The sequence below is a fragment of the Pleurodeles waltl genome, chromosome 4_2 (assembly GCF_031143425.1).
Source record: "Pleurodeles waltl isolate 20211129_DDA chromosome 4_2, aPleWal1.hap1.20221129, whole genome shotgun sequence".
NCBI lineage: Eukaryota > Metazoa > Chordata > Amphibia > Caudata > Salamandridae > Pleurodeles > Pleurodeles waltl.
In genome coordinates, this window is record NC_090443.1 from 1,056,290,435 (window position 1) to 1,056,434,613 (window position 144,179).

Sequence of the window (144,179 nt, forward strand, 5' to 3'; positions counted from 1 at the left end):
AGACTGGTGGCACTCCAAATGCTCCCCTTATTCCACTACCTGTGGTTGGGGTTCCCTTTGAAAGGGTAGGGGTTGACATAGTTGGCCCCCTTGACTTTCCTACTGCTTCAGGCAATAGGTTTATCTTGGTGGTAGTGGACCATGCCACAAGATATCCTGAAGCTATTCCGCTAAGGACCACTACAGCACCTGCAGTGGCAAAAGCCCTCCTGGGAATCTTTTCCAGGGTGGGTTTCCCAAAAGAGGTTGTATCAGACAGGGGTAGCAAATTTATGTCTGCATACTTGAAGGCTATGTGGAAGGAATGTGGTGTCACATACAAATTCACCACACCTTATCATCCACAAACAAATGGACTGGTAGAGAGGTTTAATAAAACTCTCAAAGGAATGATGATGGGACTCCCTGAAAAACTCAGGAGGAGATGGTATGTCCTGTTACCTTGCCTCCTTTTTGCTTACAGGGAGGTACCCCAGAAAGGAGTGGGCTTCAGCCCCTTTGAAGTCCTATTTGGGCACCCTGTAAGAGGTCCTCTAACACTTGTGAAGGAGGGTTGGGAACAACCTTTAAAAGCTCCTAAGCAGGATATAGTGGACTATGTACTTGGCCTAAGATCCAGAATGGCGGAGTACATGAAAAAGGCCAGTAAAAACCTTCACGCCAGCCAACAGCTCCAAAAGCAATGGCATGACCAGAAGGCTGTTCTGATTCAGTACCAACCAGGACAGAAGGTGTGGGTATTGGAGCCTGTGGCCCCAAGAGCACTCCAAGACAAATGGAGTGGACCCCATCTCATTGTTGAAAAGAAGGGCGAGGTCACCTACTTGGTTGACCTGGGCACTGCCAGGAGTCCCCTTAGGGTACTCCATGTCAACCGCCTAAAACCCTACTATGACAGGGCTGATCTCACCCTGCTCATGGCAACAGATGCGGGACAGGAAGAAGAGAGCGACCCTCTCCCTGATCTCTTTTCCTCCACTGCAGAGGATGTTCTAGTGGAAGGAGTAGTTTTGGCAGATTGTCTTACTGCAGAGCAGAAAGACAACTGCATAAATCTCCTAGGTCAGTTTTCTCAACTCTTTTCAACTGTGCCAGGTACCACATCTTGGTGTGAACACACAATTGATACTGGAGACAGCATGCCTGTCAAGAGTAAAATCTATAGGCAGCCTGACCATGTCAGGGACTGCATAAAACAAGAAGTTCAGAAAAATGCTTGACTTAGGAGTGGTTGAACATTCTGAAAGCCCATGGGCCTCTACTGTGGTGCTTGTACCAAAGCCTCACTCAAAAGATGGAAAAAGGGAGATGAGGTTTTGTGTAGATTACAGAGATCTCATCCAGGTAACAAAAACTTAGGCTCACCATATACCCAGGGCAGATGAGCTCATAGATACACTGGCACCTGACAAGTATCTAAGCACCTTTGATTTGACTGCAGGGTATTGGCAGATCAAGTTATCAGAGGATGCTAAAGCAAAAACTGCATTTTCGACTATTGGAGGGCACTACCAATTCACAGTAATGCCCTTTGGTCTGAAAAATGCACCTGCCACTTTTCAGAGGTTGGTGAATACAGTCCTGCAAGGGTTGGAGGCTTTTAGTGCAGCATATCTGGACGATATAGCTGTCTTTAGCTCCACCTGGGATGATCACCTGGTCCACCTGTGGAAGGTTTTGGAATCCCTGCAAAAGGCAGGCCTCACTATCAAGGCTTCAAAGTGCCAGATAGGGCAGGGAAAGGTGGTTTATCTGGGACACCTGGTAGGCGGAGAACAGATTGCACCACTTCAGGGGAAAATCCAAACAATCATGGATTGGGTTCCCCCTACAACACAGACCCAGGTGAGAGCCTTCTTAGGCCTCACTGGGTACTACAGGAGGTTCATAAAGAACTATGGCTCCATTGCAGCCCCACTTAATCTCACTTCCAAGAAGATGCCTAAAAAGGTATTGTGGACAGCTAGCTGTCAGAAAGCTTTTGAGGAGCTCACACAGGCCATGTGCACTGCACCTGTCCTAAAAAGCCCATGTTACTCCAAGAAATTAATTCTTCAAACTGATGCATCTGAATTAGGGGTAGGGGCAGTCTTATTACAACTCAATTCTGAGGGCCAGGATCAACCTGTTTCTTTTATCAGCAGGAGGTTGACCCCTAGAGTAAAGCGTTGGTCTGCCATAGAGAGGGAGGCCTTTGCTGTGGTCTGAGCACTGAAGAAGTTGAGGCACTCACTTCATTGTTTAGACAGACCACAAACCTCTACTTTGGCTAAAACAAATGAAAGGTGAAAACCCTAAATTGTTGAGGTGGTCCATATCTCTACAGGGAATGGACTATACAGTGGAACATAGACCTGGGAGTACCCACTCCAATGCAGATGGACTCTCCAGATATTTCCACTTAGACAATGAAGACTCATCAGGTCATGGCTAGTCTTATTGTCCTTCATTTGGGGTGGGGGGTTTGTGTAGGAAAGTACCATCTTGCCTGGCATGTTACCCCCATATTTCACTGTAAATATGTTGTTTTAGTGTATGTGTCACTGGGACCCTGCCAGACAGGGCCCCAGTGCTCATAAGTGTGCCCTGTATGTGTTCCCTGTGTGATGACTAACTGTCTCACTGAGACTCTGCTAACCAGAACCTCAGTGGTTATGCTCTCTCTGCTTTCCAAATTGTCACTAACAGGCTAGTGACCAATTTTATCAATTCACATTGGCATACTGGAACACCCTTATAATTCCCTAGTATATGGTACTGAGGTACCCATGGTATTGGGGTTCCAGGAGATCTCTATGGGCTGCATCATTTCTTTTGCCACCCATAGGGAGCTCTGACAATTCTTACACAGGCCTGCCACTGCAGCCTCAGTGAAATAATGCTCACGTTATTTCACAGCCATTTTACACTGCACATAGGTAACTTATAAGTCACCTATATGTCTAACCTTCACCTGGTGAAGGTTGGGTGCAAAGTTACTTAGTGTGTGGGCACCCTGGCACAAGCCAAGGTGCCCCCACATCGTTCAGGGCAAATTCCCCAGACTTTGTGAGTGCAGGGACACCATTACACGCGTGCACTATACATAGGTCACTACCTATGTATAGCGTCACAATGGTAACTCCGAACATGGCCATGTAACATGTCTAAGATCATGGAATTGTCACCCCAATGCCATTCTGGCATTGGGGAGAGAATTCCATGATCCCCCGGGTCTCTAGCACAGAACCCGGGTACTGCCAAACTGCCTTTCCGGGGGTTTCACTGCAGCTGCTGCTGCTGCCAACCCCTCAGACAGGTTTCTGCCCCCCTGGGGTCCAGCCAGGCCTGGCCCAGGAAGGCAGAACAAAGGACTTCCTCAGAGAGAGGGTGTTTGTAGGGAAGTACCATCTTGCCTGGCATGTTACCCCCATTTTTCACTGTATATATGTTGTTTTAGTTGTATGTGTCACTGGGACCCTGGTAACCCAGGGCCCCAGTGCTCATAAGTGTGCCTGAATGTGTTACCTGTGTAGTGACTAACTGTCTCACTGAGGCTCTGCTAATCAGAACCTCAGTGGTTATGCTCTCTCATTTCTTTCCAAATTGTCACTGACAGGCTAGTGACCATTTTTACCAATTTACATTGGCTTACTGGAACACCCTTATAATTCCCTAGTATATGGTACTGAGGTACCCAGGGTATTGGGGTTCCAGGAGATCCCTATGGGCTGCAGCATTTCTTTTGCCACCCATAGGGAGCTCTGACAAATCTTACACAGGCCTGCCACAGCAGCCTGAGTGAAATAACGTCCACGTTATTTCACAGCCATTTTACACTGCACTTAAGTAACTTATAAGTCACCTATATGTCTAACCTTTACCTGGTAAAGGTTAGGTGCAAAGTTGCTTAGTGTGAGGGCACCCTGGCACTAGCCAAGGTGCCCCCACATTGTTCAGAGCCAATTCACTGAACTTTGTGAGTGCGGGGACACCATTACACGCGTGCACTACATATAGGTCACTACCTATATGTAGCTTCACCATGGTAACTCCGAATATGGCCATGTAACATGTCTATGATCATGGAATTGCCCCCTCTATGCCATCCTGGCATTGTTGGTACAATTCCATGATCCCAGTGGTCTGTAGCACAGACCCTGGTACTGCCAGACTGCCCTTCCTGGGGTTTCTCTGCAGCTGCTGCTGCTGCCAACCCCTCAGACAGGCAGCTGCCCTCCTGGGGTCCAGCCAGGCCTGGCCCAGGATGGCAGAACAAAGAACTTCCTCTGAGAGAGGGTGTGACACCCTCTCCCTTTGGAAAATGGTGTGAAGGCAGGGGAGGAGTAGCCTCCCCCAGCCTCTGGAAATGCTTTGTTGGGCACAGATGTGCCCAATTCTGCATAAGCCAGTCTACACCGGTTCAGGGACCCCTTAGCCCCTGCTCTGGCGCGAAACTGGACAAAGGAAAGGGGAGTGACCACTCCCCTGACCTGCACCTCCCCTGGGAGGTGTCCAGAGCTCCTCCAGTGTGCTCCAGACCTCTGCCATCTTGGAAACAGAGGTGCTGCTGGCACACTGGACTGCTCTGAGTGGCCAGTGCCACCAGGTGACGTCAGAGACTCCTTGTGATAGGCTCCTTCAGGTGTTAGTAGCCTTTCCTCTCTCCTAGGTAGCCAAACCCTCTTTTCTGGCTATTTAGGGTCTCTGTCTCTGGGGAAACTTTAGATAACGAATGCATGAGCTCAGCCGAGTTCCTCTGCATCTCCCTCTTCACCTTCTGATAAGGAATCGACCGCTGACCGCGCTGGAAGCCTGCAAACCTGCAACATAGTAGCAAAGACGACTACTGCAACTCTGTAACGCTGATCCTGCCGCCTTCTCGACTGTTTTCCTGCTTGTGCATGCTGTGGGGGTAGTCTGCCTCCTCTCTGCACCAGAAGCTCCGAAGAAATCTCCCGTGGGTCGACGGAATCTTCCCCCTGCAACCGCAGGCACCAAAAAGCTGCATTACCGGTCCCTTGGGTCTCCTCTCAGCACGACGAGCGAGGTCCCTCGAATCCAGCGATGCTGTCCAAGTGACCCCCACAGTCCAGTGACTCTTCAGCCCAAGTTTGGTGGAGGTAAGTCCTTGCCTCACCTCGCTGGGCTGCATTGCTTGGAACCGCGACTTTGCAGCTACTCCGGCCCCTGTGCACTTCCGGCAGAAATCCTTCGTGCACAGCCAAGCCTGGGTCCACGGCACTCTAACCTGCATTGCACGACTTTCTAAGTTGGTCTCCGGCGACGTGGGACTCCTTTGTGCAACTTCGGCGAGCACCGTTTCACGCATCCTTGTAGTGCCTGGTTCGGGCACTTCTACGGGAGTTACCTGCTTCAGTGAGGGCTCTTTGTCTTGCTCGACGTCCCCTCTCTCTGCAGGTCCAATTTGCGACCTCCTGGTCCCTCCTGGGCCCCAGCAGCGTCCAAAAACGCCAAACGCACGATTTGCGTGTAGCAAGTCTTGTTGGCGTCCTTCCGGCGGGAAAACACTTCTGCACGACTCTTCAAGGCAAGAGGGATCCGTCCACCAAAGGGGAAGTCTCTAGCCCTTTTCGTTCCTGCAGAAACCTCAGCTTCTTCTGTCCAGTCGAAGCTTCTTTGCACCCGCAGCTGGCATTTCCTGGGCAACTGCCCATCTCCGACTTGCTTGTGACTTTTGGACTTGGTCCCCTTGTTCCACAGGTACCCTAGATTGGAAATCCACAGTTGGTACATTGCTGGTTTGTGTCTTTCCTGCATTATTCCTCTAACACGACTATTTTGTCCTTAGGGGAACTTTAGTGCACTTTGCACTCACTTTTCAGGGTCTTGGGGAGGGTTATTTTTCTAACTCTCACTATTTTCTAATAGTCCCAGCGACCCTCTACAAGGTCACATAGGTTTGGGGTCCATTCGTGGTTCGCATTCCACTTTTGGAGTATATGGTTTGTGTTGCCCCTATCCCTATGTTTCCCCATTGCATCCTATTGTAACTATACATTGTTTGCACTGTTTTCTAAGACTATACTGCATATTTTTGCTATTGTGTATATATATCTTGTGTATATTTCCTATCCTCTCACTGAGGGTACACTCTAAGATACTTTGGCATATTGTCATAAAAATAAAGTACCTTTATTTTTATTATAACTGTGTATTGTGTTTTCTTATGATATTGTGCATATGACACTAGGTGGTACTGTAGTAGCTTCACACGTCTCCTAGTTCAGCCTAAGGTGCTCTGCTAAGCTACCATTATCTATCAGCCTAAGCTGCTAGACACCCTATACACTAATAAGGGATAACTGGGCCTGGTGCAAGGTGCAAGTACCCCTTGGTACTCACTACAAGCCAGTCCAGCCTCCTACATTGGTTGTGCAGTGGTGGGATAAGTGCTTGAGACTACTTACCACTCTTGTCATTGTACTTTTCATAAGAGAAAAATATACAAAACAAGGTCAGTGTATATACACATAGCCAAAAAGTTTTGCATTTCCTCTTTTCACTCTTTTCTGAGTGCTGAAAAGTACTTCTAAACTTTCAAAAAGTTCTTAAAAGTTTAAAAAGTTTTTTTCTGTCTTTCCAAAAAGTTCTGAAAACTTTTTTCTCTTTTTCTATCACTTTAACTCTCTCTAAAAAATGTCTGGCACAGGAAAAATTGTTGAACTGTCCAAACTTGCATATGATCACCTTAGCTGGAAAGGAGCAAGGAGTCTCTGCATAGAGAGAGGTTTGAGTGTAGGGAAGAATCCTTCTTTAGAACTGTTAATTAATATGCTTAGAGTACAGGATAAGGCCATAAGTGCCCAATCTGTAGAAAAAGTAGCTAATGGTTCTCAATCTGATCCAGGGACTCCCCCAGGAAAAGGTTCAGGAAAGAAACTTCTCAGCCTGCCCATTACTAGACAGTCTAGCATAGTTGGTACAGAGGTTGAATCACACCATACTAATGGTGTGCTCTCACATTATACTGGTAGCCAAGCTGTTAGGGTGCCCTCTGTAAGGGACAGGTCTCCTTCTGTTCATTCCCATCATACCTCTGTATCTAGAAATGTCCCTCCCACCCACCCTGATGACAGATTGTTAGAAAGGGAGCTCAATAGATTGAGAGTGGAACAAACCAGACTGAAGCTCAAGAAGCAACAGCTGGATTTGGATAGACAGTCTTTAGAAGTAGAGAGGGAAAGACAGACGTTGGGTTTAGAAACCCATGGTGGCAGCAGCAGTATTCCCCATAGTCATCCTGCAAAAGAGCATGATTCCAGGAATCTGCACAAGATAGTTCCCCCTTATAAGGAGGGGGATGACATTAACAAGTGGTTTGCTGCACTTGAGAGGGCCTGTGCTTTACAGGATGTCCCTCAAAAGCAGTGGGCTGCTATCCTATGGCTATCATTTACTGGAAAAGGTAGGGATAGGCTCCTTACTGTAAAAGAAAATGATGCTAATAATTTCCAAGTTCTTAAGAATGCACTCCTGGATGGTTATGGCTTAACCACTGAACAGTACAGGATAAAGTTCAGAGATACCAAAAAGGAGTCTTCACAAGACTGGGTTGATTTCATTGACCAGGCAGTGAAGGCCTTGGAGGGGTGGTTACATGGCAGTAAAGTTACTGATTATGACAGCCTGTATAACTTGATCCTGAGAGAGCATATTCTTAATAATTGTGTGTCTGATTTGTTGCACCAGTACTTGGTGGACTCTGATCTGACCTCTCCCCAAGAATTGGGAAAGAAGGCAGACAAATGGGTCAGAACAAGAGTGAACAGAAAAGTTCATACAGGGGGTGACAAAGATGGCAACAAAAAGAAGGATGGTAAGTCTTCTGACAAGGGTGGGGACAAATCTAAAAATGAGTCTTCATCAGGCCCACAAAAACACTCTGGTGGGGGTGGTGGGTCCAAATCCTCCTTTAATCAGAACAAGGAAAAGAAACCATGGTGCTATTTATGTAAAATAAAAGGCCATTGGACAACAGATCCCAGTTGTCCAAAGAAAGGCACCACAGCTCCTACCACTACAACCCCTACTGCTACACCTAGTGTCCCTACTAATAGCAGTGGTGGTGGGAGCAAACCTACTAATAGCCAATCCAAGCGAGTAGCTGGGCTCACTTTTGGTAATTTAGTTGGGGTTGGTCTGATTAGGGAGACCACAGAGGCTACTTTAGTCTCTGAAGGGGCTATTGATTTAGCCACTTTGGTTGCTTGCCCCCATAACTTGGAGAAGTACAAGCAACTAACCCTAATAAATGGTGTTGAGGTCCAGGCCTACAGGGACACAGGTGCCAGTGTCACAATGGTGATTGAGAAACTGGTGCACCCTGAACAACACATACTTGGACACCAGTACCAAGTAACCGATGCTCACAACATAACACAAAGCCACCCCATGGCTGTTGTAAATCTCAACTGGGGGGGGGTAACTGGTCCAAAGAAAGTTGTGGTAGCTTCAGATTTACCTGTAGACTGTCTATTAGGGAATGATTTGGAGACATCAGCTTGGTCAGATGTGGAGTTGGAGGCCCATGCAGCAATGCTGGGCATCCCAGGGCATATTTTTGCTTTGACAAGGGCTCAGGCCAAAAAGCAAAAAGGACAGGGAAGCTTGGATCCTGGAACAATGGACCAACTGCTCCCTAAAGCTAGGGCTAGTAGAAGCAAACCACTTCCTACTATCCCTCCCTCTACAGTGGATTCAACTTCTGAGGAAGAAGAATTCCCTCCCTGTGCAGAACCTACACCAGAGGAGCTGGAAGCAGACACTGCTGAGCTTTTGGGTGAAGGGGGGCCTGCCAGGGAGGAGCTGAGTGTGGCACAGCAAACCTGTCCCACATTAGAGGGTCTCAGACAGCAAGCTGTCAAAAAAGCTAATGGGGATGTCAGTGACTCTCACAGAGTTTACTGGGAGGACAACCTCTTGTACACTGAGCATAGGGATCCTAAACCTGGAGCTGCCAGGAGATTAGTGATTCCTCAGGAGTACAGAAAGTTCCTCCTAACACTGGCACATGACATTCCCCTAGCTGGGCACCTGGGTCAAATGAAAACTTGGGACAGATTGGTTCCATTGTTTCATTGGCCTAGGATGTCTGAGGACACAAAAGAATTTTGTAAGTCCTGTGAAACCTGTCAAGCCAGTGGCAAGACAGGTGGCACTCCAAAGGCACCCCTTATCCCACTGCCTGTGGTTGGGGTTCCCTTTGAAAGGGTAGGGGTTGACATAGTTGGCCCCCTTGACCCTCCTACTGCTTCAGGCAATAGGTTTATCTTGGTGGTAGTGGACCATGCCACAAGATATCCTGAAGCTATTCCTTTAAGGACCACTACAGCTCCTGCAGTGGCAAAGGCCCTCTTGGGAATATTTTCCAGGGTGGGCTTCCCAAAGGAAGTAGTATCAGACAGAGGAAGCAATTTCATGTCTGCATACTTAAAGGCCATGTGGAAGGAGTGTGGTGTAACTTACAAGTTCACAACACCCTATCATCCACAAACAAATGGACTGGTGGAGAGATTTAATAAAACTCTCAAAGGCATGATTATGGGTCTCCCTGAAAAACTCCGCAGGAGATGGGATATCCTTCTACCATGCCTCCTTTTTGCCTACAGGGAGGTACCCCAGAAAGGAGTGGGCTTCAGCCCCTTTGAACTTCTTTTTGGACACCCTGTTAGGGGTCCACTCACACTTGTAAAGGAGGGTTGGGAACAACCTTTAAAAGCTCCTAAGCAGGATATTGTGGATTATGTACTTGGCCTCAGATCAAGGATGGCTGAGTACATGAAAAAGGCCAGTAAAAACCTTCAGGCCAGCCAAGAGCTCCAGAAGCAATGGCATGATCAGAAGGCTGTTTTGGTTCAGTACCAACCAGGGCAGAAAGTGTGGGTCTTGGAGCCTGTGGCCCCAAGAGCACTCCAAGATAAATGGAGTGGACCCCACACAATTGTTGAAAAGAAGGGTGAAGTCACCTACTTGGTTGACTTAGGCACTGCCAGGAGTCCCCTTAGGGTGCTCCATGTCAACCGCCTGAAACCCTACTATGACAGGGCTGATCTCACCCTGCTCATGGCAACAGATGAGGGACAGGAAGAAGACAGTGATCCTCTACCTGATCTCTTCTCTTCCACAGAACAAGATGCTCTTGTGGAAGGTGTAGTTTTGGCTGATTGTCTTACTGCTGAGCAGAAAGATAATTGCATAAATCTCCTAGGACAATTTTCAGAACTCTTCTCCATTGTGCCAGGCACCACTTCTTGGTGTGAGCACACTATAGATACTGGAGACAGTTTACCTGTCAAAAGTAAGATCTATAGGCAGCCTGACCATGTCAGGGACTGCATAAAGCAAGAAGTTCAGAAAATGTTGGAACTAGGAGTGGTTGAGCACTCTGACAGTCCATGGGCTTCTCCTGTGGTACTGGTACCAAAACCCAATTCTAAAGATGGAAAGAAGGAAATGAGGTTTTGTGTAGACTATAGAGGTCTCAACTTGGTAACCAAAACTGATGCTCACCCTATACCCAGGGCAGATGAGCTTATAGATACACTGGCATCTGCCAAGTATCTAAGCACTTTTGATTTGACTGCAGGGTATTGGCAGATCAAATTGTCAGAAGATGCTAAACCTAAGACTGCATTTTCCACCATTGGAGGACATTACCAGTTTACTGTAATGCCTTTTGGTTTGAAAAATGCACCTGCCACTTTTCAGAGGTTGGTGAACACAGTCCTGCAAGGGCTGGAAGCTTTCAGTGCAGCATATTTGGATGATATAGCTGTCTTTAGCTCCAGCTGGGATGATCACCTGGTCCACCTTTGGAAAGTTTTGGAGGCTCTGCAAAAGGCAGGCCTCACTATCAAGGCTTCAAAGTGCCAGATAAGGCAGAGTAAGGTGGTTTATCTGGGACACCTTGTTGGTGGGGAACAGATTGCACCACTTCAGGGGAAAATCCAAACTATTATTGATTGGGTTCCCCCTACCACTCAGACTCAGGTGAGAGCCTTCCTAGGCCTCACTGGGTATTACAGGAGGTTCATTAAAAACTATGGCTCCATTGCAGCCCCTCTTAATGACCTCACATCCAAGAAAATGCCTAAAAAGGTATTATGGACAGCAAACTGTCAGAAAGCTTTTGAGGAGCTGAAGCAGGCCATGTGCTCTGCACCTGTCCTGAAAAGCCCTTGTTACTCTAAAAAATTCTATGTCCAAACTGATGCATCTGAATTAGGAGTAGGGGCAGTCCTATCACAACTTAATTCTGAGGGCCAGGATCAACCTGTTGCTTTTATTAGTAGAAGGTTGACCCCTAGAGAAAAGCGTTGGTCTGCCATTGAGAGGGAGGCCTTTGCTGTGGTCTGGGCTCTGAAGAAGTTGAGGCCATACCTGTTTGGCACTCACTTCATTGTTCAGACAGACCACAAACCTCTACTTTGGCTAAAACAAATGAAAGGTGAAAATCCTAAATTGTTGAGGTGGTCCATATCCCTACAGGGAATGGATTATACAGTGGAACATAGACCTGGGAGTAGCCACTCCAATGCAGATGGACTCTCCAGATATTTCCACTTAGACAATGAAGACTCATCAGGTAATGGCTAGTCTTATTGTCCTTCGTTTGGGGGGGGGTTGTGTAGGAAAGTACCATCTTGCCTGGCATGTTACCCCCATTTTTCACTGTATATATGTTGTTTTAGTTGTATGCGTCACTGGGACCCTGGTAACCCAGGGCCCCAGTGCTCATAAGTGTGCCTGAATGTGTTACCTGTGTAGTGACTAACTGTCTCACTGAGGCTCTGCTAATCAGAACCTCAGTGGTTATGCTCTCTCATTTCTTTCCAAATTGTCACTGACAGGCTAGTGACCATTTTTACCAATTTACATTGGCTTACTGGAACACCCTTATAATTCCCTAGTATATGGTACTGAGGTACCCAGGGTATTGGGGTTCCAGGAGATCCCTATGGGCTGCAGCATTTCTTTTGCCACCCATAGGGAGCTCTGACAAATCTTACACAGGCCTGCCACAGCAGCCTGAGTGAAATAACGTCCACGTTATTTCACAGCCATTTTACACTGCACTTAAGTAACTTATAAGTCACCTATATGTCTAACCTTTACCTGGTAAAGGTTAGGTGCAAAGTTGCTTAGTGTGAGGGCACCCTGGCACTAGCCAAGGTGCCCCCACATTGGTCAGAGCCAATTCACTGAACTTTGTGAGTGCGGGGACACCATTACACGCGTGCACTACATATAGGTCACTACCTATATGTAGCTTCACCATGGTAACTCCGAATATGGCCATGTAACATGTCTATGATCATGGAATTGCCCCCTCTATGCCATCCTGGCATTGTTGGTACAATTCCATGATCCCAGTGGTCTGTAGCACAGACCCTGGTACTGCCAGACTGCCCTTCCTGGGGTTTCTCTGCAGCTGCTGCTGCTGCCAACCCCTCAGACAGGCAGCTGCCCTCCTGGGGTCCAGCCAGGCCTGGCCCAGGATGGCAGAACAAAGAACTTCCTCTGAGAGAGGGTGTGACACCCTCTCCCTTTGGAAAATGGTGTGAAGGCAGGGGAGGAGTAGCCTCCCCCAGCCTCTGGAAATGCTTTGTTGGGCACAGATGTGCCCAATTCTGCATAAGCCAGTCTACACCGGTTCAGGGACCCCTTAGCCCCTGCTCTGGCGCGAAACTGGACAAAGGAAAGGGGAGTGACCACTCCCCTGACCTGCACCTCCCCTGGGAGGTGTCCAGAGCTCCTCCAGTGTGCTCCAGACCTCTGCCATCTTGGAAACAGAGGTGCTGCTGGCACACTGGACTGCTCTGAGTGGCCAGTGCCACCAGGTGACGTCAGAGACTCCTTGTGATAGGCTCCTTCAGGTGTTAGTAGCCTTTCCTCTCTCCTAGGTAGCCAAACCCTCTTTTCTGGCTATTTAGGGTCTCTGTCTCTGGGGAAACTTTAGATAACGAATGCATGAGCTCAGCCGAGTTCCTCTGCATCTCCCTCTTCACCTTCTGATAAGGAATCGACCGCTGACCGCGCTGGAAGCCTGCAAACCTGCAACATAGTAGCAAAGACGACTACTGCAACTCTGTAACGCTGATCCTGCCGCCTTCTCGACTGTTTTCCTGCTTGTGCATGCTGTGGGGGTAGTCTGCCTCCTCTCTGCACCAGAAGCTCTGAAGAAATCTCCCGTGGGTCGACGGAATCTTCCCCCTGCAACCGCAGGCACCAAAAAGCTGCATTACCGGTCCCTTGGGTCTCCTCTCAGCACGACGAGCGAGGTCCCTCGAATCCAGCGACGCTGTCCAAGTGACCCCCACAGTCCAGTGACTCTTCAGCCCAAGTTTGGTGGAGGTAAGTCCTTGCCTCACCTCGCTGGGCTGCATTGCTGGGAACCGCGACTTTGCAGCTACTCCGGCCCCTGTGCACTTCCGGCGGAAATCCTTCGTGCACAGCCAAGCCTGGGTCCACGGCACTCTAACCTGCATTGCACGACTTTCTAAGTTGGACTCCGGCGACGTGGGACTCCTTTGTGCAACTTCGGCGAGCACCGTTTCACGCATCCTCGTAGTGCCTGGTTCGGGCACTTCTCCGGGTGCTACCTGCTTCAGTGAGGGCTCTTTGTCTTGCTCGACGTCCCCTCTCTCTGCAGGTCCAATTTGCGACCTCCTGGTCCCTCCTGGGCCCCAGCAGCGTCCAAAAACGCCAAACGCACGATTTGCGTGTAGCAAGGCTTGTTGGCGTCCTTCCGGCGGGGAAACACTTTTGCACGACTCTCCAAGGCGAGAGGGATCCGTCCACCAAAGGGGAAGTCTCTAGCTCTTTTTGTTCCTGCAGAAACCTCAGCTTCTTCTGTCCAGTCGAAGCTTCTTTGCACCCACAGCTGGCATTTCCTGGGCAACTGCCCATCTCCGACTTGCTTGTGACTTTTGGACTTGGTCCCCTTGTTCCACAGGTACCCTAGATTGGAAATCCACAGTTGTTGCATTGCTGGTTTGTGTCTTTCCTGCATTATTCCTCTAACACGACTATTTTGTCCTTAGGGGAACTTTAGTGCACTTTGCACTCACTTTTCAGGGTCTTGGGGAAGGTTATTTTTCTAACTCTCACTATTTTCTAATAGTCCCAGCGACCCTCTACAAGGTCACATAGGTTTGGGGTCCATTCGTGGTTCGCATTCCACTTTTGGAGTATATGGTTTGTGTTGCCCCTATCCCTATGTTTCCCCATTGCATCCTATTGTAACTATACATTGTTTGCACTGTTTTCTAAGACTATACTGCATATTTTTGCTATTGTGTATATATATCTTGTGTATATTTCCTATCCTCTCACTGAGGGTACACTCTAAGATACTTTGGCATATTGTCATAAAAATAAAGTACCTTTATTTTTAGTATAACTGTGTATTGTGTTTTCTTATGATATTGTGCATATGACACTAGGTGGTACTGTAGTAGCTTCACACGTCTCCTAGTTCAGCCTAAGCTGCTCTGCTAAGCTACCATTATCTATCAGCCTAAGCTGCTAGACACCCTATACACTAATAAGGGATAACTGGGCCTGGTGCAAGGTGCAAGTACCCCTTGGTACTCACTACAAGCCAGTCCAGCCTCCTACAGTGTTACACCCTCTCCCTTTGGAAATAGGTGTCAGGGCTGGGGAGGAGTAGCCTCCCCCAGCCTCTGGAAATGCTTTGATGGGCACAGATGGTGCCCATCTCTGCATAAGCCAGTCTACACCGGTTCAGGGATCCCCCAGCCCTGCTCTGGCGCGAAACTGGACAAAGGAAAGGGGAGTGACCACTCCCCTGACCTGCACCTCCCAGGGGAGGTGCCCAGAGCTCCTCCAGCGTGCCCCAGACCTCTGCCATCTTGGATTCAGAGGTGTGCTGGCACACTGGACTGCTCTGAGTGGCCAGGGCCAGGAGGTGACGTCAGAGACTCCTTCTGATAGGCTCTTACCTTTCTTACTAGCCAATCCTCCTTCCTAGGTAGCCAAACCTCCTTTTCTGTCTTTGGGGAATTCTTCAGATACCGAATGCAAGAGCTCACCAGAGTTCCTCTGCATCTCCCTCTTCACCTTCTGCCAAAGGATCGACCGCTGACTGCTCAGGACGCCTGCAAAACTGCAACAAAGTAGCAAAGACGACTACTGCAACCTTGTATCGCTTCATCCTGCCGGCTTTCTCACCTGTTTCCTGGTGGTGCATGCTCCGGGGGTAGCCTGCCTCCTTCTTGCACCAGGAGCTCTGAAGAAATCTCCCGTGGGTCGACGGAATCTTCCCCCTGCAACCGCAGGCAACAAAACACTACATCACCGGTCCTCTGGGTCCCCTCTCAGCATGACGAGCGTGGTCCCTGGAACTCAGCAACTCTGTCCAAGTGACTCCCACAGTCCAGTGACTCTTCAGTCGAAGTTTGGTGGAGGTAAGTCCTTGCCTCCCCACGCTAGACTGCATTGCTGGGTACCGCGTGATTTGCAGCTGCTCCGGCTCCTTTGCACTCTTCCAGGATTTCCTTCGTGCACAGCCAAGCCTGGGTCCCCGACACTCTAACCTGCAGTGCACAACCTTCTGAGTTGTCGTCCGGCGTCGTGGGACTCCCTTTTCTGACTTCGGGTGGACTCCAGTTCACTCCTCTTCTAAGTGCCTGTTCCGGTACTTCTGCGGGTGCTGCCTGCTTCTGTGAGGGTTCCCTGACTTGCTGGGCACCCCCTCTGTCTCCTCATCCAAGTGGCGACAGCCTGGTCCCTCCTGGGCCACAGCAGCATCCACAAGCCCTAACCGCGACCCTTGCAGCTAGCAAGGCTTGTTTGCGGTCTTTCTGCGTGGGAACAACTCTGCAAGCCGGTGGCAGCTCCTTTGCACCCTCAGCTGGCATTTCCTGGGCATCTGCCCACTCCCGACACTGTTGCGACTCTTGGACTTGGTCCACTTGTTTCACAGGTACTCAGGTCCGGAAATCCACTGTTGTTGCATTGCTGGTTTTGGTTTTCCTTGAAAAATCCCCCTATCACGACTTCTGTGCTCTCTGGGGGCTGTAGGTGCACTTTACACCTACCTTACAGGGTATTGGGGAGGGCTATTTTTCTAACCCTCACTGTTTTCTTACAGTCCCAGCGACCCTCTACAATCTCACATAGGTTTGGGGTCCATTCGTGGTTTGCATTCCACTTTTGGAGTATATGGTTTGTGTTGCCCCTATACCTATGTGCTCCTATGGCAATCTACAGTAACTTTACATTGCTTGCATTACTTCCTTTTGCTATTACTGCATATTTTTGGTATTGTGTACATATGTCTTGTGTATATTTGGCATCCTCATACTGACGGTACTCACTGAGATACTTTTGGCATATTGTCATAAAAATAAAGTACCTTTATTTTTAGTATATCTGTGTATTGTGTTTTCTTATGATATTGTGCATATGACACCAGTGGTATAGTAGGGGCTTTGCATGTCTCCTAGTTCAGCCTAAGCTGTTAAGCTATAGCTACCTTCTATCAGCCTAAGCTGCTAGAAACACCTCTTCTACACTAATAAGGGATAACTGGTCCTGGTACAGAGTGCAAGTACCCCTTGGTACCCACTACAAGCCAGGCCAGCCTCCTACAGACGTCTATTTGAGAAATCCCCTGCAATTCACATGCTAGTATGGGCACCCCGGAATTCAGAGATGTGCAAGTAACCACTGCTCCTCAACAGCTTATCTTGTGCCCATTTTGGAAATACAAAGGTTTTATTGATAGCTATTTTTCACTCTTTATATTTCAGCAAATGAATTGCTGTATACCCGGAATAGAATGAAAACCCACTGCAGGGTGCAGGTCATTTATTGGCTCTGGGTACCTAGGGTTCTTGATGAACCTACAAGCCCTATATATCCCCGCAACCAGAAGAGTCCAGCAGACGTAACAGTATATTGCTTACAAAAATCTGACATTGCAGGAAAATGTTACAGAGTAAAACGTAGAGAAAAATTGCTGTTTTTTTCACCTCAATTTCAATATTTTTTTTTTCCAGTTGTTATTTTCTGTAGGAAACCCTTGTAGGATCTCCTTGCTGAATTCAGAATTTTGTCTACTTTTCAGAAATGTTGCGGTTTCTGGGATCCAGCATTGGTTTCACACCCATTTGTGTCACGGGCTGGAAGGAGGCTGAAAGCACACAAAATCGTAAAAATGGGGTATGTCCCGGTAAAATGCCAAAATTGTGTTGAAAAATTGGGTTTTCTGATTCAAGTCTGCCTGTTCCTGGAAGCTGGTGATTTTAGCACCACAAACCCTTTGTTGATGCCATTTTCAGGGAAAAAAACACAAGCCTTCTTGTGTAGCCACTTTTTCCCATTTTTAAAAACAAAACAAAATGTTCACTGTATTTTGGCTAATTTCTTGGACTCCTTCTGGGGAACCCACAAAGTATGGGTACTTCTAGAATCCCTAGGATGTTGGAAAAAAAGGGACGCAAATTTGGCATGGGTAGCTTATGTGGACACAAAGTTATGAAGCCCTAAGCGCGAACTATTCCACACAGGCAAAAAAAGGCTCGGCACAGGAGGGGGAAAAGGCCTGGCAGCGAAGGGGTTAAGGCAGCTCTAGATCAGATTTTAAATTGTTTTCTTCCTATATTTGCTGTTTGAATTATGAGGTAATAAGGTGGGAAATCCAGGCTTTAGGTGATTTTCCTAATTTTTGTACCAGGGGAGGCATTACATCAATGGGCTGCCTGCTAATAAAGAGACTGGTGGCAATCCCGTCGGGCACAAAGCATCCTGGACAAGGTGCCCTCACCCCTCGTGTCCAGAAGAAGCTCATCCCTCCTCACCTCATGCACCGCACATCCCTCCTCACCTCATGCACCGCACATCCCTCCTGAGCTCATGCACCGTGGAGGCTCCCGCGAGGGGACCTCTGCTCACACTCGGTGCCCCCACCATCCACTCCCTACACATGCCATCCCTCCTCACCTCATGCACCTTGGAGGCACCCACGAAGGAGGACCTCTGCTCACACACGGCGCTCCCACCATCCACACCCTACGTCTGCCATCCCTCCTCCCCTCATGCACCGTGGAGGCACCCACGAGGGAGGACCTCTGCTCACACTCGGCGCTCCCACCCTCCACAACCTATGTCTGCCATCCCTCCTCACCTGATGCACCGCACATCCCTCCTCACCTCATGCACCGCACATCCCTCCTGAGCTCATGCACCGTGGAGGCTCCCACGAGAGGACGTCTGCTCACACTTGGCGCCCCCACCCTCCACTCCCTACACCTGCCATCCCTCCTCGCCTCATGCACCGCACATCCATCCTCACCTCATGCACCGTGGAGGCACCCACGAGAGGACCTCTGCTCACACTCGGCGCCCCCACCCTCCACTCCCTACACCTGCCATCCCTCCTCACCTCATGCACCGCACATCCATCCTCACCTCATGCACTGTGGAGGCACCCACGAGAGAACTTCTGCTCACACTCGGCGCCCCCACCCTCCACTCCCTACACCTGCCATCCCTCCTCCCCTCATGCACCGTGGAGGCACCCACGAGAGGACCTCTGCTCACACTCGGCGCCCCACCCTCCACTTCCTACACCTGCCATCCCTCCTCGCCTCATGCACCGCACATCCATCCTCACCTCATGCACCGTGGAGGCACCCACGAGAGGACCTCTGCTCACACTCGGCGCCCCCATCCTCCACTCCCTACACCTGCCATCCCTCCTCACCTCATGCACCGCACATCCCTCCTCTCCTCATGCACCGCACATCCCTCCTGTCCTCATGCACCGCACATCCCTCCTCGCCTCATGCACCGCACATCCATCCTCACCTCATGCACCGTGGAGGCACCCACGAGGGAGGACCTCTGCTCACACTCGGCGCCCCCATCCTCCACTCCCTACACCTGCCATCCCTCCTCACCTCATGCACCGCACATCCCTCCTCTCCTCATGCACCGCACATCCCTCCTCTCCTCATGCACCGCACATCCCTCCTCTCCTCATGCACCGCACATCCCTCCTCTCCTCATGCACCGCACATCCCTCCTCACCTCATGCACCGCACATCCCTCCTCTCCTCATGCACCGCACATCCCTCCTCTCCTCATGCACCGCACATCCCTCCTCGCCTCATGCACCGCACATCCATCCTCACCTCATGCACCGTGGAGGCACCCACGAGGGAGGACCTCTGCTCACACTCGGCGCCCCCATCCTCCACTCCCTACACCTGCCATCCCTCCTCACCTCATGCACCGCACATCCCTCCTCTCCTCATGCACCGCACATCCCTCCTCTCCTCATGCACCGCACATCCCTCCTCTCCTCATGCACCGCACATCCCTCCTCTCCTCATGCACCGCACATCCCTCCTCACCTCATGCACCGCACATCCCTCCTCTCCTCATGCACCGCACATCCCTCCTCTCCTCATGCACCGCACATCCCTCCTCGCCTCATGCACCGCACATCCATCCTCACCTCATGCACCGTGGAGGCACCCACGAGGGAGGACCTCTGCTCACACTCGCGCCCCCATCCTCCACTCCCTACACCTGCCATCCCTCCTCACCTCATGCACCGCACATCCCTCCTCTCCTCATGCACCGCACATCCCTCCTCACCTCATGCACCGTGGAGGCTCCCGCGAGAGGACTCTGCTCACACTCGGCGCCCCCACCCTAGGTGTGGGACCATCCGAGGTTTGGTGAAAGTAAACACCCAATATCTCGCTCATTGAGCTATCCCTGCAGGTTGAAACCTCATGCACCAGGGGAAGTCTCTTCCAGAGCAAATTAAATCTCATCTAGCGAAGGGCTCGTGGCGCTCAAGGGTTCCTCAGATATCTCTCTGGTTCTTCTGTGAACCAGACACAATTGTAACTTTTTTCCTACAGAATATGAGGTTTAAAAGTTGCACAAATGCCCAGTACCGTTGTTTTTCCTGCGACACAGACTCTCGTCGGTGAAACAGTCTACACTCCTGCTTTTGGTGCTGGGGGCCGGGGCCTTAGAAACAGGGCATGGGGGGCCCTAAGGATGCAAACAGAGGCTCACATCACCATCCCAGCCCAGTCCCGGCAGCCGGCTGTCCTGTAACTCGCCCCCCATCCACAGCCTTCCACTCGCTGCCACCCCCCGACCCCCACTCACGGCCCCGGTGCTGGGGACACAACAAAAGCGCCTCTCGAAGGCGGCTCCAGGCTCACGTGTGGCTGGGTTTGTAACTCTAGACTGTGGTCTCTGCTTGTCTCAGAAGAGGCTGCAATTACCGGTCAACAAAACATGGAACCGAAGTCCGATGCAGGGGAGGTGTCCAGTGTCCGCACCCACAATGAGAACAGAGGGCCCTGCCGTGCCAACCCTGCCCTCAATTACTGTGTTTGTTTCTCTACAAACCCGAAAGAGAATCAAGACTTGTTTTCAGACCTGAAATCGCACATGTTTTTAAAGGGAATTCAGCATTCAGGTCCAAAAGACCCCCCCGCCGAGCTTTTACTAACCCCCCCCTCCCTCTCTCCGAGATCAGAGCATCCTTGTCTGGGAGGCAGCGAGGTCTCATGGGAAGAGTGCAAGTCCAGGCCGAGCTGGGCGGTGCGGGGACAGTCCTAACAGGGCCGGGGCCCCACATTCTCAAGTATTCCTGTCTGCGAGAAGTTATAGGGTGCGGTTGTGCGACCCCACTGTGTAATAAACCCCCAGACCTCTTGGACACGACCCTCTCTGCAGGGTTCTCCTCAAGCCTTTTGCCTTCCTCCTCCTATTTTTCTGACCCTCTTTTTGTTGGCTTTAGGTCTCTAGGCACTTTACTACTGCTAACCTGTGCTAAGGTGTATGTGCCGTCTTCTTTAAAACTCGGTATAATTCACTTGCACCTTCTTGGCTTATTTAATTTACCTGTAAGTCCCTTGTAAAGTGTTACACCATGTGCCCAGGGCCTGGAAATTAAATGCTAGTAGTGGGCCTACAGCGCCAATTGTGCCACCCACAGAAATAACCTTTCAAACCTGCCTCGGGCCGGCCACCGCAGAGTCTGCGTGCGCAGTTTACTGCCACACTGACCTGGCAGGTCAAACGTCTTGCCAAAGCCTAAAGCCCCTTTTTACTGCACCTACGTCAATACTAAGCTAGGTCCTAGCTAGCCCTGTGGGCAGGGTGCGGTGTATGTAAATGGTATTACATACAGGGCCTCATTTACTAGCAAATGCCGCAGTGTGGTGCCACACGCAATATTGCTGTGCCGAGTCATTGCCGAAATGCAGGGATGCACCATATTTAGAAGAACACGGTGCATCCCTGCGTTTATCCCTGCGCCAGCGCTAATACAGCCACCTAGCACCGACGCAGACACCCTTCCACCACTGGGTGCCTGCTTTGCAGGGAATGATTGTTTATGTGCAGGAAGGTGTCCCTTCCTGCACATAAATAATCAATAATGGAGATTTGTTACTTCTATGTGTGCTGCAGAATGCAGTGCACATACAAGTACCAAATTGTCATTATTTAATGATTGTTTATGTGCAGGAAGGCACTCATTCCTGCACATAAACAATCATTAATGGTGTTTTTCTTTCTTTTTGTTGAGGAGAATGCAACACACAGAAAAAGCAAAAACGAGGAGCACCACTCTAAGACCACCCCTAGGTGGCGTTAGTTTTTGGCACTACCTCAGGTTTACGATTTCTTGTAAATCTGGGCAGTGTCAAAAGCAATGGTTGTTGCGTGGAAATGCCCACAGCAACAACCATTGCACCCCCCTCTGCTGCAAAAAACTGTCGGGGACCAAATTTACAAAGCGGCGTTAATCCACTGTAGGAGGCTGGCATGGCTTATAGTGGGTACCTTGTGGTACTTACACCTTGAGCCAGGTCCAGTTATCCCTTATTAGTAGATTAGTAGTGTTCTAGCAGCTTAGGCTGATAGAGGTAGCTATAGCAGAGCAGCTTAGGCTGAACTAGGAGACATGCAAAGCTCCTACTGTACCACTTATATCATATAGCACTATATCATAAGAATCACAATACCCAGAGTTACTAAAAATAAAGGTACTTTATTTTAGTGACAATGTGCCAAAAATAACTCAGAGGATATACTCCCTTAAGAGGTAAGTAAAATACACAAAATATACACACAAACCAAAATCAGGTAAGTAAACAGTTAGAAAAGTAGTGCAAACACTGTAGAATACAATAGGATGCAATAGGAGAAAATAGGCCTAGGGGCAACGCCAACCATATACTCCAAAAGTGCAATGCGAACCATGAATGGACCCCAGGCCTAGTGTAGTGTGTAGAGGGTCGCTGGGAGTGTAAGAAAACACTAAGGGTGTCCAAGATACCCCACCCCAAGGCCCTGAAATGTAGGAGTAAAGTGCTACTACTTCCCGAGAAGCACACTAAATTCGTGATAAAGGATTCTGCAAAGACCACAACAGACTGCAAAGTACTGAAGACGGATTCCTGGACCTGAAGACCTGAAAAGGAAGGGGACCAAGTCCAAGAGTCATTAAAGTGTCCAGGGGGGCAGGAGCCCACTAAACTTTGGATGAAGGTGCAAAACGTCTGCCTCCGGGTAGAAGAAGCTGAAGATTCTGCAACAACGAAAGGTGCTAGGAACTTCTCCTTTGTGCAGACGATGTCCCACGGCGTGCTGGAGGATGCAGAGTTGTTTCCATGCAGAAAGACCGCAAACAAGCCTTGCTAGCTGCAAGAGTCTCAGTTGAGGATTTTGGGTGCTGCCAGGGCCCGGGAAGGACCAGGAGGTCGCCCTTTGGAAGAGGAGACAGAGGGGGTAATCAGCAACACAGAGAGCCCACGCAGAAGCAGGCAGCACCTGCAGAAGCACCTGAACAGGCACTTAGAAGATCTGAAGACGACAGTCGACTCAGAACAACAAAAGATGGTCCCACGACGTCGGAATCCAACTCAGCGAGTTGGGCAATGCAGGACAGAGTGCTGGGGACCTGGGCTACGCTGTGCACAAAGGAAGTCTTGCAAAAGTGCACAGAAGCCTGAGCAGCTGCAGTTCACGCAGTACAAGCCTTGTTAGCTGCAAGAGTCGCAGTTGTGGATTTTGGGTGCTGCTGGGGACCAGGAAGGACCAAGATGTCGCCCCTTGGAGGAGGAGACAGAGGGGGCACTCAGCAACTCAGAGAGCCCCTGCAGAAGCAGGCAGCACCCGCAGAAGTACCGCAACAGGCACTTAGAAGATCTGTGAACTCAGAGTCACAAAAGGAGGGTCCCACGATGTCGGAGTCCAACTCAACGAGTTGGGCAATGCAGGACGGAGTGCTGGGGACCCAGGCTAGGCTGTGCACAAAGGAATCCTTGGGGAAGTGCACAGAAGCCAGAGCAGCTGCAAATCACGCAGTACACAGGTTTGCTGTCTGGCTTGGGGAGGCAAGGACTTACCTCCACCAAATTTGGACAGAAGGGCCACTGGACTGTCGAAGACACTTGGACCCAGCTCCTGTGTTCCAGGGACCACGCTCGTCAGGATGAGAGGGGACTCAGAGGACTGGTGATGCAGAAGTTTGGTGCCTGTGTTGGCAGGGGGAAGATTCCGTCGACCCACAGGAGATTTCTTCTTGGCTTCCAGTGCAGGGTGAAGGCAGACAGCCCTCAGAGCATGCACCACCAGGAAACAGTTGAGAAAGCTGGCAGGATGAGGCGCTACAATGTTGCTGGTAGTCTTCTTGCTACTTTGATGCGGTTATGCAGGCGTCCTGGAGCAGTCAGCGGTCGATCCTTGGCAGAAGTCGAAGAGGGAAGTGCAGAGGAACTCTGGTGAGCTCTTGCATTTGTTTTCTGGTGAGATGCCCACATGAGAGACACTAAATAGCCCACAGAGGAGGACTGGCTACAGAGAAAGGTAAGCACCTATCAGGAGGGGTCTCTGATGTCACCTGCTGGCACTGGCCACTCAGAGCTGTTCATTGTGCCATCACACCTCTGTATCCAAGATGGCAGAGGTCTGGGACACACTGGAGGAGCTCTGGGCACCTCCCCTGGGAGGTGCTGGTCAGGGGAGTGGTCACTCCCCTTTCCTTTGTCCAGTTTCGCGCCAGAGCAGGGCTGGGGGGATCCCTGAACCGGTGTAGACTGGCTTATGCAAGGAGGGCACCATCTGTGCCCTTCAAAGCATTTCCAGAGGCCAGGAGAGGCTACTCCTCCCATGCCATTCACACCTATTTCCAAAGGGAGAGGGTGTAACACCCTCTCTCAGAGGAAATCCTTTGTTCTGCCTTCCTGGGACTGGGCTGCCCAGACCCCAGGAGGGCAGAAGCCTGTCTGTGGGTTGGCAGCAGCAGTAGCTGAAGAGGGGACCCCAGAATTTGCTGGAGACCCGGGGATGCATGGAACTGTCCCCCCAATACCAGAATGGTATTGGGGTGACAATTCCATGATCCTAGACATGTTACATGGCTATGTTTGGAGTTACCATTGTGACGCTACATATAGGTATTGACCTATATGTAGTGCACACGTGTAATGGTCTCCCCGCACTCACAAAGTCCGGGGAATTTCCCCTGAACAATGTGGGGGCACCTTGGCTAGTGCCAGGGTGCCCACACACTAAGTAACTTTGCACCTAACCTTCACTAAGTGAGGGGTAGACATACAGGTGACTTATAAGTTACTTAAGTGCAGTGAAAAATGGCTGTGAAATAACGTGGACGTTATTTCACTCAGGCTGCAGTGGCAGTCCTGTGTAAGAATTGTCTGAGTTCCCTATGGGTGGCAAAAGAACTGCTGCAGCCCATAAGGATCTCCTGGAACCTCAATACCCTGGGTACCTCAGTACCATATACAAGGGAATTATAAGGGTGTTTCAATGTGCCAATGAGAATTGGTCAAATTAGTCACTAGCCTGCAGTGACAATTTTAAAAGCAGAGAGAGCATAAATACTGAGGTTAGCAGAGCCTCAGTGATACAGTTAGGTACCACAGAGGGAACACATACAGGGCATACTTTATGAGCACTGGGGTCCTGGCTAGCAGGATCCCAGTGACACAGGCAAAAACAAACATACATACAGTAAAAATGGGGGTAACATGCCAGGCAAGATGGTACTTTCCTACCCCCCCCCCCCACCAAATGAGGGACATGAAGGCTAATCTTGCCCAGATGAGTCTTCATTGTCTAAGTGGAAAAATCTAGAGAGTCCATCTGCATTGGAGTGGCTACTCCCAGGTCTATGTTCCACTGTATAGTCAATTCCCTGTAGGGATATGGACCACCTCAACAATTTAGGGGTTTCACCTTTCATTTGTTTTAGCCAAAGTAGGTTTGTGGTCTGTCTGAACAATGAAGTGAGTACCAAACAGGTATGGCCTCAACTTTTTCAGTGCCCAGACCACAGCAAAGGCCTCCCTCTCTATGGCAGACCAACGTTTTTCTCTAGGTGTCAACCTCCTGCTGATAAAAGCAACAGGTTGATCCTGGCCCTCAGTATTAAGCTGTGATAGCACTGCCCTAACACCCAATTCAGAAGCATCAGTCTGGACTATGAACTTTTTGGAGTAGCAAGGGCTTTTTAGGACAGGTGCAGAGCACATGGCCTGTTTGAGCTCATCAAAAGCTTTCTGACAGCTAGCTGTCCACAATACCTTTTTAGGCATCGTTTTGCTAGTGAGATCAGTAAGAGGAGCTGCTATGGAGCCATAATTCTTGATGAATCTCCTATAGTACCCTGTGAGGCCTAAAAGGCTCTCACCTGGGTTTGAGTTGTAGGGGGAGCCCATTCCATAATGGTCTGGATCTTCCCCTGCAGTGGTGCAATCTGTTCCCCACCTACCAGGTGGCCCAGATAAACCACTTTCCCCTACCCTATCTGGCACTTTGAGGCCTTGATAGTGTGGCCTGCCTTTTGCAGGGCCTCCAATACTTTTCACAGGTGGACCAGGTGATCATCCCAGGTGGAGCTAAAGACAGCTATATCATCCAGATATGCTGCACAAAAAGCTTCCAACCCTTGCAGGACTGTGTTCACCAACCTTTGAAAAGTGGCAGGTGCATTTTTCAGACCAAAGGGCATTACAGTAGATTGATAGTGCCCTCCTATAGTTGAAAATGCAGTCTTTGGTTTAGCATCTTCTGATAACCTAATCTACCAATACCCTGTAGTTAGATCAAAAGTGCTTAGATACTTGGCAGAAGCCAGTGTATCTATGAGCCCATCTGCCCTGGGTATAGGGTGAGCATCTGTTTTGGTTACTTGGTTGAGCCCTCTATAGTCAACACAAAACCTCATCTCTCTTTTTCCATCTTTAGTGTGAGGTTTTGGGACAAGCACAACTGGGCTAGCCCAGGGGCTTTCTGAAGGCTCAATTACTCCCAAGTCTAACATTTTCTGAAGCTCTTGTTTAATTTAGTCTCTGACATGGTCAGGCTGCCTATAAATCTTACTTTTGACAGCTAAACTGTCTCCAGTATTGATTGTATGCTCACACCAAGTAGTGGTACCTGGTATCGGTAAGAAGAGTTCAGAAAACTGACTTAAAAGATTTATACAGTTATCTTTCTGCTCAGCAGTAAGACAATCTGCAAGTACTACTCCCTCCACTAAGCCATCAGCTTCACTGGTGGAGAAGAGATCAGGGAGAGGGTCACTCTCTTCTTCCTGTCCCTCATCAATTGCCATGAGCAGGGTGAGATTAGCCCTGTCATAGTAGTGTTTCAGGCGATTGACATGGAGCACCCTAAGGGGACTCCTGGCAATGCCAAGGTCTACCAAATAGGTAATCTCACCCTCTTTCTCAACAATGAGATGGGGTCCACTCCATTTGTCCTGGAGTGCTCTTGGGGCCACAGGCTCCAATACCCACACCTTCTGTCCTGGGTGGTACTGAGTCAGGACAGCCTTCTGGTCATGCCATTGCTTTTGCAGCTCCTGGCTGGCCTGAAGATTTTTACTGGCCTTTTTCATGTACTCAGCCATTCGTGATCTTAGGCCAAGTACATAGTCCACAATGTCCTGTTTAGGAGCTTTTAAAGGTTGTTCCCAAACCTCCTTAACAAGAGCAAGGGGCCCTCTCACAGGGTGCCCAAAGAGGAGTTCAAAGGGGCTAAAGCCCACTCCTTTTTAGGGTACCTCCCTGTAAGCAAAAAGGAGGCAAGGTAACAGGACATCCCATCTCCTTCTGAGTTTTTCAGGGAGTCCCATTATCATACCTTAGAGAGTTGTATTAAACCTCTCAACCAGACCATTTGTTTGTGGATGATAAGGGGTAGTGAACTTGTACGTTACACCACATCCCTTCCACATTGCCTTGAGGTATGCAGACATGAAGTTACTACCTCTGTCTGACACTACTTCCTTAGGGAAACCCACCCTGGAAAAGATTCCCAGGAGGGCCTTTGTTGCTGTAGGAGATGTAGTGGTCCTTAAGGGGATGGCTTCAGGGTACCTAGTGGCATGGTCCACTACCACCAGGATAAACCTATTGCATGAAGCTATTGGAGGGTCAAGGGGGCCAACTATGTCAACCCCTACCCTTTCAAAGGGCACCTCAACCACTGGAAGTGGAATTAAGGGGGCATTTGGAGTGCCACCAGTCTTGCCACTGGCTTGGCAGGTCACACAAGAGCGACAAAACTCTTTAGTGTCCTCTGACATATGAGGCCAGTGAAACAGGGGAACACGTCTGTCCCAAGTTTTACTTTGGCCCAAATGCCCAGCCAAAGGAATGGCATGTGCCAAGGTAAGAAGAAATTCTCTGTATTGTAAAGGGATGACCAGTCTCCTGGCAGCTCCAGGTCTAGGGTCCCTTGATTCAGTATACAGGAGGTTATCTTCCAAATACACCTTATGGCTATCACTGACATCCCCATTCTGCTGTTTGACAGCTTGCTGTCTCAAACCCTCTAGTGTGGGACAGGTCTGCTGGCCACACTCAGCTCTTCCCTGGCAGGCCCCCCTGCACCCAAAAGCTCAGCAGTGCCTGCTGCCAGCTCATCTGGTGAAGGTTCTGCACAGAGAGGAAATTCTTCTTCCTCAGAAGGAGAATCATCTGTAGAGGGAGGGATAGTCGGTAGGGATTTACCCTTGCTACCCCTAGCTTTAGGGAGCACTTGGTCCATTCTTCCAGGATCCAAGTTTCCCTGTCCTTTTTGCTTGTTGGCCTGAGCCCTGGTTAAAGCAAAAATATGCCCAGGAATGCCCAGCATTGCTGCATGAGCCTCCAACTCCACTTCAGCCCAAGCTGATGTCTCCAAATCATTGCCTAGTAAGCAATCTACAGGCAATTCATTGGCTACCATGACTTTCTTTGGTCCAGAACCCCCTCCCCTCCAGTTGAGATTCACAAGAGCCATGGGGTGGCTAAGTGTGTTATTGTGAGCATCAGTCACTTGGTACTGCTGACCAAGTAGGTGTTGATCAGGGTGAACCAGTTTTTCTATCACCATAGTTACACTGGCACCTGTGTCCCTGTAGGCATCAACCTCAACACCGTTGATTAGGGGTAGTTGCTTGTACTTACCCATATTAAGGGGACAAGCAACCAAGGTGGCAAAGTCAATGCCACCATCAGAGACTAAAACAGTCTCTGTGGTCTCCCTTACAAGACCAACCACAACTACACTGCCAATAGTGAGCCCAGCTACACCCTTGCATTGGCTATTTGTAGTAGACTTCCCACCACTGCTATTGCTAGGGGAACTAGAGGTTGCAGTTGGGGTTGTGGTGGTGGGAGGTTTGGTGTTTTTCTTTGGACAAGTGGAATCACTTGCCCAACGGCCTTTTACTTTACATAAATAACACCAAGGCTTTTTCTGATTGTTAGAAGAGGATTTGGACCCACCACCCCCAGAGGATTTTTAAGGGCCTGATGAAGACTCAAAATGTTTTTTTATCTTTGTCCCCACCCTTTTCAGAAGACTTACCATCCTTCTTCTTGCCATCCTTGTCACCCCCTGTATGAACTTTTCTGTTCACTCTTGTTCTGACCCATTTGTCTGCCTTCTTTCCCAATTATTGGGGAGAGGTCAGATCTGAGTCTACCAAGTACTGGTGCAACAAATCAGACACACAATTGTTAAGAATATGCTCTCCCAGGATCAGATTATATAGGCTTTCATAGTCAGTCACCTTACTGCCATGCAACCAACCCTCCAAGGCCTTCACTGAACAGTCTACAAAGTCTGTCCAGTCTTGAGAGGACTCTTTTCTGGTGTCTCTGAACTTAATCCTGTATTGTTCAGTGGTAAGCCAAATCCATCAACACCGTTGATTAGGGGTAGTTGCTTGTACTTACCCATATTAAGGGGGCAAGCAACCAAAGTGGCAAAGTCAATGCCACCATCAGAGACTGAAACAGCCTCTGTGGTCTCCCTAACAAGACCAACCACAATTACACTGCCAATAGTGAGCCCAGCTACACCCTTGGATTGGCTATTTGTAGTAGACTTCCCACCACTGCTATTGCTAGGGGCACTAGAGGTTGCAGTTGGGGTTGTGGTGGTGGGAGGTTTGGTGTTTTTCTTTGGACAAGTGGAATCACTTGCCTAACGGCCTTTTACTTTACATAAATAACACCAAGGCTTTTCCTGATTGTTAGAAGATGATTTGGACCCACCACCCCCAGAGGATTTTTGTGGGCCTGATGAAGACTCAAAATGTTTTTTTATCTTTGTCCCCACCCTTTTCAGAAGACTTACCATCCTTCTTCTTGCCATCCTTGTCACCCCCTGTATGAACTTTTCTGTTCACTCTTGTTCTGACCCATTTGTCTGCCTTCTTTCCCAATTATTGGGGAGAGGTCAGATCTGAGTCTACCAAGTACTGGTGCAACAAATCAGACACACAATTGTTAAGAATATGCTCTCCCAGGATCAGATTATATAGGCTTTCATAGTCAGTCACCTTACTGCCATGCAACCAACCCTCCAAGGCCTTCACTGAACAGTCTACAAAGTCTGTCCAGTCTTGAGAGGACTCTTTTCTGGTGTCTCTGAACTTAATCCTGTATTGTTCAGTGGTTAAGCCAAATCCATCCAAGAGTGCATCCTTCAAAACATTGTAGTTATTAGCATCACTTTCTCTGACAGTAAGGAGCCTATCCCTACCCTTACCAGTGAAAGATAGCCACAAGATAGCAGCCCAATGCCTTTGAGGGACCAACTGTAACATATAGGACCTCTTAAGTGCAGTAAACCACTTGTTAATGTCACCCCCTCCTTGTAAGGGGGGACTATCTTATGCAGGTTTCTGGAATCTTGCTCTCTAACAGGATTGCTATCAAAAACACTGCTGCTGCCACCATGGGGAACTAACCCCAGTCTCTGCCTTTCCCTCTCTACATCCAGAGATTCCCTGTCTAAGGCCAGCTGCTGCTGTTTAAGCTTCAGCGTGGCCTCTTCCAACCTCAGCTTTCTGAGTTCCCTTTCCATTAAGTTATCCTCAGGGTGGGAGGCTTGGGAATTGTGAGATACAGAGGAAACCTGGGAATTGGCAGAGAGAGACCTGTCCCTGACTGGCTGGACCCTAGTAACCTGGCCTCTAGGAGTGAAAGGTGCCCTACTAATGTGTGACCCCCTCCTACTACCAGTGTCACTAGGTGGCCTGCTAGGTGGCAGGTCTTTGGAAGAACCCTCCGCAGCATCCTCAGGGGACTCCTCTGAGTCTGACTGTGTACCCTTCCCTCATACCTCCTGTTCCTGGGATGGGCCAGACTGGGTCTGGTCACTTTCTAGGAGAAGGTTAAAGAGAAAGTCTTTGGTAGGATTCTTGCCAATGCTTAAACCTCTTTCTATGCAGAGACCCCTCAAACTTTTAAAGTTTAAACTCTCATAGGTTGCATGAACAATTTTGAGAGTGAGCTCTACTGCAGACATGATAGAAAAGGTTTAGGACAGAGAGAGAAAAAGTTTTACATCTTTTGAAAGTACAGAGAAAAAAACCTTTTCAAACTTTTTCAAACTTTTTGAAAACTTTTAAAAGTTTTCAGAACTTTTCAGAAACTTTGTAGAAAGTTTTAGAGAAGAACAGTTAAACTGTTTGGTTCAATGTGTATATATTGAAGTATTTGGTATATGTTTTTCTCATGAAAAGCACCAATGACAAAGTAGTTGTAGTGCTTTTCTCTTATCTAGTTTTTAAGCACATACATAAAACAAGAGAAGTGCACTTCTGAGTTCAAAGAAGACTTTTATTGTTGTTAATTCTTCCCCAACCGCGATTTTTATGTTGACGAATTAGTAGCTTTCAAACCACACGTTAATCACACAAAATATATCAGTTTGCAATATACACAGCAGGTTATATTTATAAGATATTGAATGCAAAGCAAAACAAATACTTCACCGTGTGGGAAACTATTTACAGCTTCATCTTTCTAAGGTCTGCAAGCTGATGACCCCCTGTCAGCCGCGAGAAAGAGATTCATCTACCCACACGGGATGCTGGCAACTGGCGCCAAGCTCCAGCACGAAGTCAGGCAGATTCGAATCTGAATCTCTGCAGCCTGTTACATTCGTTACAAAGGTGTGCCCCCTCCTCTCAGACCTGGGAAAACTGAGCAAGCCTTTTGGAGACTGGCCAGGTCTCCGAGACTACTCCTGTTCCCAAGCTCAAGTAGAGAGAACAACAACCAGTGTACCCTCTCTTATCAGGTCTAGTCTACTGTGAGAAAAAACATCTTGGTTCATCTTGTGCAAAAACACAGCTTGGAAAAATACAGCTTGGATTCTCAACTGCAATGTCTAACTCCACGTTAAAGGGAATAGGCAACTAACCTAGATATCAAATGCAATGTCTAGTGTCCTGTCAAAGCCAATAAGCATCTAAGCTGAATACAAAATGCAATGTCTTATATCATGTCAAAGCCCATAGGCAGCTGAACTGAATGCAGGATGCAATATCTAATAGCATGTCAAAGCCAATAGACAGCTAAGCTGGATACAGGATGTAATATCTAATAGCGTGTCAAAGCCAATAGGCAGCTAGACTGAATACATCATGTCAAAGTCAATAGGCAGAATACAGAATGTAATGGCTAATGCAATGTCAAAGCCAATAGGCAGAATACAGAATGTAATGGCTAATGCAATGTCAAAGCCCATAGGAGGCTAAACTGAATACAGAAAGTAATGGCTAATGCTATGTCAAAGCCAATAGGCGGCTCAACTAAACAAAACATACCATGTGCTACTGGTGAACATTGAGCAACTAATATGCGCAGTGGTGAAACACAAAGTCATTGGTCAAAACAAAATTCATCAAATGGCAGTACAGTAGTAAAGCAGTTACAAGTACTTATCCCACCGCTGCACCACCAATGTAGGAGGCTGGTCTGGCTTATAGTGGGTACCTTGTGGTACTTACACCTTGTGCCAGGTCCAGTTATCCCTTATTAGTGTAGAAGAGGTGTTTCTAGCAGCTCAGGCTGATAGAAGGTAGCTATAGCAGAGAAGCTTAGGCTGAACTAGGAGACATGCAAAGCTCCTACTATACCACTTATATCACTTAGCACTATATCATAAGAAAACACAATACTCAGAGTTACTAAAAATAAAGGTACTTTATTTTAGTGACAATATGCCAAAAGTATCGCAGAGGATATACTCCCTTAGGAGGTAAGTAATATACACAACATATACAAACCACAAACACACAAACAAAATCAGGTAAGTAAACAGTTAGAAAAGTAGTGCAAACACTGTAGAACACAATAGAATGCAATAGGGAGGGATAGGCCTAGGGTCAGCACAAACCATATACTCCAAAAGTATAATGCGAACCACAAATGGACCCCAGGCCTAGTGTAGTGTGTAGAGGGTCACTGGGAGTGTAAGAAAACACTAAGGGTGTCCAAGATACCCCACCCCAAGACCCTGAAAAGTAGGCGTAAAGTTACCCTACTACCCCAGAAAGACAGCAAAGTCGAGATAGGGGATTCTGCAAGGACAACAAACTGACTGAAAAACACTAGAGACGGATTCCTGGACCTGAGGACCTGCAAAGGAAGGGGACCCAGTCCAAGAGTCACACAAGTGTCCAGGGGGGGCAGGAGCCGACTAAACCCCAGATGAAGGTGCAAAAGGGCTGCCTCCGGGTGGAAGAAGCCGAAGATTCTGCAACAACGGAAGGTGCCAGGAACTTCCCCTTTGGTCAGAAGATGTCCCACGGCGTGCTGGAGGATGCAGAGTTGTTTCCACGCAGAAAAACCGCAAACAAGCGAGTCGTGGTTGAGGACCAGGCTGTAGTAATTGCCTGGCCGCTCTGTGAGTACCCTCTTGAAGCCAGGTTGAAACCACGGCTTGGCGCTAGGCCTGGGAAACATCCGGTTTTGCGTTTCCACTTAGCTGCAGGTTGCGGATCCTCTTGAGCCTGATCACAATCTGAGGATTGAGAGGAGGACGTAGGAGAGACACGTGCCATGTGAAAATGTGGAGGGGAGAAAGTTCCGGAGGGTTCTTGAGGAGCAAAGCTCCCATATTTGTGGTCTTTGAGGGCTGACATGGCCGTGTGTGCATGTATTTCAGTGGAGGATGTAACCCCCGATGAGACTATCTGGGAAGCTCAAATCGGGATGCTGGCTGTCTCTGGAGATGGTATTAGGATGGGAGCTCCCCATCAAATTACGTTGACCAAATCTCATCAGCGTTTGAGTAAATGACTTCAGAGCCTTAATAAGAGCTTGATTCATGGACTCTTGCAGATAGTTACACAAGGCTTCCACTAATCTTTCTTCTGTCTGTTGTTCGCAGGCACCTCAGGCATGTTCTGATAAAATTCATCGTCTTTGGCACAGTACGCCATGGCCGTGAATAATCACGAGGACTGGAAGAGTTCAGGGATGGAATAAGCCCCAACGGAGGTATAGTTTAGGCTCACGAAGAGTAAATGAGAGCGAACGCTGTCTCTGGCAGATAAATAGGGTGTGGAGGGACCACCTGTATAAATTCACTAGGGCAAGGCCCTTCGCGCGTCTATTCCGCCACCGTCGGGTGTTCTAGCTGCATCAAAGCTCTCTCTCACGGCATTGAAGCAGGCGACGTCGATCGTGCATACATGAACACTCCGCTGGGCTTCACACGCATGCACGAGGTTGGAAAAAGAAAGAAGACGCGATGCTTCATAGGCACAGTGCGCGCTCTTGAAAATCCCCACTTTTGCTCCACAGCTGGTACTTGTGACAGGGTAATTATGATGAAACCCCTGAGGGCGAACCACCCAGTTGCGAGGTCAAGTAACTGAAATATATATCCAGTGCGTAATAAAGGCGCTAAAGGTGGGAGGACGGACGGCTATCTCCGGCTGGTGCAGTAGCGCAGAACGAGGAAGGCCTCCGTGGCGAGAGCGGATACGCTGGGAGCAGGCCCTTGGTTAGCTTTGATTCTGTCCAGACATGCTGTCGGTTTTTTGTGACTCTTTGAAGTTCAATACGACTTACTCCATGTGAGGAATTTGAGAAGTACTGGAAGTTGTGCGTTTTTCCTCATGGCTTTAAATTTTGGGTATATACATCAAGAATAATCACCCTATACATATGTCTACACATACAGTGACTCTTTAGAATTTTATGGATGAAGACTTTACATAAGGAGCCTTGATAAAGTCCGTACTAGGACGAAACACGTGTTGGCTGAATTCCATTATCTACAAGCAGAACTACTCTTGGATGGACTTACCTTGGACCTCATTGTTTGATTTTGTTTCAAATTTTGTGTAAATAGGTGTAACATTAGGTCCATGTTCCAACTGTTGAGCAAGGTGTTGAAACAAGTGGTTTTCTATACCGACATATCTCAGCATTGCTGTAATATAGAAATATTGGACAAAATGGGATGTAGTTTTGAATGTAAATGTGTATATCTATTAAATGGATGTTTATGTTTATTTGCCACACACAAGCCACTGTGTAATATTTCCTTGATGGTTGGTGTGTTATAATTGGATTGACTGTAGATTTCTGTGAATCCATTACTTCTGACAAACAATTACTTACATTGTTTGTGTGCTGCACATGATGTGTTTATTTGTATAGTTGTATTTACTGGTTTAGGTTCCACCCTATCCCAGTATACATAATTGGCAACAAATATGTTTATTTGTGTATGAGCACCTTTATCACATTTCATATAGACTACAGGAGGATGCGGTCATTATAAGGTTTTTGTTGCCATATTTGCATCACCTTGATTGGGCAGGACTGCGGACTACTGGGGCTCTTGGGTTATGTAGTTTGGGTTTTAAGTGTTTCAATTGGCTGCTGCATATTACACAGTGAAGTAAGAGAGTCCAGGAGCCCTGACGGGATCAGGCCACTGCACGTTTGTGAAGTGTGTGCTTTACTTTTACTCTGTCCAAAGCTTTGTTTCCACAACACTTCAGAATTACAAAGCAGGGCTCCGTCGCTTTCCCGTTGGTGCACTTTGAACACTAGTTCCTGCACAAGTTCAAGTGCTGCGTCCTGCAGCGGTCCCTCCACACGCCCCGTCCCTCACATCACACCTCCCGCACCGCTGCTCCTCTCTAACTCCTCCTCCCCCCTTCCCTCCCTCCCTCACCCCTGCCTCCCTCTCTCTCCTGCTGACTCCCTTTCCCTCCCTCCCCTCCTCTCACTCCTTCTCTCTCTCTCTCCCTCCCCCCCTCCCTATCTCGCTCTCTGACCCTCCCTCCCTCTTTCCCCCTCCCCCTCTCTCTCTTCCTTTCCCCTCTCTCCCTCCCTTCCTTGTCTCTCCCTCCCCCCCTCCCTATCTCGCTCTCTGACCCTCCCTCCCTCTCTCTCTCCCCCTCTCTCTCTCCCTCCCCCTCCACCACTCAGCTCCCAGCACAGATAAAGTCTGGCGCAGAGTCAAGGCGCTGAACTCCACTCTCCCTCCCTCCTCTCTCTCTCTTTTCCTCTCTCTCTCTCTCTCTCTCCCCCCCCCCCCCACCTCCCACCTCCCTCCCATGACTCAGCGCCCAGCATAGATAAAGTCCGGCACAGAGTCTAGGCGCTGAACTCCACTCCCCCTCCCTCTCTCTCACGTTTCCTCTCGCCCTCTCTTCCTCCCTCCCATGACTCAGCGCCCAGTATAGATAAAGTCCGGCACAGAGTCTAGGCGCTGTACTCCTCTCTGAGACTGCAGGGATTGGACGGATCGGAGAGCAGCTTCTCTTCTCATCTAGAGACCACAAGTAAGTGACCGACGCTTACATTGGAGGGGTCCCCGGGGGGGGGGGTTCCTGGAGCGGGTCGGTATAGTACTGTCCGGACAAGTCCAGAACCGATGGGGACATCCCCAAACTGAGAAAACACTTCAAAGCTGCCGCAGAGCTGTTTGCCCCGGATTGAACCATCTCATGTTTAATCATTGTTGAGGCAAACAGAGGCAGGGTTGCCCTGCTAAACAAGCATTGGCAGCAACATAAAGGGTCACATTTTGGCTTTTTCAGTGGCTAACTCTTGGCTTTTTCATGATGATTTTCAGGATCAAGAAAAATAGAAATAGTTATCCACATTGACAGAAAACACCTCCTCTAACAAACTCAATCAATATGGCTTTACAGTGGGCAGTTGGTTTTGCCAGTGCTTGTTTTCGTGGAATGTTTTCTGTGCAAGTATTACAAAAACAATTCAGACAGAAATGGGCACCCGGATGTGCATAGGCAGTGGCAGCTACTTTAATGATCTTTTTTTTAATAAAGAATAACAACATTGATTACGATATAACTCCATGTGAGTCCACAAATATGAGTGGCCATCTTTGAATGGTTTATACTTTTCCAAAAAACATAACAAGATGGCAGCCCGAGCAGACACGTGCAACTGAGGTCAAAGGGTGAGGGTTAACAGTGATGGTGGTAATGTGGTGGGCGGGGGTGGGACAACACATCTTAGCCCCCTCCTCACTTCCTGAGTTCTGCAAGAAGCTGAAGTCCTGGCTCTTCCAGTAACTGTGAGGGGACACTCAGCTAAACACCTGCCCAAGCGCCTGGATACCCACACGGGTGATTAGTGCGCTATACAAATAGACATAACATAACAAGTTTAGGTGGTAGTAGCTGCACGTTAAGGGGAAGGCAGGTTTTCAATTTGTGCGCAGGTCGACCTACACCTGGAAAACTCACACATACACACTGGTACGAAGGACACAGAACCCTGCACGGAGGACACAAAGGGAGACAATAAACTGAGGCAGCAATAACTTTTCAAAGAAGGAAGTAAGGCAGGTCTAGTTTATTTAAATGGTTTTACGTTCAGACTGATGAATGGGATGCGTAAAGCACGTGGCTTCCTCCAGTCTGGACTCTTTCGTGTAACTTGGCAGTTTTGAATTTGCACCAATCCAGCAGCCACATCATATCTACTTTGGAAATGGTGGAAATAATGGAAAAAATTTCACTTTGTTTCTATAAAAGTATCACTTTTCATAAAGTATATTGAAGGTGCGAAAGGCACGAATGTTGTGTTTCTAGCTGTGAACGCCGGCAGCGGGTTGAGCCATCGCTACTTTACTCCTCTAGCCGGGTCTGGTGTCTTAGTGGACTAATGCGTCCACTGTCGGGGCCTGTGTTTGACCTCATGGTCACAGGTTCTAATCCGGGCAGGTCCACTCAGCCTCTCATCCAAGTTCTGAGGTCGATAAAATGAGTACCATTGAGTTGGGTAACAATAAACATCTGTTATTCAGCGCTAAGAGTCCTACGGGTGAACGTGCGCTTTACAAATACACGTTATGTTCCTGTAGCTGGTAGTCGTACAAAAACATATGTATTTGCTGCTCGCCTTGATTCTCCGTAACCCTACGATTACAGCCGCCTAAGATGAGAGACATGGTATTGGCTCCCCTTTTGCAACTTTTGTGAAAATCCATGGATTAATCATGATCATCATAATGTTGCATTAATCATAGATTTACCCACAACACCTTCAATTTTGTAGAGTGTTAAAGTACCGTACACTGATTTACTACTTGTTGGTGTAAAAAAGTTAAGGCAGAAATCTGTTTTATGGCATTTTTAAAAGAAGTTCAACGGAAAGGGTATATGGTAATCTCAATTTTCTCCACAACTTCTGACGCAAGGAGTGGGCGCTGCGAAGTTTCTTACCTATGATTTCCCAAGTGGAACCTGGAGGCGTGTTAAGTGGACACTAAACAATGTCATACATACGTTTTCTTACTTTAGGTGTAAGACAAGTGTCATTGGGTAGTGAAATTAGCTTTTCTTAGGTTTAGTGACAGAAAGTCTTGATTTTATTAAAGTCACGGAAGCAAGTATTGTACCTTATTTTGTTGCATTTATTTAAACTGTAGCCCGCATGAGCAACTACATTACCCATCAAAACTAAAGACAAGAACTACCACATGTCATCGCTACCCTAACAACCAATCAGCTACCAGATACTCTATAAAAGTCTAGATAATGTTCAACAAGTGCTCCTTTCTTGTAGGAGAGAATCAAGAGTTTTCAAATATAGTATCAGTAAATATAATACTTGTAAATGCTGATAGAAAAGTAAACTTTTCAAAGTCAAGGCTGATAACAAGAAGTCTGTGTTGCATTTGTGAGGGGCTCCGCAGACAGCATGAGGAGCGTCTTGGTCGGAGTAGACGTCATTCACCCTGAGACGCTTGTTGGCTCTAAGGACATTATCTCTCTGACAAACCACTTTACGGTGCGTGGCGTGTGGCTTTGGTAGGCACTAAAGCAAGAAAGGGGAGAGTTAATTTAGTAAATGTGATGAGATGAGACTCACCTCTGTTTCTTCAATAAAATCAATGCTTTCTTTCACTAAAGCTAAGAAAATCTCCCTTTTTATTACAAGACCGTAGTATCACATGACGTTTATATTATGTTAGTTTAAAGAACTAGCCACGCAAAAAATGGGTTTGCAATCAAATATTCTGAAACTCAAAACATTGGACTAATCGGGTGATGTGAGAATGTCCTCCAATCCCGCACCAGCCCAAAAGGCTTTGGAGGCCACAGCACCCCCTGTGGAGCCAGCACCAGAAGCAGACGTTTCAGTGGCTGCTAAATCCGTGGCATGGTCAATCTAGCGTGTAAAAGTGGGAGAACAAACTGGTTTGTGAGGAGTTTTAAGTGAAATTGTGAGAGAGGTTGAAGAGGAAGTTCTCAGGTTTCTTGTTTTCCGAACATATTCTTTGAAACAATTTCGTATATGGAGTTTAGATTTAAGAGGAAAATAGGGATAGGAGACTACCATTACATTTCCTTTGCTCTTCTCCAGACTTGTAGACAAACTCTAGAGGAGTATATTGGACCCATGAGGCATTGAAAGCGAGAGACCAAGCAGAGCAGGAAAGTTACCTTTACAGACAAGAAGTTAAGAGATAAATAAGCATTGCCACATCAATTGAGAAACAAATTTCAAATCAAATGTACATCCCATATTTGGTTATATTTAGGTAAAGGATGTTTATAAATATTAACCCTCAACAGATGAGGGGGTGCTTTCCAACTGGTCTAGCATCCACTCTTGCATGTACCCTTGAAATCGCGGGCCTGTATGTATTCACTGGTCTGTACGCTTGACCTTAAGGTGCCAAAGGTGCTAAGAAATGAACTATTGGAATGACATCTCCTGAAAAGGGACCTGCGACCCTGTCCATGCACCAACTATTTCACACCCGCCAGGCGAAGGTGTACTGTTTGGTTGTTCTTGGGGCCCAGGATTGGCCTGTGAGCTGAGCAGCTTCCTCCAACATTCCTTGGGTTCTCCAGGCTGACTCAAAACCATCCATGCTACCAATGCGAGGGAGTGATCGAGAATCCTTTCGTGACATTGACTTTGAGGATTGAGAAAAAAACTGGGAGAGGAAGGAATTAGGATGTTTAAATCTGCTGAGAACTCCAGGATAGTAGCGAACCAAGCCTGACCCTGAAATAGGGGTGATATCAACAGCACTGAGTCAGGACACGTGGTATCGTGACAAATGGAGCAAAGGCAATTTTAGCTGAAAAGACCGATCGTGAAGAAATACATATTTTAGCAAAGCCCCTAGACATGGTCTTCAGCTGTAAAAGGAAGTAAATTGTGTATGAAATAGAAAAGCAAAGAGGTCCAATACAAAGGGACCCAATTTGGAAAGAAGCTCCTTGAAAACTCTAGGGTGAAAACACACACCGTTTGCACCTCGAAGATGCCTAGAGCATCAATCTGCTATTTTATTCAGATTGCCAAAAACGCACTACGAGTGCACTGCAACTTTTACTTGAAGACAAAACTCCCAAAGGTTTTGGCTAGTTCAGCCAAAAACAAATCTCTGTTTTCCTTCCCCTAAATGTTTGAAGTACCTCACCATTGAGAGAATGTCCTTACGAAGAAGGATGGAACAATGTATTTGTTTTTTTGCAAAGGTTTTTATTACAAAAAACCCTGCGTGCATCTCTAAACAATTGTTGCGCAGAAATGGATCCTCTTGTGTTCACGTACCACCAGTTGAGTGCGGACCACACCTTGCGGCCCAGCCCATCCGACTTGCATAGGCTTATAATACGAGATCTGGGACGGTAGAAAAAATCTGTTCCTGTTCCATAGATAAGAATGTTCTAGCCGCCACTGGAGTTCCGAGCAGGAATCGGGATCTGATTTGACCACGTCTGATAAGGCTGGTCTTTTTAGAGATGGAAACTTTTAATGCTCTGCAGCAGACCGTAGTGAAAAGGACTCGGGAAGATTACCTGTACCGAGGAGGCTAGAAGGCCAACAGTTTGTACAGGAGTCTGAGAGAGAGGTGGATATTGTCAAAGTTAGGTGAATATTCTTTCTAATCAAAGATACATTATCTTGGGGAGGTTGAAGAATTGCATTTTCTGATTGTATTAGAAACCCCCAAAACTTCCATCTGTTTCGAAGTCATTAAAGCAGATTTCTCTTTGTTTAGTAGAAATCCCAGATTCTGAAGAAGGTCGAGTAAGGTGGTTAATTGAGACAATAAAAGGTTCTTGTGCTGATTCAGAAGAATAAAGTCATCCCAGAATTGTCAAGTGGATAACTAGGGGTCTCGTGACTTTGGTGAAGCGCCAAGGTCCAGAAGAGACACCAAATGGGAAGCATTTGAATTGGAAAAAAGTTTTTTTTCACTGAAACTGTCTGCATTTCCTGTAGGAAGGAAGTACCAGAATTGTAAGATATGCATCTTGACAGTCAGAGTGGACCGTCCAGTCTTTCTCTAGCGGGGCATTCCTTAGCTGAATTATTGTCTCCATTTTGAGGTGATGGCATACTACAAAACTGTTGAACAACTTTTGGTTGATGACTTGGCGGAACATTTTGTTTTTCTTTCAGTTATAAATATGAAGCTCAAACAACCAGATGGAACAAACACAGTTATCTCAATAGCTTGATTTAGAAGAAGAGAAATGACCTCTTCAGACACTAAAAGCTCATGGTCTTTCGCAAAGGACATGGGGAGGGAACTAGGTTTATATTGGTTGAGTTTAAAGATCCATACAGTAATCTTGATTGGTCTGTAGATCCCAGGGATCTGATGGGATCGCTTATCATGCAGGAGGAGAGAACATAGACAATCTACTCGAGGATGGTAGAAGGGAAAAGACTTACCTGGATTTTGGGATCCTCTATTTCAGTACCTACGGTGTCTAAATCCTTTATTCCTTTGAGGGTAAAACTGTGCTTGTTGGAGTCCATAGGAACTCCTGATTTAGTGGTGACTTCGGCCAGTAAAACAGCTCCTGCCTTTCCCTTACCTGCATAAACCCTAGATGCACAAATCTTTCACAGGGAAGGTTGTGCCTTGTCAATGGATGCAAAGGTAGCCACTTATCTGCTCAGTTGCTCGATGAATGCATCACCCGAAATGATGTCATTTGCTTCCCAGCTCACTCCTCTAGCTGCCACATTTTCTAATTTGGGAACACTTTTAAGAGTAAAATCTCACTCTGCTGCTGTGCAATGTTTGCATTTGTGTTACCGATAAGGACACCACTCTGAGCCGAACAAGGCAAAGTGAAAGCATCAACCTCTGTGCCCTCGAGTCTAGCCTCTTCTGCTATGTCCAGCATTGTAGTAAGTGGATAAGTTAGGTTCACACCCTGTCCACCCCTTTCTTAGGGTCCTTACCAAACTTAGCAAAGAACTATAATATGTTGGGATCAATTGCAGGTGGAAGTTATATTATTAGGCAAGGAAGGGTGTGGACATTCTGTCCGGAGTCTGCACCAATAGACCTTCTCAATAGGCTGTCGCAGCTTATGCAAGACATATTGGGCAACATGATCCTAAGGAACCCATTCAACAGGATTTGGGTGACGAATTAGAGTTGGATCGAGCACAGGCTGACCTGAGATTTGAAGGAGGTTTATTGATCATAGAATTAGTAGACTCCCCCAAATTAGATACGTTTTATGCTTCTTCTCCGGACGCCCTGCACAGGCCACATTGTCGGGGTCATCTTCATTGTAGCCATTATCAGAGGCACCTAAGTCATCATGAGTATCACATAACTCCATCAGGTGATTGGGAAGCTGTAATTTATTAGCCAAACTGATAACCTCTAATTTTTTTTTGCCTGGAAGCTTCAGTAGTCCTGGTAATGTTGTCAGAGATCGCCTGCTGAACAGAATGGTTAATGAAAGATTTGAAATTGTTTCTGAAACCTGAGTTTCTTCCTCTTCGCTGCATTATAATGTCTCTCTCCATTTTGGCAAAATAATTCTGTATTGAAAAGACAAAGATTTGAGGGCAAACTTACGAAAATATAAATGAATTTATGCAGTTGACACCGCTTGTAATATTTACAAAAATGGTTTCCAAACAGGTACCTTTATGTAGGAAATAGTTGTCGATAGGAGCCTGGAGCTGCTCAAGTCACAACTGCAATAAAAGCAACAGGAGAGTGAGTGGCAGCTGAGTTGGCTCATAACAATGTCAGGGGAGTGGCAAAGAGACACACGTAGGCGTAGCCCACCTGCTTCCAAGTGCAGAGTGACGTGGCAAAGAGAGACACGTAGGTGTAGCCCACCTGCTTCCAAGTGCAGAGTGACGTGGCAGAGGAGTCACACAAGCGGAGCCAATCGCCCTCCAAACGCAGAGTGACGTGGCAGAGGAGTCACTCAGGCAGAGCCAATCGCCCTCCAAATGCAGAGTGACGTGGCAGAGGAGTCACTGAGGTGGAGCCAATCGCCCTCCAAATGCAGAGTTCCGTGGGAGAGGAGTCACACAAGCGGAGCCAATCGCCCTCCAAATGCAGAGTGACGTGGCAGAGGAGTCACACAAGCGGAGCCAATCGCCCTCCAAATGCAGAGTGACGTGGCAGAGGAGTCACTGAGGCAGAGACAATCACCCTCCAAATGCAGAGTGACGTGGCAGAGGAGTCACTGAGGCAGAGACAATCGCCCTCCAAATGCAGAGTGACGTGGCAGAGGAATCACTGAGGCGGAGACAATCGCCCTCCAAATGCAGAGTGACGTGGCAGAGGAGTCACTCAGGTGGAGACAATCACCCTCCAAATGCAGAGTGACGTGGCAGAGAAGTCACACAAGCGGAGACAATCTCCCTCCAAATGCAGAGTGACGTGGCAGAGGAGTCACTCAGGTGGAGCCACTCGCCCTCCAAATGCAGAGTGACGTGGCAGAGGAGTCACTCGGGTGGAGCCACTCGCCCTCCAAATGCAGAGTGACGTGGCAGGGGAGTCACACAAGCAGAGACAATCTGCCTCCAAATGCAGAGTGACGTGGCAGAGGAGTCACTCAAGTGGAGTCACTCGACCTCCAAATGCAGACTGACGTGGCAGAGGAGTCACTCAGGCAGAGTCACTCGACCTCCAAATGCAGAGTGACGTGGCAGAGGAGTCACTCAGGTGGAGCCACTCGCCCTCCAAATGCAGAGTGACGTGGCAGAGGAGTCACTGAGGCAGAGCCAATCGCCCTTAATGCAGAGTGACGTGGCAGAGGAGTCACTGAGGCAGAGACAATCACCCTCCAAATGCAGAGTGGCGTGGCAGAGGAGTCACTCAGGCACAGCCAATCACCCGTGAAGTGTAGCGTGGACCATCCCAAAGAAGAAGAGGTGATTTCAGGCAGGAGACGGTCAAAATAAGCCATTTGTGGCTTCAGAAATCGGGAGTTTCCCGCCTGAATCTGGTCTGTTGGCACATGTGATAACCTATAAGGGAAGGGGTATTATGAAAAGTACTTATTGTGACTGTGAGCAGGAAGAAAAGAGGACTTGCTGCTTCCAGCCAAGAGGTTTATATGTAATCTGGCAGCTGATTGGTTGTTAGCATTGTGACGACATATGTTAGTTCTCTTCTCAGGTTTTCATGGGTGTCGTAGTTGTTTGGCTTGTCTGCTTTTACATAAATGTAAGGAAAGGAGGCCTAATATGAGCCCTGGCCTTGTAAAAAAATAAAAATCTTGCCATAACGGCTTTTACAGGCATAATGTGTCTGCCAAGTACTGTGTATAAGACAATAAGATCTGGTTGTCCCTAGGCCTGGTAGTAGCGAAGAGGAACATAGCCCGCAGCTGGGGGCATCCAGACCACCAGGCTTTGGATAATGGTAAGAGGATATGGACTGGTGCGTGAACACCGAACAAACAATAAACCACAGCTGGGGGAGGGGGCAAAAAAAGGGGAAAAATCTGGTCCGCGTGGAGGTCCTATAGGGGATATGGAGTTGCTTGAGAGACACGAGTGGTGACCAACATGCATGCTGCATTAATGTGCTTTGAATAGAATTAGCTACAAAGCATCTCTGGGGTGTACCAGTGAACTTATGTACTGACTGCAATGTTTTATTGCATATGACGCAACTGCATTGTGTGTTGGCCTACTGCTGCTGTTGTAGGAGGGACTGCCACTTTGCTGTTTGGTCTGCTGTGGTGGCCTGCTGCTTCTGTCCTGCACTGACAGGGTCTGGACTTGCTCTCTACATCCTTGAACTCAAGAATCTCCAAGGACTTGTAGTCATCAAAGACTGGTACAACTAACCTGCTACAGCATCTGGGCTCCGCCATCTGTGAGTCTACTTTACCAACTAGTGCCACCCCAGTCCTGGACCTTTGGAAGTGGACCTAAGGTGCTCTGCCTTCTGTGGTTTTCATCAGAATCGCTGCAGAGCTGCTGTCTCATTGGGACCGACACACAGCGACGCCAAGCCCTGTAAAGCCTCACTGCACAGCAACACCACGCCACACAGCTTTCCGGGAACAACGCAAAGTGACCCAAACCCCACAAAGCCGCACCGCTCAGCTTCTCGAAACCAAAACAAGACAACGAGACGTCTCACAAAGCAACGCCACGGTGACCGCACATGTTCAGCAGGCACAAGTGGGTCCCTGACCCTGGCCCGCACTCCATCACGGTTGTACTGAACTTGAGACGGGGAGGGGGATGTTTGGGATGTAACACCACCCAAATGCTTTCTTGGCTTGGGAATTGAGTCTGTGGGCCCTGAGTGGGATCTTGCTATGTTTGTGTCTGTTTTTATCGTCTTTCTCACTTCACTAAGCGGTTTTATCTTACCTTGAAATTTTTGTAGATCAGAATCTTTAATATATATAGTGAATGGTTTACCCAAAAATTAGTAAATCTGCACCCATGTAAGCGATCTTTGAATGGTGCAAATTTACTGTTTTTTGCAGTGTACAAATATTGGCAGTAACAGGCTTGGAGCGCTGCACCAGTCTCAGGTTTTGAAGCACAGTAATGTCAATCAAACATCCAATAGGTGATGGGATGAACGCTTACAAATCGTCTAATCAGTGGCAATCGCTTGAGTAGCATTCAGACACATGGCTTTTCTCCAACTGTACCACGCTAGACTGAGGCCCACCAAATGCAAATCAGTGCTACCTTGTTCCTCATGGAAACAGTCCTTCTCACCCCTTCGACCTGGAAATCACTGTTTTTTTAGTTGGGACATTTGAGATTGACACCTCTGTATTTCACTAAGGTAGGCCCCTGACCATTCTACATATGTTCTTTCTCCAGTGGTCACTTCTGTGTAAACGCTGAAGCATGGAACCACCGTCCTCCTCAAGGAAGCATCGGGACCTTCGCCAAGTTCTGTTGTTTACTCTGGTCACATGACTTTACATTATTCGCTACCATGGCCCGTAGCTTTTCTGTAAATGACTACCAGGACGTTTTTAATACGACTATGAATAGATCTGTTGTTTGCAGAGTTGTTTGCAGAGTATATTTCAATATATTTTTCATTGAAGAAAGTACAATATGTCAATGAATATCGAAAAAAGCTTCACTACACATCAGTACATGGTTGTAGGAAAATGCCACTGTTGGCATGTGTAGGAGGCTGGACTGGCTTGTAGTGAGCACCAAGGGGTACTTACACCTTGCACCAGGCCCAGGTATCCCTTATTAGTGTAGAGGGGTGTCTAGCAGCTTAGGCTGATAGAAAAGGTAGCTTAGCAGAGCAGCTTAGGCTGAACTAGGAGACAAGTGAAGCTCCTACAGTACCACTAGTGTCATATGCACAATATCATAAGAAAACACAATACACAGATATACAAAAAATAAAGGTACTTTATTTTTATGACAATATGCCAAAAGTATCTCAGTGAGTACCCTCAGTATGAGGATAGCAAATATACACAAGATATATGTACACAATACCAAAATATGCAGTAATAGCAATAGAAAACAGTGCAAACAATGTATAGTCACAATAGAATGCAATGGGGGCACATAGGGATAGGGGCAACACAAACCATATACTCTAGAAGTGGAATGCGAACCACGAATTGACCCCAAACCTATGTGACCTTGTAGAGGGTCGCTGGGACTGTAAGAAAACAGTTAGGGTTAGAAAAATAGCCCACCCCAAGACCCTGAAAAGTGGGTGCAAAGTGCACCTAAGTTCCCCAAAGAGCACAGAAGTCGTGATAGGGGAATTCTGCAGGAAAGACCAACCCCAGCAATGCAACAACGATGGATTTCCAGACGAGAGTACCTGTGGAACAAGGGGAACAAGTCCAAAAGTCACGATCAAGTCGGGAGTGGGCAGATGCCCAGGAAATGCCAGCTGTGGATGCAAAGATGCTGCCACCGGATGGTAGAAGCTGAGGATTCTGCACGAACGACAAGGGCTAGAAACTTCCCCTTTGGAGGATGGATGTCCCACGTCGTGAAGAGTCGTGCAGAAGTGTTTTCCCCGCAGAAAGACCACAAACAAGCCTTGCTAGCTGCAAGGGTCGCGGTTAGGGTTTTTGGATGCTGCTGTGGCCCAGGAGGGACCAGGATGTCACCAATTGCGTGAGGGGACAGACGGGGCGTCCAGAGAGACAAAGAGCCCACTCAGAAGCAAGCAGCACCCGCAGAAGTGCCGGAACAGGCACTACGAAGTGGAGTAAATCGGTGCTCACCCGAAGTTGCACAAGAGTCCCACGCCACCGGAGGACAACTCAGGAGGTCGTGCAATGCAGGTTAGAGTGCCGGAGACCCAGGCTTGGCTGTGCACGAAGGAAATTCTCGGTGAGTGCACAGGAGCCGGAGTAGCTGCAAAACACGCGGTTCCCAGCAATGCAGTCTGGCGTGGGGAGGCAAGGACTTACCTCCACCAAACTTGGACTGAAGAGTCACTGGACTGTGGGAGTCACTTGGACAGAGTTGCTGAGTTCAAGGGACCTCACTCGTCGTGCTGAGAGGAGACCCAGAGGACCGGTGATGCAGTTCTTTGGTGCCTGCGGTTGCAGGGGGAAGATTCCGTCGACCTACGGGAGATTTCTTCGGAGCTTCTAGTGCAGAGAGGAGGCAGACTACCCCCACAGCATGCACCACCAGGAAAACAGTTGAGAAGGCGGCAGGATCAGCGTTACAATGTCGCAGTAGTCGTCTTTGTTACTTTGTTGCAGTTTTGCAGGCTTCCAGCGCGGTCAGCAGTCGATTCCTTGGCAGAAGGTGAAGAGAGAGATGCAGAGGAACTCTGATGAGCTCTTGCATTCGTTATCTAAGGAATTCCCCAAAGCAGAGACTCTAAATAGCCAGAAAAGGAGGTTTGGCTATCTAGGAGAGAGGATAGGCTAGCAACACCTGAAGGAGCCTATCAGAAGGAGTCTCTGACGTCACCTGCTGGCCCTGGCCACTCAGAGCAGTCCAGTGTGCCAGCAGCACCTCTGTTTCCAAGATGGCAGAGGTCTGGAGCACACTGGAGGAGCTCTGGGCACCTCCCAGGGGAGGTGCAGGTCAGGGGAGTGGTCACTCCCCTTTCCTTTGTTCAGTTTCGCGCCAGAGCAGGGCTGAGGGATCCCTGAACCGGTGTAGACTGGCTTATGCAGAGATGGGCACCATCTGTGCCCATCAAAGCATTTCCAGAGGCTGGGGGAGGCTACTCCTCCCCAGCCCTGACACCTTATTCCAAAGGGAGAGGGTGTAACACCCTCTCTCTGAGGAAGTCCTTTGTTCTGCCTTCCTGGGCCAAGCCTGGCTGGACCCCAGGAGGGCAGAAACCTGTCTGAGGGGTTGGCAGCAGCAGCTGCAGTGAAACCCCGGGAAAGGCAGTTTGGCAGTACCCGGGTCTGTGCTAGAGACCCGGGGAATCATGGGATTGTCTCCCCAATACCAGGATGGCATTGGTGGGGCAATTCCATGATTTTAGACATGTTACATGGCCATATTCGGAGTTACCATTGTGAAGCTACACATAGGTAGTGACCTATATGTAGTGCATGCGTGTAATGGTGTCCCCGCACTCACAAAGTCCGGGGAATTGGCCCTGAACAATGTGGGGGCACCTTGGCTAGTGCCAGGGTGCCCACACACTAAGTAACTTAGCACCCAACCTTTACCAGGTAAAGGTTAGACATATAGGTGACTTATAAGTTACTTAAGTGCAGTGTAAAATGGCTGTTTAATAACGTGGACGTTATTTCACTCAGGCTGCAGTGGCAGGCCTGTGTAAGAATTGTCAGAGCTCCCTATGGGTGGCAAAAGAAATGCTGCAGCCCATAGGGATCTCCTGGAACCCCAATACCCTGGGTACCTCAGTACCATATACTAGGGAATTATAAGGGTGTTCCAGTATGCCCATGTAAATTGTTGAAATTGGTCACTAGCCTGTTAGTGACAATTTGGAAAGAAATGAGAGAGCATAACCACTGAGGTTCTGATTAGCAGAGCCTCAGTGAGACAGTTAGTCATAACACAGGTAACACATACAGGGCACACTTATGAGCACTGGGGCCCTGGCTGGCAGGGTCCCAGCGACACATACAACTAAAACAACATATATACAGTGAAATATGGGGGTAACATGCCAGGCAAGATGGTACTTTCCTACAGCATGGTCACCCCCCACTTTTTGCTTAGTGTTGATGCCAGCTTTGATTGAAAGTGTGCTGGGATCCTGCTAACCAGGCCCCAGCACCAGTGTTCTTTCCCTAAAACTGTACCTTTGTTTCAACAATTGGCATAGCCCTGGCACACAGTTGAGTCCCTTGTAAAAGATACCCCTGGCACCAAGGGCCCTGTGGCCAGGGAAGGTCCCTGAGGGCTGCAGCATGTATTATGCCACCCTCAAGGACCCCTCATTCAGAGCATGCACACTGCTTTGCAGCCTGTGTGTGCTAGTGGGGAGAAAAGACAAAGACGACATGGCACTCCCCTCAGAGTGCAATGCCCGCAAACCACTGCCTGTGGCATAGGTAAGTCACCCCTCTAGCAGGCCTTACAGCTCTAAGGCAGGGTGCACTATACCACAGGTGAAGGCATAGCTGCATGAGCAATATGTCCCTACAGTGTCGAAGTCAATTCTTAGACATTGTAAGTGCAGGGTAGCCATATTGAGTAAATGGTCTGGGAGTCTGTCATTACGAACTCCACAGCACCATAGTGGCTACAGTGAATACTGGGAAGTTTGGTATCAAATGTCTCAGTACAATAAACCCACACTGATGCCAGTGTGGGATTTATTGAAAAATGCACACAGAGGGCATCTTAGAGATCCCCCAGGTATGTTAGCCCAACTGCTAGTGCAAGGCTGACCGGTCTGTGCCAGCCTGCCACTTCCAGACGAGTTTCTGACCACATGGGGTGAATGCCTTTGTGCACTCTGTGGTCAGAAACAAAGCCTGTCCTGGGTGGAGGTGCTTCATACCTCCCCCTGCAGGAACTGTAACACCTAGCAGTGAGCCTCAAAGGCTAAAGTCTGGTGTTACCGTGCCCCAGGGCACTCCAGCTAGTGGAGATGCCCGCCCCCGTACGAGCCCCCACTTTTGCCAGCAAGTCCGGAGGGATAATGAGAAAAACAAGGAGGAGGCACCCCCTCAACCAGGACCACTCCTAAGGGGTCCAGAGCTCAAGTGATCCCTCCTTGAGAAATCCTCCATCTTGCTTTGGAGGATTAGGACCAATAGGGATAGGGATGTGTCCCCCTCCCCAGAGGGAGTGGGCACAAGAAGGGTGTAGCCACTGGCTACTTCCTTCTGACCCTAACACATCCCTAAATTTAGTATTTAGGGGGTGACCCTGAACCCAGCTCTTCAGATTCCTGATGACCTCCAGAAAGAAGGACTGCTGATCTGAAAACCCCGCAGAGAAGAGAAGGAGACACCAACTGACTAGGCCCCAGCCCTCCCGGCCCGTCTCCTGCTTCAAAAAGAAAAGAAGCAACGCGTTCTGCAGGACCAGCAACCCCTGAAAAGCCTCTAGGGGACTGCCTGCATCACCGAGGACCAAGAAACCTCTGTGGACAGGAGAAAAGAAAAGACCAAGAAACCATCTTTAAAGGGACTCTCACCTCATTCCAGAAGCGCAAGTCCAACTACTCTGCACCCGAGGCCGGCCCGTGCCCAGAGAACCCAATATCCAAAGAGGACCCCCAGGCGACTCCGACGACGTGTTCACCCTGGGCTGACCTCTCTGTGCCCCCATAATGACGCCTGCAGAAGGAATCCCAAGGCCCCCCCCTGACTGCGACTGCCCGGGATGAAGATATCCGACGCCTGGAGATGCACTGCACCTGCAACCCCCAGGCCTGTGAGAAACCGACTACCGGAGCAGCAACGACCAGAAGGCGGCCCTCACCCTTGCCCAGTTGACGGCTTTCCCGAGAGGTTCCCCTGTGCCCCTGTGCAAGGCACCTAAGTGACCCCCGGGTCACTCCATAGAGTTCTATTGAGAACCTAACTCCCTGTTTGCACACTGCACCCGGCTGCCCCCGTGCCGCTGAGGGTGTGGTTTTTGTGCCTACTTGGGGCCCCTCCAGTACTCCTCCAAACCCCCCTGTTCTGCCCTCCGACAACACCGGTACTGAAGCAGACTGGAATCGGAGTGCTCCCTGTCTCCATAGGCGTCCACATTATTTTGGCTCCTGTTTGGCCTCTGCACCTGACCGGCCCTGTGTTGCTGGTGCTGGGTGTTTGGGGTTGTCTTGAACCCCCAATGGTGGGATACCTATGCCCTGGAGACTGAACCGGTAAGTGTGGTACTTACCTCAGAAACTGTACTTTACTTACCTCCCCAAGGAACTGTTGAAAATTGGAGTGTCCACTTTAAAAATAGCTTTTTGCCATTTTAAAGAAAACTGTGTACAATATTGAATCTATTCAAAGTCCTAAGTATTACTATGCAAAGTACCTTTCATTTGATGTACTTACCTGCTAAATAAGTCTTGTGGTTCTAGAAATAAATTAACAAAATAATATTTTTCTATATAAAAACCTATTGGCCTGGAGTTGTCATTGTGTGTGTTTTCACTTTTGTTTGAGCGTGTACAACAAAAGCTTAACACTACCCTCTGATAAGCCAAACTGCTCGACCACACTACCACAAATAGTGCATTAATATTATCTATTATTGCCTTTGTCAAGCCTCTTGTGGAACCCCTGGACTCTGTGCACACTATGGCCCTCATTTCAACTTTGGCCGTAAAAAACGCCTACTGCCGCGGCAACGGCCACCAAAAGACCGTTGCCGCGGCTACCAGCCATCTGCCATATTATCACCACAGCCGGATTCCCGCCACAAGAATGGAGGAAATTCGGCTGTGACCATGCCGGCGGATGGCGGTAAGATGGCACTGCTACCACCAGCAATGCCAAGGCAGTAGACTGCCGCCAGCCGTATTATGACCTATAATACGGCTCGGCGGTGTCCTATTGGTGGCGCTGCTGGCTGCAGCAGCACGCCGTCCCGTCTCCTGCCGGAGGACCCCCTGGATCCAGGTAAGTCGGGTCTCCGACAGGGGAGAGGGGTGGGGAGTGTTTTTTGTGTGTGTGTGTGTGTGTGGGGGGTGTGAATGTATGTGTGTGTGCGAATGCGGTGTGTGTTGAGTGGTGAATGCGTGTGTGCATGTACAGATGTGTGAGTGCGTGTATGTTGTGAAATGTGAATGCGTATCTGGGTGCATGTTGGGAAGTGTGTGCGGATGGGTGTGTGAATGAATGTATGCATGCGTGTAAGCATGTTGGAATGGGTGTGTGTATGTGTGTGTGTGTGAATGTAGAGGGGTGTGGGGGGTTTGGGGCGGTAGGGTGGGTGGGAGGGGTACCTCAATAGGAAGGGGGGGCCCTATCAGTGACAGGGAAGGCATTACCTGGCACTGATATGGCCTACCGCCATGGTTTTCGTGGCGTTACGATCCAGGAGATCTCAATCATCAAAGACTTCACCACACCCTCGGCCTCTGTCAACAAAATCATCTCCTCCCAGGAACACTGCGATGGCCTGTCAAACTTCTATCACAGAAAAATCCCAAAAATCTACTGCAACTTCGCACACCAACTCGACCCCAGCAGTCTCCTTGACAACTTACCCATCACAAATCAAGATGGTCACCTTACTGACTAGACAACCGAAACCAGAGATGACACAGTGAAAATCATACAAACCATCCACTAAGGGGCCCCATTGGATCCAGGCCCCCACCAGCTCTACAACCTGGGAGCATCACCAATCAGCATCGGCCTCACTCTCTTCATCAACACCTCCATCACGTCTGTCACATTCCCAGAAGACTTGTAGCATGCAGCAGTCAGTACCCCCCTCAAGACGCCGTCGGCTGATCCAAACCAACTGAGCAACTTCCAGTCAGCCTCCCTGCTCCCCTACTCAGCCAAATTGATAGAGAAGGCCATCAACGAGAAACTTGCAGCCCACTTCGAACTACACCACCAACTGAACAGCACTCAATCAGGATTCAAAAAGAACCACATCACCGAAACAACACTCATTGTAGTCTCTGATGATTTCTGGACCCTCCTGGACTGAGGAGAAACAGCAGCCCTCAACCTGCTCGACCTCTCTGCGGTATTCAACATAGGATCACACAACACACTCCTCAGAAGATTCCACAAGGTTGACAACCAAGGACCTGCACTTAAATGGATCTGTTCTTTCCTCATGGGAAGATCCCAAAGAGCCAGACTGTCACCCTTCACACAGGAGACCAAGAACCTGATCCGTGGAGTCTCTCAGGGGTCGTTCCTCTGCCCGACCCTGTTCAGCGTCTACATGATACCACTCTCCAACACCATCCAGTCCCAGGGCATCAACATAGTCTCCTACACTGAAGACGCACAACTCGTCCTCCCCCTGAGGGAGATGGCAACCACCAGCAGAACCAACTTCAGTAACTGCATGACCCTGGTAGCAGAATGAATGAGAACCAACTGCTTGAAGCCCAACTCTGACAAGATGGAAGTAGTGGTCTTCAGAAACAAGACCTCCCCAGGGGACTCCACCTGGTGGCAGATGGAGCTATGACCAACATCCACTGATGGGGCCAGGAATCTGGGGATTATCCTGGATGACAAGCTCAACATGATAGCACTAGTCAGTGCAGTGTGCACCTCCTGCTTCACATCCTATGCATGCTGTGAAGAATCTTCAAGTGGCTGCCACAGAACACTAGACAGAGTTTCACGCAAGCACTTATCACTAGTAGGCTCAACTAAAGCAACTAGCTTGACGCCAGAATTTCCAAGCATCTCCTAGACAGACTCCAGACCATCCATAAAACCTCAGCAAGACTCAACTTCCCTCTCCGAACCCACGTCTGACCCCACCTCAGAGAGCTCCACTGGCTGCCCGTCCACAAACGCAGCCAATTCAAACTCCTCGTGAAGACATACAAAGCCTTACACAACACTGGTCCAGCATACCTTAACAACTGGATACACTTTCACCAGCCTGAGAAACACCTACACTCAGCCTCACTCGCACACATCCCCCGCGTTCACAAAAGCGGAACAGGAGGTCGTTTGATCTCATACATCGCACCAAAAACATGGAACAGCCTCCCACAGCGCATTAGAACCTCCTCCTCACTTCTCGAGTTCCACAAAAAGCTGAAGACCTGGCTCTTCAGATTACTCTGATGGAACACCTGTAGGAAGCCTGCTCTTTATATGGAATATCACAATAATACCATGCAAGGAGTCCGGGAGCTCCCATTACTAGTGAACAGGGGCTTGCTCTAGCAATCCCAAGCTGCTCTTTTAGGGTGTAGTGTGGTCGAGCAGCCTTAGGCTTATCAGATAGGAGTGTGAGACATCCACAAACACACGACTCAAGAAGGAGATCCGCACCAATTTACAAAAAATAACAAGTATGTTTATATATGTTTTGGCACCAGAATCATTACCTTCAGGTAAGAATGTTATTGCAAGGAGTATCTTTGTACCTCTGAAAAGTCAATACTTATGAGCATTTGTCAGAAGCAGCAATGCTATCCTAGGACAAGAACAACAAGTGCTGCATTCAGGGATGATACAGCAATTTATGAGGCCAATCTCCTGGACTTTAGGTCAGCTCTGGGCATGAGTCAGGATCACACCAACAGGTCACCCTGGGCGGTGCTGGGCGGCCAGTGCAGATGTATGGTATGGCGGCTGGTGCCCAATGTTGCTTTGTGGAGATCTGTTTGGGTGAGAAGATGCTGCAGCTGAGGACTGGAGATCCAGTCAGGAGGAACCGACAAAAGGGGTTCCAGTCATGAGATGTCCGGGGCATGGAGATACCTCGAGTCCTCTTCTTCACGGGGCAAGGGCGACGGGCGCAGAGGTGGTTTGATGCGTTGAGTGTTCTCCACCGGAGCACTCAAAGAGGCGGCAGGCGATGTCTTTGGGGTCCACTGTGGGCAAGTCCATGGTAAGCTTTGTCTCTGGAGGGCTGGCAGACCATGCAGGCACTGTTGGTCCACTTCAACTTGGACTTTGCGGCACGGGTGAAGTGGTGCTTTCGGGTATCAGGCTTTCAGCAGTCTAGGATCATCGCAGTTTTATCTTCGAGTGCCTGCAGGATGCAGGGAAGCAGGTCTTCTTTTTCACAGGAGAACCTGGATCTTTATTAAAGGCAGGCAGTCCTCCCAGGCTTTGGAGGCACAACAGCTGCATGGTGAGTCGATTTTGGCACAGTTCGGCAAGAGCTGCAGTCAGGCTGGCAGGGATGGTTCAAAGTCAGTTTCTTCTTTCTCTGCTTTTGCGGCTCTTCGGTGTCCTTCTCCTTAGGTCGCAGGAACCTTATTTCCTGGTGCCAGGGGTGCCCCTAAAAACTGCAGTTAGGGGTGTTTCGGGGAGTGCAAGGTAGTAGCCAATGTGCTACTTACCTGTGGGGTCACATCCCCTATATGACCACTTCCTGTGAGAAAGGGGAATAACCCTGTCCCAGAGTTCCTAAATCTGCCAACACCAAGATGGCAGAGTGCTGAAATTTGTGTCCACTTTGGGCAGTTCACCTCAGGGGTAGGACTGACCTGCAGAGGTGGATACACCACCATGAATACAGAATTTCCCGCAGGTCCAGGTGCCAAATGGGCCCAGGGGACAGGGATCAGCATCTCTCCTGTGAGTGAAGCCAGATCTGCATACCCAGAGCGGTAGGCCTCTTTGAAGCCCCCTGCTTTGGAATGCAGATCTTCAGGTCATCCTGTTGGGTGGGGTGTAAAACATCTCTCTCAGAACAGGCTTCTGTGATTCACTGCCTGAGAGCACAGGCTCTCACCTTAGGAGGTCAACCTCGTGTCTGGTGGTGGCAGTCTGGCTAAAACTGGTAATTGGTAGGTTTTCAAGGGGCACCTCTAAGGTGCCACCTGGGTGCATGTATTTATAAATCCACCACTGGCATCAGTGAGTGTTCATCAATATGAGATCTTTGATATCAAATATCCTGTTATAAGCAGGACACACAGGAAATATGTATACAAGATCAAAACCATTATTCTCGAACTATATAAATATTACTGTGTATTCCTAACCATTATCCTCGAACTATATATGTATTATAGTATACTCTTATTCATATTTATTAAGAAACACTCTTAAATGTAAAGTACCAATCTGTAAATAATTAACAATGGTACGCTCCTGGTCCACCTTAGAATGCGAGGACAAGTGGACCAGCTGGGAGCTTACCTTAGAATGTTGAGCATGATTCAGTGAGGTGCTGGATGTTGATTGAGGAGTTCGTTGAATAAAGTTCTCTCATCCAAGTTGTTGTCACTCGCTTATTTACAACATATCTCTATCGTGAGTTGAGTCATCATGTAGCCGGGGAACTCGTATTGAGCAGCACATGTACTCAAAATGGCTTCCTGCTCATGCCCCTTGTCAGAGAATCGACAAAGACATCGCAGTGGCATACCTGCTGATGTGGATGTGTCCTCACATGTATTATACTGCGCCCTGCCTCGGGCTGGAAGGCCTGCCGTAGGGGTGACTAACATGTATTGCACGCAGCATTCGGGGACATTCATGTTTTCACTTTTAGCTGCACCGAGACACGGAGCCTGCAACAGCAGTCTGCATGTGCGAGGTGAGAGGTCACTGGGGGTGGCTCAATTTGTGCTGCCGCCCTGGGTTACCCTCTTTGGTACACATGCCCTAAGTAGCAGGGGTACCGTCTACTAGAGACTTACAGGGAGGCAAAGGTATTGCCAATTGGGGAACAATTGTACAGTTTTGGGGAAAGAGATCTGGCACCGTGGACCTGGTTAACAGGAACCCAGTGCACTTTTGGTCAAAATTGCATCAAATCCCAGGCAAGAGGTGGTGGTGGCCATGTCAAAAAGGGGCACTTTTCTGCAACATTTAAAAAAATAATCTATTTTGTTGATTTATAACATAATAACATTTAACATTCGCCAGGGTGGGGTCAAGGACAGAAAGATACATAGAGATGTGCCCAGAGATGGTAAACATCGTCCTGCAGGTGGGATACAGACAGGTTACAGGTACGAATCCGGTGAGACATGATTCAAGCATTGCTAAAGGCAAGTGAAAAAACAGAGTTAAAAAAATACATGAACTCAGGCATAGTATGGGCGGCTGACTTTCCTATAACATTTACCTACACAGCTGCTCAAGTGCCTGGAAACCCTCACGGGTGATTAGTGTGCTATACAAATAGACATTCTAACATAAGACGAACCCACACAGCTGCCCGTGAGTGAGCCGTGTATCCTCATGCATAGAGGCGCAGTGCAGGCCTGGCCACCCCTGGAGACCTGCCAGTGATCCAGTTAAACCAGGCCGGCCCCATCCTGCGGGAGACATCCCAGCATCCTCACACCAAGCCAAGGACACCACTCCTCCCAGCCAGCAATAGCCACATCCCTGCTGAACAGGCAGAACCTTGCACACAGCTGCAAGAGTAAACACCGCCAGAGTTACTAATTAATGGCTGAACAAGAGCTGGGTGAAAGGGAGAAAGGCGAATCCCAGGGCTGGAGAAACACACACTGAGAATCCACACTTGGAGATGCAGGAGGTGTGACAGAAGGCCTCACTAGAACAATCAAAAGCCTGAGGCCAAATGACAAAGTTTGTGAAAAACGTAAAGACCTTTCTAACCCAAACTGAGTAAAGAATGTCATTCACTGCCTGATGATCAATGCCAGACACCATGTCCTTCTCAGGGGGAGGACATGCATGTCACATGCAGATCACACCCACCATGGGAAGGGAGGTGCCTGAGTTCCCATGCAGGGGTCGGGCCACTAAATGGACGATGCAAAGGCTTATTTACATATGGCCCATGAGCCCCTTTTCTTGTGAGACAGGCAACCTAAAAAGGGCAGGGGATGTCATCTAAAGACCAAGCTTCGATTTTGAACCAGGGTTTTGGCACTTGACTGAAACTTGTGTGATTTTGTGCAATTCTCTGCATGCCTACCGAAACCTAAAGATGTGAAGAGTAATGTTTTTAAAATGGTCAACTTAAATGCTTGATGTATTACCCCCTCCCCGGTAATGTACAGCTCTCCTTTGCTCCTAAGCGAAGTTTGTGGCATACAAATGCATAAATGCAAAAATGATGGAATGGAATGCTTCTTGGAAAAATTAACGTGGATAAAAAATGTTGGCTGTAACATTTCTCTACATCGATCTTTTGGTGCCTCAAACACCCCCCTAAGGGCCAGATGTACGAAATTCCGTTTTTGTATTTCCTAAATAGCGAATACTAAGAAATCACTTTTTAGGAAATGAAAAATGGAATGTACAAAAAGATAGATTTACTAATAGCGATTTCTAGCGACTTCTTGCTATTAGGAAATCGCTATTTAGGAAATGCAAAACAGAGGGTGCCAATGGCCCTCCTTGATGCACCCCCCAAAAAGCGGTGCACGTGTGAAGCGCAAAATGCCGTAGGAGCATGTGCGTACTACATGGTACTTTAAAAAATGCATTTGTGGATTTTTTTTTCAATTGCACATGGTTCGTCTAGGAGTCGATGGTAATTGCATTTCATAAAAGTCCATTTTGCATTTAGGAAATACTTTGTACATGTGCCTAGGACATCGCAAATAGGAAATCCCTATTTGTGATTTCCAAGTTAGGGAATCGCAAAATGCTATTTCCACGGGACAGAAATCGCATTTTGCGAGCATGTTTAGGCCTTTGTACATGTGGAAAGGCAGTATTGCATTCCTTGAATAGACTGAAATTGTGATTCGGTCCATTAGGAAATGTAATTTCCTTTCGTTCATCTGGCACTAAGGGCCACATGTACAAAGCATTTTTATAGTCACAAACGGGCCGATTTGCAGAATTGCTCCGTTTGCGACTAGAAAAATGCTTTTTGGGATGCACAAGCCCCAAACTGCGATTCGGTATTAGGAAGGTGCGTGTTCAGGGCGTCCCTTTCTAATACCGAATCTAAATGGTATGTGTGATTGTTTTGTGACCGTGAATGCAGTTGCAAAACAATCGCAGTAAGCACCAATTTCAAATTGGTGTTAACCCATTTGCAAAGTCTGTGAATGCATGCGAAAACTTTTTTAAGAGCAGGCAGTGGTTCCTGAAACGTTTCATTATCTTTCTTTTTAAACGCAGCCTGTTTTCCTTTCAGGAAAAATGTCTGCTTTAAAAAAAAAAGATTGCTTTATTTAAAAGTAATCACAGAGGTGGTGGTCTGCTGACGCTAGCAGGTCACCCTCACTGTGATTTTTGCGATTCCCAGTGGGTCGCAAACTGCGACCTACCTCATAAACCTTAATGACGCAGGTCTATTTGCCACCCAGCGGGCATCACAAAAGAAACTCATTGGAGTTTCTTACATTTGGAATTGCGATTCGCATGGAATCGCAATTAGTAAATCGCAAATCCAAATATTTGTACGTGTGGCCCTAAGTGCCTCTTTACAAGATGCTCGTTATTTGATGCGGGGACACTGGCGAGGCGTTATTTGCAATTCCAGATATAACATATATTACAAGTTACGTTACTGGTGCTGAGGGGTTACTGGAAGATCTGAACACTGAAGAGACCAAAACCACCATGAACTCTATCCACTCCGGCGCCCCTTCGGACCCCTGCCCACACTTCATCTTCAATAAAGCCGACGACATCATCGTCCCGCACCTCCAGACCATCATCAACTCCTCTTTTTGATCGGCTACATTCCCCGAAAGCTGGAAACACGCCGAAGTCAACGCCCTACTAAAGAAACCTACGGCTGACCCAAGCGACCTGAAGAACTTCCGCCCCATCTCGCTCCTCCCGTTCCCTGCCAAAGTAATAGAGAAGACCGTCAACAAACAGCTTACCAACTTCCTGGAAGTCAACAACCTTCTCGACCCCTCACAATCCGGATTCCGAGCCAACCACAGCACTGAAACCGCCCTCATCTCAGTCACAGACGACATCAGAACCCTGATGGACAACAGTGAAACAGTCGCCCTCATCCTCCTCGACCTCTCGGCTGCCTTCGACACCGTCTGTCACCGCACCCTAATAACCCACCTCCGCTCCACCGGGATCCAAGGCCAGGCCCTGGACTGGATCGCCTCCTTCCTCTCCAACCGCTCTCAAAGAGTTTACCTCCCACCTTTTCGCTCAGACCCCATCGAGATCATCTGCGGCGTCCCTCAAGGCTCATCGCTCAGCCCGACACTCTTCAATGTCTACATGAGCCGACATCGTACGCAAGCACAGCATCATCATCACCTCCTACGCCGACGACACTCAACTTATACTCTCCCTCACCAAGGACCCCGCCAGCGCAAAGACCAATCTACAAGATGGTATGAAGGACATCGCAGATTGGATGAGGCTCAGCCGTCTGAAACTGAACTCAGACAAAACGGAAGTCCTCATCCTCGGCAACACCCCGACCGCATGGGACGACTCCTGGTGGCCCACGGCCCTTGGCACCGCACCGACCCCCTCTGACCACGCCTGCAACCTCGCCTTCATCTTGGACCCTCTTCTCACCATGACCAAACAAGTCAACGCTGTGTCCTCCGCCTGCTTCCTCACCCTCTGCATGCTCCGCGAGATCTTCCGCTGGATCCCCGCCGACACCAGAAGAACCGTGACCCACGCCCTCGTCACTAGCCACCTGGATTACGGCAACACCCTGTATGCTGGGACCACCGCTAAACTCCAAAAACGTCTGCAACGTATTCAAAACGCCTCCGCCCGCCTCATCCTCGACGTATCCCGCAACAGCCACATCTCCGCCCACCTGAGACACCTGCATTGGCTCCCAGTCAGCAAAAAGGTCACCTTCCGACTTCTCACACACGCACACAAAGCCCTCCACGACAAGGGACCAGAATACCTCAACCGACGCCTCAGCTTCTACGCCCCCACCCGTCTCCTCCGTTCCACCGGCCTCGCTCTCGCCGTCGTCCCTCGCATCCGCCGCTCCACGGCATGTGGGAGGTCCTTCTCCTACCTGGCGGCCAAGACTTGGAACACCCTCCCCACCAGCCTCAGGACCACCCAGGACCACGCCGTATTCCGGAGACTCCTCAAGACCTGGCTCTTCGAGCAGCAGTAACCCCCTTCCCCCTAGCACCTTGAGACCCGCACGGGTGAGTAGCGCGCTTTATAAATGTTAATGATTTGATTTGATTTGATTTGATTTGGCGAGGCTTGTGGGGACCTGAGGGGAGTTTTTATTGGGTACATATCTGCACCTGATAAAACCGCTTCCGGAGTTACTAGACTTGGTGACTTCAATTTTAAAAACACAGGATCACTGGTAGGAATACAGAGTGGTACAGCCAGCAGACATATGGCCCCTTCATGCTTACAAAGCATAATTTGTCACAATTTTTTTTATATATGCCAGGGCCCTTTTCAGAAGGCTGGTATAGCTTGCACTATTTATTGTCCCCGTTACCGCTGCTAACGTGAGCACCAACACAACTACTGACCATCCAACTCTTACAAGTGAGACAATTCAGAGTATTCCAGACTCCCAAACCTATGAGAATGGCTTGGGTGGCATATATTATTTTTTTATGTATTTTGAATTATTAACCCTCAAAATTCTGCAAACAGCGCTACCATATGGTAGAGTTTCATAAGTGCTGGTGTTGAAAATGAAGTGCCGGTGCTGAGCACCGGTAAATACCACCTCATATTAAGCACTGCACATTCTAAAGGTGGGCTAGGGTATATGCTGGACAGGAGCTGGACAACCAAGAAGCAACGTCACAAACATGAGTTCATCCTGTGGACTATGTAGTCTCGTTGGCACATTTTTAGTGAGAAACAGCAAATATTGAAGGAAAAAAACTAACTTTTTTAGTATTTTTGTGACAGACCCTTTCTTGAAAATACTACTTGGCCTGTGGTCTGTCTTACAAAAATAATGCTTGGCCTGAAGTTTGTCTGGACTGGAGGTGACCTAGGGCACCAGGAGTAGGGTGGCCGCAGGAGAGACAGCCCTTGCAAGGTTCCCAGGTCTATGCTTGACATGCTTCTCCAGTCCAGGTTTTTTTTTTGAATTTTAGAATTTGTAGTCTTGTTTAATGCATTATGAAATAGAAATACAAGGCTCAGAATTCAAAGAAAAAAGCTAGGACTGGAGCAACAAATCACGCATGGACCTGGGAAACTTGGCAGCTATGGAGACATGAAAGAGTGGATAGCAGAGAGAGGGGATGGGCCCTGTCATTCTTTCCTAGAGAGAGCTTTGAGATTAAATGTGTAGCCATGTCTGTATGTTGTGCAACATTACATTTCAGATGGACTGTTTATGTGGAAGGGGTGAGAAGACACACTGGGGATATGATCCCTCAGGTTGCAGGGGGCACAGACTGTTGTCACTGGTGCAGTCTTATCCGCCCTGAGTCTATCATGCATTTGGACGTGCACGCTTAGTACAATTTGTAGCTCTGTGTCATTCTGCAGCCCTTTGACACCAGTGTGCAGGGCCTCAGTGCCCAGTGTTTCGGGGCTGGCTGGTCTAGGGCCCTCTGCACAGTGCAGCCCCTGTGAAGACTGGCCTGGGTGTACCCTAGGGCAGTGCTGCCCCTGTGAAGACTGGCCTGGGTGTACCCTAGGGCAGTGCTGCCCCTGTGAAGACTGGCCTGGGTGTACCCTGGACAGTGCCGCTCCTGTGAAGACTGGCCTGGGTGTACCCTAGGGCAGTGCTGCCCCTGTGAAGACTGGCCTGGGTGTACCCTAGGGCAGTGCTGCCCCTGTGAAGACTGGCCTGGGTGCACCCTAGGGCAGTGCTGCCCCTGTGAAGACTGGCCTGGGTGTACCCTAGGGCAGTGCTGCCCCTGTGAAGACTGGCCTGGGTGCACCCTAGGGCAGTGCTGCCCCTGTGAAGACTGGCGTGGGTGTGCCCTTGGGCATTGACGTCCTGTAGAGACTGGCCTTCCCGTGTTACCCTGTACAGTGCCGCTCCTGTGAATACTGGCCTGGGTGTACCCTAGGGCAGTGCTGGCCCTGTGATTGCTGCCAGCATGCATTTCCTGCTGTATATGTTTATCTGTGTATATTACACCCTCTGATTCTGTGTTTTCCTTCTTGCAGTGGCACAGTACACCATCACCTACTTCAACCTCCGCGGTAAGTGACATATTGTCTCCTCTTTCAAGTACGCAGGAGCAGAAGTAGTTCTGCAGCTTTGCCATGTTGTGCCCTCGATGCCAGGGAAGGGCCCTGCTCCTACTGTGAAGCGGTGCAGCTCTATCTATGCTGTGGTTTGGCAGAGGCATGGCCTCATTGGCAGTGGTGTAACAACACTGGAGGGGGCCCCCTGCAAAGAACATGGAGAGGACCCCCTGTAGTGCTTTCCTCTTATTTAGTTTCTAAGCACTAACATAACACACCAGAAATGCACTTCTGAGGTCAAAGAAGACTTTTATTGTTGTTAATTCTTCCCCAACCCCAATTTTTATGTATGACGAATTAGTAGCTTTCAAGTCCGCGTTAATCAAACAAAATATATCAGTTTGCAATATACACAGCAGGTTATATTTATAAGATATTGAATGCAAAGCAAAACAAATACTTCACCGTGTGGGAACTATCTACAGCTTCATCTTTCTAAGGTCTGCAAGCTGATGACCCCTGTCAGCCGCGAGAAAGAGAGATTCATCTACCCACACGGGATTGCTGGCAGCTGGGGCCAAGCTCCAGCACGAGGTCCGGCAGATTCGAATCTGACTCTCTGCAGCCTGTTACATTCGTTACAAAGGTGTGCCCCCTCCTCTCAGACCTGGGAAACTGAGCAAGCCTTTTGGAGACTGGCCAGGTCTCCAAGACTACTCCTGTTCCCAAGCTCTAGCGAAGAAAAACAACACCCATGTACTCTCTCTTATCATGTCTAGTCTACTGTGAGAACAAAACATCTTGGTTCATCTTGTGCAAAAACACAGCTTGGAAAAATACAGCTTGGATTCTCAACTGCAATGTCTAACTCCACGTTAAAGGCAATAGGCAGCTAACCTAAATATCAAATGCAATGTCATGTTAAAGGCAATAGGCAGCTAACCTAAATATCAAATGCAATGTCTAGTGTCATGTCAAAGCCAATAAGCATCTAAGCTGAATACAAAATGCAATGTCTTATATCATGTCAAAGCCCATAGGCAGCTGAGCTGAATACAAAATGCAATGTATAATATCATGTCAAAGCCAATAGGCAGCTGAGCTGAATACAAAATGCAATGTATAATATCATGTCAAAGCCAATAGGCAGTTAAGCTGAATATAAAATGCAATATATAATATCATGGCAAAGCCAATAGGCAGAATATCTAATAGCATGTCAAAGTCAATAGGCAGCTAAACTGAATACATCATGTCAAAGCCAATAGGAATGCAATGTCAAAGCCAATAGGCGGCTAGACTGGATACAGCATGTCAAAGCCAATAGGCAGAATACAGAATGTAATGGCTAATGCAATGTCAAAGCCCATAGGCGGCTCAACTGAATACAGAAAGTAATGGCTAATGCCATGTCAAAGCCAATAGGCAGAATACAGAATGTAATGACTAATGCAATATCAAAGCCCATAGGGGGCTAAACTGAATACAGAAAGTAATGGCTAATGCCATGTCAAAGCCCATAGGCGGCTCAACTGAACAAAACATACCATGTGCTACTGGTGAACATTGAGCAACTAATATGCGCAGTGGTGAAACACAAAGTCATTGGTCAAAACAAACTCCATCAAATGGCAGTACACCCCACTACCCCACCTCCCCCCCACCTGACTCACTCAGGCCAGGTGCTGTGCTGATGGGGCCCCCTCGAGCTCGGGCACGCCCCCCGCAACGCAGGGGCTGCGGGGGCGTTTGCTACACCAGTGCTCATTGGTACAACAGTAGACTATGTCACTGTGTTCCCTCGAAGGCCGAGGAGTAGGGCTGCTACTATAGAAAGAGGAGACCTATATACTTGTCCCTCTGCTGCCCTCTGCTGTCTTGGAATAGAATTACAGACTTGCCATTATGTGCTTTCTGTAGTCAGCAGTGACACTGTCAGTCCCCTGTTAGCAGTGATCAGAACTAAAGCTAGCAAATTGTCTTCCCCTCCTTTGTCATTGAATAGAACTACACCCTCAGTGCTATATACCCACTGTTTCTGTACCTATGCCACTATCAGCCTTTTATAGCCAGATTGTAAAATCACAGCTATATCGTGGCCTGTCTGCTGTTGCCTCGGAGCAGCACTACAGTTATGTCCTGGTCAGCCTTCCGTGGCCCCATTAGAGCTACAGTTATTTCATGATCGGGTCCCTCCAGACATTCAGTGGTGGGCCTGTTCTGTATGCTCGTTCAGGAAATTTACAGTTATTTCCTGGTCCACTCTCTGTTCATTGAGTAAATCTGCAGTTATATCCTGGGCCGCTCTCTATGGAAATTGATTAAATCTATAATTATGTCCTGGTCCGGTCTCTTTGGTCATTGATTGAATCTATAATTATGTCCTGGTCTGGCATCTATGGTCATTGATTAAATCTATAGTTATGTCCTGGTCCGGTCTCTATGGTCATTGATTGAATCTATAATTATGTCCTGGTCTGGCATCTATGGTCATTGATTAAATCTATAGTTATGTCCTGGTCCGGTCTCTATGGTCATTGATTAAATCTATAGTTATGACCTGGTCCGCTCTCTATGGTCATTGAGTAAATCTATAGTTATGTCCTGGTCCACCCTCTATGGTCATTGTGTGAAAATATAGTTATGTCCTGTTGCGCTCTCTATGGTAATTGAATAAGTCTAGAGTTATGTCCTGGTCAGCCTTCCATGGCCCCATTTGAGGTACAGTTATTCCATGATCTGGCCCCTCCAGAGATTCAGTGGTGGGCCTGTTCTGTATGCTCTTTGAGGAAATTTACAGTTATGTCCTGGTCCGCTCTCTATGATAATTGAATAAATCTACGGTTATATCCTGGTCCGGTCTCTATGGTCATTGAATAAATCTCTAGTTATGTCCTGGTCCACTCTCTGTGGTCATTGAATAAATCTACAGGTATGTCCTGGTCCGCGGTCTGTGGTCATTGATTAAATCTATAATCATTTACTGGTCCGTTCTCTATAGTCATTGATTAAGTATATACTTTTTTCCTGGTCCGCTCCCTATGGTCATTGAATAAATCTATAGTTATTTTCTAGTCCCCTTTCCATGGTCATTGAGTAAATCTACGGTTATGTCCTGGTCTGCTGTCAATGGTCATTGAATAAATCTCTAGATATGGCCTGGTCCGCTCTCTATGGTCATTGAGTAAATGTACAGTTATTTTCTGCTCTGCTCTTTATGGTCATTGACTAAATCTACAGATATGTCCTGATCTGCTTTTTATGGTCATTAAGTAAATTGACAGTTTGTCTTGATCCGCTCTTTATGGCAATTGAGTAAATCTACAGTTATGTCGTGGTTCTCTCTCTATGGTTATTGATTAAACCTACAGTTATGTCCTGGTTTTCTCTCTATGGTCTGTGAGAAACTCTATAGTTATGTCCTGGTGCACTCTCTATAGTCATTGAGTAAATCTTTAGTTATGTCCTGGTCCGCTCTCTGTGGTCATTGAGTAAATCTACAGTTGTGTCCTGGTCAGCTCTCTATGGTCATTGATTACATCTATAGTTATGTACTGGTCCACTCTCCACGGTCATTGATTACATCTATAGTGATGCCTGGTCCAATCTATCGTCATTAATTAAATCTATAGTTATATCCTGGTCCGCTCTCTATGGTCATTGATTAAATCTATAGTTATGCCCTGGTCCTCTGTCCATGGTCATTGAGTAATTCTACAGTTATGTCCTGGTTCGCGCTCTATGGTCATTGAGTACATTTTTGGTTATGTCCTGGTCTGCTCTCTATGGTCATTGATTAAATCTCTAGTTATGTCCTGATCCACTCTATGGTCATTAATTAAATGTATAGTTATGTCCTGGTCCGGTCTCTGTGGTCATTGAGTAAATGTATAGTTATATCCTGATCCGCGCTCTCTCGTCATTCAGTAAATCTACAGTTATGTCCTGGTCCGCTCTCTCCGATCATTGAGTAAATCTCTAGTTACTTCCTGCTCCGCTCTCTATGGTCATTGAGTAAATCTACAGTTATGTCCTGGCCCGCTCTCTATGGTCATTGAAAAAATCTATAGTTATGTCCTGGTCCACTCTGTCTGGTCATTGAGTAAATCTATAGTTATTCCCTTGTCCGCCCTCTATGATCATTGAGTAAATCTACAGTTATGTCCTGGTCCGCCATCTATGGTCATTGTGTGAATCTACAGTTATGTCCTGTTCCGCCATCTATGGTCATTGAGTAAATCCACAGTTATTTCCTGGTCCTCTCTCTATGGTCATTGATTAAATCTATAGTTATACCCTGCTTGCTCTTTATGGTCATTTATTAAATCTATAGTCTTGTCCTGGTCCACTCTCTATTGTCATTGAATAAATCTATAGTTATGCCCTTGTCTGCCCTCTATGGTCATTGAGTAAATCTACAGTTATGTCCTGGTCCACCATCTATGGTTATTGAGTAAATCTATAGTTATGTCCTGGTCCTCTCTCTATGGTCATTGATTAAATCTATAGTTATACCCTGGTCTGCTCTTTATGGTCATTGAGTACATCTATAGTCGTTTCCTAGTCCGCTTTCTATGGTCACTGATTAAATCTATAGTTATGTCCTGGTCCACTCTCTATGGTCATTGAGTAAATCTATAGTTATTTCCTAGTCCGCTCTCTATGGTCACTGATTAAATCTATAGTTATGTGCTGGTCCACTCTCTATGGTCATTGAGTAAATCTATGATTACGTCCTGGTCCGCTCTCTATGGTCATTGATTAAATCTATAGTTTTGTCTTGGTCCACTCTCTAATGTCATTGATTAAATCTATAGTTATGTCCTGGTCTGCCATCTGTGGTCTTTGAGTAAATCTATAGTTATGTCCTGGTCTGCTCTCTATGGTAATTGATTAAATCTACAGTTATGCCCTGGTCTGCTCTCTATGGTCATTGAGTAAATCTATAGTTATGTCATGGTATGCTCTCTATGGTCATTGAGTAAATCTACAGTTATGTCCTGGTCCGCTCTCTATGGTCATTGATTAAATCTATAGTTATACCCTGCTTGCTCTTTATGGTCATTTATTAAATCTATAGGCTTGTCCTGGTCCACTCTCTATTGTCATTGAATAAATCTATAGTTATGTCATGGTATGCTCTCTATGGTCATTGAGTAAATCTACAGTTATGTCCTGGTCCGCTCTCTATGGTCATTGAGTAAATCTACAGTTATGTCTTGGTACGCTCTCTATGGTCATTGAGTAAATCTACAGTTATTTCCTAGTCCGCTCTCTATTGTAATTGAGTAAATCTATAGTTATGTCCTGGTCCGCTCTCTATGGTCATTGAGTAAATCTACAATGTTGTCCTGGTCCAGTCTCTATGGTCATTGAGTAAATCTACAGTTATGTCCTGGTCTGCTCTGTATGGTAATTGAGTAAATCTATAGTTATGTCCTGGTCCGCTCTCTACTGTCATTGAGTAAATCTATAGTTATGTCCTGGTCGGCTGTTTATGTTCATTGATTAAATCTACTATTATATCCTGGCCTGCTTGCTAAGGTCATTCAGTAAATCTACAGTTGGGAGCTCTCCTTTGAAATACTTGCTACATTTAAATATACATATTTTATTGTGCTTTTTCTTATTATACTATCTAATATCCACACCTTAAAAAAGTAAACACAACTCAAAACCAATTTATGGAGCAACGTTCTACTTGCTCCGACGTTAGTCCTTCATAAATCATATCCATTTCTGCCCACATTTATGTACCCGTACTAGTCCACTCGGCTTATTTAAACCTCCTTTATTATTTGAGTGGTTATTCCAGTTGATAAACTCCAAAGTTTTTCAAAAATTATTTCACAGTCTTAGTTGGAAATCCCATCCATTCCATCCTTTTCTTAAGCAGCCAGTCTTCCTCAAAGTATGTGTTTGAAAAAAATGAAGTTACACAAACCTTTTTTAAAAGTAGGTAGTGGGCCCATGGACCAATTCCTACTCCTAAAAAATGTTTATCAACATTCACAAAGGGGAAGGTGTCCCTTAGGAATGGGTTTGCAAATGGTTTACCACCTCCTTTGAGTTGGTGGTAAAATATTAATGTTTTGCCACCACAATTTGGTCGCAAACCATTCATACAAGCCATAATTATTCAGCCATTAACACGCCCCTTCCAAATAGTGATTCTAAATGGTGCCCTAAACCCTTTTAATGATTCAAAAAACCTTTTCTGAATTGTTAAATTGCTTTAGTTAACTTGAAGAAGGGTTTTAGCATTTGCAAATTCTCTGATTTATCGAATCAGAGGGTTTGCGAATGCTAAAACCCTTTCTAGACTAAACTCCTGTTTCTTCGTATACTGATTCCATGCATTTGTTTTCTTACATATTAATTACCAAAGTATCTACAGCAAGTTACCTTTGGTAAACGGGGAGAATGAAACCCCCTTCTCCTAATATTCCGCCTGTAATGCTGTACCATTATAGAGACCACCTGTGACTCAAAGGTTTATTAATTTACGGCTAGTCCGTTCAGTTCCTTGAGCAAGTACTGCTGTCAAGCTTAGGTTTTCGTGAATACGTATAACAGCCACGACAGGACGATTCTAAGATGACGTGTAAAGAAACAGCAAACAGTTTATTCTACAAACTGTTTCATAAGGTACAGTCTTCGGTCTGGGGAGAATGTCGCTTAACCAACAGTCTAACGTGGAGGTGGCGCCCAATGCGCACTGAGGTGGAGTCACTATATTTTGTGACTCGAGAGCTTCTTTGAAGGAAAAACAAGCTGCAAACGTCCCACCCCAATACTTCATGGCAGGAGTATGCAAAGCTTGTGAATCTACAGCTCTAGTCGATATAGACAGATGCTTACATGGTAAGTTGTTGCTTGGGCCCGTCTCCATCTCAAGCCTCTTCTTCACCTCCCTCTAGCTCACTGGTCACCGGGATGACCAAGCTTTGGGACAAGGACCCTGGTGTCACTCACGCTAAAGCAGAACCGGGCTGGATATGGACAGTTTGGTCAGGGGCGTGCTGCTAAATTCTGCAAGTTGTGGTTACTCCATATGTGAATCAGTGGGAGTCGGGAGCGTCCCTTGGGGAGGTGCAGGTTAATCGTGTTGGTGCCCTGTGGATTCCAATCGCTCTTCAAATTGAAGGGAATTGGCAGAGATAGAGAGAGGTGTTCGTGCTTTAGCTCCTCTGGTTCAAGGGAAATAAATCTTAGTAAAGGGACAACCAGATAGGCGAGAGTTACATAAACCACCAGGGGAGGTGCCAGAAGGAAGGGTCTGGAAGAAGTAGCCCAAAATATAGGATTATGGGCGAAAGGTCAACTTCTCTCCCTGTAAGCAATGTATATTCCAGGCTGTGACAACCACCAGGTGGACGGTCGTAGCAGAAACATTAAGCTGGAAAGGGAGGCGTTGCATTGGCTGGTGGTGGAGCTTGGTCACACGTGGCCAGAAAACTTTGCCTTCCTGTGCACAGACTTACCAACTTGGCACTGAAACAGTGGACACTCAGACATGGGCAGTGGATGCCTTGTCTCACAGGCGGCCAAGGGGTCTGCTCCTCGCCCTTCCTTCCGGTCACTTTCTCCGCATGGCGCGTCAGAAGCCTTGGGAGGCGAGGGTATTGCGGATCTTGGTGGCATCTCTTTGGCCAAAAAAAAGCATCAAGAACTGTTCTTTGCGATGCTGATGCTGTGATTCAGGGTAATGGTTCCCAACCTTTTGACTTCTTTGGACCCCCACTTTATCATTACTGGAACCCAGGGACCCCCACTGAATCATTATTGGAATCCGGGGACCCCCCCCCTACTGAGACATTACTGAAAGCTGGGGACCTAATCTGTTAATATTATTTAATTTTCTGAGTAGTCGTGCACCCCCTGAGGAGGCTTCATGGACCCCCGGGGGGCCCCGGACCACAGGTGGGGAAACCACTGATTCAGGGTACATTTATTTAAAATAACTGTATTAGGGCACTATTGAGTGTAAATTAACTGAAAATGTTTGTAAACAAAATTAAAGAAAATTAAAGAAAAGAAGGATAGGGATGGAGCCGGGGGCAGTGGGGAGGAAAGGAGAGGTAACTGAGATAGGTGAGAAGAAGGGGAACGGGTGGGGAAGACAGTGAAGGGGCGGAGGAGATGGCAACAGAAATGGAGTCCGCAGGAAGATCTGGAAGAGACCTGGAAACAGGTGACGGATGTTCCCTTTCACACTTTATCCAGTGTCCCTGGGGACCTTCTCTCAGGAGGAGACCTCCCACCCCTGGTCCTCCACTGAAGAAGGCGGGCTTGCTTTGGGCATGGTCTATGCAGACAGGAGCTCTACCCGCGCTGCAAGTGGACTTTTGGTCTAACTTTACCTTTGTGAATAGGGCCCTCGGCTGTTAAGTATTCAGATTATGAAAATAATGTTTTTGTTTTTCTGCTCTTAGCGTTAAGATATCAGGCAGCTGCTTTGCTGCCATTTATGGTACCAGACATGCTTCTGGGAGAATTTCCCTGTAGTTCTCTCTTTATTATTGTTACATTTTTATGTGTCTGTCATGGGAGTGGGAGGCGAGGATGTACTTTCATTGGAAGCAGGGACAATGTGACTGCAGAATGAATGAGCATAGTTTAATGCTTGTGAGAGACAAGTGAAGTAATCTAGCAGATAATTAATTAGCTTTTTGTGCAAATTGCTACTAACTGCAGGCCCATGGTAAAGCAAAGACTTGAACAGCCAAGAGTGAAGGCCTTCTTTCACAGTAATGCCCATTCATTAACCTGGTCTTCTAATTCACATAACAGATGCTGAATGAGGCCAGCACCATTGTCACTAGTGTGTTGTCTCTTCTGAGAGTTATGGCTTTGGTCCCCTCAGCTGCAGTGCAGGAAGTAGAGGTGTGAGACACAGATTATAGTGCTGGAGTTTGACAGATGGCTGGAGCGGGAGAGATGGAGGCCTCACTTCCCCTGCTTGTAACAGGGTCCACTGCAGCCTTGCTGCATCGCTGCATTCACGTGCAGTAGGGTCTGCTGGAAGGTCTCAGGGCTTCTCTCTTCTCTTTCAACATGCTTCGGAGGCATCACTGGGATCTTTGTTAACCATGCGGCTGCTGCTCTCAAGAGATGTCTGCTGGAAGGTCTCACGGCTTCTCTCTTCTCTTCCAACATGCTTCGGATGCATCACTGGGATCTTTGTTAATCGAATTGAGGCCCTCAGGAGCTCTCACGTGAAAGGTTTCATGGTCTCGTTCTTTTTCCACATGGTTTGGAGACATCGCTGGGATCTTTTTTAGTCAATTTGCTGTCCTCTGGAGTTGTCATGTGAAAGGTTTCAGGGACTCTTTGTTCTTTTGCACATGGTTTGGAGGCATCTCTGGGATCTTTGTCAATCGAATTGGTGCCCTCGGGAGCAGTCATGTGAAAAGTTTGAGAGTATCTTTGTTAGTCAAGTTGCCGTCCTCTGGAGCTGTCATGTAAAAGGTTTCAGGGACTCTTTGCTCTTTTTCCATATGGTTTGGCGACATCACTGGGATCCTTGTTAGTCAAGTTACTGTCCTCTGGAGCTGTCCAATTAAAGGTTTCAGAGACTCAGTGGCCCCACTCCAATTAGGTTTTTGGGTATTTCTCACATGGCCTTCCAACTGTCCATAATGCTCAGTACTGAATGTTTGGGGTCTAATGCCCCTTGGTGCCCAACACCGTGCCAGTCAGCAATCACTGTAGCAATCCAGATGATGTGTAAAAAGGAGCACAGACAGTCGGAGAAGTTGCTTTAAACATCTGCCGTAACCTGGCTGGATGGTAACATACCTTACGGAGGTACTTAAACTGTATAAGCCTCAGGCATTGGTGGGGAGGGGGGAGGTGGCCAGACTGCACAGGGCCATTTACACCTCCAAACATTCTTCATCATCAGGTCTCCCCAGATCTCGCTTCCACCTTCTCTCAACTGCACAAGGGGATCTGGTGCTTTGAGTAGTAACAGCTTGTAGACCACGGATATGCTCTTTTGATCTAGCTTGCCCATCGTGAGTTTGGCGACTGTCGGCCTGAAATCGGGAACTGCCTCTAATTTCTCTTTATCCGCTTCTAGTGCATGGGAGCTGCAGGTCCCTAAAGAATTGTTTTATATTAAGGGCATATTAGGTTGCTACCTCTTCAGTTGTTTTAATGTTGCTTGATGCCCAAACGTTCCGCAGTTTGGAGATACCAGTGAGGTCTCAGGAATGGAATCCCTCCAAGGCAGCCACTGGGGAGAGCCACGTCCCATGCCACAAGGTGCTGCCCTGTGTTAACTTCCCCTGCCATTTAATTTGTGTAGGAAAGTACCATCTTGCCTGGCATGTTACCCCCATTTTTCACTGTATATATGTTGTTTTAGTTGTATGTGTCACTGGGACCCTGCCAGCCAGGGCCCCAGTGCTCATAAGTGTGCCCTGTATGTGTTCCCTGTGTGATGACTAACTGTCTCATTGAGGCTCTGCTAATCAGAACCTCAGTGGTTATGCTCTCTCATTTCTTTCAAATTGTCACTAGCAGGCTAGTGACCAATTTTACCAATTTACATTGGCTTACTTGAACACCCTTATAATTCCCTAGTATAGGGTACTGAGGTACCCAGGGTATTGGGGTTCCAGGAGATCCCTATGGGCTGCAGCATTTCTTTTGCCACCCATAGGGAGCTCTGACAATTCTTACACAGGCCTGCCACTGCAGCCTGAGTGAAATAACGTCCACGTTATTTCACAGCCATTTTACACTGCACTTAAGTAACTTATAAGTCACCTATATGTCTAACCTTTACCTGGTAAAGGTTAGGTGCAAAGTTACTTAGTGTGAGGGCACCCTGGCACTAGCCAAGGTGCCCCCACATTGTTCAGGGCCAATTCTCCGGACTTTGTGAGTGCGGGGACACCATTACACGCGTCCACTACATATAGGTCACTGCCTATATGTAGCTTCACAATGGTAACTCCGAATATGGCCATGTAACATGTTTATGATCATGGAATTGCCCCCTCTATGCCATGCTGGCATAGTTGGCACAATCCCATGATCCCAGTGGTCTGTAGCACAGACCCTGGTACTGCCAAACTGCCTTTCCTGGGGTTTCACTGCAGCTGCTGCTGCTGCCAACCACTCAGACAGGCTTCTGCCCTCCTGGGGTCCAGCCAGGCCTGGCCCAGGATGGCAGAACAAAGGACTTCCTCTGAGAGAGGGTGTTATACCCTCTCCCTTTGGAAAATGGTGTGAAGGCAGGGGAGGAGTAGCCTCCCCCAGCCTCTGGAAATGCTTTCATGGGCACACATGGTGCCCATTTCTGCATAAGCCAGTCTACACCGGTTCACGGACCCCTTAGCCCTGCTCTGGCGCGAAACTGGACAAAGGAAAGGGGAGTGACCACTCCCCTGACCTGCACCTCCCCTGGGAGGTGCCCAGAGCTCCTCCAGTGTGCTCCAGACCTCTGCCATCTTGGAAACAGAGGTGCTGCTGGCACACTGGACTGCTCTGAGTGGCCAGTGCCATCAGGTGACGTCAGAGACTCCTTCTGATAGGCTCCTTTAGGTGTTGCTAGCCTATCGTCTCTCCTAAGTAGCCAAACCCTCTTTTCTGCGTATTTAGGGTCTCTGCTTTGGGGATTTCCTTAGATAATGAATGCAAGAGCTCATCCGAGTTCCTCTGCATCTCTCTCTTCACCTTCTGCCAAGGAATCGACTGCTGACCGCGCTGGAAGCCTGCAAAACTGCAACAAAGTAGCAAAGACGACTACTGCAACTCTGTAACGCTGATCCTGCCGCCTTCTCAACTGTTTTCCTGGTGGTGCATGCTGTGAGGGTAGTCTGCCTCCTCTCTGCACTAGAAGCTCCGAAGAAATCTCCCGTGGGTCGAAGGAATCGTCCCCCTGCAACCGCAGGCACCAAAGAACTGCATCACCGGTACCCTGGGTCTCCTCTCAGCACGACGAGCGAGGTCCCTTGAATCCAGCAACTCTGTCCAAGTGACTCCCACAGTCCAGTGACTCTTCAGTCCAAGTTTGGTGGAGGTAAGTCCTTGCCTCCCCACGCCAGACTGCATTGCTGGGAACCGCGACTTTTGCAGCTACTCCGGCCTCCGTGCAATTCCGGCGGAAATCCTTTGTGCACAGTCCAGCCTGGGTCCACGGCACTCTAACCTGCATTGCACGACCTCCTAAGTTGTCCTCCGGCGACGTGGGACTCCTTTGTGCGACTTCGGGTGAGCACAGTTTCACGCATCTTTGTAGTGCCTGTTTCGGGCACTTCTGCGGGGGCTTCCTGCTGCTGAGAGGGCTCCTTGTCTTGCTCGACGCCCCCTCTGTCCCCAGACGCAATTGGCAACATCCTGGTCCCTCCTGGACCACAGCAGCATCCAAAAACCCTAACCGCACGATTTGCAGCTAGCAAGGCTTGTTGGCGGTCTTTCTTCAGGAAAACACTTCTGCACGACTCTCCACGGAGTGGGGGATCCATCCTCCAAAGGGGAAGTCTCTAGCCCTTGTCGTTCCTGCAGAACCTTCAGCTTCTACTGTCCAGTAGCAGCTTCTTTGCATCCACAGCTGGCATTTCCTGGGCATCTGCCCATCTCCGACTTGCTTGTGACTTTTGGACTTGGTCCCCTTGTTCCACAGGTACCCTCAACTGGAAATCCATCGTTGTTGCATTGCTGGTTTGTGTCTTTCCTGCAGAATTCCCCTATCACGGCTTCTATGTCCTTTGGGGAACTTTAGTGCACTTTGCACTCACTTTTCAGGGTCTTGGGGTGGGCTATTTTTCTAACCCTTACTATTTTCTAATAGTCCCAGCGACCCTCTACAAGGTCACATAGGTTTGGGGTCCATTTGTGGTTCGCATTCCACTTTTGGAGTATATGGTTTGTGATGCCCCTATCCCTATGTGTCCCCATTGTATCCTATTGTAACTATACATTGTTTGCACTGTTTTCTAATACTATTACTGCATATTTTGGTATTGTGTACATATATCTTGTGTATATTTACTATACTCATACTGAGGGTACTCACTGAGATACTTTTGGCATATTGTCATAAAAATAAAGTACCTTTATTTTTAGTATATCTGTGTATTGTGTTTTCTTATGATATTGTGCATATGACACTAGTGGTACTGTAGGAGCTTCACTTGTCTCCTAGTTCAACCTAAGCTGCTCTGCTAAGCTACCATTATCTATCAGCCTATGCTGCTAGACACCCTATACACTAATAAGGGATAACTGGGCCTGGTGCAAGGTGTAAGTACCCCTTGGTACTCACTACAAGCCAGTCCAGCCTCCTACAATTTGTCTCAGTGCTTCTTTCCAACATATTAGGGTTGGGGAATGGAGGTGCCGTGTAATAGGGCAGACACTCCATAAAGCTCTAATTCCAGCCTCACAGCAGTCATTTCTGTCTCAGAAAGCTAGTCATTAAATCCACTCAGCAGAGAGGCCCAGTAATATTGCCGAGCTTCTGCTATGCCTAGTCCACAAGCATCCACCACATTTGTCAAGTGAAACACTTGAGTACCCTCCCGCCCATAGGAAACTATAAGCATGCATGGAAGAACCGCAGTGTCAGGTGATAAGGGTTGTTTTGAATGATAAATAAAAGTGGGGTAACCTGACCATCGTGAACATGGCTAATCTTCCCATGGTAGTTGATGGCAGGGTGGCCCATCCTCCTGCTGGAGCAGACAAGTCCCCATTAATTAAAATGAGAGTCCTCCCTTTACTGATTTTATATATACATATACATACATATATGTATATGGATAGATAGATATTTTCACTCTTTACCAAAGACCCGAGGCTGCCCCATAGATCTTCAACATCTGCACTGAGCGGGCAATGGAGTAATTGGGTTCTTGGGTGTAAAGCAGCAGTTCACCTGCATAACGTGACACTCTGTCTTCAGTCCCGTTGCTCCACTGTGTGGGGCTCTCCTCCTGCCCCTCCCTGCACCCCTAGAACGATTTCTTTGCAATCAGGAGTATTTCTCAGATCTCAAGCCTGTGGCTGTGGGCAAGGGCACTTGGACAGCGTTGTAGCACATTGTGCCCCCCACCCACACAGTCTAGCTGGATGCATCAACAAATGCTTCAGCCGCTTTGCTATGAGTTTGTGTTTCTCTGTGCTGAAGGAGCATCGGGACTGCTGTACAGCATGGGTGCAATCAAGAAACACCATGATTCTGTGGTTCTCCTATAGGGTTGTGCCCTCTGTATGCTCTTGTTTAAGTCTAATATCTTTGTTGGTGTAGTTTAGGAGGTAAGCAATGATAGGTCGTGAAGGAGCCCTTGGAGTGGGTTTGGCCACCAAAGCTTGGTGCTCTTTCACAACAAAGCATTGAGAGGCCCTCCGGTGGGATCCAGGACCTCAGCCAATTTGTGGTGAAAGGTTCCATACAGGAGTCCACTGCCCCCTCTGGAATGCCTACTCATTTAATATTATTTCTCCAAAACCTTCCCTCGGCATCTTCAACTCTTTCCTCCAGACATTTGTTTACCTCCATCAGTCAGGTGATCCTGGCTTTCACTGCATGACCTTGTTCCTCAACCCTGACTTCTGTATCTCCACCTCCGTCACCCACTCAGCTGTATTGAGGCACCTTGTTGGAGAAGTCACATGACTGCTTGGATTTCCTCCATGTTCCTGTCCAGGAATAACTTGGTGTCACTGATGGCCTACAGTATGGATTCCGTTGAGGTCCTGTCACAGTGCCCTTTCCTCGGGATCTGCACGCTGCTGAACAGAAGGCCCACCGCCCGGCGTCACCAACTCAGAAAGCTATCAGAACACAGAGTTAGGATGAAGCCAGGCGGGGGGAAGGGAACCAGGGTAGGGAACTGCAGGGAGAGAGATCTGAAAAGAAATGGTTAGAACAAATATGCATATACTCATTCATAACAGTATAAACTCACCAATAGACTCTTGAATAAAGGCGTCTCCGTGGTATCAGATTGAGACCCTTTGTGAATTGGGCGTAGCCCCTTCTTTGAATCATGGAACAAGAATAAACTGCAACCTCTGAACCTAGAGATGGAAAGAGCTTTGGACTATGGTCATACTCTGAATATCAATCATGTAACAATTATGCATTCATAACATAACGTTTGATCTCAGCCTAGAAATTCTCAAAGACTTAAATATGTATCTACATATTATGCTTCCCAAAAAACAATGAAACTATAATTTGCTTATCTCCAAAACGTTTTCACATTTACTACTAAGGCCTGAAAGTTTTACTCATTGAACTTGAAGCGCTTTGTTCGTTGGGCAGAAGCGCCTTGTTTATTGTTCATGAAGTGCTTTGATTATCATACATGCAGCGCTTTGTTTATTATGCCAGAGAGCACTTTTACTTGCTTTGTGTGAAGCGTTACGCTCGTTATGCTAAGGGGCGCTTTACTCATGTGGCCTGAAGCGTTTTGATCCTCGTGCCAAGACTGCTTTACTCATGTGGCCTGAAACGCTTTGATTGTCGTGCCAAGGGCGCTTTACTCTTGTGACCTGAAGCGCTTTGCTTGTTGTGCTAAGAAGGGCGCTTTACTCATGTGGCCTGAAGCATTTTGATCCTCGTGCCAAGACCGCTTTACTCATGTGGCCTGAAACGCTTTGATTGTCGTGCCAAGGGTGCTTTACTCGTGTGGCCTGAGGCACCTTTGATTGTCTTGCCAAGGGCGCTTTACTCGTGTGGACTGAGGCGCTTTGATTATCGTTCCAAGGGCGTTTTACACGTGTGGCTTGAAGCGCTTTGCTCGTTGTGCTAAGGGGCGCTTTACTCATGTGGTCCGAAGCGCTTGATCGTCACGCCAAGGCCGCTTTACTCGTTTGGCCTGAAGCGCTTTTATCGTCGTGCCAGGAGCTCTTTACTCTTTGGACTGAAAGCCTTGCTCGTTGTGCTTAGGGGCGCTTTACTTTTGGAAGTAACAACTCCCTTCAGACACAAGAAAAACAGTGACACAGGCCCTCGTCAGCAGCAGGCTAGACTATGGCAACGCACTCTACACAGGCATCCCGACAAAACACCTGCAGCGCCTCCAATGCATCCAAAACTCCTCCGCCCGACTTATCCTCAACGTACCCCACCGCAACCACATCATGCCACTCCTGAGAGACCTCCACTGGCTCCCCGTTGACAAGAGGATCACATTCAAGCTCCTCACCCACGCACACAAAGCACTCCACAACACCGGACCTGCTTACCTCAACAACAGACTCAGCTTCTATACCCCCCACCTGACAACTCCGCTCCGCAGACCTCTCACTCGCCACCGTCCCCCGCATCCACCTAAAGACATCCGGCGGCAGATCCTTCTCCTACCTCGCCGCCAAGACTTGGAACTCCCTCCCGACCCCCCTGCGACGGACCCAGGACCTACTCGCCTTCAGAAGACTCCTCAAGACCTGGCTCTTCAACCAGTAGCAGCGTACCCCCCGCACCCCCCCACAGCGCCTTGAAACCCTTGCGGGTATGTAGTGCGCTCTATAAATATATTGATTGATTGATTGATTATGGGAAAAGATTAAAGAAGAGCTGGTGAAAATCCTTGAAACATGCAAGTTAGGTTTACAGACTCAAAGGCATTCCAGCCCTGAACTATTGCTTACTGCTTCCTCCAGCCCCAGTATGTAGATCTGCCGAAAGGTAGCAAATAAGGAAATTGCTATAGTAGGGATTGAAACTGCAAGAATTCAAGCCCTACTGTAGTAGTAGCTCTGGCATAATCTGAGAGGCTATTATCAGAGCTCTTACATAATGAGATTGCTGCCATAATTTCTTGCGGCACTACATGGCACAAAAGGGACAAGTAGATTTCATTTACAGGACAAGTAGATTTAAGAAGCAACCTGTCCCATGGACAAGTAGATATTTTATTAAATTCCACACCCCTGAAGAGGGCAGGGAGGGAGAAGAGACTCCCCGTTGCAGTTAATGTCCTGCCCTCCATCCCCAGTGTAAATACAGCTCACTGCTTTGTCCTGTGGCTCTCAAGAGGTTGGTGCTGCTTCTCAGTGTTCACTCTGGCCCCTGCCCACAATCCGCTTCGGGTCCATTCCTTCAGCACACCTCAGGCTGTTCAATACAAGTAGCAATGAATGCTTGGCCTTGGCATCTGATGCAGCTACCATGATGCAGCCACCCGCCTCAGTCCACGTTTCACTTCCCGGGTGTTCGGCAGCCCGAAGACCAGATTGCCTTCCGCCTTGTGCACCTCAGGCAGCTAGTATAATATTACACAGAATGAGGCAGAGGCAACATGAGGATAGGAACGGATGTTGAGTGATGGCATGGAGAGGCCAGGTTAAGTGTCCGCCACGTTGGCCCTTTGGCCACACACCTCTGGATCTTTATTAATCAAACTACTGTTCGCAGGTGCATAATGTATTACAGTACATCCACCTGGTGTACCATTTTCCCAAATACTTCATTCAAGAAATATTATTTTGTAAGTTTATTATTTTGTGTAGTTTCTAAGTAACCATGACAGTACTCAAACGTCCTACACAAGACACATAGGGCCTGATTACAACTTTGGCGGAGGGGATTAATCCGTCCCAAATGTGACGGATATCCCGCCCGCCATATTACGAGTCCATTATATCCTATGGAACTCATAATACGGTGGGCGGGATATCCGTCACATTTGGGACGGATTAACCCCCTCCGCCAAAGTTGTAATCAGGCCCATAATATAGAATGAGCGATCAACTATCATTCACCCTAAGTATGAGGGATCATTAATGATTAATGGTGTATCATATTCAGGGTAGGACCACTTTTACACCTGGGTCCAAGTTACTAAGGGCCTGGTTTATAGTTGCCAGATATCCCGTATGCCGAAATATAAATCCCATTATATCCTATGGGATTTAGATTTTGGCGAATGGGATATCCGTCACCGTTGCATTGGAGTAACTCATCCACCAAGATCTAAATCGGGCCCTAAAGTGTTGTTTGGTATTACTTTGGATTTCCACAATTTTCCCAGGTGAAGTTTGGGGTGAGACCCTATAAATGATAAAGATTTAAAGTTAGTTCAGCAGCTCATTGTTCCTGAGACAGGCACCACACCACTGGGACATCAAAACCTTTGACATTCCAAGGTTTCATGGTTTCCAGTCACTATTGGTGGTCAAGAAGAAGGTTCCAGGACTATGAGGCTTACCCCAAAATCAGGTGTCAGTAATATGCAGCTTTGGAATGTCTTTCTTCTGGTGGTAAGACAGAGCTAAGGAGGACATCCAAACCACACACACCCCATATCTCAGTGTGTAGGACATTTACAAGTCTCCCACTTTTGAGTGTTCAGGGCATTTATACTAGGTCTGGGTGAAATGAAAATTACTCAGTTTTAATTTGTGTAATTTCATGAATTCTTGTTATACCTATTACGTGAAATTTCTGAAATTACGCCACTAAGCCACCTCACATAATTAAGTACCATGTGCACCAAAATGTTTTGCGGATGGCACAATTTCAATAATTTGCAGTAAGTATTTTTTTTTTTTTACATTTAAAATTTACATTTGTATTTATTTTTAAATTAATAAACTTTTATAATTTAATCTGTACTTTTCCAAAGGGAATTCTTCACCATGGTGGCGGACATTACCACCACAGCATGGGAGATCTCCACCTAAATGTAGACTTAGGTCTATACTTAGGTGTAAATCTACATTCAGAAATGGTGAATAGCAAAAAAGTTTAGACTTACACCTACATGTAGGGGAAAATTTACATTTGAGTAAATCTACACATACAGACAAAAAGAATAAAAACAACATCTGTACTATTAAATGAAAGATATCAAATTGCAGTTAATAATTTGTTGAAAACCATATCCCTATCAGTTTGATGTAAACCAGAATAAAAAGGGGAGTAGTAACATTCAAAACAATTCTTTCTTTCCTGTAATGAGATACGTGCAGAAAATAAGAATGCTGTTTAAATATCTACATTCTGCTGATCGCTGCTCATTTTAGGAAGACAGATTAGAAGCACAAAACTCCAGTTCTCATTTTTGTTGTTCTCACAAAGTGGGAAGAGACTTGTCCCTTGAGAACATTTCTGCTGTTTGGGTTCCTGATGGATTGTTTGGGATAAGGTCCCCTTTGATATCTTTGGTCCTACAGAGACTATACAAATTCCTTACGTTTTCAAAGTTGCTATGGATGATGTGATAACCCCAGGTGTTATGTCTGATGAATAGGACATTAGATTGGTGTATTTAATGCTCTTGGAGCGTGATTAGTATAGTGTATTTGAAAGTGAGAATATGTATAGGAATTCAGCAAGCTATGGTGAAATGTTTTGTTATTATCACTATGCACAGCATTACCTATATGGAGCTAGTACCACCCGTACAGTTTTCAATTATACCAAATCCAAACATTGCCCGACTCCACCAGTGGGACGTTCTAAAAAAATATTTAGACAAATTCACATCCGCCTCTGGGCACGATGCTTCAGCTCATGTGTGGTATTAATTTAAATTAACACCTTCAAAAGCAAGAAAAAATATGCTGACCCACACACAATTAATTTATTCCAATTTGTTAATTTCCCAATTAGGAATCAAAAGCTATGGATATTGGAAATAAATAACTGATTTAAAATCAGTTTGGGGAACACAAATCTGGCAAGTGCAGGGCATGGATGCCTTATTTAAAGTGTGTCTAATTCTATTACAGATGATTTTTCTGAATGACACAGTGCAGCAGAATACTTCCCCAGGTCTAGCAAAAATTGAAGCAATTAATTTGCCCTGTATTCCCTTAATTGCACATTTCAGAAATTGACAACATTTAGTAAATTACACTGAAGAGCAGCCCAGGGATATGGTACAGAATAGTACATTTAACTCTACAGTTTCAGGTCCCAACAGATGGTTATTGTGGCCAGTGGACACAAATGGCTTTCATGCACAGTTTTTAAACTCCTCGCAGGGTTTCAATGCAAGCAGACCGGACCCTCGTTATATTCAGTCACAAGACTCAGGGATGATGACTACTTACAGCACAGGGAAGTTATGTCAGCAGTGGTTGCAACAATCATCTTTATCAGTTGTAAAAGAGCACCTCTCTCGGCTCTCCGATGACATGGATTTGCAGGATTTCTTGTTAGGACCTAGGTCACCACGTTCCAAAAGATTCCTTTATCCCATTTACAATGAAATTTGGAACCTTTCGCAAAAGAAAGCAGCTGTGTGTTTAAGGCAAATGGATCAGGTTAATTCAGAAAAAGCATTGGTTGTTGTTGAAAATGGAATGAATACACTGTCCGCTCGCATTTACGCGTTAAGTAACATTCTATCTTCTGCAACTGATATTATACAAAATTACATGTCTTTTTTACAACATGGGCACAGTCAACGTAGATCTGTTATGCAGTTCAGTTGGGCATTGCAAGTTTTAAAATAGAAACGCGTGTCCTGGAAGCACTTGAATGCAAGAGCATTGTTCTTGCCTTTCAGTTTAACATGTAAACAACTATTAATGGCAAAGAAACATGCTATGCATGCGTTCAGCATATAAAATGTAGCTCTAATTACGCTCTGTGACTTTCCTTTCACCTTGGCTGCTGGCTGTGGAAGTATGCATTATGAGTCACTACTCCATTGTAATACATTATTACAGTTGGAAAGCTACATCTTTTCGTTATTACAAGTAACTACAGATGGGACAACTCAATTGTAATAAGGAAGTGAGAGGCAGGCTTTTATAGTTGGATTGCAGGCTCCTGTGTATTATTTATATCTACAGGGCTGCCCATAATGTATCCCCTACGTGTGATGCCTTTTAGGGTGTTTGTAATTTCCTACTTCTCCTCTCTCTCCCTCCCTCCAGGCCGCACAGAGACCATGCGGTTCCTGCTGGCAGACCAAGGCTGCGAGTGGAAGGATGACTTTTTGTCCATCCAAGACTGGTATGATGGAAAGGTTGAGCTCAAGAAAACAGCAGTGAGTACTTATGGGTATGGATTCAGTTCCTATTTTGTCTCTTGCTGAGGCAAGTCTTTTCATTGGGTGAGCCAGTGACCAGCACCGCCGACACATCCATAGCTTCCTTGCAATGTTAACTGATCACTAACCTGAGAAAATCCAGAGGAGCTATGTTTCTTGGGTGCGCTAGGTCCTAAGTACAGGACGGAAGTGAGGAAATGGTGTACTTCTGAACTGGTGCAGGAACTAGGGATATTGGAAGACGCCTTTCTTTTACTGAATTGTAAATTACAGAATGTTGGAATCAAAATACTCTACTTACGGGAGCGGATGTTAGTGTCGCCCGGAGGGGGCAAAGCGCACACTTCCCAATGGTCTTTAAATTCGGAGGATCTTGTGATGGAAAAACCATGAAAAGCACAGATTCACCCGTCCATTGACACTGAAGTTTTTGCAACTAGGCCAGATGTAGGAGCTGCACAGGGTCCACCAGTCTGAAGAAGACCATGCATGTCCTGTTGAGGGTGGACGTAGTCAGTGTGGGGCTCCTCCGCCTCGTGGTTAAGGCAGGCTAGACAAAGGCTGCCTGGATGGCTGGTCTGGACATTGCATTGCACTGAGACTGTACCACACAGGATTGTTCTCATACTCCTGGGCTCTCACACAGATGGGCAGAGAACACAGGTATCATGCCTCCTGGCCCAGGTGGTTCTATTAGGTGCACACAAGGGTACTCATGTGGTGTCCATGGTGCGGATTCAAACCATGTCCCTGGTTAATGTCTCATGTTATCACCCAAAGCTAATTGGTAGCCAATTGGTTCTTGATCCGGTGCCTTCATTTGCTCAGACTCTATATACTCTTCTCTACCCACCAGACTTTTTTTCACTAGGGCTGTAAGACCCGTATTGGGCTGAATGTATTTACTCTTATTTTCTTTCTCCTCCTTCTTCAGGTCTTTGGGCAGTTGCCCATGTTAGCCGATGATGATTTCATCCTGTTCCAGTCCAATGCCATCCTCCGATATCTGGGGCGCAAACACGGTGAGCACCGTACAAGGAGGTGGGGGCACTGAATCATGGTGGGGTTTTCGGAATCCTTTCTTTTGGCAGAGGTAAGCAAAGAGTGAGGTGAAGGAGACATAACTTAGAGTGAGTCAATGGTCTCACAGATGCTTGGTGCAATGAAATTCTTAGTGCGTCAGAAAGCGATGAAGCCCTCAGTACACCAGGGTTCAACAAAGGGGAAGGTTTTGAATGGACCCTGCCGTGCTCATAGGCGGCTAAGCGAACATAGACTGATTGTGAATCCTGGCACTATAAATGTCTGACAGATCCTGTCCAAGGCACGCGTTGCCACCATTCCACCCTTCTAAACACCTCTTCTTCCCTCACAGATCTCTACGGCAAGAACCCCAAGGAAGCTGCGCTCATTGACATGGCCAATGATGGGTTGGAGGACCTGCGACAGAAGTTTTACAAATTCTTTTTCTACGAATGGGTAGGTTTGTTTTTATGTTTACTACAAGATGGCTGTCAAAGCACCGGATCCTCCCCTTTTAGGGTTCAAGTCACTGCACCAAGTGAGAACCCTTCAACAATCTTCAGAGAAAGGGTAGCCCATTAAGAAATGGGGTGACTTCCCTCCCAATCAATCCTCTATAAGTTGGAGAGTCAATCATATGTCAGCAACTGCGTATAGGCCAGCCCACCTCTGACACACTGAGATGCCTAATGTCTGGACAGCTGCTCTGAGGAGTGGCTACCTTTAATTTACTCACGGTTTATAGACCCTGACCTCTCCTTCATTCTTTAGTGAGATCCTTCAATCTAGAGAAGCAGGTGTGGGCCTGGGGGCCTAGCTCCTCATGGCGTTGGGCGGCATCTCACATACATTTAATGGTGCTAGTCCATTCAGTTGGATAAGATTTTAGTTTGGTCAGTTACGTTTACTCACCCGAAGCCCTCGGGAAGGACTTCATGGAGCTGGAGGGGAAAGGAAGAGCTTTTGATTAATAGGCTGGGCGAAGGCTCAGTGCACGGCAGAGCCAGGGGTCTAAGCACTGCGGAGGTGAGAAGAGTGTTTCTCTTGTACCGTCCTCTTCCTCCCAGCCTAACTTCAGTTTCCCTCTTGTCTCTTCCATCCTCACTACTCCAGGTAGGGGTAACAAAGTAACTTTTACTAACGCCTTTTGACCTCATTTCTCTTCCCCTCTCACTGTCCATTGGCCCCCACTGCTCATATCCAAAAACAGCTGCAAGAAATGCAGCGTACGCAGCAGGAAGGTCCTCATGACCAATAGGCACCATCAAGGTGGGAAAGGCAAGTTTTTTTGTTTTTTTTTAGCAATGGCTTAGTAATAGGGTTCTTGAGCCAACACCCCCTGTGTGCTTGGCACCAGTTGCATGCACCGCACCACTGCAGGGCTCCAGATCTCAGGCGCGTGAAGGTCACAGGCCTGCTCTTGGAGTTGTTCCTGTAGGTTGTCATCACAGTCAAACTCATCATAGACCCCGCTCCCGCACTCCACCTATGGAATCCCCATAGGACCTGTCAAAGAAAGAAGGCACGGTTTCCGATCTGTACGGTCGTTGGGGTCCAGTTTGCGCAGGTGTTCAACGAGGCCGGTCCGGCTCCGTATCAGAGTTGGGAATTACTAAGGGCTTGGGCTGCTGAGAATCACTGGGAATCTCGCTACAGGGCTGAACCTCAGTGAAGGTTGTAGATTTCAATCCAGGAACAGATCCAGAGGGCCCAACTGATGCCAGTGACAAACCTGCCTCCAGAAGTCCAGTTAGGATACCTCCCAGACCCAGCAGAGTCAGGCTGGCCAAATACGAGGTACATCGCCTCATAAAACTCTTTGAGTTGGGCGGGGTCGCTCTGGCTTCAGGAAATTTAAGGAGGTGTAGAGCAGACCCAGGCTTAGTCTCTGCAGGTAAATTACTCCGTCCCCATGGTGGAAAAGCCGCCCACCTAATTTATAACTGACCGCCAAGCGGTATTCTTTTGTTTTTTTTTCAAAAAGAAAATTCTAAAACAGGATTTTCTTTTTGATGAAAAAGAGTAAATCTCCCCTCGCCATGGGAGGCCTCCTTCATAGCGGGGGAAGCATTAGAAGGGTTTTACTGTTCCTTACCACCGGCATGGTGGTAAGGGACAGTAAAAAATGACTTCATGCCCGCCCATTTAAATTGGGTGGTTGGACATGTAGCCGTTTCTCTGACGCCCCTTGCTCCCCAGGGCCGTCTGAGGATTTTGGCCACCGTGGAGACAGAGTAGTCACTGCCCTGGCCAAAGTTAGGCTCCACCTGCAATTAAATTTGATGGGCTGATCACTATATTGGCAGGGAGGGAACTCCATCACTGTTGTGACAAAGTACCATTTCCGCAACTATATAAATCAGGGCCTTTGTTTTTAGCTATTACAAATTGAGCTAGTCCATTTCCAATAGTGTCACTGCTTGATCCGCGTCTAAAACCAAAAATAAACCCTATTCACCAGGTTTATGGATGCACAGAATTTCGTAAATGTCATCGCAAAACAAGCACTGACAATGCTATTTGTTTGCACTCTTGAATAGTGTTTAGACAAAATGGTTTACCAAGCTTCACTAACAGGCAGGACAGGCACTGCAGAGGCCGAAGCAGTGGAAGCTTGTTCAACCCAACACAAGTGCATTAGGAAAATGGAGAGAGAAGGACTGAGTGTATGAGTGACTGTGTGTACAAGTGCGACAAAAAGCCAAGAGAGTGTATCACCATGTGTGTATCTTTGTAATAGACTGTGTATGTCTGACAGTATTTGAGTGTGTGTTTTATGCTGCCCGTGTGCTGCTGGCCCTGCTATACTGGAGGTAATTACTGGCTTATGAACCAGGGCATTCATGCCTTACAGATGGGAGGTTTTACCCATGGCAAAATGCAGGCTTTGGCACTCAGGAGGTCATTCTTAGCATATGACGACATCTATGGCAAAATGCTATTATGTCATGTTCTGGTATATAGTGTCTATTTGTAAAGCGCACTGATCACCTGTGAGGGTATCCAGGCGCTTGAGCAGGTGTGTAGGTGAGTGTCTCCTTTGAGTAATTCTAAAAGCCAGATCATCAGCTTCTTGCAGACTCAAAAAGTGAGGAAGAGGCTCACATGTGTTGTGGGAGGCCGTCCCATGTTTTTGGTGCAGTGTAGGAGAACATACAACCTTCTTTTCTGCGCTTGTGCATGGGGGGATTTATGCGAGTGAAAGTGAGGCTTAGCGTAGGAGTCTCTCAAGCTGGTGAAAGTGCATGCGGATGAGGTATGCTGGACCATTGTTGCGTAAGGTTTTGTATGTGTGCGTGAGGAGTTTGAATTGGCTGCGTTTGTGAACGGGGAGTCAATGGAGATCTCTGAGGTGGGGTGAGATGTGGGTTCCGTGTGGGAGGTCGAGTATGGGAGTGAAAGTGAGGCTGAGCGTAGGTGTCTCCCAGGCTGGTGTATGAGGCTTGCCTCAGTGTTGTGGATTGTGTGGAGTCTGTCTAGGTGCTGCTTAGAGATTCTGGCATCGAGTGCGTTGCTGTAGTCAAGCCTGCTAGTGATGAGTGCTTGCTTGACGGTACATCTGGTGTCCTGTGACAGATTTTTTGTAACATACCTAGGATATGGGAGCAGGTGGTGTTCACTGAGTTGACTTGTGCTGTCGTGTTGAGGATGTCATCCAGGATTATCCACAGATTCCTGTTGTGTTTGGTGGGTGTAGGTGTTGGTCGTAGCTCTGTTGTTCATCAAATGGCATCTCATGGGGAGGTCTTGTTTCCAAAGACAAGTGCTTGTGTCTTGTCGAAGTTTAGCCTCAAGCAGTTGGTACTCGTCCATCGTGCTACCATGGTCATGCATTTGGTTCTGGTGGTGGTTGTCCAGTCCGTCAGGGAGGTATTTTTGTTGTAGGAGATTATGTTGGTACCCTGGGATCTAATGATTTTGGAGAATAGTATCATGTAGATATTGATCAGGATAAGGCTGCGGGGCGACCCCGCAGATCAGGTTCTTGGTCACAATATGCTACAGAGGGCACATATGGATAGACCCTTGATGCTGTGGTGCTTCAGCCCGTGATTTGTTTTCAGCTGCAAAGGGACTCACCAGGTGCTAGGCTAAAAGAAATTAACATTGACAAAGCCAATAGCTATTGCATCGCTGAGACCTATTGACTTTGCCAGTGCTTGTTAGAGTTGTTATTATAAAGTGTTTACGTGAAATTACGGCTTCCAGTAACTTGAGTGTCTTGTTGGGTGAGGATGTCTTCTTGTCACCTTCTCATACAACTTTCCACTGGACTCATGACTATTTCCAGAGGAGGCTGCCGGGGTGTCGAATGTGGATCCAAAGATTTCGGATCCATGACAGATTTTCAGGTTCTCCAGTGCTACTAAGACTCACCTGTAGAGGGCTGCTGACCCTAGAACCCCCCAACTGTAGAGGGACCAGTGCTCCAAAGACACACCTGTAGAGGACTGCTGACCCTAGAACTCACCTGTAGAGGGACCAATGTTCTTAGGACACACCTGTAGAGGACTGCTGACCCTAGAACTCACCTGTAGAGGGACCAATGTTCTTAGGACACACCTGTAGACCTATAGAGGACTGATGACCCTAGAATCCACCTGTGTAGGGCCCGATGCTCCTGGGACACACCCGTAGAGGACTGATGACCCCAGAATGCACCTGTAGAGGGACCGATGCTCCTAGGACACATCTGTAGAGGACTGATGACCCTAGAAAGCACCAGTAGAGGGACCATTGCTCCTAGGACACACCTGTAGATTACTGCAACCCTAGAACGCACCTGTAGAGGGACTGATGACCCTAGAATACACCTGTAGAGGGACTGGTGCTCCTAGGACACACCTGTTGAGGACTACTGACCCTAGAACATACCTGTATAGGGACTGATGCTCCTAGGACACACCTGTAGAGGACTGCTGACACTAGAAAGCACCAGTAGAGGGATCAATGCTCCTAGGATACACCTGTAGACCTGTAGAGGGCTGCTGACCCTAGAACCCCCCCACCTGTATAGGGACCGATGCTCCTAGGACACATCTGCAGACCTGTACAGGACTGCTGACCCTAGAACACACCTGTAGAGGGACGAGTGCTCCTAGGACACACCTGTAGAGGACTGCTGACCCTAGAACCCCCCAACTGTAGAGGGACCAGTGCTCCTAAGACACACCTGTAGAGGACTGCTGACCCTAGAATACACCAGTAGAGGGACCAATGCTCCTAGGATACACCTGTAGAGCTATAGAGGACCGCTGACCCTACAATCCACCTGTATAGGGGCCAATGCTTCTAGGACACACCTGTAGAGGACTGATGACCCTAGAACACACCTGTACATGGATTGATGCTTCTAGGGCACACCTGTTGAGAGACTGATGCTTGCTGACCCTAAAATACACCAGTATAGGGACCAATGCTCCTAGGACACATCTGTAGAGGACTGTTGACCCTAAAATGCACCTGTAGAGAGATTGACCCTTCTAGGACACACCTGTAGATGACTGTTGACCCTACAACGTACCTGTAGAGGGACCAATGCTCCTAAGACACACCGGTAGACCTGTAGAGGGATTGTTGCTTCTAGGACACACCTGTAGAGGACTGCTGCTTGTAGGACACACCTGTAGAATAGTACTGACCCTAGAGCAAATCTTTAGAGAGACTGATGCTTCTAGGACACACCTGAGGAGGACTGATGACCCTAGAACACACCTGTACATGGATTGATGCTTCTAGGGCACACCTGTTGAGAGACTGATGCTTCTAGGACACACCTGAGGAGGACTGATGACCCTAGAACACGCCTTTACATGGATTGATGCTTCTAGGGCACACCTGATGAGAGACTGATGCTTGTAGGACACACCTGAAGAGGACTGATGACCCTGGTACCCACCTGTACACTGATTGATGCTTCTCTACGACCCATCCATGCTACTCTCCCCTGAACCCTAAAACCCCTTACTCGTGCCCGCCCTCCACTTCAGTGTAAATGCCCACGTGTACATGAACCGGAAGATGCCCCCGTTCCAACAGGCCCCCCTAGACCTGCTAGAGATGCTCTTACTGAGGTCAGGGGATTCTGCCGGTGCAGCTCTTGTTTCCCATGAGGAACAGCACAGCGACACCATGGCGCATGAAGGCTCTGGGCGATGAGCGGTGGCGGCCCAGCCTGTGTCTTTTTTCATCAGTAAATGGCCATTTGATTTTTAAAAAAAGTAGAAACCTGGAATACAACGAGCAGATTGCTTTTTAGGGTCGAGCGCGCAAGCGGTGGGCTTTTAACCACGCCCACTCTTGGTATTCGTTGTTTGTTGTGCTTGTCTTAAAGGCATAATTTTTATTGGTGCATTTTGTGAAATATCCCTCCTTTGTGTGCTGAGTCCCCCCCCCCAAGCGATTTCACTAAGTTAACATTTTTGACATCACACTGTCATGCTTCCTCCTGTTACAACGTGTGATTGCAGCTCCTCTGGTTTCGGTTTGCCTTACATCACTTCCTGTTACAGGGTGTGATGGCCCCTTCTCCGGTTTCGGCTTGCCTTAAGTCACTTCCTGTTGTGTGATGGCCCCTCCTCCGGTTTCGGTTTGCCTTACATCACTTCCTGTTACAGCGTGTGATGGCCCCTCCTCCGGTTTCGGCTTGCCTTACGTCACTTCCTGTTACAGCGTGTGACGACACCTTCTCCGGTTTCCGTTTGCCTTTCTTCCCATCCGCTATCCTTTCCAGACATTCATGCAGAAAGCCCATAACTCTCGCGTTCACACTTATGGAGGCCGTGGCGCTTTGAATCGGCTCACTTATGTCAACTGTTTTACTTATCATTTTCAATTTATGTGGCAAGAAAAGTCCAGTTAGGGATTTACGATGCTAATAGCTCAAACTCGAGCAAATGCGAGACCTGTTGCATTGCAAATGCTTGTTTCTTTTCCTGTAAGCACTCTACAAGAATCCATGTGCTTCCAGCTCTCTTCCTTTACACCTCACTCCATTTTGTTTCTTTATTCCTCGTCCATCTCCGAACACTATCAGGTGAAGCAATGCTTTCACTCGACAGTGAATTGTTCCCTGTCTCACTGTCTCCCTGTCTGTCCCTGTCTACTGCCCCTCTCGGTCCTCTGCGCTGCCTTTTGTTTTCTAATTTCTTGGCAATGTCTGAACAGAACCCATTGCAGCACCGCGTTAACTTCACATCTTTTCCTCATTTTATTTTTTATACAAGCAGCTGGATAAGGACTCCCATGGGGTGCTTCTCCGTCACACTACTATCAAGGCAGTCACATTTAAGAAAAATGAAACAGGTGAAACTGTTAGCTAACAACATGGCCATTCAGAGCTAATATGCCACATCTGGTTTCAGCTGTGATTGCAAAACAGAGAGGAGGGGAGACCTGAACCAATGCAACAAGAGCCATTGCTCCCTTAACACTGGAATCAGAATCTCAAACCTCAGGTACTGCTGACTGCAGTGCTTACTTTGTAATTATAAAGGTGCCGGTGCCCAGAGCTGACCCTAAAACACGCGGCTGCTGCATTTAAATGTAGGACCACTGAATACTGAGGCAGCGTAATCCTGAAGCCACCTGGGGCCTCCTTAATCCATTTACGGCCACTCCCTGTCCCTTCAGTTCACTCTTGCAGCTTTCTGCCTTCTCCCTTGGTGAAGCTTTTATGTTTTTGTCTTCCTCCGTCTTTCCCATAAGTGTCTTTTGCTCGCAGTAAATGCCTGAGGCAAAAAAATAAGCGGCGGCCCTCAAAAATAAGTGCTGGTGCCCGCACCAGAAACCACTGGCTCAAATTAAGCATTGTCAGACTGTCCTTTCTCATATGGACATGAAAACATGCATCTTGAAGATCCAAGGTTACTAGGAAGTCCTGTTTTGACAACAGTGGCTTCACCATTTGTAATGTGAACATCCTGAAGGGTGTGTATTGAACAAACTTGTTGAGCTCTTTAAATCCTGAACTAACCTGTATTTCTTATCTGGCTTTGGCATCACATGTATTGAATGTATTCCATGCCCTTTCTGAGAGCCTGGTACCTGTACGGTGGCTCCTTTCTGGTACAATGTCTGTACTACCTCCAGCAGTGCTTGTTTCTAGACTGGATCCTCTGGTGCTCTGAAAATAACGCTTCGAAGGTTGGTGTGAAAATTGCATGGCTTATCCTTCTACAACTACCTTCGAGAGCCATGCACCTGCAGCTATCTGGACCCATTCGGGATGAAGGTGCCTCTGCAGTACTCCTCCTGCCTCGCCCACATAGTCGGGATACACTAGGTTACCGAGTGTGGGCTGTGGTCGGGCTTTTGGGAAAAGCTTCCCTCTCGACCACAGGCTCTGCCAGGCTGAAGTATATGCAGTTGTTGAGTTATGCTGGACCAGTTGTGTAAGGCTTTGCATGTGTGCATGGGGATTTGAATTGACTATGTTTGTGAATGGGAGCCAGTGGAGCTCTCTGAGGTGGGGGGAGGGTGTGGATTAAGTGCGGGGGTATGAGTCTTGCAGCATTCTGGATGGTCTGGAGTCTGTCTAGGAACTGTTTGCAGATTCCGGCAGAGAGGGTATTGTGATAGCCGAGTCCGCTAGTGATGAGTGTTTGCGTGACGGTACGTCTGGTGTTCTGTGGCAGCCATTTGAAGGTTTTTTGTAGCATAAGTTGTGGAAGCATGCGCGCTCGCTTTGTCGACTTGTGTTGTCAGGTTGAGCTTGTTGTTCAGTTTGATCCCCAGATTCCTGGCGTGATTGGTGGGTGTTGGTGTTGGTCCTAGCTCCATCAGCCACCAGGTGGTGTGCCATGGGGAGGTCTTGTTTCCGAAGACCTGTGCTTCCGTCTTGTAGGAGTTGTGGTTCTTTCTGTTACAAAGGAACAAATGCATTTGAGTGTGGGTCCTTGGATGCCAATCTCGTGGAGTCTTCTGACAAGTGCATTGTGGGATACTATGTTGAATGCTTTGGAGAGGTTAAGTAGGCTGAGGACCGCTGTTCCTCCTTGTTCCAGGATAATCTAGATGTCATCGGTGGCTGCGTGAGTGTTGACTAGTACATCATGGAGCGGAAGCTCATCTGACTGAGTAGTCATATTCTGCGTAAAGAAGCCGTCCCCATCCTGCTGAGGCTCCCCCATGAATCTTCAGTGGGTCGCTAGTAAGAGCTATCACCACCACTGACGCCTTTGAATCTGTTTTCCTGTAGGACCCTGGCCCGTGTCCTGCCCAGAGTCCACCTTTGTTGTCTTGTCAACGCAGTATTCACCGCTTCTTTTATCAAAGACCCTAACTCATTCCTTGTAATGGAGACCACCTCACCTGACTGTCTCAGCAGGAGGTCCCTGGTGGTGCTTCTTCTGTGTCCTCCTCTTGGGCCCTGGTGTGACCCGCAGAGATTCCTCCATCAGCCTGACATGCACTGGTTTTGGTTGCACTGTGTATGTGTGGTGCATGCCACCCAGCTGCAGCTAGCCGGCTCCTTATAAAGGGCTAGTAATCAAACCAATATCACGCTAATTATCCAATGATTTATAAATCAGGCTATAAAAATAAGCCCCTCCTTTAAGAATATTTTTATTTTAATCACATGGCAGCTTTATCATGCTGCTTGATATCCATTAGTAGCCCTTCTCTGGTCCTGTGCATAGCTCTCTGTGTTTGCCTGAATTACAGTGCATCATGGCGCTAGAACCATAGTTACGTTGCTGCGGCTGGACGCTCGGGGCTTCCCTAGTGACGTCACTGTCTGATCCTGGGCTTCAAAGTAGAGAAAGACGACTCTGGTTCTGTTCACTTTTGTGCTTTGCACAGGGCCGGCTTTAGCACTGCTGGTGCCTCGTGCAACAATTTATGCGTCCCCCCTCCCCATCCCCATGATCTCCACCAAGGGTGTGGAAAAAGCATTAACCCACTGAGCTAGCTACATGAAAGACACCCCTGTGTTCTGACTGGTGCACCTTGTCCCAGTGCTTAGTTTGTGAAAGAATAAGTGTGCTGGCCCTCGTCAGCCGGCCACTTCTGCTTGCACCACCCAGTGTGTCTGTCGGTGCTGCCAGTTACAGCAACAACACAGCTACTAACCCGTACACTCCAGCACGTGTGACAGGTCTGACTGTTCCAGGGCCCCAAAGCTATGAGAATGGCCTTGGCAGCAGGTGTTAATCATTTTAATATGTATTGGATTAATTAACAACTGTTGTTGTGCTTGTCTCTAAATTAGACAAACATCGCCACCGTGTGGTAAACTGTCATACGTGCCGGTGTTGACAATTAAGTACTGAGCGCTTGAAACCACAAATTAAGCACTGCCTTGTGGTAGGCAGCAGGCACATTAACCCTCTGTGCTACTCTGTTTCCAGCAGCACTCAGGCTGTCATGAGACATCCTGAGTTGTACCTGTTGTGTGCGCCGCCCCTTACCTCAAGTGCCCTTGTTGAGTCACGTGACCCCTGCTGTGAGGTGGAGGGGCGGTTTCCAAGGCTGCCGGCTTGCTGTGTAAGCATCTATTGAGCAAGGTGCACTTGTCCTGAAGCCAGACACCCCTTTTATGGTTTTATCTATATACATTCCTGTGATTTATTAACCCGGACACTCTGCTGCCTGGCTGGATTTATTGTTTTCCTTTCTTCTCAAGGTTTGGTCACCTTCCAAGCCTGGCAGTTCACGGCCTCCGCAATCACCATAGCTGCATCATTAAAGTAACCTCTCCTTGGGCTTCAAACCACGCCCAGGTCATGTCAGTCTCTTTCATTGGTTCCTGGGCTTGCTCTTTAAAATCTGCTTCCTTTCATTTGTGAAAGGCATGCACACGTCATGCCTTTTCTGGTGTTTAGCCCGCCTACACAGCACTGGTAAACTACTAGAAACACACGAGGCTCGATGTTTTGAGCCTGGTTTCTGGACTACTTTATCTGTTAATTTTCCCCGCAGCCCGTTCACCCTGGAGTTTACATAGCGCGATCGTGTTCCGTTTTTTCGTTTTCAATTTCCGCGTGATCGCGCTGCATTTTACATAGCGCGATCGCACTGTGTTTTTTTTCTTTTAATTTGTGTGGCAAGAAAAGTTAGGTTAGGAGTTTACAATGCACATAGCTCCAAATCGAGCAAATACGAGCCCCGTTGCATTGAAAATGCTTGTTTTTTATTCTTGCTTAAATGTGTTCTATAAATATGGTTTTGCGTTAGGGGCCAGATATACGACCATTAGAGATTGCAACTCACAATTTGTGAATTTTTGCCTTTCGCAGCGTCTGGGACTCTGTATGAGTCTCAAGGGACTTGCCTCGTTAATATTCATGAGGTACGTCTCAATTTGCAACCAGTTTGGGAATGGCCGCACTCACGTGGATGGTGGACTGCTGGGGTCAGCAAACCACCATGTCTGTGACTGCTTTTTTAAATAAAGCTTTTTTTTGTGAAATGCAGCACATTTTCGTTATAGGGAAAGAGGATACATTTTTTTTATTTTTTTTTAAGTTTCCTTTTCATTTTTTCAGAGTAGGCAGTGGTCCAAGGGTGTTGGTGCCCCAGTTAACAAAGGTGAAGGGGTCCCTTGCAGACCCCTTCCTGTTTGCGAATGGGTTACCACCTACTTGAAGGCACACCCCTTCCTAATAATGATTCACAAATCCTATTTTGTGAGTTAGTAAGTGGTTACTGACTCGCAATATAGGGCTGGTACATGGTGCAAGGCCAGTTAGCCGTTGTGAAAAGCTTTGGGCCAGATGTAGAAAGCTTTTTGCATGACGCAAACTGCGAAAATCGCAGTTTGCGCCATGCAAAAAGCCTTTTGCAATGCTCATTCACAAATTGCGAGTCAGTACCGACTCGCAATTTCTGAATGCGACTCGCTAATAGGAAGGGGTGTTCCCTTCCTATTTGCGACTTGCATCGCAATTCAGAGTTGCTTTGTGACCGCCAATGCAGTCGCAATCCAAGTCGCAGTTACCACCAGTGTCACACTGGTGGTAACTCATTCGCAAAATGGAAGGGGTCCCCATGTGACCCCTTCCCCTTTGTGAATGTCGACAAAAATATTTTTTCAGGGCAGGCAGTGGTCCTATGGACCACTGCCTACTCTGAAAAAAACGAAACCAAATGGTTTCGGTATTGTTTTCATTCTGCAACTCGTTTTCCTTCAAGGAAAACGGGCTGCAAAATGAAAAAAAAAAAAAACTGCTTTATTTAAAAAGCAGTCACAGACATGGAGGTCTGCAGACTACAGCCGGCCACCATCCTTGTGAGTGCAGGGACTCGCGATGGGGTCGCAAAATGCGACCCACCTCATGAATATTGATGAGGTGGGTCTTTGCGACCCCATAGCGAGTCGCAGAAGGTGTCTGAGACACCATTCTGCATCGGATTTTGCGACTTGCAAGTCGCGAAATTGGATTTTTCTACATCTGGCCCAAATTTCGCCATTTGTGACCGCTAAATAGCTTTGTACATCTGCCCTGGATTTATAATTTACGAATTACATTAGCTGTTCTTGTTGCAACTTCAATGCTTGTTTTATTTTTGCAAAGCCCCCTCAATATTCCTTGCAATCTGTTTGTACTTTTGTGTAGATGTTAAAGGTTGTCCTGGCTTCAGACGCTTGTGAATGTCTGTCAGTGAATATATTTGAGTCGCGTATGCATTCTTTCACAGAAAGGCGTAAAAGCTGCTCTCATCCTTTCTATGCTCAGTGGATTATGTGAGTGATGGGTCACAAAGCAGCACTGTTTTAGCAGCATATACAATCCTTTCTTACTTTAATTTGAGCACTGAACTTTTTGGGGCCAGAAAGTGTGTGCTTGCCTGCCACTGGGAATTTTGTGACTGCTAAGAAAGTGTGTTTGCCTGTCTCTGCTGCTGTGCAGTTTGTGACTGCCTAAAAAGTGTGTGTTTGCCTGTCTCTGAGTATTTTGTGACTGCCTAGAAAGTGTGTGTTTGCCTGTCACTGCTGCTCTGTATTTTGTGACTGGCTAGAAGGTGTGTGTTTGCCTGTCACTGGGCATTTTGTGACTGCCTCCAGAAGCTCCCATCCTGTCTTGACTCCTATCTTTTCAACAAGAATTGGCAATGCCAGTCGGTCTCACCTGTTTGTAAAGGAGTGGTTTGGTGTATATAAGGAGAACTAACATACCTCATTGTTTCTAATAATGAATTAAAACTGTACTATACCCTCATTTGCCATTAAGCAAGACCTTGTGGTGTTGCCAATGACGTTTTGTCAGCTTAGAGTAGGCTTAGGTCCAGCCCATTGCTTACCATTGGTTGGATTTATTTTCAACCTCATTTGGTTGTATCTCACTGGTCAGAGTGTTTGGACTTTACTTCCTCTTCTGGTGTATGCCACCCTCAAGCATTACTTGTGTCCTTCCGCTGCTTACTTTTCACATGCTTCTTTTTTCATTGTGTTTGAGCACTTCGCAGGAGAGCATGTGTTTTTCAGCTGTCTGACTTGTATACTTCTCTCACAGTGGAGGTTTGCAGTAGAAAGTAGCGCTGGGAAGCCCATTTCTGGGTAGCCATGCGCTGTACAAGAAATCGTAAATAAAGAGTTTATTCAACAGAAAACCCTGGGAGATCCCAAGGCCAGGAACCACACAGCAACTGACTTGAATCCCTCAGTAAACCAGTCCAGAACCATGGGACATCACAACACATTACATAGCCACATCACAGGATTGGTACACAGAGAAGCAACTGCTATTACACCCACTCCCTACACAAAGGGAAATTACATACATAATTTTGATAGAACACACACAACCAAAACATCCCATGGAGGAGACGGAGAACGCACAGTAAACTTGTGGTACTCAACTCATAAGAATCACCCCCCACACTAATACCAGCGGAGATAAACATAGCCGCATGTCAACCTTGCCTGGAGAAACAATATGTTATATAAATCCACATCAATAAAAGTTCAACCCCATATAGTCACCCCACCATCCCAGTGGACTGTGAGACCTCGCCACCCGTTCATCAGAAGTTACCCAATAACTCTGCGTCTCATGCATTACCTCCGTCGTGTAAAACTGCGCTACTTTCATGCAAGCCCGCTCCCTGGGAAACTCACAATCATTCAGTAACAACCTACTGAGCTCCCATGATGGGCTGCACCACCCCCGTTCCTTCCTTCTTAAACAAGGCCACTCTTCTCAGATTCAGTGTTTGCCCGTTTTCCAATTTCACCCAATTACCCTCACACACTCTTCGCCCACTAAGGGCCCCTAAACTTGAACGATACTGCCCAACACTGCCTTGTTCAACTTTCATAGAGTCATCCACATTGATAAAACGCTTTCAGTGGTCCATTTGTGATCCCGTACACACCAAGTTTGAACCCATGTCACGCATCCATGAAGGAACCAATTCAGTCCCTGGTTGCCTACCTCGCATCGTTTGAACAGGTGAATTCCCTGTGCTACTAATCATGGTGGTGCGATGCGCCCACGACATATCCTTAATGGCAACCTGAATAACCAACCCAGCATTGCGTGCCAATTTCACGGTACTCTTAAATACCCTGTTATTCCTTTCCACTTGATCATTTCCCTGTGGGTTGTATAGAGAGGTACAAATGTGCTTGACACCAATGTTACTTAAGACTTCCTTCATATCCCCAGAAGTCAGTTGTGTACCATTATCAGTTACTACAACTGAAGTCATCCCCTCCTGCCTGAAAACCTCTCCTAGACCTGCTACAGTAGACTTTTTAGTGACATACCTCATTAAAACTATCTTAACCCACTTAGGTTCAGCATTAACCATGACAGCGTCAGACCTTTCATGTTCAGGCAGGAAAGCAAAATGGCCCATGAAGTCCAAAAATATTACTCTGTTCTTCATGGAAAGGTCCTAATCCCAGCGTCAACTGCATGTCTGAGTTTGTGCACTCCTCGCTCTGTTCCACCCATTGCTGCAACCTTCTGTCCATGAGCGGCCACCATCAATCTTGGAGTGTCAAGGTCTGACCCAAATGTCCCTCATGTGCTATGTGTATTAACTTGGATCTCACTGCTCTTGGTGGTACAAAGTTATCGCCTCTCAACATGAGCTTATCGCCACAGATAGTCAACTCATCAACAAGTTTACAAAAAGGTTTAAGAGTAGCCGGAAGTGTACTCTGTGTGCACACACCACCGATAATCATAACAACCACCGCCTCTACCGTGTTATGTACGTTGATATCTCCCATCCAATCCTACCCAGAAACACATCCGTCCACGCCTTCCATGGCGTCCTCCATTCTTGGTACCACCTCCTCAGTATCCGATTCATTCATCCCCGCCTTGTCGGGTAGCCTTCATAAGTAATCCGCAACCTTGTTTCATCCACCTGGAGCTTGTTCAACGTAGAGTCATAATCGGGCAACTTCACAGCCAACCTTGGCAATGACCCCAAGCAACACTTGGGGCCCACAGGGCCCAGAACCCTAAGTAATGGTTTGTGATCTGTCATCAACACCACCTTACTGGCGCGCATGGATCATTCATTGCCCATGCTGAAGTCAGTGCCTCTCTCTCAATGACAGGATCATTCCTCCGGTGCTGGACACCAAACTAGAAGCCAAGGCAGCCGTTCTCCCGGCCTTCCTGTGCCCTCAAGACAGTGCTGCACTGGTATCAGCACTGGCACCCACAGCAGGCACAGCGTCACCCCCTGAGGTGGTACTGAGGTGCCAGCTTTGGCGATCATCCTTTATCTGTGAAACACTGACTGCTGGGCCTCACCCCAGACTAACTGCTTCCCTCCTGAACACCCCAAGGCTCCTGGGAGTAAAGCCTTGTACAAACTGAAACAGTATTCCACTGAACCCATGAAAGAGCCAAGCATGTCCTTGTCACCGGGTACATCAGCGCCCCTCCCCCGTAACGAGGGAGCCCCAATATTCTGCCTCGTGCGCTGGGAGTTGCATGTCTCTTTCCGCAGTGGTAATCCCGATTGGCAATGCAACACCCCCACCCCCTGCAGTGTTTCACTGTGTGGCAGGGCTCCCCCCGACACTGACCTGTGTCACTGAGATACAGCGACTCACACTCACGTTGGGTCCGGTCACAGCGCCTGGTGCACTCAGTGTATCACAGGCAGTAACACGATATGAAAGAACGGGAGTGACCAGCTCAAGAGCTGCGGGTATCTTTGTTAGACAGAAGGTGGGCAGTGTAAGCTGGAAGCTGAGCCTCTGTGCCGGGGCTCCTGCCCCGCGGGGGTCACCGGAGCACGGATGCTGGTCACAGGCGCGGGGGGCACCGGGGGGGACCAGAGCCTTGGCCCCCGCACCGGTGCGCGCAGTACCCGCAGAGACCTCTCTCTGAAATGTGGGGGTGTCATCGGTTTCCTGTCACACCCTATAATGAACCAACGCAGAGTATCAGGGTTCGGCTGACAGGTTGGGCCATGTGCAGAATCCTACGATGTCACATGAACCCATTACAGAGGCCACATTGCATGTGCACCTGCTCGCTTAAGTAGGCGCCGCTGGGTTCTGGTTTCACCATGAACATGTCAAGGACTGACTGCCCTGGAGTGACCACACCACAGAGCCGTACGGATAGTGGGTACTAGATGGCAAGGCTGAAGGGGCTCGGGGCACACTATGGTGCTGGCAGTGGGGCTCCTAATAACTGCAGTGATGGGGTGGGGGTGCAGACTGAAGCCCACCACCACCTGCTGTTAGTGGGTCCCTGTAGGAAGTTGGCTGTGTATGCACTATTTCAAAGTAAGAAATAGCATGCACAGAGTCCAAGGGTTCCCCTTAGAGGTAAGATAGTGGCAAAAAGAGATAATTCTAATGCTCTATTTTGTGGTAGTGTGGTCGAGCAGTAGGCTTATCAAAGGAGTAGTGTTAAGCATTTGTTGTCCACACACAGGCAATAAATGAGGAACACACACTCAGAGACTTACTCCAGGCCAATAGGTTTTTAAATAGAAAAATATATTTACTTACTTTATTTTAAGAACCACAGGTTCAAGATTTACAAGTAATACTTCAAATGAAAGGTATTGCAGGTAGGTACTTTAGGAACTTTGAATTAGCAAAATAGCATATACAGTTTTCACATAAATCACATATAGCTATTTTAAAACTAGACAGTGCAATTTTCAACAGTTCCTGGGGGGAGTAAGAATTTGTTAGTTTTGCAGGTAAGTAAACCACCTACGGGGTTCAAGTTTGGGTCCAAGGTAGCCCACCGTTAGGGGTTCAGAGCAACCCCAAGTTACCACATCAGCAGCTCAGGGCCGGTCAGGTGCAGAGGTCAAAGTGGTGCCCAAAACACATAGGCTTCAATGGAGAAGGGGGTGCCCTGGTTCCAGTCTACCAGCAGGTAAGTACCCGCGTCTTCAGTGGGCAGACCAGGGGGGTTTTGTAGGGCACCGGGGGGGACACAAGTCCACACAGAAAGTACACCCTCAGCAGCACGGGAGCTGCCAGGTGCAGTGTGCAAACAAGCGTCAGGTTTCTAATAGAAATCAATGGGAGACCAAGGGGTCTCTTCAGCGATGCAGGCAAGGGGGGGGACTCCTCGAGGTAGCCACCACCTGGGCAAGGGACAGGGCCACCTGGGGGTCGCTCCTGCACTGGAGGTCGGATCCTTCAGGTCCTGGGGGCTGCGGGTGCAGTGTCTTTACCAGGCGTCGGGTCTTTGAAGCAGGCAGTCGCGGTCAGGGGGAGCCTCGGGATTCCCTCTGCAGGCGTCGCTCTGGGGGGGTCAACTCTGGGTACTCACGGTCTCGCAGTCGCCGGGGAGTCCTCCCTGAAGTGATTGCACCCGATGCCCCCGGCTCGACTTGTGGAGAACAGAGTACCAAGTCTCACGCTTCCGGCGGGAAACACGAGTTGTTTCAAAGTTGCTTCTTTGTTGCAAAGTTGCAGTCTTTGGTGAACAGAGCCGCTGTCCTCAGTAGTTCTTGGTCCTTCTAGGTGCAGGGCAGTCCTCTGAGGCTTCAGAGGTCGCTGGTCCTGGGGAAAGCATCGCTGGAGCAGTGTCTTTAGAAGTGGGGAGACAGGCCGGTAGAGCTGGGGCCAAAGCAGTTGGTGTCTCCGTCTTCTCTGCAGGGCTTTTCAGCCTAGCAGTCCTCTTCTTCTTAGGTTGCAGGAATCTGAGTTCCTAGGTTCTGGGGAGCCCCTAAATACTGAATTTAGGGGTGTGTTTAGGTCTGGGGGGTTAGTAGCCAATGGCTACTAGGCCTGAGGGTGGCTACACCCTCTTTGTGCCTCCTCCCTGAGGGGAGGGGGCACATCCCTAATCCTATTGGGGGAATCCTCCATCTGCAAGATGGAGGATTTCTAAAAGTTAGAGTCGCCTCAGCTCAGGACACCTTAGGGGCTGTCCTGACTGGCCAGTGACTCCTTCTTGTTTTTCTCATTATCTCCTCTGGCCTTGCCGCCAAAAGTGGGGCCGTGGCCGGAGGCTGTGGGCAACTCCACTAGCTGGAGTGCCCTGTGGTGCTGTAACAAAGGGGGTGAGCCTTTGAGGCTCACCGCCAGGTGTTACAGTTCCTGCAGGGGGAGGTGTGAAGCACCTCCACCCAGTACAGGCTTTGTTACTAGCCACAGAGTGACAAAGGCACTCTCCCCATGTGGCCAGCAACATGTCTGGTGTGTGGCAGGCTGCTAAAACTAGTCACCCTACACGGATAGTCGGTTAAGGTTTCAAGGGGCACCTCTAAGGTGCCCTCTGGGGTGTATGTTACAATAAAATGTACACTGGCATCAGTGTGCATTTATTGTGCTGAGAAGTTTGATACCAAACTTCACAGTTTTCAGTGTAGCCATTATGGTGCTGTGGAGTTCGTGCATGACAGACTCCCAGACCATATACTCTTATGGCTACCCTGCACTTACAATGTCTAAGGTTTTGCTTAGACACTGTAGGGGCACAGTGCTCATGCACTTGTGCCCTCACCTATGGTATAGTGCACCCTGCCTTAGGGCTGTAAGGCCTGCTAGAGGGGTGACTTATCTATACTTCATAGGCAGTGCGAGGTTGGCATGGCACCCTGAGGGGAGTGCCATGTCGACTTAGTCGTTTTGTCCTCACTAGCACACACAAGCTGGCAAGCAGTGTGTCTGTGCTGGGTGAAGGGTCCCCAGGGTGGCATAAGATATGCTGCAGCCCTTGGAGACCTTCCCTGGCATCAGGGCCCTTGGTACCAGGTGTACCAGTTACAAGGGACTTACCTGGATGCCAGGGTGTGCCAATTGTGGAAACAAAAGTACCGGTTAGGGAAAGAACACTGGTGCTGGGGCCTGGTTAGCAGTCCTCAGCACACTTTCAAATCAAAACTTAGCATCAGCAAAGGCAAAAAGTCAGGGGGTAACCATGCCAAGGAGGCATTTCCTTACAGTCCCCTAAAGGAGGGGAAAGAATGAAGTCCGCATTAACACCCCACGTCTCTTGCCGCCTCGAGTGTGATGTCCTCCGCAGGGTAAAGAATCCTACACCGCTTGGCCGCAAATTAATCATCCATCTGTTCATCCATTTTCCTACCTCTTCGTCCGGTGGTCACTGCCTTCTCCCAGTAGTTCATTGGTCCATCCCCTCCCTGTTCCATGCGGCCTTGTAGGTCTGTGATGGACTGTGATCTTTGTGGTTGTGTGTTTGCTGTTGTCGTACTGTGGTGTGGTGCTGCATGTATGTATGCCTGTGTGTGTTGTGCATGCTTCCTGCTACCTGCATTTCAATGTGTTCCTCTATTCAGGTCTCTGTGCGTGTGTAAGACTGCTGATCAGTGTCTGAGACGTGGTCTGCCTGACTACCTATATACATGGATGCCTGGATTTATGTTACTTATTATATCACTTGATATGTGTACATGATACAGTAGTCAACATACTATCGAGTAGGTCACGCGTGCACCACATGTGCGTTGTTTCTTTGTGTTGTTTGTCTTGTAGTGTCCATCATGAGAATGCATTGGTTCTCTCATTCTGATAACCACGAGTGCCTTTCCCACGAGTGGGGTGTAGTTTGCAAATAGGGGGCACCACACCCACAGGCAATGTATACAGAGTCCCAATATGACTGAGGGCTATGATAACATTGTTCCTTTATATCCTCACAGGTGTCAGTGATGGACATCATACATGATAGGTAACCTTTGAGGACACCACATTAGTTAGGTGAATTGCACCTTATCACGCAGCATCTTTCATTGATGCTTTCGTTACTGGTAGTCATGCAGGGAGTGGTACCAGGGAGTCAACCTTGGTCCTGAAGAGGAGCCTAGGGGTAAGGCTCCGAAACATTTAGACCAGGCAGGAAGGTACTTGACACACCCGACTTCCATAGCCCTTTGTAACCACACCGTCTCCAGGAGATCTATTAAACCATTGGAACCACTCGGAGCCAGGTATTTGTATCTATCCAAGACCCCCAGCCCTCCTATCCCTCATTTGATTCACATTGACGAGACCACATCAGTGCTCCACGTATCCCGGCGGTCACAGCACGGCCGCAGAGAAATGGGAAGAGACCCAATGATGAAGCATGCCACCAAGGGGTAACCCTGGTAGGTGAGGGTTTTTCTATAAAGAAAATCCCTTTTCCTTCTCCATCCTGTGGTAGCTCCTTTGGCTGGCCTTTTTTGTAATGTTACATGAGGGCCTACGTGTCTGCTGGTCTATTTGCATGCACACCTGTTTGGCTGTTGGCCTGTGTGCATGAACACCTGTATGTCTGGTAGGCTTTCTGCATTGGTACCTATGAGCGTGTTGGTCTGTGTGCATACATTTGTTGTTGACTACATTGTCTAAAATATATGTATTTTTCTGTATCATGCCACTTGTGCATGTGTAACTTTTTAGGGTGTTCCAGAATTAGATGCCTGCATGTGTTTTCTGTGTGCTCATCGGTGGATGCATGTAGTTGTGTGCCTGAAAATCTTTAGCTCTGAACGCATGGGTAAAATTGTTGGTTGATGCACCAGGAGTAAGTGTTTGTATGGAGGCCTGTGGGCATGGCTACCTTAGTATAATGTATGTTTGTGCATGTACATAAGTGGCTATATGTACGTTTGTTATTGCACATAGCAATCTGTGTGTCTGTTCTGTGTATAATGTCTCTGCTGTTTTATTTCAGTGAGTACCTGTATGCATGTTGGTGTCTGTACACGGATGCTTGGATGCTTCTTGGTCTAACTGGCTGAATGCCCGTATGTTTGCGGAGTCAGCACATGTGTACTTGCACTGCAGGTGACTGTATGTCTGTATATTAGGTGTCTACACATGCATACACTATACAGAAGCCAAACCTATCAGGTTTGTCAATGTTTGGTTTATTTTGATACAGGACACTGCCAAGGAGAAGTACATGGAAGATCTGCCCAATCAGCTGAGGCCTTTTGAGCGCTTTCTCTCCCAGAATTCATCTGGATTCCTCGTTGGCAGCACGGTGAGCAGAATGACTACCCTCTGCAGGGGCGTCACTAAACTGGAGGTAGACTAGAGTTTCGGCTTCGGACAACCACAGTGCTGGAGACCTCCGGTGCCCGGGGCCCATGGACCTAGTCCTCACAGTGCACTCTAGTAACAGAGACACAGTGGTCTGTGGTCTGTGGGGTCATCACCCTAGCAGTGTACAGAGGTGACAGAGCCTGGCAGAGGGGTAGATGGTCTGTGTGGTTGGTCCTTCACACTTCATGGAGACAACAGATGCGCGCAGTGGCATAGACAGAGTGGGCATATGGTGCACTTGGTCCAACCCTACATCTGGGTGCAGGGAACATGAAACAGAAGAGGTCAGGGGAGGCTGGTGGAAGCGGGCGTTAGCTCTGTTCATTCATGTTTTCCATGGAAAATAACTTCTCCACAATCTTTATCTCCTGATAAACTATCTTTGCCTTTCCCCTCTTCCTTTTCCCAACTGGTCCCTACTGAAAGTTCCTTTATCTGTGGCATTTCATCTCTTCTGAACAGGTCTGTATCACTTTTGTGCTTAACTCCTTATCGCATGGGTGCTCGCTTCATTCCCTTGGTGTCTCTTGTTCGTAAAATCCCCTTTACTTAACTTTTCTGCCTCACTCCTTTGTCCACTTCTTCGTACATTTCCCCTTTCCTTTTTCCCTACTACTCACTTTTATCCCTTGGTCACTCCTTCATCCCCGGATGTCCTCTTCTTCAGACAGGCTCCCCTACTTTTCCCCTGTTACTCATTCTTGTCCCTTGGTCACCCCTTCATCCCCGGGTGTCCTCTTCTTCAGACAGGCTCCCCTACTTCTCCCCTGTTACTCAATCTTGTCCCTTGGTCACCCCTTCATCCCCGGGCGTCCTCTTCTTCCGACAGGCTCCCCCACTTCTCCTCTGTTACTCATTCTTGTCCCTTGGTCATTCCTTCATCTTCGGGTATCCTCTTCTTCAGACAGGCTCCCCTACGTGTCCCCTGTTACTCATTCTTGTCCCTTGGTCATCCCTTCATCTTTAGGTGTCCTCTTCTTCAGACAGGCTCCCCTAGGTGTACCCTGTTACTCATTCTTGTCCCTTGGTCATTCCTTCATCCCCGGGTGTCCTCTTCGTCAGCCAGGCTCGCCTACGTGTCCCCTGTTACTCATTCTTGTCCCTTGGTCACTCCTTTATCCCCGGTTGTCCTCTTCTTCAGACAGGCTCCCCCACTTCTCCCCTGTTACTCATTCTTGTCCCTTGGTCACTCCTTTATCCCCGGTTGTCCTCTTCTTCAGACAGGCTCCCCCACTTCTCCCCTGTTACTCATTCTTGTCCCTTGGTCACTACTTCAGCTCCGGGTGTCATCTTCTTCAGACAGGCTCCCCTACGTGTCCCCTGTTACTCATTTTTATCCCTTGGTCACTCCTTCATCCCCGGGTGTCCTCTTCGTCAGACAAGCTCCCCTACGTGTCCCCTGTTACTCATTCTTGTCCCTTGGTCACTCCTTCAGCTCCGGGTGTCCTCTCCTTCAGACAGGCTCCCCCAGTTGTCCCCTGTTACTCACTCTTGTCCCTTGGTTATCCCTTTATCCCCGGTTGTCCTCTTCTTCAGACAGGCTCCCCCACTTCTCCCCTGTTACTCATTCTTGTCCCTTGGTCACTCCTTCATCTCTGGGTGTCCTCTTCTTCAGACAGGCTCTCCTACTTCTCCCCTGTTACTCACTCTTGTCCCTTGGTCACTCCTTCATCCCCAGGTGTCCTCTTCTTCAGACAGGCTCCCCACTTCTCCCCTGTTACTCATTCTTGTCCCTTGTCATTCCTTCATTTTCAGGTGTCCTCTTCTTCAGACAGGCTCCCCCGCTTCTCCCCTGTTACTCATTCTTGTCCCTTGGTCATCCCTTCATCCCCGGGTGTCCTATTCTTCAGACAGGCTCCCCTACTTCTCCCCTGTTACTCATTCTTGTCCCTTGGTCATCCCTTCATCCCCGGGTGTCCTCTTCTTCAGACAGGGTCCCCTACTTCTCCCCTGTAACTCATTCTTGTCCCTAGGTCACCCCTTCATCCTCCGGTGTCCTCTTCTTCAGAGAGGCTCCCCTACTTCTCCCCTGTTACTCATTCTTGTCCCTTGGTGATTCCTTCATCTTCTCTGGTGTCTTGTTCTCCAGATGAGCCACCTTTTCTACAGTGTTCTTCCGTTCTCCTTTTCTCTTTGTTGGATTATTCTTTCTTCTATTTGTCTTCTTCTCTCGATAGATACTCCCTAAATAAACAAAGTTCTCAAGGATGGGGGGTTAGTTCGACTGTGCTTTGTCCTGGGATCCACATAAAGCAATTGTCGAAGATTTAATCAGCTAAAAAATTAATCACAGCAATCTCTTATATAGTGGTTTGTTCAAAGTTCGGACAACTTGAACGCACTATTTGATCTTCAGACTTCAAAACATTGATCCAGTCTCCCATCTTAGAGACTCAGTAGACTGACTCCCACTACGGGCCAGGATTCATTTAAGATTTTGGGCCTGATTTAGAGTTTGGCGAATGGGATTCCTCTATCGCAAACATGACTGATACCCCTTCTGCCGTATTATGATTCCATTATGTTGTAATACAGCAGACTAGATATCAGTCACATTTGTGACTGAGTAAACAGTCCGCCAAACTCTAAATCAGTCCCTTTGTCTGATTCTGTCTCTTCGGTGTAACCTCATAGAGCCTGAACAAGGACCGCCTTACTAGACCCTTCGGCTGATCTTATGCCGATTATAGATACTCTCACCCTCCATATTAGAAAGGAACTTTCACTACTTTCTTCTCAACTGACTTACAAGGCCTGGCTTTTTCTCCACCTTCCTTTAGCCCCTCAGTGGTTGCCTACCCAGTGCTGAGATATGATCTGGTTTGTTTTGAGGGCTCTGCTAACAAATAAACAGATCTTCTTTGCTGTTATTACTCACCCTGGTCACACAGGGGGTTATTCTTCCCTTCTACATCTTCTCCTCTTGACAAGTCTTGTTTGCTAAACCTCTCTTACTCTCTCTTATCCTGTGAGCGATCCCTTCATCACTCGGATGTCTTTTCCTCTGGACAGGTCTCCTTTGCCGATTACAATCTTCTGGACGTCCTCCAAAGCCATCTTATCTGGGCCCCGGACTGTCTGAACAACTTCCCCCACCTGAAGGCCTTCAAGGAGAAGATGGAATCTCGTCCCAAACTCAAGGCCTACCTGCAGTCGAACGATCACAAGAACCGCCTCCTCCACCCCACCCGGAAGCTGTAGTCGGACCATCATCCAATGTGCCTTCTGCCACATCATCAAACCTCTCGTCCACCTCACCAGGGACTACTTCATCCAACGGAAGGATCTGATCAAACTCTGAGCTCATGCGAGGATACTGAAAATAAAAATGTTGTCGAAGATTCTTGTCTGCCCATCTGCAAGACTGTTTATTTAATTGTGTTTGTATTAATTCAAAGCAAAGCACTTTGAAAAGAAGCAATGCACTTTGTAAATGGTGGGTCAAAGGGAGCTTGGTGGTTACAAATAGAAGTGATGCTACAGTATAGTTAACGAGTACAGCGATACTGCTTAGATAATATCACATATTTGCATGGAGATACAGAGTCTAGCAGGGATGTGGTGAGAAGAATGGGTGGATGGGGTGTCAACAGTGTTGGTCCTCCAGCTTAAGAAGGACTCAGGGCAGACTTACTCGTAAAGGGTATGGGATTTGGGAGGAATAAGGGGTTTAAGGTGTGTGGGTGGGTTTTACGGGGGCGTGCTCAAGAGTAACCAATTGCCTTACTCCAGAGTTAGAGACTTCTAACTTATAGCGTTGTAGTAAGTTTACACTGAGAGTTTGACTACTGATAGTAGTAACCATACTCCAAAGTGCCATATTAATTAGAAGTGTAAGTTACCTTTGTGAATCAGGCCCAGCGTGTTGACTACATTGTATTTGCGTTGTAAGCGGGAGGACAGTCACTTACGGAATTCAACTAGAGATTGTGGCAAAAATCCAGCTTCCTCGTGAGCAGATTGTCGATTAGCAGTGACTGCAGAGGGACCTGTTGTAATAGTGACCATCAGATAAGATTAGATTGGTGGCCACTATATAAATGTTCGGCAGCTGGAATCTCATCCCATTTACTCTTTGAGATACTGAATTATTCCAGTCCAGAACTGGAGTAGAATTGCACGCCTGGCTAGGGGGCAGAAAGTGATGGTGACACTGCCTTGGGCAGTACTGGGTGAGCAACACAGGTAGAGAGCAAGAGGCCTGAGATATGGACCTTACTGCTGGACATCCTCTTGGTTGTTTTGTATTTAGTGAAGCAAGGCCTTGCAATGGGCACTCTAAAGGTTCTTTGGTGGTGCTTTCAGCCTTTTTACGTTTGATTAAAGATGTGACACCCATTTCCTCCCTAGCGATTTTTTAAAGTTCTGTTTATTGAACAGTTAGACAAAGTAAACTGCAATGACATTACACAGTGCAGATCAATTAGAAAAACCAGCAGAAGACATCTGCAAAGACCCTGTAGGACAGTTAAAGTACAACCTTGGACCATTGTAGCAGCATTCCCCAATTCGGTGGTTAAGTCGGCAACTGCTCTATTGCAAGACATCATTCACAGTGCTGTCCATGGGTTCACAGATATTTCCTCTGTATACATTCCATTTACCCCATATTTTTTTTAATTTATTTTGGCATCCCCTTCCCGCATACACCACCTTCTTAGCCAGCATGCACCAGTCAATGTCTTTTTTTGCAGTCCCTCAAACATGTCTTAGTTCTGATATCCACATGCATGCGTATTTCGTTTGGCTACGATCAGTCCCAAGGTGAACCAGAGATGGTCCATACAATTAAGGTGTGTTTCAGCTCATACTTTAAGAAGGCACAATTTGGCCGACTATGCCAAATCACTTCCCACCACTTCATTGAGGCAGGTTAGTACCCCTCCCCCCCCAAATAACGTTGACGAGCAGGGCAGCTCCATAGCATATGGAAGAATGAGCCTTCCTGACCACACTCCCTAGGACACCAAGCATGATTAAATTTGGCCATTTTAACCAGGGCTGTGCATGCATAGTAGTTACAATGAAGTATTTTCAATTGCACCAGCCAAAATCTGGAGCATATGGCCACCTCCTGAGGGGAGACCAGGGCTTCCGGCCACTTACCTTCTTCCAGGTCCCCGAGGTCTTCCCCCAACTCAACAACATCTTATCCAGGGGATCAGGGGAGTTATTAATGAATTTGAGGTAGGTGAGCAAGATTGCTTGTCTCGGCATGTATTCATCTAACATCTGATCCTCTAGTGGAGAGGACTCTGGAACAATCATTCCCCTGGGAATTGCCTTCCAGAGGGCATTCCTAATCTGTAAATGTCGGAAGAGCTTGGAAGGGGCCAGCTGGTTCACTTCTTGCAGGTCTATGAAAGGAAGCATGTCTTCCTGACTCCACAAATCACCTACTTGTGACAGGCCTATCAAGTCCCATTCATTAAACCCTCTGTCAGTAGCCAGGTTGCCTAACCATGCTGGATCCCACAGGGGGGTGGCCTGTGTGATCCTGTCCCTCCACCCCATGTTGTGAAGTACAGTGTGCCAGAGAGCCACTGTATTAGCGGTGGGGGTAGGTGTAGGTGCAGCACTGGGACCTCCGTATATGAGTCTGAGATGGCCACTGAATCTCATATTGTTTCTGTCCATTCCATATGCAGGTTCCCCCTCTGGGAGATTGACTTAGTGGTTAACTGCCATTAGCTGTGCTGCCTGTCAGAAAGTGCCCCTTTTGGCATGGTTACCCCCACACACACACACTTTTTGCCTGATATCTGATGCAACCATGACTGACTGACTGTGTGCTGGAATCCTGCTAACCAGGCCCCAGTACCTGTGTTCTTTCCGTAAACTGAACCATTGTTTCCACAATCGGCACTCCCCTTGCACACAGCTAAGTCTCCTGTAAAAAGTACCAGTGGTACCAAGGGCTCTGTGACCAGGAAAGGTCCCTATGGGCAGCAGCATGTATTGTGCCACCCGTAGGGACCCATCACCAAGCACATGCACACTGCCATTGCAGCTTGTGTCTGCTGGTGGGGAGAAAAAGGTAAAGTCAACAAACCACCCACCTCTGGGTGTCATGCCTACAAACCACTACCTGTGGCATAGGTAAGTCACCCCTTTCCAGGCCTTACAGCCCTAAGGCAGGGTGCACTATACCAGAGGTGAGGGCATAGCTGCATGAACAATATGCCCCTACGGTGCCTAAGCCCATTCTTGGACCCTCTAAGCACAGTGTAGCAATATTGAGTACATGGGCTGGGAGTTTGTCATTTCGAACTTCACAGCTCCATGATGGCTTCACTGAAGACTGGAAAGTTTGGTATCAAACTTCTGAGCTCAGTAAACCCACACTGATGCCAGTGCTGGATCTGTTGAAAAATGCACACAGAGAGCGTCTTAGAGATGCCCCTTGTATTTTACCCAACCCTTTAGTGTAAGGCTGACCAGTCTGTGCCAGCCTGTCCCCAACAGACAAGTTTCTGACCCATGTGGTGAGGGCATTTGTGCTCTCTGAGGACAGAAACAAAAGCCTGCTCTGGGTGGAGGTGCTTCACACCTCCCCCCTGCAGGAACTGTAACACCTGGCAGGGAGCCTCAAAGACTCAGACCTCCTCTTAAACTTCCCCAGGGCACTTGAGCTAGTGCAGAAACTGGACAAAGGAAAGGTGAGTGACCACTTCCCTGTCCATCACCACCCCAGGGGTGGTGCTCAGAGCTCCTCCAGAGGGTCCCTGGGTTCTGTCGCCTTGTTTTCGGGATGGTCAGGGAACTCTGGGAACATCTGAGTGGCCAGTGCCAGCAGGTGACGTCAGAGCCCTCCCCTGATAGATGCTTACCTGGTTAGGTCACCAATCCCTCTTTCAGGGCTATTTAGGGTTTCTCCTCTGAGTGGTTCTTCAGATTCAGATTGCAAAACTCCAGCAGGAATCCTCTGCATCCTTTACTTCATCTTCTCACCAAATAAACTGCATATGGACCACCAGGAACTCTACAAAACTGCAAGAAAGAAGCCAGGAAGGCTTCTGCAACACTGTGTCTTCAGCTCCTGCCAGCATCTGCAACTGGTTCCCGGTTGTGCATCCTCAGAGGGCTCCCAGTCTTCAGCCTGCACCAGAAGAGCGAAGTAATCTCCTTAGAAGTGAAGGTATCACTTCCCTGCTCCAGCAGGTACCCTCTGCAGCAATGACTGGTGGCTTGGGTTCACTCTCCTGGTGAAGTGCTTGGAGCCAGCGACACGGGTGGTGGACTGAAGTGGTCCTGACGATCCTGGCGTCCAACTTTGGTGGAGATAAGGGCTTTCCTTCCCCGTGCATCACATGATTTGCAGTTACCAAGGCTTGTGTGCAACCTTCCATGAAGTTCTTCATGCACAGCACATCTCTGGACCCCAGCACTCCCTCCTGCGATGCACAGCTTCCTGTGATATTCTCCGGTGGTGTGGGACCCTTTGTTGTTGTGCTGCATGGCTCTCCATTTGCACATTCTTTGCCCTCGTCTTGTGGGATTCCTAGTCGTGCTGTCTGGTCACCTGAGGGCTCTCTGGACTACTCAGGACCCCCTATGACTCCCCCTTCTGGGTAGAGTCAACCTGGTCCTTCCTGGTCACGGGCTGCGCCATTTTCCCCCAACCGCAAGCCTTACGTTTGCCAAGGCTTGTTGCCAGAATCCTGTGATGTAAGCCAGACTGCAACCACCCATCCAGTGTGGAACATCTTCTGCACCAACCAGGAACCCGCATCCATCTTCTTGGTTGCAGTACTGGTTGTTGTTCTCCACCAGTGGTTCCACTTTTGCACCTTCTTCCGGGTTAGCAGGGGCTCCTGGTCTTCCTGGGCTCTTCTGTGCTTCTTGGACTTGGTCCCCTTCTTCCACAAGTCTTCAGGTCCAGGAATCCGTTGTTGGTGTCTTACAGTCTCTTCTGGTTCTTGCATAATCTTCTTTTTTGTTTTCTTCTGTGTAGTAGGAAAGTTCCTTATGATTTACTCCTACTTTCCTGGGCTCTGGGATGAGTTCTATTACTTACCTTTGGTGTTTTCTTACGCTCCCAGTGCCCCTCTACACACTGCACTTGCCTAGGTGGAAAACCGACTTTCGCATTCCACTTTCTTAGTATATGGTTTGTGTTCCCCCTATAGCTATTTCTAACTATTGTGATTTTCACTATTTGCACTGTTTTCTAACTGTGTACTTTCCTGTTTTTGGATACTAGTGTATATATTAATTACCTCTTAAGGGAGTATAGTCTATAAGGTATATTTGGCAAATGTGTCACCTAAATAAAGTACCTTTATGTTTGTACCACTGATTATTACCTTTCATGTGTGTATGTACTGTTTAGCTACAGTGCTATTGCATGAGCTTTGCATGTCTCGTAGTTAGGCCTTGGCTGCTCATCCACAGCTACCCCTAGAGAGCCTGGCTTCTAGACACTGACTGCATACACTAATAAGGGATAACTGGACCTGGTATAAGGTTTAAATACCTCTGGTACGCACTACAAACCAGGGCAGCCTCCTACTGAGGAGGAAGGCCTCCCCTCAGATGCGAAAGAAGTTAGGGAACAGGTGCCCGTGGGCCTCTGGATTGTCCCCAGGGGCTTTTTGGCCCTGGGCACAAAAGGTAGGTGGCGGGAGGGGCACTTAGATTCTTTTATAGATCCTGTGTATTGCATGTTGCCTTTTATCTCATTGTAGCATTGTATTGTTTTCCATACTGTTCAGTTTTGGATGTCTGTTCGATTCTGGTAAGTGCCTCTTCAAGTGGGTGTATTTTGGCATTGCAAGGAATCTGACAGTATCGTTACTGTGGCTTTTGCGGACATGTGTTGTGCTTTACAATGCCGCTTGAATGAGGCGCTGTCCTGTATGTGGAGGATAAGATATACAGAGAACTGCATGAATTGAAGAACAGTGTCCTCCAGAGTGTGGGGGGGAGACAAGGGCAGGGAAGATTGGAGGAAGAAATACTTAGAGAAGAGGGGCTTTCTAAGCTCTCTTCCTGTGGCAAGTGCATTGTCATAGGAACAAACACATAGATTTTGACTGAGGATGTTTTGATAGGCAGGAGGGCACCACAACAGGGACCAAGCACTCTGAGCTGGCTGCACAGCAGCAGGCAGAGAAGGAACGCGGAAGCCGCACCCTAGCGTGGTGGTTGATGGATGGGGAAGTGGAAAAAAAAAGTAATAGACCTTATGAAAGAATTAGACAGTTATTCCTTAGCAGAAGTAAAAGAGGAAGTAGCTCACACCATCAGAAAACAGAGACAAATAAGAACAGACATCAACTGAAATAAAAGGGTGTATTGGTGCCAAGGCTGATCAAAGTGTCAGCAGAGTTCTGATAATGACTCAGCTGACCAGGTAGGGGTGTGCACATCACACGATCCTTTAGAGGGATCTGGATACATTGTTTAGCATTAGTGTACCAAGGGATTTATGAGAGGATTATAAGAAAGTGATACACTGGCCTGAAATATGTGACCACTACTGCAATTACTACACTAACATTTGGCACTAGACTTAGTATGGGAAAGGTTTGCAAGTAGACAAGAGATGGCTGTAACATGCTTACACACTGTAGGAATGTAAGTTTAAGTGTTAAGTCATCACACATAATAAGACAAAAGCTTCTGACTTCATTACTTGTCAGTGGCTTTAGGTTAAGATCCTTATGGAGGTGTTTTACTGTACAGCTCTGGATAGTGTACAACAAATAAGAACTTTCTTATGTAGGGGTTACATTGAAAAATATTTTGACCCATGCAAAGGTTGCCAACATTCTTACAATGAACACATTTAGGCCCTGATTATGAACATGGTGGTCCGTTCCGCACCGCTGGCGGTGGCGGTAGAAACCGCCAACAGAGGAGCGGTCCGGACCACCAAATAATGAACCAAACGAAAGTTATGCATCTCGCGCACCACCCACTGCCAGGAAAGGAGTTCCACTGACGACAGCAGAGACCGCCCACAGGCCGTCGGAAAGGCCCAACCCGCCCATCAAATTATGAACCACCATCCCGCCGCCAATTCCGGGGTGGGAACCACCGCCACACAAAGCCAGGGGGGAAATGAAACAAATAGAAGGAAACACCCACCGGAGGTCAACAAAACATGCAGCGGCAGCCATGGACAGAGAGCTGCAGATCATGCCAGCCTTGCTCCTTGCCATATATCTACATGTCCGAAACCGCCGACGAAGACGACGACGGTAAGTACCGCAACCTACAAAACAAGGGAGGAAAGGGCAAAGTTACATACCCAACCACTCCACCCACCCGCAAAGCCCCCCCCAACCCTTCCCAGCAGCAATAGTCAGACACCCCACACCAAGAGGGATATACCCGACCGAAGGCCACTCCAACTTGGCCATAGGACATACAATAGCACCACAGCAATAAATTATTTAAACAAACACCAGGGTGGAACTGCGTGCAGCCCAAACACAGGCCACACAGAAACTTTCTTCAGTAGCTCAGTGAGCTAAATTATGCTAACAGGGCCAATGGCCAGTCCATAAACAGTCAATTGTCCTTGGCCACACCTGACTCCCACAAGTGCTGGGTACTCCACTCAACAGGGCACCATAGGGGGATCCAGGCACCTCAAGGAATGGGGGTGGGAGGGTGGATGTGTGGATTTACGGCTGGGGTGGGACCTAGGGCCATATGTACGAAAGCTTTTTCCCATAGACACAGAATGGGTAAAATCCTTTGGTACATCTGGCCCCTAGACTTGCGTGAGGAGGTTGGAGGGGGGGTGGACTTCTCCTTTGAAGGGGGTGGGGGCTGTTTGGCTCGGGCGGAGCAGGATGCCTTAGGATCTGTGCGGGCCTTCTTAACTGGAAAAGGGGCACGGGAATGGGAAGGCTGGACCGGGGTGGGCTGCGATATGGAAGGAGCGGAAAGGGCAAGGAGGTGGGCACGTTTCGGGACAAGACGGGGTGGGCCAGTGGGTTCGAACAGGTCTACACGGGAGAGGAAACGTTTTTTGGGAGCCATTGGGGTGGGTGTGGATGAGGGCGTGGGAGTGGAGGCAGAGGGAGTTGATGTATGGGGTGTAGGTGTGCGTGTAGTAGGTGCCCGTGACGGCTCAGTATGCTGTGGTGTGGTGGATGTCTGATGGGTGGGTGTCTTGGTGCATTAGAGTGTTTTGGGAGGTGGGTTTTTTTTTTTTACAGTGGGAGAAAACAGACCGCTAGTGTGGATGTATGTTGGGTGGGTGTCTGCAAGTCGGGTGTGTGTGCTGCACGTGTCAACTACAGTGGAGGTGGTAGGTGCAGGTGTGGTGTATGGGGTGCATGTATGGCTGTCTGCTATTGTGGTGAGTGCAGGAAGAGGCGCAGTAACAGTGAGTGAAGGTGCAGTGCATGCGGGTGTGCATGTAGAGGGGACAGACAGGGAGGCGGAAGAGGCGGACACACTGGGGGAAGTGGACGTTATTGTGTGTGCAGGTGTCTGTTGGCAGTGTGAATGCTTGTGGTGGGATGTGTGGTGCTTGTGTTTGGAAGTGTGTTTCTTGTGAGTTGATGTGCTTGACTGCTTGTCTGAATGTGTGCCTTGGACGGGTGAAAGGAGTGGGGTGCTGGAAGGGGTAGAGGAGGTTGGAGGGGGGACGGAATGGCCAGGGAAACTGGCTGCCGTCCAAGAGGAGGCCAGAGCCTGAAAAGATCTCTGTAGGGCTGACACAGCACCGTGAATGCCATCCAGATAGGCATTAGTCTGCTGCACCTCTGATGCTAGCCCCTGGATGGCATTGACGATGGTTGTCTGCCCTACAGAGATGGTTCTCAGGAGGTCAATAGCCTCCTCTGTGAGGGCAGCAGGGCTGACTGGGGCAGGGGAGGAGGTGCCTGGGGTGAAGGAGACGCCCACCTTTCTGGTTGGGCGGGCACAGACAACTCGGTGGGGAGCAAAAGGGGGGGGGCGCTGATGGTATGGGTGGTGGTGGAAGATCTCACGGTCGTGATTTGTCCACTAGTGTCCACCACCACCGGAGGACCCCCATCGGAGGAGGTTTCAGAGTCACTACCCCCTGTGGTAGTAGCCTCCCCAGTGGAAGTCCCCTCGCCCTCCCACCCACTGGTTCCCTGGGCGTACGTTGTCTCTGCCTCTGAGGATCCGTGGGCCGCTGTCTCCCCACTAGCCGGTGCCTCCGCTCCCTCGCCTGATGTTGATGCTGTACCATACACACAAAAGAGAACAGGGATGGGGAGACAAAACAGGAGAGACACTTGTAAGTAGCTGAATGCTGATACACAATGGCATACACCTACCCAGCAGACACACCCAACAGGCAGCACCGTGCACTAGGCCCATGACCATGGCCCTGACTACAGAGCAGTATACTGACCTACAACCATATCCTGTCATTGCATTGAAGCTGAGGTAGGTGAAACCTGACAGGGTCACCCCTACACCCTTTGGGGAGCAGACAGTAGCTGGACACCAGTCAAAAACCCTGCTCTAAGCACCATGAGCCCTATTGCACACACACTCATTCTTCCAGGCTGAAGTATTCTTCCACCCCCTTGTGACTGCTGTGCAGCCTTCAAGCGCCCATCCAGGTCTGGGTACGCCACCGCCAGGATCCTTTGCATGAGGGGGGTCAGTGCCCGACGGGCCCCCCTAACACGTTGGGAGGACTTCCCCGGCTGAGCCTTACTGATCTTCCGCGCCCAGCGCCGCAGGTCCTCCCACCTCTTACGACAGTGGGTGCTCTGCCGGTTGTAGACCCCCAGGGTCCGTACCTCCTTGGCGATGGCATGCCAATGTGCCCTCTTCTGGTGGGCGCTGGGCTAGTAGGGAGACACAGAGAAGAAACACAGAGGCCAGGCACCTGCACAATGGCAATAGCTGGCTGATTGTGATTGTTAGACATGGGACAGACAGTACTCCCAGACATGCAGGACAGTAGCACGCAGCATTCCATGCACCAAGCCCCATCCTGGCTCACAGGAATGCACATCTGAGCAATCCACTCCATCCATTACACACACAGTGCCCCCCAAACCCGGACTCACCTGTACCTCTGGCCGGCTGTAGATTCTGCCGTACAAGGGCATGACCCCTTCCACCAGTTTCTCTAGTTCTTCCTGGGTGAAGGCCGGGGCCTTTTCCCCTGCACCACATGGAACATCCATAGCCAGAGGCAGGCCACAGCAGTACACAGAGTGGAGTACTTGTCCGCACAGGATCAGGGAGTCAAGTGATCACACGATGACGAACGCGCAAACGTTCCGCAGAGGAATGCACCGTCACCGCCAGCGGCGATCATGATACGCCAGGATTCCCCATTGGCATCCATGTTAGCCAATGAGGGTGTGAACATCGGTCAACACCGCCGTACGCTGTGACGTCAACCGCTAGCGGTCTTAGGTCACTTCCACAATGAAGGGGCAGAACTACATTGGGCAGACATTTTGCCATCACCTACGCATCTTGAAATTCAAATTACTCACAATGCTGGGCCTACTAGCCATATGAAGCACCTATGTCTCTATCCATAGAGTATATAATCACACATGATTTACCTCGTTCCCTCTTAGTGATGTCAATGTACATCTGTCAGGTTGCAGTTATTGTACAGACACTACTATGAAGAACGCAGTGAATGTGTTTAGCAAATATGCCAGTGTGTGTGCACATGACTCCTTGTTCTTACCCCTCACAGGTACCGACCCTTGTGGCGAGGAAGGGCACCATCAGTGTACAGACCACTTGTGTATATGGGGACCATGGTGGAGCGTCAGATCATTATCACTTACAGACTCACACGTGCAACTATTCAGGACCTATGTGCATTACTGGATCCTGCACTGACTCCCGGAAATCGTAATCAGCATGCCATTCCAACTGAAGTGCAGGTGCTCTCCGCACTCCATTTCCTGGCCACAGGCTCATTTCAAGTGACAGTGGGCATGGGTGCTGGTCTCTGACAGCCAATGTTCAGCCAGGTACTGACAAGATTTGTGAATGCATTTGTACAACATCTGAAATCCTATGTGCAATTCCCCCAAAGTGCTGATCTCCTTGCCATCAAGTCAGACTTCTATGCCTTTGCAAACATTCCCCATGTTATTGGTGCCATCAATGGAACCCACATACTGATCATCCCCCCAAGAGTGAGTGAACAGGTGTACAGAAACAGGAAGAACTTTCACTCCATGAACATCCAGTTGGTATGTACTGCAGACCAGTACATATCCCATGTGAATGCCATGTTTCCGGGTACTGTCCATGATTCATTTGTGTTGAGGAACAGTAGTGTGCCACAAAAGATGGAACAACTCCAAGAGGACAGAGGGTGGATCATAGTTAAGTGTGCCTGTCACTAACTGACACATTGCAGAAAAACAGCCTGTCAGACTAAGGACGTTCCAATGACGACTCTGTATTGACCATTTCTCTAGGTGATTCTGGCTATCCAAACTTGCGTTGGCTCCTGACACCAGTGAGGAATCCCAGGACGGATGCAGAGAGGAAATACAATGAGGCCCATGGACATACTAGGAGGGTGATAGAGCGTACTATAGGTCTCCTGAAGGCTAGATTCCGGTGCCTACATATCTCTGGGGGTTCCCTGGCCTATGGGCCTGATTAGGTGTGTAGGTTAGTCATGGCCTGCTGCATGCTACACAACGTGGCAGTGAAACATTCTATCCCCCTCTTGGAGGTGGAGGGTGCTATGGGTCATGATCAGCTACCTCAGAGAGGTGAGCAGAGTGATGGTGAGGATAAGGAAGGGGAATAAGTCAATTCCAGAAACCAACTGATACAACTCTACTTCCAATAACTGTGTGGGACTTCAGCCTGTCTATGTGGTTAGTGAATGATACTGTAAGTGTGCCATGTCATCTAAGGGGAATTGGTCATGATATGCGAATCATGGACCTCTTCAGCATGGTACAGACAAACAACACAAGCATTCCCTTCTTGACTATTTTGAAATACACTGTACCACCACCATGCACAATTTGACATTGAAGTTTATCCCTGCCTGTTGCATCTTTACTCCACTTTGTTCAACATTGAAGACAGGAGACAGTGTTACAGGTGAGATATGTTGTTTATTGGTGGAATACAGCGAAATGTGCTATGTACAGTGATGGAAGTCATAATGGTTAGGTGTCCTCAGAACCGACTTGGTGGCAGGCCTGTTTGATATCGTAGGTGGGTCCTATTTGTAGTTTAGTGCTTTATTTAGCCCTCAGCTAAGTGCAGTTGGAGAATGGGTGGTATGGTTGCTTTGCAGTAGTAGCAGTGTCAATTGTTGGAAGGGGGCTTGTCTTTAGCTGAGTTTCCAGTGCCATATCTTGGCCTGAGACTACGTTTGGGCGTCTGCTGTGGAGCTACTTGGGGTGACATGGTTGGGCCTTGTGATTCCTGGGAGGGTATTTCCTGTGCTGTTTCAGATGCTTGGGACAACTGTTGCTGTTTGTCCAGGGCTGTTGTGGGGCCTCTTGTCCGGTGTGGGTGTCTGAGGGTTTGTTGACCAACTGCAGCAGTGCTCCAGCAATGGTGGCCATTGTGGCATTGTGTTCTTTCCACTGCTCCATGGACTATTGGTGGTGTTCCAGCTGCGTCCTCTGACTTTGCTCCAGGGTGGTTACAATCTGTGCCCATCGTCTTGGGTATGTTGGTATGCCCCCAATACCTCTGCAATGACGTCCTGGGCTGCTGCATCTATCCGGTGCCCTACCCCCTGACCTACTGGGGCACTTGACCTTGCCCTAGCCCCCTGTGCCTGTGTCCCCTGCACAGGTCTTGTCGTGCCACTATTACTGGGGCCCTCGTCTTCCTGCATGTTGGGGGTGGGAGACTGTGGCCTCTGTTGCTGTGTTCTACCTGTTTGTGCCCTGGGTCCACTGGTCCCCTGGCCTGCTGGTCTTGACTGGGTGTTAGGGGTGACAGTGTTTTCCTGGGTTGGGCTGCTGCATGGTGAGCATCCAGGGCTGTGTGAGGGGCCTGCCTGCTCATCAGTGTCCAGGGATCCTTCACCAGTGTCCTGTGATGTGCCTCTGTCTCCCTGGAATGCTGTGGCACCCCTTGTCCCCTCCATTAGGGTTGCATGGGTGGTGGTGCCTGTTGGGGGACATAGAAATGTTTGTTACATATGCATGAGGGTTAGAGCTGGACTGTACTGTGCAATTTAGTGCTGGTGTGCCTTTTGTGAGGTGGACATTGTATTTACTGGCAGTGGTGGCGTTACATTGTGGTGGGGGTTATTATTCCATTGTGGGTACGTGCAGGGGTGGGTGGATGTGCACAGCGGGAGTGATGTGGGCCTGGTAGTGAGTTGTGGGTGATGCAGGGTGGTGGATGTGGTGGGTAATGGCTGGGAGGGGTGTGGGTCTAGGTGGGTATGGGTGGGGTGGTGCATGCATTACAGGTATGGTGTAAATGGGGTAAATGTAGACGACTTACCTGAGTCCATTCCTCCAGTGAGTCCAGTGAGTCCCTCTGGGTGCAGGATGGCGAATACCTTCTCCTCCCAGTCGGTGTAGTCGGGTGGTATGGGTGGCGGTCCTCCCTTAGTCTTCTGCACTGCGATGTGGTGCCTGGTTGCCATGGCCCGGACCTTCCCCCGCAGGTCGTTCCATTTCTTGCGAATGTCGTCCCTGGTGCGTGGATGGTGTCCCACTGCATTCAGCCTGTTGACAATGGTCTGCCACAGATCCATTTTCCGGGCGATGGGTATGTGCTGCACCTCGGACCCGAATATTTGTGGCTCCACTTTTAGGATCTCGTCCACCATGGTCCTTAGCTACCTTTCGGTGAAGCGTGGATTTTTTTGGGGGGGACATGGTGAGTGTGGTGGATGGCGTCAGGACTGGGGACGGTGTTTGGGTGCTCCTGTGTGGGTCACTATGCGTGTCCTGTCTGCTGGCGTTCTCTGTCTGGTTCTGATGCTCTCCGTCTTCTGGTCCTGGTTTCCTTGCAAGGGATTGTGGGGTGTGCCTGGGGGTGTTTTATGGTGTGCGGGATGTGTGTCAGGTGTGTGGGTGCTAAGCCTAGCCAATGTGTTCACTGGTTGCTGTTGGGCCCACTTGCCGCCGTGGTGGTCGCAGCCACCAATGGTCGTCCGGCCTCCACTGTCCGCCGAGGTGATTTGTGCATCATTATTTGGAGGGCAGGATGTGGGTGTGCTTGGTGGTGATGGGGTGGGCCAGGATTCCCGCCGACAGGGTCCTGGCGGGGAGTGGTAGTGTGGGAGTGTTTGGCGGGGTTGAGTTTTTTGTTCATTATATGGCGGGTTTTCATTCGCCGCCGCCGCCGCCGGGATTCTGTTCACCGCCGCCACGGTGGTCGGCGGTCTTTCCCATCATGTTCCTAATGACTGCCTTAGTCTTGAGGGACTGGAGGATTCAGTTAACAATATGTTGTCCGGGGTGTGGATTTTTTTAAAATATCTACTTGTCCATGGGACGGGCTGTGTCATCAATCTACTTGTCCTGTAAAAACACATGCATATTTTCTGCTGGTAAAATGACGTTTACAAATATTTTCTAGAAGTGCAACTTCCTGGTCTGCTTCTGTAAATGCTTGCTCATTCATAAAAGCTGTAAATCTGCACTAATGCAAGGCAGATACCGTGAGTACACTTTGTGATTTTCTTTAAGAATTCTGCCCCTAACTGGTTATCCAAGACCTTTTGTAACTTGAGCGCTGTCTCTCTATTTATCAACTGGCTTCATTGTAGGTGAACAATTACACTCTTCCAGAAGGAGTATATTGGTACACAGTAGTTTTGTTTGTGCCTTGAACTACTATGGCAATGTGTGCTTTTAGAGGACGAAAAAAATATTTTGTGCTTTTTGCCAATGCTTGTTTATTTTCATGTTTGCCATAACCTTGCTGAAACTAGTTACATTGATTTTTCCATTATGAATATACATTTTGGAAATACTACCAGGCATCCGCACATTTTACTAAATGATGCTTCAAAGAAATGGCACCTAAAATTTCATAGTAGTTCAGCAAAATGTTTCTTTTTTAGTTGCATTTTTTGTGAGCATATTTTGAAAGTAAAGAATGGTAAATTTTGCTTTCAAGCTTCTACAAATATTTGCATCTGATGTGAAGCATTCTGGAAGAATTGTACAGTGCCTCATATTGATATACCTTGCAAATGTGTGCACACATGTTTATATTGGGAGCACTGTCAGCAATGCAGTTGCACCTTACATTTTCTGAGTGTGCTCACCCTACTAATAAAGGCTTTGCAATAATGAACGATTAATGCAAACATCATTAACATATGGACAGGCATTACCCTAACCGCAGACAATGCGCTATACCCGATCCATAATGTGGTACTGCCAACTGGCAGCCAAAGGGTTTGGCCTAATGTCACAAGGACAAAATAAATATGAAAACGTGTTGTCCTTGACCCCAAACAATATGTGCTGGGAATCAGTCTATGGTAGCTCCATACCCCTGGTTGTGTATTTCTTCATTGCTTTATACAGCAAATACAAATAATTTAGTTGTGTTAAATTATGGAAAACTTCTAGACATTAAAAGAAGAGTTACTATGCACTGAAATGTAAATCATATCAGAAAATAATAGAAATACATTGGGATTTTTTGAGTTAACATAATTCTGTTAAGGTGTATTGATATTCATTCTAAACATATATTAGTGCAATAATAATAATACGTGACCTGTTAGTAACATTGATTGTTTCACTTAATAAACGGTTAAAAGAAAATAAGAAGTTGATGCCTAAACCCCTGCAGTATGATGAAGTCATGTGAGTGCAACTAAAGTATAAAAGGGGCAAGGGGTATTTTCACCTCATCCTGAATAACTGCAAATAGCAAAACAAAGTGCAACACGTTTGTCGAAAATATATTTTATTTTATAGTAGTAACGGCAAAACTGCTTATATTGTATGAGAACAGTAGATTTTCTGTAAATAATAATGGATTATTTAATGGATCCACCTAATTAATGTGCGTTGCACTTTGTACAATGTCTAGTTATAGGAACATGTTTTGAACAAAACAATGAATGTGCTGTTTTCGGGTAAACATTCTGGTTACGCATATAGTATAGGATACATAGGGTGAATTGTGCAAAATTTTCCTTGGCTTTTTGTATGTTTTCATATCAGACAAATGCGAGTAGATATACTTACAGACCTGCAGTAATTCACAGAAGGAAGCACCATTTACCCAGATATGAAACTGTGCTTACCTAGTGCACTCATAGTTCACAAACAAAGTATGAATGTGAAAGGAAATGCATAGATTGGTGGGAAAATAAAAAAAGGGGAATAGCACGAACTGGGTGCGATTAGGCAGTGTTACAGGTGACGTCTCCTCCGCAGGTAAAAGAAGAGTGCATGCATTTTTTTTACCAAATGTATCCATCAGCAGTGCCCGGATGATATTGATACAATGTTTCTACTGTTTTTCCACATGAAGGAATTGCAGTAGAAAGAACGATCATTTCACGACAGTTGTAATTTTATCTTTGGCATTCACTGATCAGCTCTAGGCACAAATGTTCTATTTATGTGCAAGGTCCCTGCATCTGTTGTGCCAGTTAAGATTACCTTCCCCATTTCTGCTCACCACGGACTCTGGGCACGGCTCCAAGCGCAAAGCCACAGATTGTTGCAGTAGCCCACATATCCCACCGTAACAGAGTACAAGTGTGGTGTACACGATGATGGGATAATCTGGTGGATTTAACCTGGTTCTTTGAAATGCAGAATAACGAATAAATGTACAGCTGAATGTTGATGCCTGATAAGTATTTGGATACTATTAATTTCCAGGTTTGTTTGATTTCTCATACACCCTGGACTCAGCGAAGTACGTATCTGAGTATATATGTGTGTGTGTATATATATATATATATATATATATATATATATATATATATATATATATATATATATTTATGTATATATATATATATTTATATATATATCTTATTGATTTGTGTAAAATACAGTGACCATGTGATTAAACATGTATACTAATTTGATTGTAATTGTTGAGCAATGTTAAATTATATAAGCAGTAGAATATTGTTTATAATGTACTACAATGTCCATAATGCATTGTATCAGTCACTGGACTAAGATAGTATAAAAGGAGACAGAGAGAAAGGACTGTGAAACCAGGAAGAAGACTGTTTACTCAAAACGTGTTGTTTTGTCTTTGTTGTACTGAATAAACTCGAAAAATTAAGAATTAAACCTTAACGGAGTGCGTCGCCAACAGCTTTTTTTGTTTAACAAGTAACTGAGGGCTCGGTCAGCCCTCATGCGCCGCACCAGTTGAGGAGCACTTGACCGCATTGTTTTTGGATATATATATATATGTATATATATATATATATGTGTGTATATCAATGACTAATATAATTGGTTGGGAAGGAGTTATTTTCTATCCCTGTTTTTCCTAGGTTTCAGAACATGGACAAGAAGATGTGTTTTCTGCATACGTCTGTCTATGTCCCGTTTATGATTTCATAATTTATGGGAGTACATCTCAATATATAATGTACAGTGACATGGATTGCCTTCATGCGTTGGTAGATTGCAACTATATACTTTCTGATCTGGTTTTGGGTATTGAACATACCTATGATAGAATAGAGTTATTCCTACTTCAAGATGTGCAATATAGTACTGCAGTACAGCTATTAGTAATATTCTTCTGGTGATAAGGATGCTGAATATGAATTGCATCCTGTTTTGTGTTTTTGCACTATGCAAGAGTATAGCCACATGACAACTGCAGACGGTGTGCACCGAGTAAAGACTGGTGTGTGTGTCCTGCCCTGCCTGAATTTTATCTTAAAGGAACATGTGCATTTCACAACATCACGCTTGTACGAGAAAGGAGAGGTGACTTCTGACAGCGGTGATGCCTGCAAGGTCCCAACCCCTCCGACCTTGATATAATATTCTATGTGTTGAAGTAGAATAATAGGATACAATGCTGTGTTCCCAAAATACTGGCTGTATACAGGTGTAACGTTTGTTTACTCCTGACCTTTGGGTCACCATTTGTTTGGTGAAATAGTTTGTGTGAATATTCCACAGTTACCAAGTGTCAATGTTATTTGTTTAGTGCTGATTTCGGTTTAAGATGGTATTAATATAGGTGATTAAAAGAGCTATCCAATAGCAACTATTTGTTCATGCTTATTAAATGCCTCAGGGATGGTACTTTGGATACAGGGACATTAACAAAATATTAATATAATATTAGCAGTAGATCTATAATGTCATTTCCGAATGTATGTCCTGTGTTACACCTATACTATAAGAGAAGGACTTGATGCATTGATTATACACTTGACTATACAATGATAGTTGGCTATTACCATTAACATGTGTTTTCCAAATTGATTACTGCATATTATTGTTCAAGTATAATTGGAGACGTTTATGTTGCAAGTGTGGGGCAGTGACGAGAGGGAGAGCAATTGTATTTCTGTGTACAGATTTATGTTATGTTTCAATTTACCTTTCTTCTTTCAGAAGGATGTGGTTGTACACATAGCAGAGAGCATTTCCCCCCACATACCTCGACTGGGGTTTCCTTTCCTGATTTAAAAATTTCAAACGAGGAAGCAAAATAAGGACCAAAAACATTATAGATGCATATTACCCTTAGCTCCACTTTAGCCCCACCTAGCTGAGTTACAGGTTTCCAATGTAGTGCATGTATGATTTGCAATGATTGTGCCTTTCATATGTGAATATTGCTGTCCTGCCTACATTAGTTGAATGGAATGGTGCTACTGACAGTGATGTATGTTACATGTATTATAATGATCCAGCTTTTGATATGAGTAACAGCTGACAGGTGGTACAATAGACTGTGGGATTAGGTGTGCGCAAAGAGGAGGGGGTGAATTGATTGATTTAATTCAGTTACCCCAGTGAGATATGTCCCTTTGTGAGGTTTTGTGCATCTGGTGCGCTGTTCTGGATTGATGCACTACGACCTGCTTCATTGGTCAGGAGAGGCATTCTTAACAAAGTGGTCAAAATGAGCACCGACTGAAATATTGTTTGACTGCTCTATGCACATTTGTAGTGTTGAGCTGTTAGTATCTCATAAGTTATTTTGACAGGTGCTGCAGGCCCTTCCTGGCTAGACAACACCACCTGGACTTGATCTCCAATAGGGAGATTGGGGCTGGGTCTCCTGTGAAGTGCGAGGGACAAACCTCCTGGATCCACAGCTCTTAAACCAAAAAGGTAGCAGAACATGGACATCTGCAGCAGCAGAAATGAGTAGAACAACTGGCGGCCCTGCCATCACCATTGCGGTAGAGCCTGCGCTCGACAAGGGCTGCTCGTGCTGCACGCCTCCAAGAGACACAGGGTGTAAGCGGGCCCTGTTTGGTTCTTATACCAAGTACCCAAGTGAGCATTAAGTGAGGCTTATCCTTTGATGCCACACTGTAGGGGTACCACCGACTATGGCACAACTCATTGCCGTTCCATGATACTATGACCGCAGGCAGTTGGCTCCAGGGAGAGGGGCCCTCTACAGCTTCAACATTTAAGGATCTCCTTGTCTCCTTCAAATGGTATAACTGCGAGGACTAGAGGCACCGTCAACTTCACCAACTGTCAACTTCAACTTCACAACCTTCATCTCCTGCAGTTCTGGCTGAAAGACCCTAGTAAACCCTCAGTTCTAGAGTACCTAACCTCCATTTTACAATACCTTTTTGCCTCGGGTACTGGTGACCTCTGGGGCAAAATATAAGGTATAGGAAATTGATCATTTTGACGTTCTCTTTTGAAATTCAATAAGGCAACAATGTCTGACTCCTCTTCAAGGCCCCGAGGAAACGGGTTATGGGTACCAGTGGTTTTCTTTGTGCTACTTCTCATGGTGTCTGCTGATTTCCCACGGCTGTAGGAAAGTACCATCTTGCCTGGCATGTTACCCCCATATTTCACTGTATGTATGTTGTTTTAGTTGTATGTGTCACTGGGACCCTGCCAGCCAGGGCCCCAGTGCTCATAAGTGTGCCTGAATGTGTTACCTGTGTTATGACTAACTGTCTCACTGAGGCTCTGCTAATCAGAACCTCAGTGGTTATGCTCTCTCATTTCTTTCAAATTGTCACTAACAGGCTAGTGACCAATTTTACCAATTTACATTGGCATACTGGAACACCCTTATAATTCCCTAGTATATGGTACTGAGGTACCCAGGGTATTGGGGTTCCAGGAGATCCCTATGGGCTGCAGCATTTCTTTTGCCACCCATAGGGAGCTCTGACAATTCTTACACAGGCCTGCCACTGCAGCCTGAGTGAAATAACGTCCATGTTATTTCACAGCCATTTTACACTGCACTTAAGTAACTTATAAGTCACCTATATGTCTAACCTTTACCTGGTAAAGGTTGGGTGCTAAGTTACTTAGTGTGTGGGCACCCTGGCACTAGCCAAGGTGCCCCCACATTGTTCAGGGCCAATTCCCCGGACTTTGTGAGTGCGGGGACACCATTACACACGTGCACTACATATAGGTCACTACCTATGTGTAGCTTCACAATGGTAACTCCGAATATGGCCATGTTGTAGGAGGCTGGACTGGCTTGTAGTGAGTACCAAGGGGTACTTACACCTTGCACCAGGCCCAGTTATCCCTTATTAGTGTATAGGGTGTCTAGCAGCTTAGGCTGATAGACAATGGTAGCTTAGCAGAGCAGCTTAGGCTGAACAAGGAGACGAGTGAAGCTCTTACAGTACCACTAGTGTCATATGCACAATATCATAAGAAAACACAATACACAGATATACTAAAAATAAAGGTACTTTATTTTTATGACAATATGCCAAAAGTATCTCAGTGAGTACCCTCAGTATGAGGATAGCAAATATACACAAGATATATGTACACAATACCAAAATATGCAGTTATAGTATTAGAAAACAGTGCAAACAATGTATAGTTACAATAAGATGCAATGGGGACACATAGGGATAGGGGCAACACAAACCATATACTCAAAAAGTGGAATGCGAACCACGAATGGACCCCAAACCTATGTGACCTTGTAGAGGGTCGCTGGGACTGTAAGAAAACAGTTAGGGTTAGAAAAATAGCCCACCCCAAGACCCTGAAAAGTGAGTGCAAAGTGCACTAAAGTTCCCCAAAGGACATAGAAGTCGTGATAGGGGAATTCTGCAGGAAAGACACAAACCAGCAATGCAACAACGATGGATTTCCAGTCGAGGGTACCTGTGGAACAAGGGGACCAAGTCCAAAAGTCACAAGCAAGTCGGAGATGGGCAGATGCCCAGGAAATGCCAGCTGTGGATGCAAAGAAGCTGCTACTGGACAGTAGAACCTGAAGGTTCTGCAGGAACGACAAGGGCTAGAGACTTCCCCTTTGGAGGATGGATCCCCCACGCCGTGGAGAGTCGTGCAGAAGTGTTTTCCTGAAGAAAGACCGCCAACAAGCCTTGCTAGCTGCAAATCGTGCGGCTAGGATTTTTGGATGCTGCTGTGGCCCAGAAGGGACCAGGATGTCGCCAATTGCGTCTGGGGACAGAGGGGGCGTGGAGCAAGACAAGGAGCCCTCTCAGAAGCAGGCAGCACCCGCAGAAGTGCTGGAACAGGCACTACAAAGTGGAGTGAAACGGTGCTCACCCGAAGTTGCACAAAGGAGTCCCACGCCGCCGGAGGACAACTTAGGAGGTCGTGCAATGCAGGTTAGAGTGCCGTGGACCCAGGCTGGACTGTGCATAAAGGATTTCCGCCTGAAGTGCACGGAGGCCGGAGTAGCTGCAAAAGTTGCGGTTCCCAGCAATGCAGTCTGGCGTGGGGAGGCAAGGACTTACCTCCACCAAACTTGGACTGAAGAGTCACTGGACTGTAGGAGTCACTTGGACAGAGTTGCTGGATTCAAGGGACCTCGCTCGTCGTGCTGAGAGGAGACCCAGGGTACCGATGATGCAGTTCTTTGGTGCCTGCGGTTGCAGGGGGACGATTCCGTCGACCCACGGGAGATTTCTTCGGAGCTTCTAGTGCAGAGAGGAGGCAGACTACCCCCACAGCATGCACCACCAGGAAAGCAGTCGAGAAGGCGGCAGGATCAGCGTTACAGAGTTGCAGTAGTCGTCTTTGCTACTTTGTTGCAGTTTTGCAGGCTTCCAGCGCGGTCAGCAATCGATTCCTTGGCAGAAGGTGAAGAGAGAGATGCAGAGGAACTCGGATGAGCTCTTGCATTCGTTATCTAAGGAAATCCCCAAAGCAGAGACCCTAAATAGCCAGAAAAGAGGGTTTGGCTACTTAGGAGAGAAGATAGGCTAGCAACACCTGAAGGAGCCTATCAGAAGGAGTCTCTGACGTCACCTGCTGGCCCTGGCCAATCAGAGCAGTCCAGTGTGCCAGCAGCACCTCTGTTTCCAAGATGGCAGAGGTCTGGAGCACACTGGAGGAGCTCTGGGCACCTCCCAGGGGAGGTGCAGGTCAGGGGATTGGTCACTCCCCTTCCCTTTGTCCAGTTTCGCGCCAGAGCAGGGCTGAGGGGTCCCTGAACCGGTGTAGACTGGCTTATGCAGAAATGGGCACCATGTGTGCCCATGAAAGCATTTCCAGAGGCTGGGGGAGGCTACTCCTCCCCTGCCTTCACACCATTTTCCAAAGGGAGAGGGTGTAACACCCTCTCTCAGAGGAAGTCCTTTGTTCTGCCATCCTGGGCCAAGCCTGGCTGGACCCCAGGAGGGCAGAAACCTTTCTGAGGGGTTGGCAGCAGCTGCAGTGAAACCCCGGGAAAGGCAGTTTGGCAGTGCCAGGGTCTGTGCTGGAGACCCGTGGGATCATGGGATTGCACCAACAATGCCAGGATGGCATAGAGGGGGCAATTCCATGATCTTAGACATGTTACATGGGCATATTTGGAGTTACCATTGTGAAGCTACATATAGGTAGTGACCTATGTGTAGTGCACGCGTGTAATGGTGTCCCCGCACTCACAAAGTCCGGGGAATTGGCCCTGAACAATGTGGGGGCACCTTGGCTAGTGCCAGGGTGCCCACACACTAAGTAACTTAGCACCCAACCTTTACCAGGTAAAGGTTAGACATATAGGTGACTTATAAGTTACTTAAGTGCAGTGTAAAATGGCTGTGAAATAACGTGGACGTTATTTCACTCAGGCTGCAGTGGCAGCCCTGTGTAAGAATTGTCAGAGCTCCCTATGGGTGGCAAAAGAAATGCTGCAGCCCATAGGGATCTCCTGTAACCCCAATACCCTGGGTACCTCAGTACCATATACTAGGGAATTATAAGGGTGTTCCAGTAAGCCAATGTAAATTGGTAAAATTGGTCACTAGCCTGTTAGTGACAATTTGAAAGAAATGAGAGAGCATAACCACTGAGGTTCTGGATAGCAGAGCCTCAGTGAGACAGTTAGTCATAACACAGGTAACACATTCAGGCACACTTATGAGCACTGGGGCCCTGGCTGGCAGGGTCCCAGTGACACATACAACTAAAACAACATATATACAGTGAAAAATGGGGGTAACATGCCAGGCAAGATGGTACTTTCCTACACATGTAACATGTCTATGATCATGGAATTGCCCCCTCTATGCCATCCTGGCATTGTTGGTACAATCCCATGATCCCACGGGTCTGTAGCACAGACCCGGGTACTGCCAAACTGGCTTTTCAGGGGTTTCACTGCAGCTGCTGCTGCTGCCAACCCCTCAGACAGGTTTCTGCCCCCCTGGGGTCCAGCCAGGCTAGGCCCAGGAAGGCAGAACAAAGGACTTCCTCAGAGAGAGGGTGTTACACCCTCTCTCTTTGGAAAATGGTGTGAAGGCAGGGGAGGAGTAGCCTCCCCCAGCCTCTGGAAATGCTTTCATGGGCACACATGGTGCCCATTTCTGCATAAGCCAGTCTACACCGGTTCAGGGACCCCTCAGCCCTGCTCTGGCGCGAAACTTTACAAAGGAAAGGGGAGTGACCACTCCCCTGACCTGCACCTCCCCTGGGAGGTGCCCAGAGCTCCTCCAGTGTGCTCCAGACCTCTGCCATCTTGGAAACAGAGGTGCTGCTGGCACACTGGACTGCTCTGAGTGGCCAGTGCCAGCAGGTGACATCAGAGACTCCTTCTGATAGGCTCCTTCAGGTGTTGCTAGCCTATCTTCTCTCCTAAGTAGCCAAACCCTCTTTTCTGGCTATTTAGGGTCTCTGCTTTGGGGAATTCCTTAGCTAACGAATGCAAGAGCTCATCCGAGTTCCTCTGCATCTCTCTCTTCACCTTCTGCCAAGGAATCGACTGCTGACCGCGCTGGAAGCCTGCAAAACTGCAACAAAGTAGCAAAGACGACTACTGCGACCTTGTAACGCTGATCCTGCCGCCTTCTCGACTGCTTTCCTGGTGGTGCATGCTGTGGGGGTAGTCTGCCTCCTCTCTGCACTAGAAGCTCCGAAGAAATCTCCCGTGGGTCGACGGAATCGTCCCCCTGCAACCGCAGGCACCAAAGAACTGCAACACCGTTCCCCTGGGTCTCCTCTCAGCATGACGAGCGAGGTCCCTTGAATCCAGCAACTCTGTCCAAGTGAGTTCCACAGTCCAGTGACTCTTCAGTCCAAGTTTGGTGGAGGTAAGTCCTTGCCTCCCCACACCAGACTGCATTGCTGGGAACTGCGTCTTTTGCAGCTACTCCGGCCTCTGTGCACTTCCGGTGGAAATCCTTTGTGCACAGCCAAGCCTGGGTCCACGGCACTCTAACCTGCATTGCACGACCTCCTGAGTTGTCCTCCGGCGACTCCTTTGTGTAACTTCGGGTGAGCACCGTTTCACTCCTCTTCGTAGTGCCTGTTCCGGCACTTCTGCGGGTGCTGCCTGCTTCTGAGAGGGCTCCTCGTCCTGCTGGGCGCCCCCTCTGTCCCCTGACGCAATTGGCGACATCCTGGTCCCTCCTGGGCAAAGCAGCATCCAAAAACCCTAACCGCACGACTTGCAGCTAGCAAGGCTTGTTTGCGGTCTTTCTTCAGGAAAACACTTCTGCACAACTCTCCACAGCGTGGGGCATCCATCCTCCAAAGGGGAAGTTTCTAGCCCTTGTCGTTCCTGCAGAATCCTCAGCTTCTACTGTCCAGTAGCAGCTTCTTTGCACCCACAGCTGGCATTTCCTGGGCATCTGCCCATCTCCGACTTGCTTGTGACTTTTGGACTTGGTCCCCTTGTTCCACAGGTACCCTCGTTTGGAAATCCATTGTTGTTGCATTGCTGATTTGTGTCTTTCCTGCAGAATTCCCCTATCATGACTTCTGTGCTCTTTTGGGAACTTTAGTGCACTTTGCACTCACTTTTCAGGGTCTTGGGGTGGGCTATTTTTCTAACCCTAACTGTTTTCTTACAGTCCCAGCGACTCTCTACAAGGTCACATAGGTTTGGGGTCCATTCGTGGTTCGCATTCCACTTTTGGAGTATATGGTTTGTGTTGCCCCTATCCCTATGTGTCCCCATTGCATCCTATTGTAACTATACATTGTTTGCACTGTTTTCTAATACTATACTGCATATTTTTGGTATTGTGTACATATATCTTGTGTATATTTGCTATCATCATACTGAGGGTACTCACTGAGATACTTTTGGCATATTGTCATAAAAATAAAGTACCTTTATTTTTAGTATATCTGTGTATTGTGTTTTCTTATGATATTGTGCATATGACACTAGTGGTACTGTAGGAGCTTCACTCGTCTCCTAGTTCAGCCTAAGCTGCTCTGCTAAGCTACCATTATCTATCAGCCTAAGCTGCTAGACACCCTATACACTAATAAGGGATACCTGGGCCTGGTGCAAGGTGTAAGTACCCCTTGGTACTCACTACAAGCCACTCCAGCCTCCTACAACGGCTCACTCTTACTTCAGAATAGGAGCATTAAATGACAGTTAGACTTTGAACTTTGAGACTTTGAACTTCTTTCTCAAAGTATCAGTACAAGTAAATACCACAGAGATGAGCAAAGATGCCATGAGGGGCAAAGAAGAATGTTGAATTGAAAGTGAAGTCTGATGCAAAGCTACATATATTGTCATTTGATGTTTGTGCACACCTGCTCCAGCAGTGCTTAGTGAATAACAAAACACAGAGTAGCATTGTACATCACCTTTACCAACTATAGCTGTGAAAGACATAGAACTGCATCAACGTTCCATTTCCTGTCAAATAAGAGTTGTCATTGATTATAATGCATGACATCAAGTACACAGAGATCATAATAGGAGGAATGGGATTGTTGTTAGGTTCACACTAGATTAGTAAGTAGTGGCCCAACTTTGCTTCCCAGATTCCATGTAGGGGAAGCAAATATTTGTTCTTAATTACACTCACACAACAAATAATAAGTAATGGCTATCTAGGCTTTTGTTAATGTCCCATATGCAACATTGCCTACACAAAAACAACAGATAGTGATATATCAGGTATCCGCTGACGTTTGAGCAAGAGGTACAAAGGATAACGCATACCAGACACAATATCTAGACCTAAACACTGATGGGTGCGAGACAGTTCCAAGAGTAGTGGGAACACCACTTCATTTATTGTAGGAGGCTGGCCTGGCTTATAGTGGGTACCTGATGGTACTTACACCTTGTGCCAGGTCCAGTTATCCCTTATTAGTAGATTAGTAGTGTTCTAGCAGCTTAGGCTGATAGAGGTAGCTATAGCAGAGCAGTTTAGGCTGACCTAGGAGACATGCAAAGCTCCTACTATACCACTTATATCATATAGCATTATATCATAAGAAAACACAATACTCAGAGTTACTAAAAATAAAGGTACTTTATTTTAGTGACAATGTGCCAAAAGTATCTCAGAGGATATACTCCCTTAGGAGGTAAGTAAAATACACAAAATATACACACAATCCAAAATCAGGTAAGGAAACAGTTAGGAAATCAGTGCAAACACTGTAGAATACAATAGGATGCAATAGGCCTAGGGGCAACACAAACCATATACTCTGAAAGTGGAATGCGAACCACAAATGGACCCCTAGGCTAGTGTAGTGTGTAGAGGGTCGCTGGGAGTGTCAGAAAACACTAAGGCCCATATTTATACTTTTTTAGCGCCGCATTTGTGTCATTTTCTGGTGGAAAAACATGTCAAACTTACAAAATACAATTGTATTTTGTAAGTTTGCACCGATTTTGCGTCAAAAAACGATGCAACTGCGGCGCTAAAAAAGTATAAATATGGCCCTAAGGGTGTCCAAGATACCCCACCCCAATACCCTGGAAAGTAGGAGTAAAGTACTGCTATTTCCCCAGATACACACTAAACTTGTGATAGAGGATTTTGCAAAGACCACAACAGACTGCAAAGCACTGAAGACGGATTCCTGGACCTGAGGACCTGCAAAGGAAGCGGACCAAGTCCAAGAGTCGTGAAAGTGTCCAGGTGGGGCAGGAGCCCAATGAACCCTGGATGAAGGTGCAAAATGGCTGCCTCTGGATTGAAGAAGCTGAAGATTCTGCAACAACGAAAGGTGCTAGGAACTTCTGGAGGATGCAGAGTTGTTTCTTTGGCAAAAGACTGCAAACAAGCCTTGCTAGCTGCAAGAGTCGCGGTAGAAGAAAAAGGGTGCTGCCCGGGCCCAGGAAGGACCAGGATGTCGCCACTTGGGAGAGGAGACAGAGGGGGCCCTCAGCAACATAGAGAACCCATGCACAAGAAGGTAGCACCCACAGAAGCACTTGAATAAGGGTTCAAGAAGTCTGAACATGACGGTCGTCTCAACTCTGCAAAAGAGGGTCCCACAAAGTCGGAGGTCAACTCAGGGAGTTGAGCAATGCAGGACAGAGTGCTGGGGACCTGGGCTGTGCAGTGCATGAAGGATTCCATGGAACTGTGCACAGGAGCCCTAGCAGCTGCAGTTCACGCGGTGCACAGGATTACTGTCTGGAGAGGGGAGGCAAGAACTTACCTCCTCCAAATTTGGACAGTTGGACCACTGGACAGTCTGGGTCACTTGGGTCCACCACCTGTGTTCCAGGGGCTACGCTCGTCAGGATGAGAGGGGTCCCAGAGTACCGGTGATGCTGAAGTTTGGTGCCTCCTGAAGCAGGGGGAAGATTCCGTCGACCCACGGGAGATTTCTTCGTGGCTTCCAGTGCAGGATGAAGGCAAGCAGCCCCCAAAGCATGCACCACCAGGAAACAGTTGAGAAAGCCGGCAGGATTAGGTGCTACAATGTCGCTGGCAGTCTTCTTGCTACTTTGTTGCAGTTTTGAAGGCATCCTGGAGCAGTCAGCAGTCGATCCTTGGCAGAAGTCGAAGAGAGAGGTACAGAGGAACTCTGGTGAATTCTTGCAAGTCGTTATCTGAGGAAATGCCCACAGGAGAGAACCTAAATAGCCCTCAGAGGAGGATTGGCCACCTAGTCAGGTAAGCACTTATCATATCAGGAGGGGTCTCTGACGTCACCTGCTGGCACTTGCCACTCAGAGGCCTCCAGAGTGCCCTCACACCTCTGGATCCAAGATGGCAGAGGTCTGGGACACACTGGAGGAGCTCTGGGCACCACCCCTGGGGTGGTGATGGACAGGGGAATGGTCACTCCCCTTTCCTTTGTCCAGTTTCATGCCAGAGCAGGGGCTGGGGGTTCCCTGAACCGGTGTAGACTGGGTTTTGCAAGGAGGGCACCATCTGTGCCCTCAAAGCATTTCCAGGGACTGGGAGAGGCTACTCCTTCCCAGCCCTTAACACCTATTTCCAAAGGGAGAGGGTGTAACACCCTCTCTCAGAGAAAATTCTTTGTTCTGCCTCCCTGAGACTGGGCTGCCCAGACCCCAGGAGGGCAGAACCCTGTCTGTGGGGTGCAGCAGCGGTAGCTGCACAGAAAACCCCAGAGAGCTGGTTTGGCAGTACCCAGGGTCCACAGTGGAGCCCCGGGGATGCATGGGATTGGCACCCCAATACCAGATTTGGCATGGAGGGACAATTCCATGATCTTAGACATGTTACATGGCCATATTCGGAGCTACCATTGTGAAGCTACATATAGGTATTGACCTATATGTAGTGCACGTGTGTAATGGTGTCCCCGCACTCACAAAGTTCGGGGAAATGGCCCTGAACTATGTGGGGGCACCTTTGCTAGTGCCAGGGTGCCCTCACACTTAGTAACTTTGTACCTAACCTTCAGCAAGTGAAGGTTAGACATATAGGTGACTTCTAAGTTACTTAAGTGCAGGGTAAATGGCTGTGAAATAACGTGTGCGTTATTTCACTCAGGCTGCTGTGGCAGGCCTGTGTAAGATTTGTCTGAGCTCCCTATGGGTGGCAAAAGAAATGCTGCAGCCCATATGGATCTCCTGGAACCTCAATACCCTGGGTACCTAGGTATCATATACAAGGAAATTTTAGGGTGTTCCAGTACGCCAATTGAAATTGGTAAAAGTGGTCTCTAGCCTATAGTGACAAATGTAAGTCAAAGAGAGAGCATAAGGAGAGCATAACCACTGAGGTTCTGATTAGCAGAGCCTCAGTGACACAGTTAGGCACTACACAGGGCTACACACATTCAGGCCACAAACTATGAACACTGGGCCCTGGCTAGCAGGATCCCAGTGAGACAGTGAAAACAGTGACAAACACCCTGACATACACTCACAAACAGGCCAAAAGTGGGGGTAACAAGGCTAGAAAGAGGCCACCTTCTCACAGCAACTGGCTAAAGTATCCATTTAATTATTTCCCCAGGCCTGACCTCATCCTGTGATACTCAATGCTGAACAGGCCTGAAAAACATATGCAAAAGGTTGGCTAACCTTCACGAAATTAACCCTGGCAGACAGCTTGTGATGCACGGCTTGCTTCAAAGAGACACCTCATGCAACATGCATTGCTTCATTCGCCCAGCAACAGACAGACGTCTGGATGTCCACCTGGGTGTGAGGAGAGGTTCTGAAGAAACTGGTTTGTTATCGCCTTCACGCTTGTGATCATCTTGCATCACGGTGCCATCATGAAATGTTTTAATGTGATTGATTAGATGTCTAATATATGTGTAACACCATGCATCTCCTTATCAGCATCACACCATGTACTTGATGAAGAAACTACCTTTCTGTTGTTCTGATTGGATGATGCATTCTCACACGTTTGTGGTGTTCTTGCATAAAAGATTGTATTGGAGTTCCACAATTTGGACTCTTGAACTTGGCTCTGCAAGTCATAGTCTCCATGTCACGTTAAAAATACATTTTTCTTCTATCTTTCACGTTGAGGTCCTGCCTATGATTTTCTGACCCTTCTACAGGATCACTCATGATAAAAATCCCCAAGTATCTGAAACCAGCGGTTACAGTGTGGGCCTCACAACTAGCCAGCAGCACTGGATTCTCGCTGCTGAGCACATATATTATTGACTTATGACAATTGATAGCATAGCCTGGGTACTTTCCATATACTGAAAACATGTGCATGAGTCTTTCAAGGGAGTCGGTGAGGTCAGCTACTTCCAGCAGAATATCATCCGCGTAGAGGGAGGTTTTGTCTTCCCATTCCGGGGTCCACCTCAGTCCTCCAATCAGAGTGTCAGTTCTCACCCAGGCTGCCAGGGGGTCCCACCCCAGATCAAAGAATTAGGAGGAAAGAGGAGAACCCTGCCTCGTGCCCCATTCACTGTTCCTAAGCCATTAGTGATGTCGCAGTGGTTCTTTAACTTGGCCTTGATTTTCCTTAATTGGTTGAAAAATTGATTTTCTAAGTGGACACCTTTATCCTGACTTCGAAAACTGTTTTCCTCATTGCGATTACGTCAGCTTATCACATGAGTGAACTGCAAGCACTCTCGGTGCACCCCCCCCCCCCCAGCATGAATTTACCAGAAAAATTGTCACTGAGCACTGAGGCAGCATTTGTACCAAGAGTTGCAACTTTGTTCCAGTTCCTTCCGCAGTGGAGCGTTCTGTGCCTCCCTCCCACGACCACTCCCTCCCGAAAGAGGAGGAGGAGAATTTAGCTGCAGATTCCCTGCTACTCCCCACCTGCCTGCTCTGTGGAGTGGTTTCTTTTTAACTACTAGAAAGATCCCAGTTTAGTAATCAGCACACTTTTACCCACCGTTGTCTGAGAAAGATAATACTTTGGGACGGCGGCCTGCTAGGATCAGCCGACTACCATGTCTGTGATAACCTTTAAATAAAGTAAACTTTGGTATGTCTGACCTGGAAACGGCTTTAGCTCTCTTGCCAGCCTCATGTTTTCTTTAAAAATAATGCACAGTGATACACATCTTCCATGTTGAAGTGTGGCTTGGGGTCAGCCTTCTTCTGCAATTGGTTAGCTCACCTATCAATGACAAGTTAGAAGACCTTACTGTTGCACAGATAGACGGGGTCAGTGATCAGTCAAGAGATGCACTGCTTGTGGAGACCAGTAACACCCACTCTGCAGTGAAAGAGGCATTTTATATGCCATGCTCCATCCAGGCCATACATGACAACAACATAATACAGGAAGTAATCTTTATTTTGGCCCCTTCTCACCATTAACAATTAGTTCCCTAGTTTTGTGTCCCACTCATGACTAAAAAGGACCCGATATCTTGTACGGCCCAGCATAAGCACCGTCAGATGTGCCTCCTTGTGTAACAACACATCACCTGTCATAGTACAGCCCATCATGATCCTTCACTGCTCACCTCCATTGAGGGTCACTGCCTGCCTTTGTATCCCAAATCATCTCTAAACAATTCCTGATGTGGCATAGCCCCGTCCCACAAGAAATTGCAGATGCCAAGCTTCCCAGGTCCATGTGTGATGTGCTGCTCCAGTCCAGTTTTTTTCTGGAACTTTTAGTTCCGTTTTGTAATGAAATAAATAAGCCTACAATTCCCAGAATTCAAAGAAAAAAAGTGGACTGGAGCAGCACTTCACACATGGACCTGGGACACTTGGCAGGGCTGCATTGCAGCAGCTTTGCGGAGTCCTCAGAACTTCAGTCTCAGCAGCCATTTGTAGGAAAGTACCATCTTGCCTGGCATCTTATCCCCATTTTTACTTGTGTGTCAGTTTGTTTTTGCCTGTCTCACTGGGATCCTGCTAGCCAGGACCCCAGTGCTCATAGTTTGTGGCCTGAATGTGTATACCTGTGTAGTGACTAACTGTGTCACAGGCTCTGCTAATCACAACCTCAGTGCTTATGCTCTCTCCGCGTTTAAAATTGTCACTATAGGCTGGTGACCATTTTCACCAATTCTAATTGGCACACTGGAACACCCTTATAATTCCCTAGTATATGGTACCTAGGTACCCAGGGTATTGGGGTTCCAGGAGATCCCTATGGGCTGCAGCATTTCTTTTGCCACCCATAGGGAGCTCAAACAAATCTAACACAAGACTGCCACTGCAGCCTGAGTGAAATAACGTCCACGTTATTTCACAGCCATTTTACACTGCACTTAAGTAACTTATAAGTCACCTATATGTCTAACCCTCACTTAGTGAAGGTTAGGTGCAAAGTTACTAAGTGTGAGGGCACCCTGGCACTAGGGAAGGTGCCCCCACATAGTTCAGGGCAATTTCCCCAGACTTTGTGAGTGCGGGGACACCATTACACGCGTGCACTACATATAGGTCAATACCTATATGTAGCTTCACAATGGTAACTCCGAATATGGCCATGTAACATGTCTAAGATCATGGAATTGTCCCCTCATGCCAAATCTGGTATTGGGGTGCCAATCCCATGTATCCCCGGGGCTCCAGCATGGACCCCGGGTACTGCCAAACCAGCTCTCTGGGGTTTTCACTGCAGCTACCGCTGCTGCCAACCCACAGGCAGGTTTCTGCCCTCCTGGGGTCTGGGCAGCCCAGTCTCAGGAAGGCAGAACAAAGAATTTCCTCTGAGAGAGGATGTTACACCCTCTCCCTTTGGAAATAGGTGTTAAGGGCTGGGGAGGAGTAGCCTCCCCCAGCCTCTGGAAATGCTTTGAAGGGCACAGATGGTGCCCTCCTTGCACAAGCCAGTTTACACTGGTTCAGGGATTCCCCAGCCCCTGCTCTGGCGTGAAACTGGACAAAGGAAAGGGGAGTGACCACTCCCCTGTCCATCATGACCCCAGGGGCGGTGCCCAGAGCTCCTCCAGTGTGTCCCAGAACTCTGGCATCTTGAATCCAGAGGTGTGAGGGCACAGTGAAGGCCTCTGAGTGGCCAGTGCCAGCAGGTGACGTCAGAGACCCCTCCTGATAGGTGCTTACCTGACTAGGTGGCCAATCCTCCTCTGAGGGCTATTTAGGGTCTCTCCTCTGGGCTTTTCCTGAGATAACGAATGCAAGAGCTCACCAGAGTTCCTCTGCATCTCCATCTTCGACTTCTGCCCAGGATCGACCGCTGACTGCTCCAGGACGCCTGCAAAACTGCAACAAAGTAGCAAGAAGACTACCAGCGACATTGTAGCACCTAATCCTGCCGGCTTTCTCGACTGTTTCCTGGTGGTGCATGCTCTGGGGGCTGTCTGCCTTCACCCTACACTGGAAGCCAAGAAGAAATCTCCTGTGGGTCGGCGGAATCTTCCCCCTGCTAACGCAGGCACCAAACTTCTGCTTCACCGGTCCTCTGGGACCCCTCTCATTGTGACGAGCGTGGTCCCTGGAACACAGGTGCTGGATCCAAGTGACCCCGACAGTCCAGTGGTCCATCTGTCCAAATTTGGCAGAGGTAAGTCCTTGCCTCCCCTCGCCAGACAGTAATCCTGTGTACTGCGTTAACTGCAGCTGCTCGGGCTTCTGTGCACTTTTGCAAGGAATCCTTTGTGCACAGCACAGCCCAGATACCCAGCACTCCGTCCTGCATTGCTCAACTCGCTGAGTTGACCACCGGCTTGGTGGGACCCTCCTTTGTAGTGTTGAGACGACCGCCGTGCTCAGTTTTCTTGAACCCGTGTTCAAGTACTTCTGCGGGTGCTGCCTTCTTCTGTGTGGGCTCTCTGTGTTGCTGAGGGCCCCCTCTGTCTCCTCTTCCAAGTGGCGACCTCCTGGTCCTTCCTGGACCCGGGCAGCACCCATTTTCTTCAACCGCGACCTTTGCAGCTAGCAATCCTTGTTTGCGGTCTTTCTCAAAAGAAAGAACTCTGCATCCTTCAGCACGCCGTGGGACATCTTCTGTGCAAAGGAAAAGTTCCTGCCACCTTCCGTTGTTGCAGAATCTTCAGCTTCTTCCACCCGGAGGCAGCCATTTTGCACCTTCATCCGGGGTTTAGTGGGCTCTTGCCCCCCTGGACACTTTTGTGATGCTTGGACTTGGTCCCCTTCCTTTACAGGTCCTCAGGTCCAGGAATCTGTCTTCAGTGCTTTGCAGTCTGTTGTGGTCTTTGCAGAATCTCCTATCACGACTTTAGTGTGTTTCTGGGGAAGTAGGGTCACTTTACTACTACTTTTCAGGGTCTTGGGGTGGGGTATCTTGGACACCCTTAGTGTTTTCTTACACTCCCAGCGACCCTCTACATACTACACTAGGCCTGGGGTCCCTAAGTGGTTCGCATTCTACTTTATTAGAATATGGTTTGTGTTGCCCCTAAGCCTATTG

The 144,179-nt window shown here is 47.9% G+C and overlaps 1 protein-coding gene across 1 annotated transcript; it reads left to right on the top strand.

Moving 5' to 3' along the window:
* Nucleotides 1–35,767: 35,767 nt before the first annotated feature.
* LOC138293742 (glutathione S-transferase P 1-like) lies at nucleotides 35,768–109,961 on the top strand. The gene is made up of 7 exons (XM_069233080.1): nucleotides 35,768–36,133; nucleotides 63,161–63,196; nucleotides 84,035–84,147; nucleotides 85,085–85,172; nucleotides 85,526–85,629; nucleotides 106,455–106,556; nucleotides 109,631–109,961. Coding segments are annotated over exons 1-7 (633 nt in total). The 5' UTR covers nucleotides 35,768–36,132; the 3' UTR covers nucleotides 109,820–109,961.
* The last annotated feature ends 34,218 nt before the right edge of the window (nucleotides 109,962–144,179 follow it).

Bases quoted from the DNA above. Each gene is read 5' to 3' on its own strand.
- LOC138293742 (XM_069233080.1), top strand. The intron at 63,197-84,034 runs GTAAGTGACATA...CCCTCCCTCCAG, and splicing joins CACCTACTTCAACCTCCGCG to GCCGCACAGAGACCATGCGG. The intron at 85,630-106,454 runs GTAGGTTTGTTT...ATTTTGATACAG, and splicing joins AATTCTTTTTCTACGAATGG to GACACTGCCAAGGAGAAGTA.